Raw genomic sequence first — 144179 nt, 5'->3', positions numbered from 1 at the left:
TTGGTTAAGTTTAAACAAAAAATTGCTATATGGAAGAGAATGCCTCTCTCGGTGGCCGGTAGATGCAACCTGATAAAAATGATATGGATGCCCCAACTTTTATACATATTGCATAATTCCCCTATATGGATTAATAGATGTTGGTTTAATAAGATCGAGATGTTGTTTAGGGAATTAATATGGAAGGGAGGACAGGCTAGATTGAGGTTGCGGATGCTCCAGCTACCGGGAGAGGAAGGTGGTTTCGCAGTCCCCCACCCGGAGTGCTATTTTTGGTCATCCCAATTACAACAGTTAGGGGGAATAGAAGAGGTAAATGGTGGAACCCCAAACGGGATATTAGTATTAATAGGCTCCCCGCATAGAACGCTGATTGAGACCCTGGAAGCGGATTCATTCCAGTATAGATGCCCCACAGTAAAAATGATGATAAAACTATGGGATATAGTTAAAAAAAAAATGGGATACAGTAAAATAACAAAGTTTACACCCCTTTGGAATAATAAGAAGCTACAAGAAATATGGCGGGTTGGAAAAATTGTAGAATGGGAAAAATGTGGTATTGTAAGGTTGAGTCAGTTATATGGAGGTAGGGGTTTTAAATCTTTTGAGCAACTACAAAAAGAATTTAAGTTACCACAAAATCGTTTTATGCTTATATACAAGTAAGGCACGCTTTAAAGACCCAGTTTGGAAACGTAGTATCAACATGGGAAGAACTGTCCCTGTTACATCTAGTAGCACAAGTAGGACCCACTAAAGGATTAATATCCAAATTTTATGCCCAGTTGGGTGCACAGATTAATTGTGAGAAGAAAGGGAGGGTTGAGAGAGGGAAATGGGAGCAAGACATAGGTAATATAACACGAGCGCAGTGGAAAAATATCCTAGAGGCATGTCCAAAAGTCTCAGTCTCTCCCCCCCATAAGATATCCCACTTGATGGTAATTAATAGAGCTTATTATACCCCCCAGAGATTATTTAGATTTGGTAAGAGAGCAGACGATTGTTGTCCTAGGTGTGGGGGGACAGGAAATTTAATACATATGCTCTGGAAATGTCCTAAATTATTTAGATATTGGGAAGGAGTGGTAGAAACACTAAGCAGAGTCTTTAGGACGGTAATAGAATCAAACCCCATAGTGTGTATCCTGGGATATAGAGACGAGAAAGCAGAGAGAAAGGGAGTAACTATCGTAATTCTAAGATGCCTATTTCAAGCTAGAAGAATGATTGCTAGAAGATGGCAATCAAAGCTAGCTCCTACAATAGAGGATTGGGTGAGCGCTGTAAACGAATATCTGTGTAAGGAGAGAGCGGTATATGCAAAACGAAATAACCTAAAAGAGTTTAACAGAAACTGGCGAGATTGGTTAGTAGAGATGCATACCCCAGTCTAAAACACATTAGGAAAAGGGAGTAGAGAAGGGGGGGGGGATGGGAACTGGGTGCGGGTAGGGTAGAGGGTAATAAAGGTATTAGAATTACTACAACACATTACAACACAAGTATGTTACATTGAAGGTTAAAAGCACAAATATATACACTTGAGAGGGGGAGGGGGGGTTGTAAAGATATAAAGGGAGGGAAGGAGGGAGGGGGGTATATTAATAGGAAAAATGTTGGAAGAGTAAAAAGAGTCGAGGAGGGGTAAAGGGGGTTATAGTACTGTCTAGATAATGTTTTCATTTTCCTTTTTTTCTGTTCTTCTTATTAAATTATACTCGTTGTATGGATGTATACTTATTGCCCCCTTCTTCCTGGCACTTTAAAACCCAGACTCCTGGTTGGAAGGAATATGTAATGAACTGTTGGCAATGTTATTTGAAAAAGGTGTTTTGTATAGTCTGAAAATTTAATAAAGATTAAAGTAAAAAAAAAAACAGTTTCGGCAAACAGTCCGCTCAAAATTAGCATGGACGGACATGGCCACACACGACGGACGAACAGTTTGCTGAAACCGTGCGCGATGACGTGAACGGCACGTACTACGGGACGAAAAATACGACGTCCTATACACTGCATTATAACTTTCGGCGTGAAAATCCTTTCTGAGCATGCGCGCAACTTTGTTTGACGAACAAGCCTACACACGCGGGGACTGTCCGCTGAAACAAGGTTTCAGCGGACAGTTTTTCGGAATTTCCGAAAAACCTTGTTCAGCGGACTGTTCGCTGAAACTGTCCGCTGAAAGCCCACACACGAGCGGACTGTCCGCTGAAACTTGGTTTCAGCGGACAGTTTCAGCGAACAGTCCCCGCGTGTGTACGCGGCCTTACACTCACCTACTATGTAACTATGTAAATGTTAAAAGATTGTCGGCTAATAAAATAAGAGACAGGCTCTGATTGCAAATGGAGCCATTTTTTAAAACCAAGCTTCTGCAAATGTCAAGTGTCAATAAGATCACTGACCCATAACTTATCTTGAAGTCTGAGAACCATGGCTTCCATTTGAGTTTTAGGTACAGTTCCTGAGAGTCCCTTCTAAAGTAATCTTGTTTCTTAAATAATCGTTATCAGCAGCAGGAAAGGCAAGTTGATTGCTTAAGCCAGGGGTAGACAACCTTTTGAGCACAGTGTGCAGAAAAATATTTACAAAGAAATTGAGAGTGACGATTTTCTAACAAAAAAAAAGTCAACTTCACACTCAATCACGAAAAAATGATTTTTTTTTATAAATTAAATACTGTAAACTATTTGAGTAGTAGTGAGAGATGAACATCCTGCACTCACGCCTCAGATGAGCCCATCTCCTGCAACTCCTCAGATCACTGTACCCCCCTGTAAAAAAATGTCACCACTGTGCCCCCTGCACATCTGCCCTACCAATGTTCCCCCTTTCTCATCTGCCCCATCACTGTATCTCCTGCACATCTGTCCCACCTCTGTCCCCCCTGCTCATCTGTCCCACCAATGTACCTCCTTTCTCCTCTGCTCTGCCACTGTACACCTGCCCTGCCTCTGTACCCCCTGCTCTTCTGCCCAACCACTGTAACCCCCTGCTCATCTGTCCCACCAATGCACCTCCTTTTACATCTGCCCCACCGATTTACCCCCCTGCTCTTCTGTCCCACCGCTGAACCCCCTTCGCATCTGAACTACCACTGTAACCCCCTGCTCATCTGCCCCATCACTGTAACCCCCTGCTTTTCTGTCCCACCGCTGAACCCCCTTCTCATCCCTCCCACTTCTGTACCTCCTTGATCTTCTGTCCCACCACTGTAACCCTGCTGCTCATCTGCCCCATCAATGTACCCCTTTTCTCATCTGCCCCGCCTCTGTACCTGACTGCACCCAATCTCTTCCCCATCACAAAAGCTGACGATTGCAGCTACAGCAAAGTTATAGAAGCAAACAATGTTTCCCATCTTTTACAATGTGTGCAGGGGCGGTGTGGGGAATTCCGAAATTGGAATGCATTAGTGTCTCACTGACACTTCCCTGTGCTGCTCTGCTGATGGGGAGGGAGTCGAGTGCCGGCAAAAGAGGCTTTGAGTGCTACTTGCAGCACTAGTGTTGGGGGTTGCCTACCCCTGGTCTATCAAATAAAATTAATTTACATTTTTGGTTGTATCATGACAAAAATGTGCAAAATTTCAGGGGTATGATTACTTTTTCAAGGCACTGTATATTGGGATTGTAGGAGGAAATTGATATGTACAAAGGGAGGAATGTACCAACTCCATTCATTGGTGGATATTTATCCCAGGATCCTAGAGCCACAGGGTAAATGTGCTAACAACTCAGCCACCATACTGCACTATAAGATGCTTCACATTGTGCTTTAAAGTGAAGCTATACAAACATTAGAGTGTATTGTGAGGCACTTTCTGGGAACATTGTGTAGGGGTGCCACCTAGATTTCTAACGTACATATGGTGAGGGGCTACAGTGTTTGTGTCTGATATGGAGAAGTGGGAGACCATACCAGTAGAGATTCGAGCCTGAGACTGGGAGTGAGGACGCCTGGGGCAGCGCAGCACCACGCACATTGCAACACCTGCACCGTTGCCGCAGGGAGATTGGAACATCCACTTACCCTCTGCTTCACACCACTGATCACTGGAGGACTTCGGTACTATATACTGCTCTTATTCCAAACCTGGACTGCACCTATACCAAGCAGTGGCGGTGCGTCCATAAGGGCGCATGAGTGCCGCCCCTCTCCAGCCACCTCTCTATCACCAATAGATAGATTCATGCATTACATGAATCTACCTATGGCCACCTATTCAGGCCCCTTTTTATTACAGCGGCAGAGTATTTTTTTTTAAGCACCTGATTAGAGCCATGGACTTTACTTTAATAGGCGTCAAAAAAGCTAAACAGCAAGCGCCATGCTTGGCGCTCGCAGTTCACCCAGCTGTGTTAGGAAAGGGAATGAATATTCACTTTCCTAACACTATACTGCCTCTTCGCCTATCAGGTGCTTGGGTCTGTTACCCATCACCTGATTGACTTGAATGACAGGCGCAGATGGGAGAAGACATCGAGTACATGGAGGAAACTGCTCACCGCCTTCACCCGCTGCCCCACGAGACAGGGTAAGTGCCAGGCGGGTTGGGGGGGGCACAGTGGGAGCGTTTGAGGGGAACAGTAGCTGCGTTTGATGGGCACAGTGGTGGCATTTGATGGCACAGTGGCGGCATTTGATGGTACAGTGAGGCTGCAATTGATGGGGGGTTTTTTTCAGTTCGTCCCCCCCCCCCCAAATTTTTGAGCACCAGCCGTCATAAAAACATGGATGAGCGAGTTTGGGGTGGAGGAACTTGACTGGCCTGCAAAGAGTCCTGACCTCAACCTGATAGAAAACATTTGGGATGAATTAGAGCAGAGACTGCGAGCCAGGCCTTCTTGTCCAACATCAGTGCCTGACCTCACAAATACGCTTCTGGAAGAATGTTCAAACATTCCCATAGACACACTCCTAAACCTTGTGGACAGCCTTCCCAGAAGAGTTGAAGCCGTTATATCTACAAAGAGTGGGACAACTCAATATTGAACCCTACGGACTAAGACTGGGATGCCATTATAGTTCATGTGCGTGTAAAGGCAAGCGTCCCAATACTTTTGTTAATATAGTGTATATTAAGGGATCTTGTACATAGGCTGGCTGAGCCTGTTTAGCGTAATTCTTATCGTATTTCCTCCAAGTGTAGCAGACAGCCTGCCATTTACATGAATGTCTGTGCACGGCTGTACTCCTGAATACTATGGTAAACACAAGCATGGAGTACAGGCATATAGGATATTGAAAATGACGCTGAGGGGCTCCTGACCCAAATCAAGTATGTAAATATTGGGTGTTGGTATAGCTAATATGAACATACTTGTCTGAACCCATTTCTTCCAGGTCACTGACCCACAACAAACATTGAAGAAAAACAAACTAAAATGTTCGACTTTTTCTGGGTCAGCGACTGAGAGTAACAAAGCCATTGGATTGATGTGACATTTAGGTAGGAGTCTCAAAGACGTTACCAAACATCCTACGTATTAAAGTCGTATAAAACTCAAAATCAAACATTTATTTTATTGCAGCTTACCAATTCTTAAATGTGATGACTGCATTTGTTTTCTTATTATGCTTTATTTCTTTTGTTTTTACCGGGTAAATTGGCTAGTAAGAGTCCATCCACACAGGGGCAACTTTGGATCCGCTTTCAAGTCGCGCTACATAAAAAAAATCAATGTAAGTGAATGGATCAGTGAATGGATTGCCGAGAACCAGCGCGATGGGATCGAGCTGGAAACACATTCTCGCGGGCAGGTACTGTAATTTATTTTCCTGTAAAGTCGCTTCAATATAGATGGAGATCCGACTTGGAGGCGACTTCCATTGAATAAGTCTGTTGAATAAGCTGTCCTGCAGATGCAGCAATTAGATGGTTGAGACAAACCATTTACCACTGATGGGGTGCTTACAATGATCGGTTTTTATTTGTTTATGTAAAACCTTTATCCCAAAGGGAACAAAAATATTGCCGCTTTAACTGCTTGTATACCTGCAATGTGAGCTGGAGTCTGGCTTCAATTTGTTCAATTTGTTAGTGTACCTTATGCCGCGTACACACGATCAAACAATCGGGTGTAAAAGTCCGGCAAACTCAAGTCTGCCGGACAATCCCCTCCCCCCCCCGTGTGTAGCCTCCGGCGGATTTTTTTTTACCCGAAAGTACGGCGGACTTAGAAAGTATTTTTGCACTCCAATCTTCCGGCCGGACTCACATTTCGGCGGACAATCCGGCCGTTGGTATGCCAGTCCGCTGTACTTTTGAAATGAGCGGATTTTTCCCACGCGGAGAAAAGTCCGCTCATTTTGAGCGCGTCTCCAGGTAGACGGGGCCAGCGAAGGAGGCGTCGCTGGCCCCGTCACCTGGTATGGACTTAAAGGGAACCCCAACGCCAAAAAAATCATCCCCCCCAGGTCCACATCAGACCCTTGTCCGAGCACGCTACCCGGCCGGCCAGGAAAGGGGGGGGACGAGCGAGCGCCCCCCCCCCCTCCTGAGCCGTACCAGGCCGCGTGCCCTCAACATGGGGGGGGTGCCTTGGGCGGCCCCCCACCCCAAAGCACCTTGTCCCCATGTTGATGAGGACAAGGGCCTCTTCCCGACAACCCTGGCCGTTGGTTGTCGGAGTCTGCGGGCGGGGGGCTTATCGGAATCCGGGAGCCCCCTTTAATAAGGGGCCCCCGGATACCGGCCCCCCATCCTATGTGAATGAGTATGGGGTACAATGTACCCCTACCCATTCACCTGTAAAAAAAAGGGAAAAAAAACACAACACACAAGGGTTAAAATAGTTTATTGCACAGCTCCGGGGGTCTGCCGTCTTCGGGGGTCTTCTCGCCGGACTCCTCCGCTATCTTCTTCTAGCTCTTTTGCTAGCGGAGGAGCCCGGCTTTCTTCCTCGCCGCCACCCTCTTCTTCCGACTTCGGGGGTCTTGTCCCCCTCTTCGGTTCTTCTTGCCGGGCCACAGCGCCTTCTTCTAGCTCTTTTACAGGCGGTGGCCCGGTCTTCTGTCGCCGCCTTCTGTTCTCTTCTTCTCAGCATCCTATGGGATTGTGACACCATAATGGGCGGGGACATCATCCGGTGATGTCCCTATATAAGTCGCCGCACGTCCCGTCCGTGCCATTGTGAGCGGAGGATGCGACAAGGCAACATCTGAAGAGAAGAACAGAGGACGGCGACAGAAGACCGGGCCACCGCCCGGCAAGAAGAACCGAAGAGGATGTTGTGTCCTTCTGAGCGAACGATCATGTCCGTGATGCGATGTGTCACTCAGAAACACTGCATCACTGATCACGATAAAGAGCCCATGATGTACAGTAGGCTACTGACAGGTGAGGAGAGGAGAGCCAATAAGCGGCTTTCCTCACAGCAATCAGTGATGCCTGTCAGTGCTCACTAGTGATGCCCATAAGGGCTGCTTATCAGTGCCAACTATCAGTGATGCATATTAGTGCCTCCTCATCAGTGTCCATCAGTTCCACCTCATCAGTGCAGGCTCATTGGGGCTTGTCAGTGCTGCCTTATCAGCGCAGCCTTATCAGTGCAGCCTCATCAGTGCAGGCTCATCAGTGCCCATCAATGCAGCCTCATTAGCGCAGCCTCATTAGTGCCCATCAGTACCACCTCATCAGGGCCCGTCAGTGCAGCCTCATCAGTACTGCCTTATTAGTGCCCATCAGTGCTACCCTAATCAGTGCCTGTCAGTTCCACGTTATCAGCGCTGCCTCAATAGTGCCAGTCAGTGCCTCAACGCAACCTCATCTGTGCCCCTCAGATGCTGCCTTGTTAGCGCAGCCTCATCAGTGCCCATCAGTGCCACCTTACCAGCACAACCTCATCAGTGCCACCTCATTAGCGCAGCCTCATCACCACAGCTTCATCAGTGCTGCCTAATCAGTGCCCCTCTATGTGCATCCTCACCAGTGCAGCCTCATAAGTGCTACCTCATCAGTGCCCCTCAGTGCAGCCTCATCAGCGCACATCAGTGAAGGAGAAAAATTACCTATATATAAAAATTTTAATGGAAGCTAAGAAAACCCTTTATTTTCAACATTTATTTATTTATTTTTTGTTTATTTAGAAAAAAAAGTTCTGTCTGTCTCAAAAAATTATAAAAATTTTCTTTGGGTGCAGTGTTGCATGAACGCGCAATTGTTATTCAAAGTGTGACACTCCCCTCCCCCCAGAATAACATTGCTGCTGTTTAAGGGTGGGTCTGTTACTCCTTCATCCAGAGTGGGGGGCACTCTAATACAGGAGGTGTGTTACTGGCCAGATCACCAGGTGGAAATAGAGGGAAAAGGCCTAAAAAGAGTAGTGATGCAACCACTGCATTTAAGGATTGGTAAGCTGCAATATATTAAATTTTTTGGTTCAATACCACTTTAAGACCCATACCCCCGATCAGAAAATCGTATGAAAAATACCGCTTTTGAAGCGATCGTACAATAATCTGATCGTTAGTACGCAGCTTTTGGGAGCCGATCACGACAGTTAATCCGATATTATCCAATCTGACAAGCACGAGATCGTACGATTTTCGTTTAATCAGTACAGTTGTCTTTGGAAAATAAATACAAACACACTTCAACACATTACATCATGTCTGAATTTTTATTCTGTGTAGGAGAATTTTCATAAGTTTAGTAAACCAGTAAAGTACGATCATTCGCCCGATAATCTCATCATGTGCACCGGGCACTGCAAAAATAAATTTTGTGTCATTGGCCATAATTAACCCCTTCACGCTGACCGCACATACATGCGGCCTCACTGAAGGGGGGCTTTTTTTCCATGGGGCCACATATATGCGTATATATGCATATATACCTTTGTGCTGAGAGCACACCGCACAGCGACAGGGTCTCTCCGAGAGCCATGGGCTAATGATCAGGACCCGGGACTGTCACCTGATCGCAGGGATAGCCTCTGATTGGCCATCACAGTCATCAGTCACTGTGAGCCAGCCCCTGGGTTTCCTTCCTCTTCCGAATGGAGAGAATGATACATTGTATCTTCCTCTTCTTGCAGGATAGGAATTGTAAACAATCCAAGTGTGTAAAAAAACAAAAAAAATCTAATAAAAATAAATGGAAAAAAATAAAGAAAAAAAGAACAAGATTAAGGTTGTCAGGATTATTGTTAGGGTCACAGTCAGGGTCAAAGGTCAAGGTTGGGGTCAAAGTTCACGGTCCGTTTATTTTGTGTAGCATAAACATTTTTTACAAATATTATCGGTGTGTTTTAGACGGGATAAAATAAATGCTAAATGCGCACCATTGTTCCTGGACTGTATAGGTACAAACAACAAATAACATACACATATGTCATATCACTGCGATCCTCAGGAGCAGGAGAATTATTTTGGGGTTGTTTTTTGCTGGTAAATTATGATAACAGACAGAAATATACAAATAAATTAAAAAAAATTATTATTTTTTTTATTTATTTTTTTCCTTTTTTCTTTTACTATTTTTTCCTTTGATAATAAAATAAATAAAATAAAAAAATCAGGAGAAATCCATTACCATTTACCACCAAAAGAAAGCCCAAATTGCCCAGAAAATAAAGGTACAATCCACCTGGATACACTAAGTAGCTGTGTACAGTTTTACTAACACATGTAAAGTTGCAAAATTGAGTTTAGGTTTTTAGATTTCTTTTACCCTTAGGTGTGAAGGGTTAATAGCATAAAGAGCATGTGCGCCCTCTGGTGGACACATTCGGCTGGACTGGCTATACCAGTAGCCACATAATAAAGCGTTTTTTTCCTCAGGCGTGCCCTCAGGTGGACATTGATGAGTTCCTCTGACTTTGAATAGTCACTAAGTAGTCGCGCCCTCAGGAGGACTCTGTGCCTGTCTATCATCCCCAGGAGGGCGGAGTCAGGGAGTAGCTATGTGATATAAGCCGGGCACTGGTGGGAGAACATTGTATATAGTGTGATGAGAAGCCATGGCTGTAGCAGCAGAGAGAGGTCAGTGGTCGCCAGAGGGGTCACAGTGGGGTTTTAGCAGAACTCAAGCCATGTGACTGTGCGGTCATGTGATTGGTTTAAATGGCCAGAGTCACGTGAGCTGGGTCAGCTTGGCTGATGAGAGGGTAGAGGGAGGGTGGAGGGCATATTTATATTGTAGTGATAGGATGATGGTGGGAATGTTGGGCTGGCAGGATCTGCACAGTGGAGGATTCCCACCATCACCTTGGATTGTGATGGGATCAATGGAAACATTAAAACTGAATTCACCACATCATATTCATCTCAAGTTTATTCCAATGGTAGATTGTTTCTTATATGTTCTAAAAGTGGTGTGTGTGTATATATATATATATATATATGTGTGTGTGTGTACTTATTTTTTTATTTATTTTTTTGCTAGAAAATTACTTAAAATTCTCCATATTTAACGATTTAAATACCTTTCCAGGTTACCAGTTTAGAGTTACAGAGGAGGTCAGGCGTGACGTGTTGCTCTGACATTTACAACAATACCTCACAAGTGTGGTGCGATCACCATTTACATATGTGTGCAGGACTTACATATGTGTTCACATTTGTGTGTAGGGACAGGGGTGCTTTAATTAAATTTTTTTTAAATTATTATTATATACATCATCTAAAACTTTTTTTTTTTTTTTTTTTACACTTTCATTTATTTATTTTTTTCATACTAACTTTATTGCTATCACAATGGATGAGCAACATCCCTTGTGACAGCATGGTCTGTGACAGGTCCTCTTTAAGTAAGAGCTCAGGCGTGTTCGCAAACCCAACGCACCCGCCAGGAAGCTGACACTCCGAAGCACTAATCACAGGCAAAGAGACATTTCCCGATCTGTGTAGCTGCAGATCGAGACATGTCTCACTGCCTGTGATTAGCTCTGTGGAGTGTCAGCTTCCTGGCGGAGGCGGGCACATGGAATTGCAAACGCGCCTCAGTTCATCCTTCACCCTCTTCATGGAGAGATCGGGTGTCTGTTAGACCCCCAATCTCTCCTCTGACCTCCAATGCAGCCAGTCAGGTATAGTTCGGTGTGATTGGCTGCTTTCCTGTCCTGAAGTGACAAAAATCCTCATTGCTTCTGTTTTCGGGGGTCACAGAGCGGCCTCTCTGTAGTGCAGACATCACCACCCATCCCAGCGCTCTCGGGGTTCCGCAATTCAAAGGAATTTAATGGGCTGCTGAAATTGTACTGCACAGGAACACTCCATGAAGACCTCCCCTTTTTGTTTAACTTTTTTATGGTTTGCATGTTACCCACCCCTCATCCTTCATTGCCGCCTAGGTGAGTGACACGTTTTGCTCCAGGCATTCCTGTGTCTAGTCCTCAGTTTCTAAACCAGGGTTCCATGGTACCCCAGGGTTAATCCAGAGGTTGCCCGGGGTTCCTTGAACAATGAGCAATTTCTGCCTCTCAGATAAGTTCCCACTGACACCATTGATCTTTTTATCTATCTGCAATTGGGTAATTCTTCCCAATGACCACACATGTAAGGAGCATTTTGCCCACTGTCCATCACACTGAGACCAGAAAGTTTTTTCAAGGGTTGAAAAGGTTGGGTAAGGCTGCTCTAGGCTGTAGTGCCATGTGCAACTCTGACTTCCACTCACCCGTACAGTGCAGTTGGTGCTGACTACATTATAGGGCTGCAACTAACAATTATTTTCATAATCGATTAGTTGGCCGATTATTGTTTCGATTAATCAGATAAAATCATTTTAAAAAGTGCAATATGCAATTTTTTTGTTTTAATTAAAGTAATAATGAACATTATGGGGCACTATTCCTCACAGGAACACCAATGATAGGGCAGCACTATTCCTCCCGGGAACACCAATTCATGGGTCACTATTCCTCCCGGGAACACCGATTTATGGGTCAGTATTCCTCCCGGGAACACCAATGATGGGGCACAATTCCTCCCGGGAACACCAATGGTGGGACACTATTCCTCCAGGGAACACCAATGATGGGACACTATTCCTCCCGGGAACACCAATGGTGGGACACTATTCCGCCTGGGAACACCAATGGTGGGTCACTATTCCTCCCGGGAACACCAATGGTGGTACACTATTCCTCCTGGGAACACCAATGGTGGGACACTATTCCTCCTGGGAACACCAATGGTGGGACACTATTCCTCCCGGGAACACCAATGGTGGGGGCACTATTCCTCCCTGGAACACCAATGGTGGGGGCACTATTCCTCCCGGGTACACCAATGGTGGGGGCACTATTCCACTCGGGAACACCAATGGTGGGGGCACTATTCCACCCGGAACACCAATGATGGGGGCACTATTCCACCCGGGAACACCAATGATGGGACACTATTCAACCCGGGAACACCAATGATGGGGCATCATTCGTCCAAGGAACACCAATGATGGGGCATTATTTGTCCAGGGAACACCAATGATAGGGCACTATTCCCCCCCTCTCTCTCCCAGGAACACCAATGGGGCACTATTCCCCCCCCCCCCCCCCAGGAAAACCAATGATGGGGCACTATTCCACCCAACCCAGAAATACTTGATCATGGAGCACTTATCGTCACAGAAATTATTAATGTCTTGTAATATTTTGTATAGCCATTAGTTACTACCTTATCACTTTACAGTGTGCAGCTAGGCTCACACGGCTGCTTCTCGCCTCTCTGTCTATTCCCTCGAGGCAGCAGTGCGGGGAGCTGACGTCAGCAAGGAGAAGAGGCGCAGACATGCCTGGTCACATACGGCATCGCCACCACCTTGTACACAGGAGGATTCTAACGGACTGGCAGCGAGGAAGGGGCAGACAAACAAATCGATAATGAAAATCATTGACAATGATTTTAATTATCGATTATTATAAGTAACAATTAATTGTTTCAGCCCTACTACATTGTACAAGTTGAATGAAAGTTAGTTAGTTTCGGCAGGAGTACGCAGATGACAGCAGGTTAATGTCACAGTAGCTCCTCCATTCTGTAAACTCTGTGGGGTTTTTTTGTTTTTTTTTATGGTAGATAATTAGTGTAGTGCCTACTAGTAAGTGCAAATATGTAAAAAAGTGTAACTAGAAACACGAGTGCCAAACACAAAAATGTCTATATGAATGGACAATATGTGACAGCAAAAATGTGCATAAATGTGCTGGACACAAAAAAAAAGAAAAAAGCTCAATGCGTGTAATGTCCAAACTGAAGGGATAAACTTCAATTTATCCTATGGCCAAATAGTCCACATGAACACAAAATGTGCAGATGTAATTCTTCCTGTAGAAAAACACCAAAGCAGAGAGGAACTGTACTAAGCGAAGAAAGGTGACAAGTTGTCTGTAGTCACTTCAGCGTAACCTTTCATTGATAAGAAGATGGGTACTCTTACCGAAAAAGTTGAACACACATGTCATACGACAGTGAGTCAGTAAGGCTTGAAATCCTAGGTAGTCCAAATCAGATGTTGTGCATGGGTGGTGGTCAGATAAATCTAGTACCAGGTCCCCGATTCACAATCTGCGAACTCCAAGAAAATGTGCGCTCAAGAATGAGTGTACTCAGGAACAGCTTCTCGAACACCCACAATGGAAATATGAAAGAGAAAACAAAGGGGGGCTCCGAATGGTGCAGGTCAAAACCAATAGGTTTATTGGGATATGTTATAAAAAATATATAAATGACACAAGTAAAAGTGATCACAAAAATAAAAGTAAATATAAAAGCAATGTGGGGTGCAGTAAATGCTGGACTGACGCGTTTCGACACTAAGGGTCTTCAACAGGGGCACTTTTATGAATGCAAGGCACACTGTGATTGGAGGAGGGGATATTGTGCCGTTTATCAGCACCTCCTCCAATCACACCGCACCTTGCATTTGTTGAAAATTAGACATTTACTGAATGGGGGATCTGTAGTGTGCCTAAGCTGCGACGAATGCAAGGTGCAATGTGATTGAATATCATGCTCTCCCTCCTCCAATTAGAGTGCTTTACATTCTGAGGTGTGAGCAGTCTGATGTGATCCGAGGACATCAACTGGAACAGGAACTCTTAGCACCCAACATTAGGCACCGAATGCACTGTACCAGGGATGAGTGTAAAGATGCCCATTTATTACAAGACTTTTAAACAAATGTTCGTACGGATATTCGTATGATAGTTGTTAGTACATTTGATGACTTGACTAATGTCGCTCAAAAGTACTTCAAAATGTTGTTTGCTTTTAACATTACATTTTGGCATTAATGGGCCTTTCTAAACGAAAAGGACAGTTAGGCTTGGCCATACATGGTCAAATTTCAAAAAAGAATTTTTGAAAATGAGAAAATTTGTGCATTTTGTGATCCGATGGTGCCACCATTGATTTAGAAATTCGTCCAACCAAGCCTTCAATTTCACCTCATGTTGCCGCAGAAAAGAATTTTTGTGGCTGGGAATTTCTTTTCTTTCTGGGATTTTTCTTTTCTTGAAAATGCGAATTTCTATTTTGCATTTCTCGCACGGTTCTCCCATCCTTGATTAGAAAATTTGTTTTCCAAAAAATTTCCAACATATCCGATTACTCAAATTCGATGGCCGCACAAAAATTGGCTGTTGGTGCAGCCCACTAATGGTGCGAAATACCAATGAAAATTCTTAGATAAGATTTTCGAAAGAAAATTCTTTCGAAATTCGACCCATGTATGGCCTGCCTAAGAAACTTGTTCGTTTGGGAAAAATTTTCCATTCAAGTTTTTTGAATTTCTTGTCACTGCGGTCAAAAATGAACATCAAAAATCAAAAGGATACTCTTAAAATGAAAAAATTTAAGGAAATTCTATTAGTGTATGGCCAACCTAGAGCAAGTTATACGTAAACTCCACCTAGACACATGAGACATCCTTCAGTAGTGTGGATTTATTCTTACACTGCAAGTGTTATATATTTTATGGCTGAAGTTCAGCTTTAAAAAATAACCAGTGTAATAATCTGAAGGGCAGATTAAAATGTTAGTGCAATGTGAATATTTTAGCTGATTAAGGGTCCTTTCACATGGGGCAGATCAGTGCTGATCCGCCCCGTGGATATCCGCTTGCTCAGCGGAGATCGCCGAAACGATCTCCACTGAGCAGGAAGATGACAGGTCCATCTCTGCACACTGCACAGGGAAGGACCTGTCACAGCGCCGCTCTCCCCTATGGGAGATCGGATGACGACAGACCGCAGTGTCCATCGTCACCCGATGACGGATGGAAAAATAGTTTTTTCCTCTGTCACACTTTTTTTGATCGGAGCGGGTCGGATGTCAGCGGACTTGTCACCGCTGACATCCGATGCTCCGTAGACCTCTATAGCCGCGTACACACGTAGCCGTCTGTCCGACGTACTTAGTCTGGCGGACGTCCGCCAAACTGTCCGTCGGAATTTTCGAACGGGCTACTTGCCCACACACGGCACTTTTTCAGCGGACTAATACGGCGTACTAAGTCTGCCGTACTTTCGAAATGAACGGACTCGCCCACACACGCGGAGGAAAGTCCGCTCATTTAGAGCGCGTCTCCAGGTAGGCGGGGCCCGCGAAGGAGACGTCGCTGGCCCCGCCGCCTGGTATGGACTTAAAGGGGAACCACCAACGCCGAAAAAAATCGGCGTGGGGGTCCCCCCAAGTCCACAACAGACCCTTGTCCGAGCACGCTACCCGGCCGGCCAGGAAAGGGGGGCGAGCGAGCACCCCCCCCCCTCCTGAGCCGTACCAGGCCGCGTGCCCTCAACATGGGGGGTGCCTTGGGGAAGGGGGGGTGCACGGCCCCCCACCCCAAAGCACCTTGTCCCCATGTTGATGAGGACAAGGGCCTCTTCCCGACAACCCTGGCCGTTGGTTGTCGGGGTCTGCGGGCGGGGGGCTTATCGGAATCCGGGAGCCCCCTTTAATAAGGGGGCCCCCGGACACCGGCCCCCCACCCTATGTGAATGAGTATGAGGTACAATGTACCCCTACCCATTCACCTGTAAAATAAAAGTACAAAAAAAGCACAACACACGAGATAAAATACTTTATTGCACAGCTCCGGGGGTCTTTCGTCTTCGGGGGTCTTCTCGCCGGACTCCTCCGCTATCTTCTTGTAGCTCTTTTGCTAGCGGAGGAGTCCGGCTTTCTTCCTCGCCGCCGGCCTCTTCTCCCGACTTCGGGGGTCTTGTCCCCCTCTTCGGTTCTTCTGCTGGGCCACCGCGCCTTCTTATAGCTCTTTTACAGGCGGTGGCCGGTCTTCTGTCGCCGCTGCCGCCTTCCGTTCTTCTTCTTCTCCTGGAGATGTTGACTCGACGCTCTCTCTGGCCACAATGCCAGGGACGCGCTGCGCGGCCACTTATATAGGGACAAGGGGCGGTGTCACATGGCTTTATGTCACATGGGTTGGTCACATGGGTTGATGTCACATGGGGACTGTGACATCGTAAGGGGGCGGGGTCACCATGTGACACCAACCCATGTGACATAAAGCCATGTGACACCGCCCCTTGTCCCTATATAAGTGGCCGCGCAGCGTGTCCCTGGCATTGTGGCCGGAGAGAGCGTCGAGTCAACATCTCCAGGAGAAGAAGAAGAAGAAGAAGAACGGAAGGCGGCAGCGGCGACAGAAGACCGGGCCACCGCCTGTAAAAGAGCTATTAGAAGGCGCGGTGGCCCGGCAGAAGAACCGAAGAGGGGGACAAGACCCCCGAAGTCGGGAGAAGAGGCCGGCGGCGAGGAAGAAAGCCAGACTCCTCCGCTAGCAAAAGAGCTACAAGAAGATAGCGGAGGAGTCCGGCGAGAAGACCCCCGAAGACGGAAGACCCCCGGAGCTGTGCAATAAAGTATTTTATCTCGTGTGTTGTGTTTTTTTTTGTACTTTTATTTTACAGGTGAATGGGTAGGGGTACATTGTACCCCATACTCATTCACATAGGGTGGGGGGCCGGTATCTGGGGGCCCCCTTATTAAAGGGGGCTCCCGGATTCCGATAAGCCCCCCGCCCGCAGACCCCGACAACCAACGGCCAGGGTTGTCGGGAAGAGGCCCTTGTCCTCATCAACATGGGGACAAGGTGCTTTGGGGTGGGGGGCCGCCCAAGGCACCCCCCCCCATGTTGAGGGCACGCGGCCTGGTACGGCTCAGGAGGGGGGGGGCGCTCGCTCGCCCCCCTTTCCTGGCCGGCCGGGTAGCGTGCTCGGACAAGGGTCTGTTGTGGACTTGGAGGGGACCCCCACGCCGTTTTTTTTCGGCGTTGGGGGTTCCCCTTTAAGTCCATACCAGGCGGCGGGGCCAGCGACGTCTCCTTCGAGGGCCCCGCCTACCTGGAGACCCGCTCAAAATGAGCGGACTTTTCTCCGGGCGGGAAAAGTCTGCTCATTTCAAAAGTACGGCGGACTGGCATACACACGGCCGGATTGTCCGCCGAAATGCGAGTACGGCGGGCAGATTGATGTGCAACACAAAATTCTAAGTCCCCCGTACTGTCGGGTCAAAAAAGTATGCCGGAGGCTACACACGGGGGGATTGTTTGGCGGACTTGAGTTTGCCGGACTTTTCCACAGGATTGTTTGATCGTGTGTACGCGGCATATGGAGCATCTTTTCAGGTCCCACTGAAAAACTGACAGGCGGACCTGAATGGATCATCCGTGTGAAAGGAGCCTAACAGAATGACAGTAGGTCTATACATCAGATCTAAAATGGAGACATCAGAGGATGGGGAGAGAGGTCTTTGATTCCTAAAGAGGGGCTGTCATGGGAGCTGTGCTGTAGTCTTGGCTGCAAATTCCTATAAGACCCCTTTTCAGTACTTTCACACTGGAGAGGTGCACTGGCAGGACGTTTAAGTCCTGCTAGCAGCATCTTTGGGGCATCGCCTTGGCAGCTGTGCTTTGCGGGCATTAGCGGGGGTTAAAAGTGCCCTGCTAGCGCCTCTAAAACGAAGGTAAAGCACGGTTTTACCATCAACGCCCCCGCGCTGTCAGTGTGAAAGTGCCCTTACTAATTTTGTATTGCCCATGTAATAGATATTCTAATATTCCCATTCATCTACATTCTGCACTAAAATGATTTCAACTGTCAGTGTTTGATGAGGTTTTTATTTTCTTCATACCAATTAAACCAACGTTCTTATTGCACATAAAGTACATACACGTATATTGATGTAAAGTGCTTTATAGAAGCAGGATCACCCTACAGATGGGTTTCCTGTGCATTTTGCTGCCTCGGAATCTGGTAGCCCTGTTGACAGGTCAAAGGCTGAAAAGCTTGACTGGTATTTGTAAAATCTGCATTTTTAAAAGCAGGTTTTGCTTTTAGATGTAACCCTTGTGTCTTTTGAACTGTTCAATCCAGGACAGAGGTCAGCAGCAAAGATCTACCCCCCACTAAAGGGAACCTGACAAGAATCAAGGCACTTGCTTTAATGTTCCAGCTCTATTCTTGTATTTTTTCTGGAAGATCTCTCCTTGGTAGATCTGCACGGGGAAGATCCTGATTGGTCCTGATCCTGATTGGGAAAGGGAAGTGTGGTGGTGCCTTCCCATGTGTCTTTTGCACTATGCAGCGAAGAAAGGCCAGAAAAACAGAATTTAATTCAGTCCTTCATTTACTTAAAGAGAAGGTCCAGCCCTCCCATGAAAAATTAAAAGTCAGCAGCTACAAATACTGCAGCTGCTGACTTTTAATTTATTTACACTTACCTGTCCAGGGAGCCACGATGTCGGCACCGCAGCCAATCTTCGGATCGGCTGTTGGGTGCAGTCACCACCATTCCTGGTAAGGGAACCCTGCAGTGAAGCCTTTTTGCTTAACAGCCGGTTCGCTACTGCGCATGAGTGAAGCGTGCTGCTCATTCTAATTGGCCCGGTGGCTGAGGGAGGAGGGGGCTGAACTTCCAAGAGGCCGGCCGCAGCCCCGTCTTCCAGAAGTGGCGATTGATACTAGGGATGCACCAAAATTTTGTCAGCCGAAACATATCGGCTGAAAATTGTGTTTTCGACACATTGTTCGAAAGAAAAATGCTGCTGAAAATGGGGGCGGGGCCTGGCCAGGCCCCCTGGTGCCGCCCATTGCGGGGGCATCTTCCTGGCTCGCCCCAGTCTTCTCTCCTCCTTCCCCACAGAGCAGCATCTCTGTGTGTCACAGAGCTGAATTGCCCGGGCAGCTGCATAACAATGTCCCACCTCCTGTGGCAGACGTCACACTGATCCAAAGGCGGGACATTGAATCAGTGTGACGTGATTACAGGAAGCGGGACATTGTTACTGCAGCCGCCTGGGCAATTCAAGACACACGGAGATACCACTCTGATCCTGGCACAGGCGAGGCTGCATCCAGACACAGGCAAGCTGCATATGATGAGCACTGGCAGGCTGCATCAGCGGAACAGGCAGGCTGCATCTGACGGGCACTGGTAAGGCTGCATTGAGCTCTTGTATCATGTCTGCAGTCTCTGATCATTTCCTGTATCAGGTGGTTAGAGACTGGGGATACAAGAGATGGTTGGACACTGCAGACTGAATTTTCTTGAGCCTTTCTTGCACCAAAGGTGCCAATAATGGGCAAAAATAAATTCATATTCATTTAATTTGATATTAATTAAAAAGTCAAATATAATACAATTGTATATAAAAATATAAATATTTTTTTAAAACATTATTTTCAGTTTTTTCGGCCTAGTGTATCTTTCATTTCTACGGCTCGTACATTGCATAGATAATGATATATATATTGACTGGGTTCACCATGATATTAGTAATTTACTGCAAGGGAAGGATTGTTATGACTTAATCTCTGTGGTAAATGTTGGGTTTTTATGACTCTGCTGCCCACAATTTTTAATGTCCATGTCACCTTGAGAAGGAGGCCTACTCTGCACGTCTCTGAAACATTGTTCATATGCTTATCATGCAGACTTTCACTCACCAATTATATTCTAATCCTTCCTCCAATGCATAAAAAATGACCTTTTCATTTTTTATTTTTACCTAGGTGAAAATTGGCATCACCAATCACATTACCTTTCACCATTCAAAAAACATGGTAACAGATACAGTGCTGGATCTCACAATTGTGCAGGCAAATCTGCTGCCATGTCTGTTTGCTTGTTCTAGGTGTAGCACTAACCCCCGAAGGAGCTGCTGGTTAGATTGGGCTTACCGTTACCGTCTTCTCCCTCACTTCACGTCTAGGGGTGTCCCGTGGTAGATGGCCCAGTAACTTGAGAGACTGACGACAGATCCACTCAAAGGATTTTATTTGCAAAAAACGTAGACAATGAACAGTCTCTTCTTTCATTCCCTGCAAAGGCAAAGCATAATGGACTACTATGCATCGCATAGTGTCCATTATGTGTCACTTACCTGACACAGGAGCCAGCGAAGTCACCGATGTCCCCTGTAGTCCGGCGCATCCATCTTCTCAGTGGGGTCACGCCGCTCCGCTGCTGTCATTCGGCGAAGCCGCGAGGATGTCACTCCCGCGCATGCGCACGGGAGCCGACACACGCGGCATCTCCTTCGTTGAAGATGCCGTGCTCAGTGCGCCTGCGGGCCGCTGTCTACGGCGCATGCACCGTAGACAGCGGTGCCTGTCTTCGGGCAAATATCTCCTAAACCGTATAGGTTTAGGAGATATTTCTTGGACCTACAGGTAAGCCTTAATCTAGGCTTACCTGTAGGTCAAAGTGTGTTGTAAGGGTTTACAACCACTTTAAAATGGGATCAGAGGGTTGGAAAGGAAGTTCAGGTATTCTTAGGCCGCGTACACACGGGCGGACTGTTCGCCCAACTTAGTTTGTCAAACAATCCGACAAACAGTCCGCTCAAAATTTGCATGAGCGGACTTGACCACACACGATGAACGAACAGTCCGCTGAAAGCGTGCGCGATGACGTGAACGGCACGTACGACGGGACTAGAAAAACGACGTCCTATACACTGCAATGCAACCTTCGCCGTGTAAATTCTTTCTGAGCATGCGCAAAACTTAGTTTGTCGAACAAGCCTACACACGAGCGGACTGTCCGCTCAAACCAAGTTTCAGCGCACTGTCTTACGGGAATTCCGAAAAACTTTGTTCGTCAGACTGTCCGCTGAAACTGTCCGCTGAAGCCCACACACGAGCGGACTGTCCGCTGAAACACTGTTCAGCGGACAAAGTTGGGCGAACAGTCCGCCCGTGTGTACGCGGCCTTAGTGTCAAATCAATGTTGAAGAACTTGCTTGCTTTGACTGCATCCAGAGAATAGCCATTCACAGCTGGATGAACACTGAGTCAGTAAGGCTTGAAATCCTAGGTAGTCCGGATCAGATGTTGTGCATGGGCGGTGGCCGGATAAATCTAGTACCAGGTCCCCGATTCACAATCTGCGAACTCCAAGAAAATGTGCGCTCAAGAATGAGTGTACTCAGGAACAGCTTCTCGAACACTCACGATGGAAATATGAAAGGGAAAACAAAGGGGGGCTCCGAATGATGCAGGTCAAAACCAATAGGTTTATTGAGATATGTCATTAAAAATATATAAATAACACAAGTAAAAGTGATCACAAAAATAAAAGTAAATATAAAAGCAATGTGGGGTGCAGTAAATGCTGGACTGACGCGTTTTGACACTAAGGGTCTTCAACATGGGCAGTTTTATGAATGCAAGGCACACTGTGATTGGAGGAGGGGATGTTGTGACGTTCATCAGCACCTCCTCCAATCACACTGCACCTTGCATTTGTTGAAAATGAGACATTTATTGAATGGGGGATCTGTAATGTACCTAAGCTGCGATGAATGCAAGGTGCAATGTGATTGAATATCATGCTCTCCCTCCTCCAATCAGAGTGCTTTACATTCTGAGGTGTGAGCAGTCTGATGTGATCCGAGGACATCAACTGGAACAGAAACTCTTAGCACCCAACATTAGGCACCGAATGCACTGTACCAGGGGTGAGTGTAAAGATGCCCATTTATTACAAGATTTTTAAACAAATGTCCGTACGGATATTCGTATGATAGTTGTTAGTACAATTGATGACTTGACTAATGTCGCTCAAAAGTACTTCAAATGTTGTTTGCTTTTAACACTCAATTTTTACATTAATGGGCCTTTCTAAACGAAAAGGACAGTTAGGCTTGGCCACACATGGTCGAATTTCAAAAAAGAATTTTTGAAAATCAGAAAATGTGTGCGTTTTGTGATCCGATAGCGCCACCATTGATTTAGAAATTCCACCAACCAAACCTTCAATTTCACCTCATGTTTCTGCAGAAAATAATTTTTGTGGCTGTGAATTTCTTTTCTTTCTGGGATTTTTCTTTTCTTGCACATGCGCATTTCTATTTTGCATTTCTCGCACGGTTCTCCCATCCTTGATTAGAAAATTTGTTTTCCAAAAAATTTCCAACATATCCGATTACTCAAATTCGATGGCCGCACAAAAATCGGCTGTTGGTGCAGCCCACTAATGGTGCGAAATACGAACGAAAATTCTTAGATAAGATTTTCGAAAGAAATCTCTTTGGAAATTCGACCCATGTATGGCCTGCCTAAGAAACTTGTTCGTTTGGGAAAAAATTTCCATTCAAGTTTTTTGAATTTCTTGTCACTGCGGTCAAAAATGAACATCAAAAATCAAAAGGATACTCTTAAAATGAAAAAATTGAAGGAAATTCTATTAGTGTATGGCCAGCCTAGAGCAAGTTATACGTAAACTCCACCTAGACACATGGTACACCCTTCAGTAGTGTGGATTTATTCTTACACTGCAAGTGTCATACAGTTTTTGGCTGAAGTTCAGCTTTAAAAATAACCAGTGCAATAATCTGAAGGGCAGATTAAAATGTTGGTGCAATGTGAAAATTTTAGCTGATTAAGGGTCCTTTCACAGGGGGCGGATCAGTGCTGATCCTCCCCGTGGATGTCTGCTTGCTCAGCAGGGATCGCCGAAGCGATTTCCGCTGAGCAGGAAGATGACAGGTCCGTCTCTGCACACTGCGCAGGGACGGACCTGTCACAGCGCCGCTCTCCCCTATGGGAGATCGGATGACGACAGACCGCAGTGTCCATCGTCACCCGATCCGATGACGGATGGAAAAATTGCTTTTTCCTCCGTCACACTTTTTCGGATCGGAGTGGGTCGGGTGTCAGCAGACTTGTCACCGCTGACATCCGATGCTCCATAGACCTCTATGGAGCATCCGTTCAGTTTTTCAGGCGGACCTGAACGGATCGTCCGTGTGAAAGGGGCCTAACAGAATGTGTTTTTTTAATATACAGTAGGTCTATACATCAGATCTAAAATGGAGACATCAGAGGATGGGGAGAGAGGTCTTTGATTCCTAAAGAGGGGCTGTCATGGGAGCTGTGCTGTAGTCTTGGCTGCAAGTTCCTATAAGACCCCTTTCACACTGGGGATGTTTTTCAGTACTTTCACACTGGAGAGGTGCACTGGCAGGACGTTAAAGTCCTGCTAGCAGCATCTTTGGGGCATCGCCTTGGCAGCTGTGCTTTGCAGGCATTAGCGGGGGTTAAAAGTGCCCTGCTAGCGCCTCTAAAACGAAGGTAAAGCACCGCTAGTTTTACCGTCAACGCCCCCGCGCTGTCAGTGTGAAAGTGCCCTTACTAATTTTGTATTGCCCATGTAATAGATATTCTAATATTCCCATTCATCTACATTCTGCACTAAAATGATTTCAACTGTCAGTGTTTGATGAGGTTTTTATGTTCTTCATACCAATTAAACCAACGTTCTTATTGCACATAAAGTACATACATGTATATTTATGTAAAGTGCTTCATAGAAGCAGGATCACCCTACAGATGGGTTTCCTGTGCATTTTGCTACCTCGGAATCTGGTAGTCGTGTTGACAGGTCAAAGGCTGAAAAGCTTGGCTGGTATTTGTAAAATCTGCATTTTTAAAAGCAGGTTTTGCTTTTAGATGTAACCCTTGTGTCTTTTGAACTGTTCAATCCGGGACAGAGGTCAGCAGCAAAGATCTACCCCCCACTAATGGGAACCTGACAAGAATCAAGGCACTTGCTTTAATGTTCCAGCTCTATTCTTGTATTTTTGTTCTGGAAGATCTCTCCTTGGTAGATCTGCACAGGGAAGATCCTGATTGGTCCTGATCCTGATTGGGAAAGGGAAGTGTGGTGGTGCCTTCCCATGTGTCTTTTGCACTATGCAGCGAAGAAAGGCCAGAAAAACAGAATTTAATTCAGTCCTTCATTTACTTAAAGAGAAGGCCCAGCCCTCCCATGAAAAATTAAAAGTCAGCAGCTACAAATACTGCAGTGGCTGACTTTTAATTTATTCACACTTACCTGTCCAGGGAGCCACGATGTCGGCACCGCAGCCAATCTTCGGATCAGCTGTTGGGTGCAGTCGCCACCATTCCTGGTAAGGGAACCCTGCAGTGAAGCCTTTTTGCTTAACAGCCGGTTCCCTACTGCGCATGTGTGAAGCGTGCTGCTCATTCTAATTGGCCCGGTGGCTGAGGGAGGAGGGGGCTGAACTTCCAAGAGGCCGGCCGCAGCCCCGTCTTCCAGAAGTGGAGATCGATACTAGGGACGCAGCAAAATTTTGGCCGCCGAAACATATAGACTGAAAATTGTGTTTTCGGCACATTGTCGAAAGAAAAATGCTGCTGAAAATGGGGGCGGGGCCTGGGCGGGCCCCCTGGTGCCACCCATTGCGGGGGGCATCTTCCTGGCTCGCCCCAGTCTTCTCTCCTCCTTCCCCACGGAGCAGCATCTCCGTGTGTCACAGAGCTGAATTGCCCGGGCAGCTGCATAACAATGTCCCACCTCCTATGGAAGACGTCCCACTGATCCAAAGGCGGGACATTGAATCAGTGTGACGTAATTACAGGAAGCGGGACATTGTTACTGAAGCCGCTCGGGCAATTCAAGACACACGGAGATACCGCTCTGATCCTGGCATGGGCGAGGCTGCATCCAGACACAGGCAAGCTGCATATGATGAGCACTGGCAGGCTGCATAAGGGGAATGGGCAGGCTGCATCTGACGGGCACTGGTAAGGCTGCATTGAGCTCTTGTATCATGTCTGCAGTCTCTGACCATCTCCTGTATCAGGTGGTTAGAGACTGGGGATACAAGAGATGGTTGGGCACTGCAGACTGAATTTTCTTGAGCTTTTCTTGCACCAAAGGTACCAATAATGGGCAAAAATAAATTCATATTCATATACAATTGTATATAAAAATATAAATATTTTTTAAAAACATTATTTTCTGTTTTCCGCCTAGCGTAGCTTTCATTTCTATGGCTCGTACATTGCATAGATAATGATATATATATTGACTGGGTTCACCATGATATTAGTAATTTACTGCAAGGGATTTTTATGACTTAATCTCTGTGGTAAATGTTGGGTTTTTATGACTCTGCTGCCCACAATTTTTAATGTCCATGTCACCTTGAGAAGGAGGCCTACTCTGCACGTCTCTGAAACATTGTTCATATGCTTATCATGCAGACTTTCACTCACCAATTATATTCTAATCCTCCTTCCTCCAATGCATAAAAAAAATGACCTTTTCATTTGTTATTTTTACCTAGGTGAAAATTGGCATCACCAATCACATTACTTTTCACCATTCAAAAAACATGGTAACAGATACAGTGCCGGATCTCACAATTGTGCATGCAAATCTGCTGCCATGTCTGTTTGCTTGTTCTAGGTGTAGCACTAACCCCCAAAGGAGCTGCTGGTTAGATTGTGCTTACCGTTACCTTCTTCTCCCTCACTTCACGTCTAGGGGTGTCCCGTGGTAGATGGCCCAGTAACTTGAGAGACTGACGACAGATCCACTCAAATGGATTTTATTTGCAAAAAAACGTAGACAATGAACAGTCTCTTAAAATGGGATCAGAGGGTTGGAAAGGAAGTTCAGGTATTCTTAGTGTCAAATCAATGTTGAAGAACTTGCTTGCTTTGACTGCATCCAGAGAATAGCCATTCACAAATGGATGTTCACTCAAGTTGGACAGTCCATCTCTCACAAGGCCTAGCAGCCAACAAGGTGCTTACTCAGGAAGAAGTCTCTGCCACAGACGTTGTTGTAGAACATACAAGGGTAAGTCTCTGCCACAGACGTTGTTGTAGAACATACAAGGGTAAGTCTCTGCCACAGACGTTGTTGTAGAACACGTAGGAAATCTAAACTTGTAGAACACTCCTGTGATACCTGAATCTTTCAGCCAGCTTGGCGATATCCACGAGACCGGATTCTCTTAGGTACTTCAGCTCCTCCAGGCTCTTGCTAAGAAACCAACCCGTACGTGGCCTTCTTCTGAAGAGTCCTTCCCTAGATAGCATGAAGTCACTGGCACCCAAACACCTCAGAATCCTCCTTTAGTTTCCTTGCCTCGGGCTAGCCAGCCCTGAGACAACAAGATCGGGTGGATCCGCACCCCAGGCCATAGCCTTCCTGGGTGCTGGTCAGGAGGACCAGGACCATGAAGTCAGTACATCCTTCTGGACCGGAACCCCGAAACCACATGACATCCGCATTTTAAATACCCTCTCCCAGAAAGCACAGCAAGAGCGCCACTCCCACTGGGCGGGCTCCGAGAGAGTAACTTAAGCACCCAACCAGACCATAGTTCCATGCCTGCCAGAAGAGACTGTGCCCAGGTCAGGCTGAACATCTCATAGTCCAGTCAGACTGATGCTGAAGTCCAAATTTAGACAATTGTACCCAAACCAAACTGTAGTTCAGGTGTAACCTTAAATTTGAAAAAACACATAGCCCTTGCTCTTCAGGAGCCAGCGCTACATATGAATGGTGGCAATTCATTATTCCTGGGACATTGATATGCCAGAAGTATTCATAGAACAACATGTAAATAAACACAGCTCCAGATCTCTATCTGTGCATGTATGAGATCTGGTGCTGTGTTATTGGGGGGCCGGCTGCAAGAACCAGGAAGAGACAGACAGCTCCCCATGATGTAAAAAAGATGGCAGTTTGGGAGGAAAAAGCTAGATCCATGTAAGGAAATTAAAGCAGTAAACCGCAGTTGGTGGGGGGGGGGTGGGGGGGTCTCATAATGTTCTAGTATGCATCATGAGAAACTTACCTTAGAGCTAAGCCCTCCAGCGCCACACTGTCACTGCTGAGCGGGCAGACATCTTCACCTGGTCTTCCTTCCAGGTTCATGGCCTGCGGCTACATGAGTGGCCAGGGGCACGGTGATGTCACTCCTGCCCGTGTGCACGGGAGCTGTCATTTCCGGCCCCAGCTCTAAAGGGCTGGCACGGTATGCCGGACCTTCAGAGCGCTTATGCCGATGGCATTGGCTGCATTCACTCTGAATATCTCCTAAACAGTGCAAGTTTAGGAGATATTCACAGTACCTACAGGTAAGCCTTATTATAAGCTTACCTGTAGGCATACACGGTGTAACAGGGTTTACTGCCACTTTAATGAAGTTAAAAAGATCCCCAAATGTAAGTAGGACATGACCGTTCCAATCAGGTCCACCTGTCAGTTTTTCAGGTGGACCTGATCAGATGGTCCATTCCCCCCTATGGACCAGTAGGTGTAAATAAGCTTGTGTCCGTCTACACCCGCCTTCCTTCTATCTGGTTGGCTAAAAACAAACATGAGTTGATTTGTTCTCCTCTGTGTAGGCAGATTGGATCGGTGGTAGTCGCGTGTAAATGGACAGCGTATTCTGTTTACTCCCAGCTGTCCATAGAGCAATGTGGACTCTGTCCATGTCCGCTCTGCATAAACTGAGCAGACACGGATCTGTCATCCGCCTGCTGTGGTCCGATCAGATCCCCTGCTGATGAAAACAGAAGGTGTCGTTTGAAATGGGCCGAAGCATTGAATTTTATTCTGGTCTGCCGACTTTCCTGCTATACATGACTCTACCACCGTTGGCCATGTTCTCATCCTCTTACATGGACAGCAGTAAAAACCTGATAGAAATTATAATAATTAATTATTTTAATGCTTGATTCAAATAGGCGTACTGTTCCCTATACAGGTGTTCTGTGCAGGCAACCAACTGAAACCAATGACAGGCAGACAGATGCACGGATCTCCAAGTGTATCCCGAGTGTACATCTGAGCAGGACCAGTGCATGGATCAGATCCCTGAATTGTATTCAGTTGGTGAAGTCTGTGCAGTAATAAAATTGTCCCTTTCACTTTTTCAGGGTATTACCGATTTGTGGTTCTCTTTTTCAACTGCATGCTCACCTTTGGCTCCTATTTCTGCTTTGATATTCCCAGCGTTCTGCAGGACCAATTCCAAGGGGTAAGTGTTGAGTTTCATTTCAAAGACGTAATAAAACTATTCTAACATTAATGTGAGTGTCCATCCAAAACTTGTGGCGACATTGGACCTGCTGAGATCTGATCTCTGTATGGGCAGGGCGATTGTACCCATGTCGATCCATTGATTGATTTGGGTACAACTGGTCTGTAGGATTTTTTCTTTTCATTTGATTACTGCAGGCCGGGAAGGCTTCCCATGCTCCCCATTGGCAGAATACAGTAGTGCAGCGGGAGTCAGTGTTGATGACAGAATCAAGCAATTTTCTTTTCTTCCACTTGTGTTTGAAGGAAAGAAAATCAAGTAATTTATGGGCTGCTTAAAAACCAGACTCCTGCCGGCTGTTTGAAGGAAGGATATTGTGGTTGTTATGGCAACCCTAGCTGCCATAACCCCGGTATCCTCTTCTTCAGGGGGCAGTCTGCTATAAGATAAGTGGTCTCAGCGGTGGATTTGCTGCTAGATCACTTTTATTGGTGGCGAGAGAGGGGCTCGATTATTCATATTGGAAGAGATTGATTAGGGAAGTAATGAATGATTTATTGAAGTGTGTATGGCCAGCATAACAGACTCCCAGATAGCAGTAAAAACAGGATAGGACTTCTAATCTTTCTTGCTGTATCAAAAAGTAGATTTTTTTTTTAAAAGGCAACTGCAGTAAACTGCATACAGAAATTACAACTTTACATTTTGACATGACCTGCGTAGCCCAATGTCCCCTTTCTTATTGTTAACCCCATAACCTCTAGCCCCTTATCAACCTTTAATAATAATAATGAGACCACACCTTCTCTTTGGAGTAAACTGGCCACAACAGCCTTTTATTAACACACCAAAATTTTAACTCACTCCAAAGATATGTATATAAATATATAAATATATAAATATATATATACAACCATAAACAACATTTTAAACCAAAGTCCAGTCTGGTGATCTCTGACGGTGACCCACTTTATAACCAAAAAACCAACCTCACTGCGGTACCATTAACATAACCAGGCCTCCAGCTGTGACCGCCCGGAGACAACCAATTCCTGCAGTGAAAAACACCCAGTATTCCGTCCAACGTTCGGGAATACCCCGGAGGGGCCCCATATTACTGATGAGCCCCCCACCCCTTTTAGATCACCTCCATTTACCGCCACCGTCAAAGACCACCAGAAAGATAACGCTGCAGCCCCCAATAGGGCCGTTTTCACTGTTGTGACGACCAAGCCTCTGTTCCTGAAAGAAAGAAAGAAAAACAACGACCAGCCAGATACCAATAACCTGAATGCTCAAACAACCCCACATTAGGGAGAGAGGGTGGGAAAGCTGCCTCCTCCTGTGAACTCTCCACGTGTACTGGCCCCGTCTAAGCTCCGCCCCCTTTTTATATGGCTCCGCCCCCCCTCGCTTCTCTCAGTTAATTCCAAACTCCCTTGCTTCTGTTGGCTCCTAGGCACCAGGTCATGCCCGCCCCTCATTACCCCTCCCTTTGGGGGTCGGATCATTCCGTGGCTCCCTTTACTGAAAGAACGCATGTGCATACAGCCAGAGTTTCGTTGCACTTTGAATGTTACCATTGCAGATTAGATGACATATTGGATGGATGTTTTTGTATACATTGCCGTTCCTGTAACTCTCAGTAACTTTGTCGTCTCACATCTCTGCATTGTTTCCAGAAACTGACATGTAATGGTGGTCAGCCAAAGGGGATGCACCGTAATGGCAGCACTGGCTGTGTGGAGGGGCTGGGCATGACTCCAGAGCAGTATAATCTGCTGTACGCTATATACGCCTGGACGTGAGTATACTGAAAGGAAATAGTTTGGTTCACTTGGCAATCAATTTGCCTTAAAGCCTTATTGAAGTCTTGTCTTTCATTATTGTTATACAGTTAATGTCTTTCAGGACAGCACCTGACAGAGTGCCTCCTCCCATTGCCAACAGGAAACACCTCTTCCACCAAACTTTAAAAGGAGGCTCCTTCCCACATGTCAGTTTTTGTGTTTCCTCTGGAGGGAACACTCAGTGGGGAGTCAGGAGCTCTTAGGTGCTGTCCTGAGAGACCAGGCTTCCTGCTCCACCAATGTTTTTTTTCTTTACCTCAGAGCTGTTCCTCCCATTCCACAGGGTGCTGCATGATGGGCTCCTTCTCCCTCTCCAAAGTACCCAGGGAGAGTTGAGACTGCTGCGGGCATCACTTCTGGGTGGCAGCAGGTGCAGGCAGACATCATTTTTTTTCTTTTTACTTCACCTGTCTCCACTAATGCCACTGCCATCTTGGGGATGGCATGCAGTGACTCCATTTGCCGGAAGTGAGGTATCTGGAGGGGGTTGCGCTCACTGAGCAGGCGCACGGCATAATTTCCACCGGATGTCGCAGGGGGAGAAGGGAGGAACAGGGCTGGTACTTATTTGCAGTCTGGCGCAGTGGCACTATTGGAGTCCGGAACCAGCATCCAGCGACACAGCGATCTTCGATGGAATAGATGGCGGCAGCAAGTGGGACAGGCATGGGCACCGGCAAGGCCCAGGTAAGGGGCAGATGTGATACTGCCCTCCTTGACTATGAGGTCTCTCTCTCACTCTGTGTTTCTCTCGCCCCCCTGGTGGCAGGGGCCTGTGTTTGCACATGAGGCAGCTGTGGTTTCTCACCGTGCACCTGTGGTGAGCCTTTTTTAAAAGGGCAGGTTGTCTCACTGGGATGTTTTTTTTTTCATGGCAGGCCAAGAGCAAAAAGGAAATGTCCTTCATGTAAAGCAAAACTTCCTGAAGGCTGGAAGAAGACCTTGTGTGAAATTTGTATTGATTCGCTAATTAAAGAAGAAGCTTCTTCCACTTGCAGTGATTTGATTGCATCAGTTAAAAAAGAAGCTGGATGCCACCATTCAATCGTTTCGCTCTTCACTAGCAAATTGATCCCTGAGTTAGCCAACTACCTCACAGTCCTCTCGGGCTCACTATTGGTCCCGGTGGTAGAGACCGAGGCGGGTTCTCTTATCCAAGAGGGACATTCCCCCTCCCATTCTAAGGAAGAATCAGGTGAGGAGGAAGGGGAGAATGGACCTTCTAAATACAATTGTCTTTAGAACAGGTAGATGGCCTGTTAAAATCAATTTATACTACAGTGGGTCTGGAGGAGGAAAGAAAAGAAAATAATTATCTTTGCATGACAGTATGTACGCAGGTCTCTGAGCCTAAAAATCATATTTTTTCCTGTATACTCAATCATTTCTGAGGCTATTAGGAAGGAATGGGCAGAACCAGAAAGCAAGCCTTTCTTTCCTAAAGCCCTTAAAAGGAACTTTGCTTTTGATGAAGACTCAGTGGCACTTTGGAATAAAAAAACCCAAACTAGATGCAGCTTTTTCCCAAGTCTTGAGATCAACTGATTTAGCATTTGGATGGATCAACAGCTTAAGAGGGCTAGGCAATCCATCAAGGGCAATCTCAAACCAGCTATGGCGACTACTGTTGTCTCCAGGAATTTGGAATTTTGGGTAAATCAACTCAAGGCCCATATTATGGCAGACTCACCAAAGCAAGAAATTCTGGATTCTTTCTTGACCTTGTCAGCTGCTGTAGCTTTTATCTCAGATGCTTCAGCAGAATCAATTAAAATGTCAGCAAGATCTGCAACCCTAACTAACTCGGCCAGGAGCGCTCTGTGGCAAAAGACCTGGCCAGGAGATGCGGCATCCAAAAATAAGCTTTGTGGGATACTGTTCTTGGGGATTTACTATTTGGACCTGACTTGGATTCAGTCCTAGACAGGACATCACATAAAAAGTAATTTCCTACTAAAAAGAACAGCCAGTTAAGCAATTTTTTTTTCTTTGATCTCAAAGGGCTCAAGAACAAAATACTAAAACCCAAGAGAAGAGAAGAAATTGGCCGTCGCAGAAGGCAAAAGGCAAAGGAAATGCCCTTTTCCATCCTCCTGCGTAAACCAATGAAACAACTACTTGTCACTAACTTGTCACTGCCAGTGGGACGAAGGCTGCAGAATTTCCTCCCCCTTTGGGCCAGAATAAGAAAAAATCAATATATTTTGAGCATGCTGTCCCAAGGTTACAGAATAGTTTTTGGATCTTCCTTCAGAAAGATACTTTCTATCACCTACCAAGGGACTCAGCCCTGGCTATGAGGAACCTGTTAAAGGCTCTGATGCACCAAAGGGTTGGGACACCCGTATCTTCAGAGGAATATTATTATCGGGTTTTATTCTCACATTTTCCTGATAAAAAAAAAAAATCTGGAAACTTCTGTTTGATTCTCAGTTTGAAACTGTTGAACAAGTCAGTCCTATACAAGAAGTTTTGTATGGACATCAATTGACCTGAGATGCTTATCTACATATTCACCTCAGTCCCAGAAATTCATGAGGTTGGCAGTCAATATGAGGAGGGAGGTGCTACATCTACAATTCAGGGCCCTTTCCTTCGGCCTTTCATCGGCTCCGTGAGTCTTTACAAAAATGATGGCAGAGACCCTCGCCCCTCTTCGCCTTCTGGGGATTGCGGTAATCCCATATCTCAATGACCTCCCCTTCTTTACCCCGTCCAGGGAAAAATTGCATGAAGATCTGGGCAAGACCCACAGTCATTTGGAGTCCCTGGGTTGGATAGTGAACATTCAGAAATTGGACTTTAATCCAGCTCAGCAAGTGCAATTTCTGGGGTACCAAATAAATTCAGTGGAACAAAATTTTTCTCCCAGAAGAGAAAATAATCAAGGTCCAGAAGGTAGTAACTATGCTACAAAGCAGATGTTGGTCAGAAAGGTTACGTCAGCCTTGGAAACTTTAACATCGACTATGCCAGCCATCCAATGGGCAAGGCTGCATTTTAGGCCACTCCAGAGTCAAACACTTTGGTGGGAAAATCAGTCAGTGTTACAAAAAGGTCTACTTTGATCTTTCCCGACCGAAAAGGTGGTAACAACAGACGTCAGTATGTGGGGATGGGGGGCCCACTAAGGTCAAGAGGTCACAGGGAACTTGGTCACAGACCGAAGCAAAAGAATCCTCAAATTGGAGAGAGTTTAAGGCAGTTGCCTTAGCATTGGCTGCCTTCTCTCCAAACCTCCTAGGCTTCAAAGTCCAGATTTTATCTGAACAAACATGGAGGCACAAGAAGCAAAACTCTTCAGTTACTTTCAGAGAAAACCATTTACTGTCCTTATCCGCAGTCCATCTCAAAGGTACACTAAATAAAGTGGCAGGTTTTATGGGTTCAGGAAGCGGAGTGGAGCCTGAATTCAGAAGTGTTTGCATTGATCACCAGGACCTGGGGCCATCCACAAGTGGACCTGTTTGCATCAAGGCTAAACACACAACTCCCGCAATTTTTTTCCCCTTCACTGAGATGCTGGTTCTCAGGAAATAGATGCCTTGGCACAACCTTGGAATTTTCACCTGGGATATGCCTTTCCCCCATTCCAGTTGATTCCACTGGTATTGTGGAAAATACAGAGAGTGTTGATAATTCTGATTACTCCACTCTGGCCAAAGAGCTTTGTTTTCCACGGTTCTGTGAATGGCAATCAAACCATTTTGTCAGCTTCCTCTCAGATAGGATTTACTTCCACAGGGTACATCACCTGTATGTAGCCAGGTTAAGTCTCGCTGCCTAGTATCTGAACAGAAAATGTTAAGAAATTAGGGTTTTTCAGAGCCTTTAATAATAACAACATTACTTTATAGTAGGAAAAAGGTAACTAGAGCTATTTATGCCAAGGTGTGGAAGGTCTACGTTTCTTGCGGTCATTCAGAAAATAGAAATGTAGATATATTAGAATTTTTACAAAAGGGTGCAGACAAGGGTCTTGCAGTCAGCACTTTCAAAGTACAAGTAGCCGCATTAGGGGTTTATCTGGAGAGAGCAATTTCTTCACAAACTTTGGTCATAAGGTTTTTCAGGGCAATTACCAGAGCCAGACCATTTCTGGCTAAGCATTTTCCCAAATGAGATTTCTGTGGTTCTGCAAGCCCTCGCAAAGGAATCATTTGAACCACTACAGACAGTCTCTCTCTAAAGAATTTGACTTTCAAAACAATATTTCTAAATTACAATTACATCTGCAAGAAGAATTAGTGAACTGCATGCGCTATCGGTTAAAGAAGCGTATTTATCCAGATAGGATTGTACTTAAGGTAGATCCAGGTTTTTTTCCAAAAGAACAGGTCACAGGAGACCATTATGCCAACCTTATGCTCAAATCCTTCAGGAGGAAAGGAGGAGGAGTTTCACAACCTAGATGTGAGACGTACCCTATTGCATTACTTGGAAGTAACGAGATTTCAGATCCTCAACTCTTTATTTGTTTTTTTTCAAAAAAGGCCACCAAGCATTGAAAAAGTCAATTGCTAGATGGCTTAAATCAGCTATTTCTGTAGCCTATTCTGAGATGGGTCTATCTCCCCTGCTGGGAATTAGAGCACACTCAAAAAGAGCTCAAGCCGCTACATGGGCAGACAAAGCTGGCGCTACCCCAGATCAAATTTGTAAGGCGGATACATGGTGAATTTAATTAACGTATGTCCGTCATTACAGGCTGGATCTTCTGTCAGCAGGGGATCAGGCTTATGGCAGAAAAGTTTTGCAGGCTGTAGACCCTCCCTAGGGGGTAACTCTCTTTTATCCTCTCAGGTGCTGTCCTGAAAGACGTTAAGGGAAAATTCAAGTTCGACTTACCGGTAACTTGTTTTCCAGGAGTCTTGCGGGACAGCAGCAACCATCCTTATTGTTTTTTTTTGTATGCTGTGACTAACCATATCTTGCTTATGTGTTCCAGCTTGGGGCCTGAGGCTCTCTACTACCACTAACATGTGGAAAGTAGCCTCGTTTTTAAAGTTTGGTGGAAGAGGTATTTCCTGTTGGCAAGGGGAGGAGCCACTCTCTCAGATGCTATCCTGAAAGACTTCTGGAAAACAAGTTACCGGTAAGTCTAACTTTAATTTTTTTTTCTAATCATCGGCAAGTGCTTAAACCTGTAATGTACGTATTTAATATCTTCTCTTGTCCCACAAGCCCCTTTTCCAATTAAATGTGCAATTACTCAAAATATAGATATAAAAAATAAAATAAAAATATTATATCTCTTTTGAGAACCCCCGTGATGCCATCACTGGGTCTGTTTGCTGATTAATGTTCAGAGTTTGATGGAAGGGGCTGACCGGCTCCTGTAAACACCACAGTATGCTGCCTCGGATCTTCTTTCAAGAGTGTTATATGAAAGAACACCTCTCTAGTATCCCTTTAGATGTGCATGCTCCTTTCTGCTGGCCGCTCAGTGTTGAAGACTGTGTAATCTGATGTTCAGTTGCTTGAGAAGGCATCAAAGTATGCTGGGGATGCTTTCCTTCATATAATGCTCAGGAACAATATTAAGGCAGAGAATGCCAATAGCTGATAGAAGTGGGCAAAGTCACAATAGATCAGGACCAGCCTGGGATTGTTATAGATGTCATTTTGGGCATTAAGTGAAGGTTCAAGATAGCCGCTGCAGCTTCAAAGGCATATAATGTGGAGATCTGTTTGTTGGATTGGAGCCTTTATTACACAGTGGGCTGTGTAGGAGCAGTGGTGATCTCTAGTGTGCTACTGTAGGGCATCTTTTTCCAGTTTAGGGCAGACACATAATTTTTTAAAGATGTCATATTCTTTACTTGTTATGCAGCCTATCTGTAAAAAAACACAAGACTTCAGTTGTGCTTTAACAACTGCAATCAGATTGGTTCAAGAGTGCATCTTTCATTCATTTCTTGTATGCATAAAGTCTAGGGTGACCTGGTGTGTTCATATTAAGTATTTCATGTTTTTTTTTTTTTTTTTATCTGACGTGTTATTATACAGTGTCTCAGTTTAAAGAGAACTATTCATCATGTTGCATACCTGCACAGTGCCTACTGGTTAATATAATCCAATACAGTCCTGTCTTGCTTTGTACCATCCTATGCCCAGGAGACAGATTGTAATGTACCCCCCACAACATCTGTGTCAATGAAGCAGGCTTCTCCAATAGGTTGATTCACAGTGGTTCAGGTGCTTCGACGCATTCGGAGCCATTGCCAGTAATGTACCTGCACTGGGAGTAGCTTGAGGCCAACTCTTGCACAATACGTTGTCCTTTGCATACATGTTATTAGCAATAAAAGGCTATACAGGGTAAGGCTGAACCACACTGGACACCGCATAATATCTAGAAAACATCACCCTATATTTATACTCTGAACCAGCTACACCTTGTTCGAAACAAACACGGTTCTAACAAAGTACCACATTTCAGCTTTTTTCCTGTTTTTTTTTTTTTGTCCTTTTTATTTCTCAGAAGTGCGTTGGTTGTGATCATGGCGGGGTTTCTCATCGACAAGCTAGGGAACAGATGTGAGTTCTAAAGTATTTATTTATATGTTTATATTCTTCTGTATATTTAAATATCAGTTATGGTAATAATATAATTATACATACACACGTGCAGCTGAGGGAGGCACTGAGAGCCAATCAGGTGTGCTGCATGCATATGTGCCAACATGCCAGGAGCTCATTAGTCAGCTGCAGCATTTTAACTGTCCAATCACAGACATAGTTGTTAGCCCACCGGGCAACCTGGTTGCGCTGTGTGGCACATCTATGTAAATCTACAAACTAAATAGACAGAATTACAAACCCTCTACAAGTATATCCACTTCTGTATATGTAATTCAAGTGTATTTAGCTGTATGCCTGGAGTTTGGCTTTAATTATATTCTACCAAGAATGAATGCCTGGTAAAAATCTGTTTTTTTTTTTATTTTTTTAAATGTGTGCTTTTGACTTTTTTTCTAGTTGGACTTTTCCTCTTTTCCTTCCTGACTGTGCTGGGCTCCTCTATTTTTGCACTGGGATCACATTTTAAAGGAACCCCCTACTTGCTGCCTCTGATGTTAACTGGACGCTTGTTGTTTGGTGCCGGGAATGGATCACTGATAAGTAAGGTTCTATAAAACTCTCCCAAGGCCATACAGATCTAGTATTGTCCTTTTTAAATGAAAAATTAAAAATATGCTTTGGTGACATTTCCTGTTTCCTGGCGTAATTTACACTCATGAAAATGTAAATACACCCCATAGAAAATGTTGGCTCCTTCATTCAAATGGTGCCTACAGATAAATGTGATATACTTGAACAAATGACACATAATATTGCTTTATATTCATTTTCATGATATAAATTACCAAAAATGTAGATTTGTCATATGGAAATGCAAGTACACCCCTACATTTAGCACCACTTCAAATCCATAAAATTTGAATCTGATAGGTGCCAATCATTTGTACCTCTTTAGGGAGTATGCAGGTGGAACCTGTCTTATTTAAACCTAAGATATCTAGGCAGCACAATGGATAAGTGGTTAGCACTTCCCCCTGGACCACTTGGGTTCAAATCACAACCACGGCACTACCTGCCTGGAGTTTACATGTTCTCCTTGTGCCTGCATGGGTTTCCTCCGGATACTCAGGTTTCCTCCCACACTCAAAAGACATGCTGGTAGGTTAATTGGATCCTATCTATTCTAACTTGGCCGTAGTATCTGTATGTATGAATGTGAGTTGTGAACTTCTTTTATTTATTTCTTTATTTATTTTTTTGTGTTTCAAAAGTTGATAAGTTCAGGCAAGTTGACATGCATCTTTGTACAAAAGTGTTAACTTGGAACCTGGTACAGAGTTATTTTAAACTGGACAAACAAATTAACTATAATAAACAAAACACATATATATTTGAGTAGCTTCCAAGCTCAGATTATCCTTTATCAGTCTTGTTGTAAATGGGACCCCAAGTTAGGTCTGATGTTTCATGGATCATACCTTTGATAATATCCTTCCCACCTGGGGTCCTCAATCTTAAAAGACTCTCTAATATTCTGTACAGTGAGAACTCTCCTGTTCCAGTTTGGTAAGAGTAACCTTTATCTGTGGTGGACTTGGAGGGACCTTTTGATTTTTAAGCTCCATTAGGGCAGGGACTGATGTGAATCTATAATATATATGTAAAGCGCAACATAAATTGATGGCGCTATAAAAGTACCTGTAATAGAGTGTCTGTTGTTTTCTTTGCTATTCATCTGTGTGGTGTCATCATGTCAAGATCAGTATAGCTCTCTAAGGCCCTTCATAAAGAATATGGATGACTGTGAGTCTGGCAAAGTATTTTAAAAGATTGACAAATATTCTGATCATTCCACTATAGGGAAAATAATCTAAGTGGTGATTTTAACAAAATTGCTCATTTGTACTTAGAGTCTATATGCAAGAACGAGTAAGAACATGATAAAGGAACAAGAGCAAGTGACCTGGGGTGTGCCATATGTCACGTGGTCAGTACGCCTAAAAGGGGGCATACTCAAATATGAAATGAAAAAGGAAACCGGAAAACATAACAATAAAGGAGACCATGTGGGTAGGATATGAGAAGAATACGAGAAGGAAGTCTGACAGGAGAAAGGAGGTGGAGGGCAGGTTTAAGTACAGCCCGACTCCTCCGGCCGGCCTTCTCATTTCTACTTGGAGTCTATATGCAAGAACGAGTAAGAACATGATAAAGGAACAAGAGCAAGTGACCTGGGATGTGCCAAAAGTCATGTGGTCAGTACGCCTAAAAGGGGGCAAAAATAAAGACAGTAGGATAAATAAGCCAACAGGTTTATTTTAAGGTAACATTACATCATTCAGCCAAATGCCTGAAAGCCTGAGACCTTTCCATACGCGGGTCCGAGGCATATCTAGAAAAAAATTTTTTTGATAATGTCTGCCAGGACCCCCTGATAAGAGCCTGCGGAAGCCGCCCCTATCCTAAAGGAGTACCCTGAAAACATTACCGGGTTTAACTCCAGGTTGGTCAATAATGTGTGGCAATCTTTGATAAATTGTGCCGCCGTGAGGGGAGCATGAGGGAACAGTAGCAAAGGGCTATCCCTTGGTTTATCTATGAGCAATGCCATCAGCTGGTCTAAAACTGCCACGGGGGAACCAAGCATTGCCCGTTTTTGAAAAACCTGATGACAGTACCGGCCCCAAACTGCTGTGTTTTACATGCAATCAAATGTAGCGGTAAATGGTCTGGCTGTCTGATCAACCGGCTAATTGTGAGCACATGGAAACTTGGACCGGTACGTTTGAATTCACCCGGCCTAAGGAACCCTGGAAATGCCAAGTATATGGCTGCATTGAGGCCCACGCTGAGTAGCCTCCCAAAAGGTGACCCAGTAAGCAACTCCAACAAGCCCCGGGACATGTGTCCTGAGATGGGGAGTCTGCTTACAGGAGGAGGACTACTCCTACGAATTCCTCTCCGAATGGCTTTGATGGCATGGGCTGAAAAGATGAATGGTCTGTTTGGGTCCTGTAAGGCCAAAAAAATGCTTAACCCCTGCCAGATAAGTTTTAATCGTGCCATGCGACAGCTTCAATTGAGAATGACAGAATGCCACGAAAGCCAACAGGTACCAAACATTATGACCATTGAACCAAGGGAACCGCGACTGAAAGACCTTGTCCAGGCTGTGACATAAGCCTTCTTGGTGTTGACTGATGGATTTATCAATCAATGCTGCTGCATTGGCCCAATGGGAAACAAAGCTCTCAGTAGAGAGGACTGCTGGGATGGCATGGAACAGGTGTCTGCTTCTCGAATCTGTTGCAAAAACAAGGGGTGGTTAAAGCATGACAGCGCATCTGCTACCACATTCTCTGCCCCACTACTGAATCTGCAATGGATATGGAAATTTAAACTGCAGAGATAACAAAATCAGCCTGCGAATGAGGGACATGATGACTAATAACCTAGATCTTCCCTTGTTGTTCTCCACGGCAGCTTGATTGTCCATTGAGAAAACAACTGTATGCCCGGACCACAACCTACCCCATACCTGGGCTGCTGACACTATAGGATAGATTTCAAGCAGTACTGAAGTCTCTGTGACACCCGGGATGGCCAAGTTCTCCCCAACAGAAACCTAAAGAAAAATTCACAGAAATATGACAAGCGTGTGGTATGACAGTTGACATGGAACAGCTAAGTGAAACAACTACATGAAAAACAAAAATGACAAACCAGTTATAAGGTGTACATGAAATACGTGAATAACTGGATGGACAAGGAGATGCAGTCCGTGTGACCAAGTATAACCCCCCCTTATACACCTATAGTTGAACGAGGGCAATGTATCCTGATACACCACATGAAAGGAGCTATAACTATAGGGCAAGTGCCATGTCATGGGGGTGCTGGTACTGGAGCACCCGTTCGAACCCTCCCGGCCTGTATGACCCCCCCCCCCCCCATCATCAGCCTGTGACTCAACCAAACCCCCCCCCCCCACAGCCCGAGAAAGTAAATGAAAAAAGGAACATCCAAGCCTAGCGCAAATATGACTGACCCTGGTGCAGCAACCGCACAGACTCAAATGCCAATCCGATTTACTGCTGAACATACCGCAGAAAAGATGATTGGCACGTTGTCGGTATGACAAGTAATATGGACTGCGGGGATGGTGATACAGTAGTGTCAGAGGTGCTTATCTGATTTTGTTGATTTGTCAGGGGTCAGAGTAGAAAAACCTGTACCTCTCTGCCTCAAGGAGCTTGTAGATGATCTTTCATGACACCTGGAGGTTGTAAACCCTCTTGCTGATGAGGACAAGTAAAATATCATATGCTTTAAAGAGGTGTGCCTTCCTAAATGCATGTATTTGAACAAACTGCCCATCCCAACCTACATGGCAGTCTGTAAAAGGTTGAGACCCCCCTAAACTGCTTCAGAAATGCAGACCCATTATGGGAATTAGGAAGACAGCTCTTGATCATGCAATAATAGAAATAAGTTAGCAGCTGCATTCAAATATACACTGATCATTTCCCCAATAATCTATCCGGAACCACAGCAGGCAATTTAAGAAAATGCTGTAAAATAAATAAGTCCCTCGACCCTTACAGCCGCCACACGACCACCTCGCCGCGCCCAAAAAACGGAAATGACATTCAGCTGTCGCCCGGAAATGACGTGAAACGTCAGCAGCGTCTTACGAGAAGGAAGTCTGAAAGGAGGAGGATGGGTTTAAGTACAGCCCGACTCCTTCTACAAATTAAGGCTGTCCTCTGGCCTGCCTTCTCATTTGTCCAGGGCTGGCGAACCTAACAAAGTAAGCCCAAGAGCTGACCATTTGCTAAAGAAGTCAGTGAGAACCCCAGTATTTCATAGTGGGTATTTAGGTAACTTGCAACAGTTGCGGTCAAAGTACATGCATCTACAATCACAATGAGATTGCATCAATTCAACTTGCATGAGAGCTGTGCTAAGAAAAAGCCTTTCCTGTCCAAAAAAAGGCAAGATTACAGTTTACAATTGAACATATAGGCAGAAACCAGGCCTGATCAATTAACGATAGATGTTTGGTCTCCGTAACAGTAGAGATGCTTGCTGCAAACTACAGACAGTATTTTAAGATCCTTATAACCATTGCAAAGCATGGTGGTGGGAATGTTTTATGGTTTGGAGTTGCTTTGGTTCTTCAGGACATGGGCATCTTGCTGTCATTGAGTCAGCTATACATTCTGCATCATATTAAATGTGCTTAATGAGCATGTGATGCTATCAGTGCAGAAGTTGAAGTGGAAATTAGTCTTTCAACATTATTATCAGCACGCTAGCAAATTCATGAATGGCTCAAAAAGAGGAAATAGAAGATTACAGACTGCCCTAGACAAAGCTGTGATTTTGATTTCCATTGACATTTTGTAAGAGGATTTTGAAACAGGCTGGTCATGCAACTGTTCATCCGTAGGCACTGTTTGAATAAAAGACCTAATGCTTGCCTATTTAAGTGTTTTTGAAGAAGTCAACAATTTCCACGTAGTGTACCTAATTTTTCACATGACGATGTATGTATAAATGGACAATAGATGATTTTTGTTGCACCCAATGCCCACCAATGTTAACTTGGTTTTCTTTGATTTCTTCAGTTGTACAGAGTCGCATCACAGCCGTTTGGTTCAAAGGCAAAGAGCTGGCACTGGCCTTTGGTTTGACTCTGTCATTCTCCCGCTTGGGTAGTGTTCTCAACTTCTTCCTCACACAGAGGTTTAAAGATCACTTTGGAATCCAGTGGACACTTTGGGCAGGTGAGTGGCTTTTTTAAAGGTAACCTATAATTGTTTTGAGTCTGTTTGCATTTATTAAGATAACATAACTGAATGCAAATTCTAACTCAGTACTACAGTGAATGGTCATGCTGCCGGGTCAGGCTGGAGAAGGGAGGTGTCCCCTGTCTCTGTCTGATCCATCTGGTGCCCCCTCTCTGTCTTATCAAGTTGGTGCTCTTTCTTCAGTCTAATCCAATTGTGCCCCTCTCAGTTCTATACAGCTGGTGTCCCCTGTCCCGGTCTGATCCTGCTGGTGTCCTCTGTCCCGGTCTGATCCTGCTGGTGTCCCCTGTCCCGGTCTGATCCTGCTGGTGTCCCCTGTCCCGGTCTGATCCTGCTGGTGTCCCCTGTCCCGGTCTGATCCTGCTGGTGTCCTCTGTCCCGGTCTGATCCTGCTGGTGTCCTCTGTCCCAGTCTGATCCAGCTGGTGTCCCCTGTCCCGGTCTGATCCAGCTGATGTCCTTTTGTCCACACTTCTCCAAACTTATCTTGCCATCCCTCTGCCAAAAAGCGTCTGCTTTCACTCCATTGGCATAGGTGCTTTGCTTTGTGGCATACAAGTCATAGATTTCTTGCAGTGCTTATTTAGCTGTGTTTGTTTGCAGGAACCATTCTATGTGTCCTGGGTTTCTGTTCCGCTGTCACTGTCAGTGTATTAGATAAAGTGGGCATGAAACAGTTGGGTCTTGATGGAACCATCCAAGAAGTGTCCAAAAAAGTTGTAAGTAGTAGTTCTCTCAATCCAGGTATTTATGTGGATTTCCCCAGTTCTCCATGCTATGACTATAGAGCAATTGGAGAGTTATAGTGCAAAGTATCATTAACTGGAAAAAAATTGTAATAAAAAGAAAAGTACCCAAAATGGGCTAGAAGAGGAGAAAGAGAAAACTGTAAAAAAGATAGAGGAGCACTGCCATGTCTCAGCCTCTCTAACAGAAGAAAACTCTAAAGTAGGAACTAAGCTTAAGATTTTCAGTATGGCATGTGTTGATTTTACTGTATTATGTGGCAGTAATAACTGAAAGTGACATTTATTTTTCTTCTCACTGTACAGCGAGTGCAGGACATTCGGAGATTACCACTACGATACTGGCTGCTAGTCCTTACCATCATGTTCTTCTATAATGGGGTCTTTCCATTTATGGCAGATGCCAGGTAAAAACCTTGCTGTATATATCTCTATATTGTGAGCGCTTCTCCTTACTGAAGACTAACACTGTTTTGTTTTCCTTAATTCACCAGCAAATTCATTCAAGACAAATACCCGGGATATGACCAGCAGACAGCATCCTATATTGCAGGAGCTGTATTTGACAGCTCTCTGGTACTATCTGCAATTGCGGGAATACTGATTGTAAGTGCCGTTTAATACCCCTTTATGCAGCTGTCTGATACAGGGCTGTGATGTCATATTTGCACTGTGGCTGCAACCCAACCTGCATGTAGATCATATTTGGACCATGTGGTTTTCCTCGTCGCCTTCACAACATAGTGCCATTATCATCTCTATAGCTTTTACTTCCCATCATTTTGAAATGTATTAATTACTTTTTAAATGCTATGTAAAACCAACTTTTTTTTTTCCTTTGTCAGGTTCATATTTTTCTGTCTGTCTATTGTCTGGGAGAATTCCTTTCACTTCCTGTCCCAGAGACACGGCAGAAAGTAAAAGGTTGTGTCTCCAAAGTGAGGGGGTATTCTCACTTTACTAGCTGTCACTAGGGGAGATTTTCCCTCTCTCCTGTGCCAGATGAAAAAATTGGATTTAATCATAATTTTCTGTACCATAGACAATGATCAACAGGATGAATAGACTGAGGTATCTTCCCAGATGGAACACAGACGGCAATAGAAACATGACAGGGTTTCAAACCCTTTCCTTCCAGAGTTAAAGATTTTGTCTTTACATTAACTTTAATTGATTCTGAAACTTTATAGTAGTGCAGAAATTGGCAATGATGGCACAGTGCTGCAACTTATAGCAACCAATATGGAATTCAGTTTCTAAAGTCATAGCAGCAAAAGATGACTTGTGATTGGACGCATTAAAGAAGATCCATCATTTATTTTATTTATTACATGTACTTATGTAGCGCCATCAATTTTAAGCGATGCTTTTACCTATACATTTTACATTCACATCAGTCCCTCTTCTCAAGGAGCTTGCAAATCTATGGTCCCTAACTCACATTCATACATACACATACTAGGGCCAATTTAGACAGGAGCAAATTAACCTACCAGCATGTCTTTGGAGCGTGGGATGAAACTAATACAGGCACAGGGAAAACATGCAAACTCCAGGCAGGTAGTGCCATGGTCATTATGTGAACCAAAGACCATAGTGTTGCTAGATAGAAGTGCTAATCACTTAGCCACTGTTCTGCCCTATCATTATTATTTTTTTACAGTTCTGCCACCTATGGGCCAATCCGACAACAGCTACAAGGGAGATGACTAATTCAAAGTTGCAGTTTGTCTTGGATCTGAGCATTTACCAGGAGGGAGGATGTCAGCCTCTGCATTCCTCTTTAAATAGGGAACAAAATTGTAAAATAAAAATGATGATAGAACTTCTTTTAATTTTCTGTACTTCTTCATATGTAGTTTGCAGGAACAAAAACAAGGGAATTTGTATTAACCACTTGCTTACTGGGCACTTAAACACCATTCTGCCCAGACCAATTTTCAGCTTTCGGTGCTCTCACAATTTGAATGACAATTACTCAGTCATGCAACACTGTACCCAAATGAATTTTTTGTCCTTTTTTTCCCACAAATAGAGCTTTCTTTTGGTGGTATTTGATCACCTCTGGGGTTTTTATTTTTTGCGCTATAAATGAAAAAAGACCGAAAATTTTGAAAAAAAACGCATATTTCTTTGTTTCTGTGACAAAATTATGCAAATTATTAATTTTTCTTCATAAATTTTGGTCACAATTTATACTGCTACATATCTTTGGTAAAAATAACCCAAATTAGTGGATATTATTTGGTCTTTGTGAAAGTTAGAGCGTCTACAAGCTGTGGTGCGAATCGCACAAAATTGATCACATCTGATGTACTGGTGGCCTATCTCGCTTCTTGTGACCCGAACAAGTCAGAAAAGTACAAATACCCCCCAAATGACCCCTTTTTGGAAAGTAGACATTCCAAGGTATTTAGTAAGAGGCATGGTGAGCTTTTTGATGTTGTAATTTTTTTCCCACAATTCTTTGCAAAATGAAGATTTTTCATTTTTTTTATTTTTCTCCACAAAATTGTCATTGTAATAGGTTATTTCTCTCACGTGGCATGTGTATACCACAAATGACACCCCCCAAAAAATTCTGCTACTCCTCCTGAGTATTACAATACCACATGTGTGGGACTTTTTCACAGCCTGGCCACATAGAGAGGCCCAACATGCAGGGAGCGCCATCACGTGTTCTAGAAGCATAAATTACACATCTAACTTGTTGACTATTTATTACACTTTTGAAATACCAGGACAATGACACGTGACACTGATGACAGATGGCACTGATACGTGGCAATGATGACACTTATACGTGGCACTGATGACACGTGGCACTGATGACAGATGGCACTAATATGTGGCACTGATGACAGATGACACTAATATGTGGCACTGATGACACGTGGCACTAATACGTGGCACTGATGACACGTGGCACTAATACGTGGCACTGATGGCACGTGGCACTAATACGTGGCACTGATGACACGTGGCACTAATACGTGGCACTAATACGTGCCACCGGTGACAGATGGCACTAATACGTGGCACCAATGACGCGTGACACTGATGACAGATGGCACTGATAAGTGGCATTGATGACACGTGACACTGACAACAGATGGCACGTGACACTGACAGGTGGCACTGATGACAAATGGCACTGATGACAGATGGCACTATGTGGCACTGACACGTGGCACTGACGACACGTGGCACTGACGACACGTGGCACTGGGGGCAGGTGGCACTGGGGTGGATGGCACTGGGGGCAGGTAGCACTGGGGTGGATGGCACTGGGGGCAGGTAGCACTGGGGTGGATGGCACTGGGGGCAGGTAGCACTGGGGTGGATGGCACTGGGGGCAGGTAGCACTGGGGTGGATGGCACTGGGGGCAGGTAGCACTGGGGTGGATGGCACTGGGGGCAGGTAGCACTGGGGTGGATGGCACTGGGGGCAGGTAGCACTGGGGTGGATGGCACTGGGGGCAGGTGGCACTGGGGTGGATGGCACTGGGGCGGATGGCACTGGGGCAGATGGCACTGGGGCAGATGGCACTGCTGGGGGGTGGATGGCACTGCTAGGGGAGGATGGCACTGCTAGGGGAGGATGGCACTTTATTTTATTTTTTTACTTTTTTTTCTTTCACAGTCAGAACGGCTGCCGCTGCAGCCGTTCATCTCTCCCCTCTCGCACTGTCTGTGCGAGGAAGGAGAGCGGCGCTGAGAGATGATCTCATATGTAAACATATGAGATCATCTCCCATTGGATACGCCGATCACGCTGTAAACGGCCGCTGTGATTGGCCGTTTACAGCGATCTGTGTTTGCCTGTCCCCGGGGGACACGGCGAACACAGAACTTCCGCGATGCGCGCCCGCGGCGGCGCGCATTGCGGAAGTAAACATCACGCCGTCCAGGGACGACAACCCGGACGAAGGCGCCTGCTCTACTGCCGTCATTCGGCCATAGGGCGGGCGCGAGGAGGTTAATAAACCTTTTTGCCATTGCATTGATTATACATGCAGGTTCTGTGCCAGTGTTGCTTGACCTATACCAGAGTGTTGTTCTCTTTCAGGACTATGTGGGCATGAGAGGGATCATGGCTGTCCTTTGTGCGGTCTTCACGTTGCCAGTTTTTGCTCTTCTGGCTTTTACCTTCGTCCCTCCGCTGGTCTCTACCCTATGGCTTGGGGTGACATATTCCTTTGCTGTGGTAAGGCTATAATGGTTCCCCTAATTACAGCATGCCATTCACAAGGACAATTTATGTAAGCTTGTAGGTGTAATTTAGTTACTGTAACAGATGACAATTTCAGGGTAAATTCTGTCAAGTCAAAAGGTACCATGGACAGGTAGCTCTAGGCAATGCGAAAGTTCCTAAAATCAGCCAGTCATCCAGTGTGGAGAGAAATCAAGGGGGAAGAATACAAACAATTAGGGGGGATATAAGATAAGGGAGAGAGGGGATAGGGTTGGGTGGTAGTGGGGATAGGACTCTTTGAGGAGAGCTGGATCTCAACCCTAAATGGATTTGGAAGACAAAGGTGAAATTATGACTTACAGGTTTCTGGCAAAGTCCACTAAAGGGTAGTCTTTGATCCCAAGTCAGCATACATGAATTCATTTTTTTTGGAGGGTGTTGGTGAGAAATGCAGATAATTGTGAAACCTTTTTATTTATTTTTTATATGACTTTAATGCTGAACTCTGGAAAGGGGGACATGTCTAGCTCTGGCTCTCTGATGCGCTGAAAGGCGGAGTCAGCTGTCAGTCAGGCAGCCAGGTGGATCCTGGAAATATTGCAAAGATAAATCGGTTACAGGATTAGTTCCATACTGTATTGCACTTATTGACTGTATGTATTTAAAATGACTAGGAATTTGGTCATGTGATCGCTGTGGAACGTAAAGGTCAGATTGACTGAATTAACCCTTTCACAGAGATTGCATGACCCAATTTCTAGACTGTTGGTTATTTGAGTTATACAAGAGGGGACCTGGAGCAGTATTTGTTTTCTAGTTATGCTTAATTTGATGGTCCAGGAAGACTGGTAGTACAGCTTTATGTTAAAAAGAGTGTCGGTTAATTTTTATGACCGCGATATATTAGTACATCCAGCGTTCACCTGCTTCCCAGCTGATAATGTTTGTTTTCTACCCTCAGGCCAGTATGTGGCCCTCTATCCCTCTCATAGTCCCACAAGCGACCCTCGGAACAGCCTTGGGCCTGGCTACCTCTGTGCAGATGATTGGTATTGGAACTTCTAATCTTATTGTTGGCAGAATCCTCGGAACTAAATCCAGGTGTGTCCAAAAATATCTATATATGGCATTGACATTTTATATAGAACCTTCACATCAGTCCCTGTCCATGTGGAGCTTATACTTTAACAATCTCGCTACCATCATTCACAGACACACATAGATGATAGGTGTTTGTGAAGAGGTCAATTACTGTACCAGTATCTTATAGGTACAGGGAAGAAGTATTTATTTTATTTATTACAGATACTTATATAGTGCTGTTCAATTTACGCAGCGCTTTACTTTCTACATTCACATCAATCTCTGCCCTCAAGGAGCTTACAATCTAAGGTTACTAACTCGCATTCATACATACATATACTAGGACCAATTTAGACAGGAGCCAATTAACCTACCTGCATATCTTTGGAGTGTGGGAGGAAACTGGAGTACCCAAAGGAAACCCACACAGGCACAGGGAGAACATGCAAAATCCAGGCAGGTAGTGCCATAGTTGGGATTCAGACCAATGACCCTTGTGCTACCACGTGGAAGTGCTGACCCCCTAGCCAATGTTCTGCCAAGGAAGTTTGCATAAACATCAGGGGAAAGGGGTTTTGTAAATACAATGTTGCTAAAGTCATGGTGGAAATTGTTCAGTTGTTCTAATTATTTGATTTCCTTCTGTCTCTAGTGAAGCAAAGATCCCATTGTGGCGCTGGCAGCAGATGATGATATTCATGTTGGCGAATACCATTGCTTGTATAGTGACCTCTATGATTTTAAACGTAGTTGATAAGAAACAGGTAATTACAAGTAGAAGATACCCAAGCTCAACTGCACAATTGAAAAATATTTGCCTAAATTCGGTGCCCAGGCTGGGGAGGGATCCTTACTCCCATGTTCGAACATCCAAAGTAGAAAGTAATCCGGCAACTCAATAACTCCTTGGTAATATCCTTTATTTTACTACATCATATACACAGGATCAATGCTGACCTGTTTCCGCTATTACAGCTTTACTCCTAGCATTGAGTGCTATTAGTAAGGCTGTAATCGCTAAAACATGTCAGTATTGATCTTGAGTATATGAGGTAGTCAAATGATATTACCAAGAAGTTATCGCGTTTCCTGCTTACTTTCTGCTTTGAAGAAACAGATAGTAGCTGTTAGACTTAGAATGCCGATTCATGACTGCATAGAACTCTGAAACACTCTATAGAATGATGTGAGCAACTATACACTATATAGGAAAATGAGCACAACCAGCCACTGTATAGAACACAGGGAATCTACCAATAACTACACAGAAAACTGATTTTGTGTACTAATCAAAGAATGTATTGGTCTAATTGATTTCTGAAAGTTATCACAGTTTGATCTAATTGATCATTACATCAGATGAATGTATCATTTCACAGGGCTGGCATTAGAGTCATGGCACACCTGCATTTTTATCTCTCTCTGGGTTATTTTATGTGGCAATCTACTGCTGGCTACAATACTTTTTATATAGCTACAGATAACTGGTATGATATGATCATGAAAAGTTGCATTTGATAAAATGATCAGGTACTGGAGCAGGTGTGCAAAAAGCCGATGGCTCAGGGGCAGTAATGCTGTAATTGTGATGACACACACCTTTCATTAAGGCAGGTTTGTTTTCTTGGTAATGGGAACTGTAATGCCCTGTACACATTTCGATCATGTGTAGACAATTCTGATGCACAAAGTACCACCCATGCTCAGAATAAATTACGAGACGAAAGTTACTGGCTACTGGCCTCTTTATAGTCCCATCGTACGTGTTTTACGTCCCCTTGTTCTGAACGATCGGATTTTCCGTCAACTTTGTGTGACCATGTGTATGCAGGACAAGTTTGGGCCAAATTCCATCGGAAAAAAATCAGACGGATCTTGTCGTCGGAATGTACAGGGCATTAGGCAAGCAATCTGTACTGCTGTAGAGTGACTCATGTGACCTGTATAACCATGTATTATTACATCTTTTGCTGCTCTCCTCTTTCTGCATGTCACCAGGGAGGCACACTGAACAAGATGTCAAAGCGAAGACCTCAGCACAAATCTAGAGATGACGCTGACAGAACACCTCTCCTGGATGATGAAGATGATCGCAACTCTATCAACTAAATTAGTGTCACTAAACCCAACGTAAAGGAAACCCAATATGAGATATATACAATGGTTGCTATTGCAGATATCTCCTGAAAATGCTAGTTCCCTAGTTTCATTATGACCCTGGTCTTCACTCTTTCAAGTCTCAGACTGGAAACAAGTATGGGTTTAAGGGTTTCTGATTATCATTTGCTGCTTTGCTGGCCCAAGTCATTGAAGCATTGGCGCTAAAAACAGACAGACAATTAGCATTTGCAGAAGAGGACCAGCAATGGCAGCCGGCATCTTTTATCACATGACCGGTGCACTTTAATGCCTCCATATCTTCTTTTTAATCAACAATACATAAAGCAGGGCAGTGATAGTATTACTCAGCAAATCAGTTATAATTTCCCTATACAGGTTGTAGAAGTGTTAGGTGTATTCATTGAGGAAACAGTAGACACAACTCCCATTCAGGTCCCGGGCTGTATTTACCATAATGACACTTGTGAGCCAGTGCCATGTAGAAGTGACTGGAAGGCTGCACACTTCTACTACATAGCTGGGACCAGGAGTAAAAATGTAAACAGACTCCGGGCTGCTACAGCAGCCAGAAAATTGTTTACAAGCCACCACTGTCAACGATGTAGTTAGGTTGGTGGCAGCAAAAACTTTACAGTTCAGGAAACCCGACGCTATCATTCCTTTCTGTTGTATATTGACCCCCACCGCCTGGAAAGCTGTGTGTTGTGTGTTGTTTTTTTTATTTTTTTATTTTATGGCTTTACTGCTGCTTTTTAAATTACCCGCTAGAATCCTTATATTGATTACAAATTTTACAGTCAGTACAAATGGTACATTTGCTGAATTAGTGTTGTGGTTGGATTGGCTATCTAGAGACCTTTATTAGTAGCAGGGTGGAATATACATTCTGTTCTGCTTGATTAAAAGGAGTGGGGTGAATTAGCTGGCCTGTAATTTTCTTCCCTATTCTATTTCACTTCCTGTCTCAGTGACACCCAGGGCGTTGCTGTCAGCTGGCTTGATTGTGTCCATTTTCTGGTGTCCACTGTTAATACATTCTTCTGGAAATCCACCGTAGTGTTGGTAGCAATGAAAACCTGGCAGGTGATCAAATCCTGTTTGACTGCAGCTCCACTTTACAGCTCCAGTATCGGGGTGGATTTGATTTAAATCAAGTCTATATAAATCACTAGTAAAAAGGCTTGATTTTAAATCCACTCCATTTAAATCATAATTTTGAAAGCGCAACTGTCATCTGTCCGGCAGTGGCTCCTCTGACCCGCTGTTAACTTGAGTCACATTCACTTTAATGGGACGGCAATGACACAAGGTGAGGGACGTGGCGTGAGTGGATGCCCGTTAACAGGCGCTGCCATCATGGATCTGAAATGACAGGTGCTCTTTAAATGTAAGGACTTATTCTTGCTGGTAGTTAGAATTTTTAATAATTGTAAAGAAAACAAGTTTCCTATTTGGAATAATAAGCTGTCAGGTTAGTAAAACAGGGATATCAGAACCGATTCAATCATACAGTCTGTAGTGTACATAGATTCCCAAAACAATGGGCTGAAGGAATATTCCTGAACTTTTGTTTTAGCTCATGGTTACTGTGAAACGGTTTGAATGCATCAATGCAGTGCTTGCAGAGCTTGGATTCATTGAATGAGTTTTCCAAAAATGTAAATATTGCAGAATATACAACATCATGCTACATAACTAAGCTCCATTTCATACTGAATAAACTCAAATTTCTCAAGTCGTCTTCCAGGACAGCACCCTGAGAGATGACTGGTCCCAACTGACAGGAAACACAATCAACAAAGAGTTTAAAACCCCTGCCTCTCCCTGTGCTCCTCAGGGGGGGGGGAGGCAGAAGATTTGGACGAGCCCCCCTGAGTACTGAAGGACCCTGGGTACAGTGGGGCACCCAGAACTTCAAGGACCACTTTCCTGCTCATTCCCCCTTACCTGACCAGGCGTCCGTTAAATAGGGGAGCTTGCAGTCAGTTTTTTTCCCATGAGGAACGCTGGAATCTACAGCAGTGGCTCTCATGGCATTCTCTGACTCCTGGAGGCTCCTGCTGGGATGCGCAGGCGGCTGGCAGTGAGGAGATGCCACCGGTTGGCAGCTCTCCTACAGAGGAGTAAGAGCTCGGCGTCATCTATCCGGCGTTTGGAAGAATGACGTGGCTTCCTCTCCAGCGCTGGAAATGACGTCGCTACGTCACTTCTGGTTTCCGGGCTTCAAGTAAATGGTGGCAGCTGAATTTTTTACCCAGGAATGGAGGTCTGGCAGAGGAACAGGCGTCCACACCCTGCTCTTGCCAGTCTGGTCAATACCTATCCACTTAAGGATGCAAGCAGTGTGTCAGAGAGAAGAGGCCCACAGCGGCTACAGCTACGGAGGAGGCCACAGGGGGTGAGTTGGCCTAGCTGGCAGGGGTTATGATGGGGGAGGGGACCCTGACTCTTACCCCTGCGGGACACAGCTTTGCGCTTATTGTAAACTACCTTGTGTGTCTTTTAACAGGAGAGGATGTCACTGCCCAGGGGGTTGCCAGCTGTCCTATAAAGACTCCTTCCCGCTCTAAAAGATGCGGGTACTGTAACGGTAAGTAGCCCCAGGACCATTCTAAGCCCTTTTGCTAAAAATGTTTTCACAAGTTAGTGGGAAAAGAAACATCTCAGGTCATGAGGGTCTCTCTCTGTACAAACGGAGATGCTCTCAACTTTTAAGGCCTTCCAAGAAAGTGTCCGGAATCCCTGAGATCTTCTCCTTCTCAGGATTCTGAGGAGGAAGATGAGGCTGAGGCTCCTGACTACAGTTGTCTGATGAGGGCTTAGTAGACAGTCAGGAGGAGAAGGAAGACTCCATACCCGGCAGACCTATCTTTTCAGCCAACAACATGAAGGGGCTCCTTAGGGCAGTATATGCATCAGAGGAAATACAGGAACCCACAGCCCAGGTGTCTGCTCAGGACAGAACGTATAGAGGATTGGTTAAGCCCCAGGCCAAAGTTCTCCCGGTTCACCAGGCCCTCAAGGATATCATCCTGAGGAAGTGGAAGGAACCTAAAAGAAAGCTTTTGAAGTTTAAAACATGTGGAAACGTAGGTGTCCCTTTAAGGAGGAAGAAGAGAGGTTCTTTAAAACATCTAGACTAGATAATGTTTCCCTGGCACAGTTGTCGAGCAGTCTGACCTATTTTTAGGATGCAGGCAACATCAGAGACCAGATGGACCAACAAGCTGAGACCCTCTTCCGTAGGGCCTGGAAAGCCAATGCAGCAGCTATGAGTCCTGAATTGGCTTGTGTGATGAGGAATGTAGACGTGGGCAGCCAAACACATGGATCATGTGTTACGAACCACCAAATCCAAATGGTATTGGACTCGTTAGAGGTGATAGGTAGAGCAGTAGCCTACCTGGCAGAAGCTGCAGTCGAGAGGGTGCATACAACAACCAAGACCGGTGCCCTGTTAAATTTTGCTACGAAAGCCTTGTGGTTTAAGACCTGGGATGGGGACAACTCTTCTAAGACTCGGTTGAGTGGCTTTCCATTTGAGGGTTCTATGCTTTTCGGCGCAGGGTTGGATCAGGCCCTTTCTAGGTCTACAGAGAAGGGCAAGAAATTTCCCATTAAACCTAAGGATAGGGGAAAAAAAATTTTCCGAGGCCCCATGCTAAAAACCATGCTAAAAACCAGTTTGGAGATAGAAAGGATACCATTAAAAAGCGTTGGAGGGGTCAGAAAAGGCAAGTAAAATGGAGGTCTCCTCTTTCCGAACCAGAAGTCTGCCATCAAGGACACAAAGTGACGCAAGAGTAGGGGGAAGACTTTCCCAATTCTTCTCTCAGCAGGAAAGGATTACTCAGAGTCCCCACATCCTCCAGATTGTAAGAGAGGGCTACTCTCCTCCCCCAAGTTTCCTTTTTAACTTACTTGCCCAAAGATCCTATCAAGGCAGTGGGTATCTTGCACAATGTCAGAGAGCTGGCAGAGCAGGGAGTCAGTGCCAATCCCAGCAGAACAATGCCGGCAGGGATTCTACTTGCACATCTTTATAGTTCCAAAGCCCTCAGGAAGGTACCGTCTCATAATATATTTAAAGAGGCTAAGTACCCTGGAGTCTCTGGGTTGGATCATCAACCAGGAGAAGCTGTTTTCTGCTCAGACCAAGGTCTATCTAGGATTCCTGGTGGATTCAACAGCACAGAAGCTTGTTTTACTCTGGGCAGGGTAGAGGGCCCCATTTCAGCAGTAGCGTCCCTTATAGAATTAGAATAGGTCTCTTACAGAGGGGTCATAAGAGTTCTTGGACTGATGACATTCTGTATCCCAGTGGTTCCTTGGGCTCAGCTCCATTCCAGGACTCTGCAGCAACTCCTCCTATCCTCCTGGGATGGGGATAGAGGAACGATGGACGACAGGGTTTCCATTCCAGCAGAGGTAAGGGAGTCTCTACAGTGGTTGCTCTACCCTCAGAGGCTGCAGAAGGGCCACCTTTGGGGTCAACTCCAACCTCTCAGGATAACAACGGATGCAAGCACCTAGGGTTTGGGGGGGCCCACTTAGAGGAATTTCAAGCCCCGGGTGCCTGGAACTTCCGAGAACTCTTGGCGGTCAGAGAGGCTTTAAGGGCCTTCGAAGAAAGGAATCGGGGGCCAAGAGGTCCAGATCCTTTCCGACAATGCAAACGCAGTAGCATTCCTGGATCATCAGGGAGGTACCAGGTCTCATGCTCTTCTGATCCTGGCTCTGGAAATCTTTGGGTGGGCAGAGCAACGAATCCCCTCTATTTCAGCTGTACATATAAAGGGGACATACAATGTCGAAGCAGATTCAGTTGACAGCCAATTCACCAGGGGGAGTCGGAATTGAATCCTGAAGTGTTCTCCCTTGTGTGCCGGTACTTCGGCAACCCAGAGATCAACCTCTTTGCCCGCAGAAGGAACAGAAGAGTGAAGAGATTCTTCAAACTCTCTCGGGAAAGAGATTCATAGGGGGGTAGACCAAGTTTGGGACTTCCACTTAACATATGCCTTCCCCCTTAGTTCTAATCCTAAGGATACTGCAGAAACTAAGTCTTCCAGAGGGCAGACTGATTCCGATCGCCCCATGGTGGCCCAAGAGGATCTAGTTCCCTTCCCTGGGAAATTGGTCCATATTGGTCCATAGCTCACCCTCAGCATCTACCATCTTCCTTCTCCTTTAGGGCCCAGTCTGCCATCCAGATCCCGGCTTCTTCAAGATGGCTTGGCTCTTGAAAGGGAGAACCTACAAAAAAGGGGGTGTTCTGAGAGCAATCGACACACTACTTTTAAGTAGGAAGCCGGTTACCAGGCATATTTATGCAAAAGTCTGGGGAGTGCCCTCATGCTGGTGCTAGGTGAAGGGGACTTCCCAACGAGAGATCCCTGCCTTCCTGAACTTTCTCCAGGGTGACACAGATCAGGGGTTGGCGAACAAGACACTTGAGGTTGCAACATTGAAAAATGTCCCCCCAGTTCCTATGACATATTTTGGATTTGTCAAATTTCAGCACTGGAGACCATGGTCACCAGGACCAGTAGGGTGGATCCCTTCAGCAGGGACATGGATAGCATTAAAAAACCTTGTGGGGGGCGTGGCCTGGACATGGCTGAGGACAGTCGTGTTTGAGTGGAGCTCCCGGCCGAACCCTGCTTATTTCAGCCATACTAGCTCCTTAGACTGCAATATGCTCTCAAACAAGAAGCGCACATCCAGGAAACGCAGAGGAGCCTACTCGGGGAGCCCCAACACACCCTCGGCTAGCACTATCCAGAGGCTGTTTCAGCGCTGCCTACAGGGTACCCCGGAACCAAACATGGCGGAGACTCCGCACGTGGCGGAGTGGGACAGTGCCTCGGGGCCGCCATCCCCTGCGGGATCGCAGGACTCGCAGTTCTTCCCCTGCTTCCCGACTGCCTTGACATCGACTACAGAGGGATCGGCACCAGCTCTGGTGCATTACCCGGCAGTCGAGGAGCTAAAGGACATATTTAAAGCTCTGCCGACAAAGACTGACATAGAGGCCATGGTGGGGAAAGTGGAGGCGGCACATCGCAAGGAGCTGCAGATGGTCAGACAAGAAGTACAGTCCCTTTCCACTAGGGTGGCAGCGGGGGAAACCTCCATGTCGGCCCTGGATGCCAGAGTGGCGGCACTAGAAGCACATCAGGACTCGCAGTCCGAAAAGGGCGGTGGAGTTATAACTATCTATGGAAGAAATGGAGGACAGGAGCCGCAGGAACAACCTGCGGCTCCGAGGCCTCCCAGAAGCTACGAGCCCGGCGGACTTGGCAGACACTGTGGCGGACGTCTTCCGCAGGGTGGCGGGGGAGCAACTGCAAGGTCGCCTGGAGTTCGACCTCATTCATCGGGCCTTGGGCCCCAGATCAGAGGACCCGGCCCGCTCGCGGGATGTCATCTGCCGCCTCCACCACTACGCCCACAAATAACTCATCGTGCGCAAGGCCTGGGAGGTACGAGACCTTGAACTGGATGGCGCCCCCCTAACCATTCTGCCTGATATATCGAGGGCCACGCTACAGAGGAGAGCGATGTTGAGGCCGATCCTGGACTTAGCCAGAAGGCGGAACATCTCGTACCGCTGGGGGTTCCCCCTGTCGGTTACTTTTAAGAGAGACCAACGCTCCTTCACGCTCCGCTCCCCGGAATCCCTACCTGCTCTTTTTGCCTTCCTGGGCGCGGAGCCCATACAGTTACCGAATTGGCTGGGGTATCTACGGAGACAGCAGGGACACAGACCCGCAGCGGTATCGAGTGGAAATCTACCCCCCAGACCACCGCGGAACAGCAGACGCGCCAGGGAGGAGTCGCCTGGAGAACACCGTGAAGCCTGAGCGCAAGTATAGATGGAGCTTCCCCGTTGCCTGACCAACTTGCCCTTCTAGTAATCGCCCCAGCATACTTTGCCCCAGACACAGAGCGACCCCATTGCCGATTCCCCAGCGTTAAGGAGAGCGGTTTGCGAAGATTTCCGAAGTCCGCACTGGTTTATGGGAAGGCTCTGGCCCGGGAAAGACCCCCCCCTCTTGAGTAAGCAATGTGACTGGCTGTGAACCTGTTGTACCCAGGCTGATGGAGGCTGCCCGGTGATGCTCCCCTACATCGCATGAGCTGGAAGTTGTCCACATGCTCCCTGCTGCCAGCGGGTGGTGAGTTTGTGTGGGTTCAGGGGGGCTATTCTTGTGGTCTAGCCAGAGGGAGGTGGGGGGCCCACTTGGTACCGTGGCCATTTACTTTTTCGCTATCCCGGGCTACACAGTGTCCCTAGACACCTAAACTAACTTCCTGGCAGGAGAGGACAGGGACAGAATCTACTTACTGAAGTGCTTCCGTTACCCTGGATAGGACCTGGCCTGCCCTCCCCTCCAGAGACTATTGTGATGTGCCGAGAATGACATTCTGCTCTGCCTTAAGAGACATCCTCCATCTTACAGGAAAGGTACTGCTGTGGTAGCGGTCCAGCAGCTGGGAGTCCCCGGGCCGGGGGAGGGCGGTGAGCAGGTGGACAATGGGAGGGATGACATCTGGAAAAGGGGGAGCACCCATGCCCATGTTTCTGCTGCAGCCTGGAGAGCAGGAGGCCACCTGATAGATGTTGAGGGGGAATATGGTGGAAGGTGTAAATGTCATACTCTAAACTAGCGGGGGGGACAGGAGCACACTCCCTCTCGTTTGATCGGTAACTCTGTGTGGGACTGCTGGAGAACACTTGTGCGCTGCATACGGTGGGTTGGGGGGAATGGGGAGGTATTCGGTCATGTTTATGGTTACTGAGGTATATGTTATAGATGTTGTTTTTCCTTTTTTAAATAATGTTTGGCTATTATCCACAGAGATGGCCACAACCCGGGCTCTGACGGGGCAATGATGAGGTCCCGATTAGGGCCGTGGGGTTGCCTCATGAATATGGATAAGCTGATGATGTCTTTGTAATTGCCATGGTAAACAGGTGGGATATGGCCACTTTATAACACTAAAATAGCGCTTCTAGACACCAAGTAGGTGGCTGGGAGGGGGGAGGCCGGGACTCCACTACTCGGCCAGATTGAACCCGGACCACCCCCAAATAGGCCAACACACCCTCCCCCGGACACTGGGAGATTGGGTGTTAGAACAAGAAATTTCTTGACCCTTTATCTAGTAATCCTGATTGCAGGACTGTCCACGTAACTAACCCCCCTTTATTGCGGACCAGATTACTTGCTGGTACTGATCGTTAACTTATTCCCCCTCTTTCTCACTTCCCCGAGCCCTCCTTACCTGTTCCCCCCTCCCATCCTCGAGCTCCCTCACCCCTCCCCATTCCCTATACCCACATTTCTACCTCATCCAGGACCCCGGCAGCCAGGGCGATGGACTCTTTCAAGATACAGACACTAAACGCAAAGGGGCTGAATACACCTGAAAAAAAGACGTATGTTACTGAATGATCTCAGGAAAGCGCGCGTAGATATTGCCTTTATTCAGGAGACACACTTTAAGCAAGAAAAGTATCCTCTCCTTAAGAATAGATTTTATCCGACGGTCTATCATTCTACCAACCCAGTAGCCAAGACCAAAGGAGTTTCAATCCTGATATCGAGTAGAGTGCAGTGGCAATGTCAGGAAGTGATGGGGGACTCGGAGGGCCGTTATCTATTTCTTAAGGGGACAGTAGACGGGACACCAGCAACACTTGCTTCACTCTACGCACCTAATGAATGCCAATGTTCCTTTATCGAACAAACGATAGAAAAACTAAGTTTGCCGTGAGCCAACTGCTACTAGGAGGTGACTTTAACGTACTCCTGATCCCCTCGTCAGATACGTCCTCTGGGCACTCCTCATTCCCCCCCGTCACATGGAAAACGCATATCAACATCACTCCACAAAGCGCAATTGATAGACTCAGGTGAACGGGACTATACTTTCTACTCCCACACACACAAAAACTATTCCAGGATAGACTATTTCTTGGTACCCCATGCCCAACTTCGGTCTGTAGTGAGGGTGAACATAGGAAACATTACGTGGTCAGATCACGTGCCGGTTACCCTAGAATACGCCTTCACGAACCGACCGACATCGCGCTCGAGGTTTTGGCGCTTGAACGAGAGCCTCCTCCAGACCCCGGAAATTCTGGCTGAAGTGACAAGGGCTTTACCTCTCTACTTTCAGGAAAATGACACCCCAGACTGTGACCCTGGAACTTTATGGGAGGCCCACAAGGCAGTGATTAGAGGACTGCTTATCAGCCATGGAGCTCGGGTCAAGAGGGAGCGCTCGGAAAAACTGCTTAAACTTTTAGAGACTCTTTCATCCCTGGAAGCGTGACATAAACATGCCCTCTCCCAAGCACTTGAGAGTGAACTGGGACTGATCCGCAGACAAATCACAGACTTACTGCAATATAGGGCTAAGGCAGCAATACAGAAATGTAGGCAAAAGATGTATGAATCAGGGGATAAATGCGGGAAGGTCCTAGCCAACGCGGTAAGGGAACAAAAACAGGCAGCGTACATCCCTCATATTGTGGATACAGGAGGCCACAGGATTACAATGCCCGATCAGATATCTGCTGTGTTCAGGGACTTCTACGCTAAATTATACCGACTACCCGCAGTGACGCCATCTCAGCCACGCATGGCAGAATATGTGAGGGCCTCGCAGATGCCCTCGCTTCCTTCTGACCTGAGGGCAGATTTAGAATCGCCCATTACGGCTGAGGAACTACTGGCCGCTGTTAAGTTCATGAAGCCAGGCAAAGCCCCGGGCCAGGATGGCTTTACCGTGTATTATTACAAAACCTTTTATCAGACCTTAGGCCCCCACATGTTGAATTTTTTCAATAGCATAGGCGATGGCACCTCTATCCCCAGGGAGATGCTAAAAGCGCATGTCTCTCTGATCCCGAAAGAAGGAAGAGACCCCACGATATGTGGGAATTACAGGCCCATCTCGTTACTTAATGTTGACCTCAAATTGTTTTCTAAAATTCTGGCGGTCCGCCTAGCCCAGCATCTTCCATCTTTGGTCCATCCGGATCAAGTGGGCTTTATTCCTGATAGGGAAGCCAGAGACAACTCAATTAAAGTCCTTAATCTACTACATGTTGCGACCGCTAGGAACACCCTCTGCGTGTTCCTGAGCACGGACGCGGAAAAAGCATTTGACAGAGTAAATTGGGACTTTATGTTTGAGGTCCTCCGTCATATTGGCCTAGGGGACAGGATGCTGGGCTGGATAGGCAAATTATACTCCAATCCCACGGCACAGGTGAAGGCGAACGGTCTGCTTTCGTCGCCTTTTCCTATTTTTAACGGCACAAGGCAGGGGTGCCCTTTATCGCCCCTACTCTTTGCGCTCTCTCGAGCCTCTTCCTGTGCAAAATTAAGCGAAACCCGGACATCCAGGGGCTCCAAGTGGGGGAAGTAGACTGTACGATTGCAGTGTATGCCGACGACTTACTATTCAGCCTGACAAACCCATGGACCTCCTTGCCAAACTTACTTAAAGAATTTGACGTATATGGGGCACTGTCCAATTTAAAGATAAATCTAACTAAATCTACTGCCATGGGACTGGCTATGTCTGCGGTGGAGGTGGGGTCCCTGCAACCGAGTTTTCCTTTTAAGTGGACTGATACGGCGCTACCATACCTCGGTACACAGATCCCTGTAGATATTAAAACACTTTTGCACTGAACTTTCCACCTGCCCTGACAAAAGTGCGGACACTGTTGGAAAAATGGGGTACGGGCCTACACTCTTGGTTTGGTAGATGCAATCTCCTTAAAATGTGTATTTTACCCAAATTTCTGTTTTCCTTTTTTAGGCAACTACATGCACTATTTACCTGATTTGTTTAGGCAAATAGAAAGCCACGTCTAAACAGGAACCTGATTACAACACGGAGGCTTGGCATTGGCAGATGTCAGGAAGTACTATTTAGCTGCACACTTAGGCCGCATCCTGGATTGGCGGCACAATGAGACGTCGAAACTCTGGGTACAGGTGGAACAGGCTCAAACAGCAATCGCTCTGAAAGGGGCACTTTGGTGCTATGACTCTCTTCCCAAGGCCCTGAAAGCCCACCCACTGATAGGGAACTCGCTGCTGCAGAGTAGGAAGGCGGCAGTGCAATTTGCCCTTACCTCGGATGAATCTCCACTTCTCCCGATTTTGGGGCACCCGGGTTTTACACCCGGCCTCCCCACCACGAGTTATGCTGACCTGCGGAGCTCGAGCTGCGACTATGCCGCCAAGTTCAGGCACCACGGCCGTTGGCCCCTAATAACTGAGCTGGTAGATCCGACGGGAGAGTTCCGGCTACCTTTCTGGAATGCAGCGCAGTTGCATCATTTCTTACATTCCCTACCAAACTCTAGTAATTTTGATAGACCTTTGCTGCCTTTCGAGGACCTTTGCTTGGACACTGATATGACCACGAAGCTTCTCTCGAAAATGTATGCTCTGGTTAGCATACCTGCTACACCGATGAAATTACCCTACCTAGAGAGATGGGAGAGAGAGCTTAACTGTAAATTTTCAATAGCCTAACAACAAAAAATTGTTGATCGCGTGGCCCACTCATCAATATGCAATAAAACCAGGGAAACTAATAACAAGATTATAACCCGATGGTACCTCACTCCCTCCAGACTTCATAAGTGTTTCCCCGACACCTCAGACCGCTGTTGGCGATGTACGGAGGGAGAGGGGACGCTTCTGCATATTTTCTGGACCTGTCCTAGACTGAGCGACTTCTGGAGGGAGGTCCGACGTATCATGCAATTGTTCACAGATTACGACATTCCCAAAGAGGCAGCTTTTTTCCTCCTTCGCCTATCAACAATGTCGATGAAGAGGTACAAAAAGTCTCTGACCTGCCATCTATTGAATGCAGCTAAGGCATGCATCCCTTTTCGGTGGAAGTAGCAGTGCCCACCGACGGTGGCGGACTGGCTGCGTAAAGTGGCGGAAATCCACAAACTAGAGGACTTAGTCCTCACAGCACAGCATAAGCACAAACTATATTCACAGACATGGGCTGGCTGGAACACCTTTATTTACTCAGCAGAGGGAAACTCCCTCTTACACTCCTGACCGAGAGGCCATTAGATTTAGATGACCTAGGGCTTTGGCGGGCAGGGACAGACAGACCCTCGCCCTGGCAGCTGCGACCCCCCCCCCCCCCCCCCCACGCTCTAAATCACATCCTCCCTCCTTACTTTTCTTTCTAACTCTAAGTCCATCTGTCCCACTGTCCTGATTTCAGTACCCCTTCCCCACCCACTTCTACATAGGATAATTTAGTCTCCTTACCCCCGTATTCATGGTTTGTAAGAGGAAAATGGAAAGTAGGGAACAGAAACCAGTCACTAAGCTCCAAGTGTGTACTGATAGAACCCCCAAGGACGCTAGTGGTGGATTGATGTGATTATTGATGTAAGCCTGATAGTTTAAGTTTTTTTTTTTTCTATTGTTATCCAACATCACAGTACTAACAGAGATTGGTACAATGCATATTATCTTTGTAACTGCTGTATGACTGGTATTTTCTTCCCTGTGATGGAGATTAATAAAAATTTATATTTGAAAAAAAAAAACCTTGTGTAATCAATCCATTGAGAGCAGCAAACCAATGTCTTGAAAGTTCAATAATTAGACCAGTTAAAAAGATTAAATTAAACCAATGCATTTTGGGGGCCAGAAAACATCCATCTACAGGTGGGCTTATGCCCCATACACAATATCAGAAATTCTGCCAGCAAAAGTCGGATGTGAGCTTTTGGTCAGAAATTCCGACCATGTATGCTCCATCGGACTTTTACAGTTTCTCTATTTTTCGGTCGGAAAAAGTACTGATCGGAAATTCCAATCGTCTGTATAAATTCCGATGTGCAAAATTCCTACGCAAGATCAGAAGCAATGAACTTCATTTCTCTGTGCTGCACCTTTTTTGCTGTGTAAAGATATGATTGCTGGATATTGTTATTGTTTGAGTGATCTGTTAATGTCCTCGCTGGCCCCATAAGCATTAGGCGCAAGATCTCCTTTGAATTAGACTGTGTTTATGTATGGGGCAGCTTTTTGGATGATAGGAGTTGCTCCCCTTTGGATAAACTAACCAGGGGTCCTATATATATTATCCTCTTGGGATTGGAACCCTGCCAGCTAATGATATTGAGTCATTGTATATTCTATAGGAGAGGGGCTACGGTGTATTGGCATCCCCGCATCTACTCATCCATCTTTCCTCCTTTTTTGACATGGGCATATCGATTCTCCTTTTTTAGGTGGAGTAGGTGAAGCTATCATCTTGTGCTCTTAATATGAGGTTTTGTTGCAAATCACTGAGTAATCGGTTCTGAAGAAGCTATTGAGTGAAACGCGTCAACCATATGTGATATCTTTTGTAACTATTGTATTGAACTTTACAATTAATTGGATGTTTTTATTATATGTGTTTTTTATGTGTAAATTTTGTAACAATACATTTATTCTTAATTAATTTATGTATAAAATCCCTCTCTGGTACCACAATAATCCATCATGTTGGTTCTCTATCTATCTATGCAAAGTTGAATAAGGATGAGGTACTCCCATAGCCTTAATGTTTTCTCTATATACAGATAGTTTCTTTATTTTACCAAATAAAAAGGGTTTTCTTGGCTTAAATTGCCACTTTCTCAGTTCTGGGTGAAAAACAAGCATATTCAGCTTTGAGCAATGTTATCAGGTCTGGGAGTATCTCGGGCTCTCATGGCTCTTTCCCTTTTCACATGTATCTGGTCTTGCTGGTCAGATTTTTACCATTCGCCCACTGACATTGGCATAATCATGAACTGCTAGTTCTTCTCTTGCTACAGATTGGTCTGCCTTGGAATATTTTTAAGGCCACGAACACTCCTGTACACTATTGTGAAGGGGTGGGGGGTGATATACTAATTTGACCATGTTAGATTAATGACATCCTGAAACAAATCGCAAAACAGATTGCAAAACGCAGTGTGATTGCCAGAATCATGTCTCACAATCGCAATGAATGTGATTCAGGTTCCTGCCCCATTTTGGTGTGGATGTGATTTGAGCTTTCCAAAATGTATGGCTCAAATCGCACCGCACAGATCACATGTGATGTGCATAGGAATGCAGTGTGATTCCTGTGCGAATCACATGCAGTGTTCTGCACACACTTGTGTGAATCAAGGCTAAGATCATCCCTAGTTGGTAGCTTTTTTCCCTTTTTTAATATAAGCAGAGTGCAAGAATTGTTTGCTGGCTTGTATCATGACACTATACCCTGCCCATATGTCTTCATTCAAATGATTCTCAATCATTAGGAGAGGCTATGGGTAGACCGAGTCACACTTTTTTTCAGGCATACTACAGTAATGCAAATGTTCATTAATTCAAGGTAGCCAATTAAATTGTATTTTGCAAATGCTATTAAAGCGGGAGTCCGCCGGGACTCCGCGTTTTTTTTTTTTTTAAAAGCCAGCAGCTACAAATACTGCAGCTACTGACTTTAAAAATAGTGACACTTACCTGTCCAGCGCGCCCACGATGTCGGCACCCGAAGCCGATCTCTCGATCGTCTCTCGGGTGCTGCTGCCGCCATCTTGGGTATGGGAATCAGGAAGTGGAGCCTTTCGGCTTCATTTCCCGGTTCCCTACTGCGCATGCGCGAGTCGCGCTGCGCAATAAGGATGGACCCGCTGCCTCTGGGATCTGTGTGTTTCCCAGCAGGCAGCGGGGGGACTTTCGGAAAGGGGCGTAATGTACGCCCCTTTCCGCAGAGAGCTATCCCGGAAGTGGGTGCAGATACCTGTACTGTACAGGTACCTGCACCCCCTCCCCCCTGAAAGGTGCCAATTGTGGCGCCGGAGGGGGGGAGGGTTCCGATGAGCGGAAGGTCCACTTTAGGGTGGACCTCGCTTTAACCGTGAAAGTGCCTGAGTGGCACTGCGTGATGTGCTATAGCAATTCAGACTAGTACCTGTATAAAAAAAATGGATGTAATTCACCTCTATACCTGCAGTATTTGCAGTCCTGTAAACTTCACACAGCAGCCGAAAATCTGCATCTGCATTCTCAGTTATCTGATCATAAGGCGCCACCTACTGGTACCATTGGACATACCTGTTTATCAGAGGCCTTCGTTTTGCTGGCCATGTATAATAGTCTGTTATTTTGCTGTATACTAAATGTACAGGTGCTGCTGTTGTGATATTTTTTGCATTTATCAGCCTGATGCCATTTATACTGTTATCATAATGAACCTCTTTATAAGCAATGTATTTTGTTAATTTTAAGTGTGTGTAATTTTTCTTAAGACTCCAAAACAAAAACACATTTAAGCTGTCTTTATTTAGTAAAAAAAAATAAAAATCCCTTTCTAGGTTAAAAATCACTATAAAACCAAGTATTTCCCCCTTAGAGGGATATAGAACACGGAATCTAAAGAGGTGAAGGCACTGCCTACAGCAGAGTTCCCAGCCAGTGGTATTCGGATCCCAGAGGAGTAATTTTGTGTACTGTAGTTAATTCAACACAACGATAAGTTTTGTAAACTAGTAAATCCTACAAAACATATCAATTACAGTAAGATAAAAACATAATGGATTATTTGGAAAACTAACACAGGATACTGGTTGTTTATATGCACATGTCAAAGTAAACCAATGATATCTATGCAGAGTATACAGACAGGTTTACTTTAACCACTAGAGATCCGCGCTATAGCTGAATGATGGCTACAGCGCGGACCTGCTTTGCTGGGACGGCGTCTATTGTGAGAGAGAGCACCTCTGTCTGAATATTTGCCTATCAGCGGGAAACCATACCAGCAGAGATTTGAGGCTGAGCCTGGGAGTGAGGACACCTAGGGCAGCGCAGCACCACGCACATTGCAACACCTGCACCACTGCCGCAGGGAGACTGGAACATCCACTTACCCTCTGCTTCACATCACTGATCACCGGAGAACTTTGGTACTCTATACTACTCTTATGCCAAACCTGGACTGCACCTATACCAAGCAGTGGCGGTACATCCATAAGGGCGAATGGGCACTGCCCCCTCTCTCCAGCCACCCATTTATCACCAAAAGATAGATTCATGCAATGCATGAATCTATCTATGGCCGCCTATTCAGGCGCCCAGTCCCCTTTCGGGTGCCTGAATTACAGCGGCAAGGTATTTTTTTGAAGCACCTGATTAGAGCCATAGGCTTTAATAGGCGTCAAAAAATGTAAACAGCGAGTGCCATGCTTGACGCAGTTCACCCAGCTGTGTTAGAAAAGCAAATTAATATTTGCTTTCCTAACACTGAACCGCCTTTCCGCCAATCAGGTGCTTGGGACTGTTACCCATGACCTGATTGGCTGAAATGACAGGCGCTGTGAATGGACGCCTATCAGGCATTCAATCATAGGAGTGGAGGGGAGAAGACATTGAGGACATGGAGGAAATCGCTCGCTGCCATCACCTGCTGCCCCACTGAGACAGGGTAAGTGCCGGGCAGGCGCAGTGGCAGCATTCGATGGGCACAGTGGGAGCATTTAATAGTGCAATGGCAGCATGTGATGGCACAGTGGGAGCGTTTGATGGGCACAGTAGCAGCATTAGATGGGTACAGTGGCAGCAATTGATGGGCACAGTGGCTGCGTTTGATGGTACAGTGAGGCTGCAATTGATGGGGTTTTTTTCAGTTTGTTTGTGCCCCCTCCAAGCATTTTGAGCACCAGCCGCCACTGATACCAAGACTATACTGCATTATACCGAACCTATACTACATCTTAACCTCATCTACCTTGCACTGGTGCTGAGACTATACCATAACCTATTCTATACTTCTATTGCTTGCAGGTTAACTGTGACTCATTAAGTGCACCAACGATCTTAAAGGGCCCCAATGATAGCCGCCAGAAGACCAACTCAAAGGACTGTCCCTTTCATAATAATTATTCTGCAAGTTCCCTTTGTTCCCCTGCCCCCCTCCTCTACCATCCTCCTTTTCTTTTGGACAGTGCATATCCAGGCAGTCTAGGACTAGCGCCACTGCCATAAATGTGCTCTGGCAGTATAGTTCCCGCACTCTGTAGATTTAACTTCTGCTCACTGCTGCACTTGAGGTGGCCTTGCTACTGTCCATGCCGATCTGGATGCCAAATGCCATCTAATGCCTAGTTCTTTCTGTTAATCACTTTGTATGCTAAATTGTGTTGTTACCAGCAGAGAGATTTGTACAGAGAGGAGGGTGGGATTTTAGTATCTTTGTTTGGGGAGAATTTTGGCTTGCAGGGAGAACTTGTGCTCATGGGTAAGGGGGTGAATATACATATTAGTACTGGATTTTTTTTGGGGGGGGGGTGGTTTTGCTGAGTGAGAAAGTGGGGGAGAGTATTGCTTGCAAGGTGAGATTTGTACTTTCCTGGCCCCTGCACTTTGTGCATTAAACAACCTTAACTCATGTCTTTTCTTTCTTTTGTGCTCCTGACCCCTACACTCTATGCATCACATACTCCTGGCCCCTGCACATGATGTTATACACACTTGACTCCTGCCCTCTGAGTGTTGAGTATTCCTGACCCCTTCACTGTGAGTTACATATTCCGGACCCCTGTATTCTATGATTTATGTATTCCTGATCCCTGCACTCTGTGCGTTACATACTCCTGACCTCTGCACTCTGTGCATTATGTACTGCCAAACCTGCCACTGTCCACAGCACTCTGTGCAATACAAACTCCTGCACAATATACACTATACTGTGCATGAAGTACTTCTGACCAAAGTTTTCATTGTCTCCACAGTTTCTGGTTGCTAAGCAGTCCCTAACTATTTTGCAGCAAGGTTAATGATATCAGGGAATTAATAAGAAATAAATTAATAAAGAAAATCGTTTATTGAAAAGTTGGCATAGCATGGACATATAGCAGTTAAAATATAAGCTCTGATAAGGAGACATGATACCCTTCTAAATACAGAAAGTGCAAACACAATTTACAGCATCACATACTGTATTAAAGAGACTGTCGTATAAAATTCCCAAAGTGTTTCGACCTACATGGTCACGGTCTTCCTCAGGGGACAGGTTTGCAATAGAGGGTGTGAGTGGGGGGACCTCCTAGCCAGAATTCCTTTAAAAATTGATGATCCCATGTGCCCCTTGGCCACTCCCACTCCAAAGGAGGATACTGCTTTGCCCTGTATAGCTTGCAAGGAGTCACACTGGGGGACATCCCATGGGGGCGCGTGTAGGTGGGCGTTCCGCACCTGCAATAAGTGAGGAGATCATCACGGCCACTGTGAGCAACATGGGAATCTAAAAAATAAATAGTGGAAATAATCATAAACAAAACATGATGCAATCAAATCACAATTGCAGTTTTTAGTTAATACAACAACAGTATAAATATTAGTTTTTAAATTGATCAAAAATATATCTTAAAAGCTGTGTACTGTTTATCACTGATCCAGCAATATCTTTTTAATATGTAAAAGACACCATTGCAGTGTAAGAGACCATGGTGTCAGATGTATGCGTTGCAATCAAAATAACACAGACCTTTTGTTAACTAAGGTTCTGCTTGGTTTGTGAAAGGGGGAGGAAATTTAGATTTCAATCTAATCCTCCTAACCAAAGTCAGTCTTATCTCCTAACATATGATTTACCCATTCATCACCTAGAGGGTTACTCATTGTACATAAATGATCTGACAATGCATAGATGGTAGGACAAGTGAACAGTACTCAGCTCGTATCCAGCTCACGTATGTCAGGGGGGGGGGGGGTGTTTAGCCACCCAAAAATATACATAGCAATGAATACAATATTGGAAAGGTTTCCCCAGGAGAGGTTTTGTTAGCAGCAGAGTTAATGATATCAGGGAATTAATAAGTTAAAAGAAAATCCTTTTTTGAAGAGCTGGCATAGCATGGACATATATATTGGCTAAAATATAAGCTCTGGTAAGGAGATATGATAACCTTCCAAATACAGAAAGTGCAAACACAATATAATATACAGCATCGCATATTAGAGAGACTGTCATATAAAATTTCCGACGCGTTTCAACCTACATGTTCACAGTCGTCCTCAGGGTATAGGTTTGCAATAGAGGGTGTGAGTAAGGAGATCTCCTAGCCAGAATTGCTTTAAAAATTCATGATCCCCTGTGTCCCTTGGCCACTTCCACTCCAAATGGGAATACCGATTTGCCCTGTATGGCTTGCAAGGAGTCACACTGGGGGACGTCCCATGGGTGATTGTGAAGGGTGGGTGCACATGTGTTGGTTAGGTGACGTGGTTAGTGTAATGTGAGAATGGAGTGAAGAAAAAAGGGGGAAGAATGAATAAGAAAAAACAGAAAAAAACAAAGAATGATAAGGGAGCAAAAAACAAAAACCAATTGAAAAAACCAACCGAAGTGAAATGAACCAAAATTAAGTGAGGATAAGAGAGAAAGAGGACTGTGATGATCAAGTGGTGATGAATGAGGAGAAGGGATTGATTAAAGTTGAAAGTGATGTGTTCAATAAGGTTGTTACATAGTTCAAAACAGTGTTAGAACAGTTGTTATCTATAACTATACAGTGCTATATTAGTAGCCCTTACTGTGGACTTAAATGTCCCAATACTCTATATCAGGGATATGCAATTAGCGGACCTCCAGCTGTTGTAAAACTACAAGTCCCATCATGCCTCTGCCTCTGGGTGTCATACTTGTGGCTCTCAGAGTCTTGCTATGCCTCATGGGACTTGTAGTTTTGCAACAGCTGGAGGTCCGCTAATTGCATATCCCTGCTCTATATGTATAAAATCTAAATTTGCTTGGATTTACCTTAATAATAATAATAATATTAATAAAAAAAACCCTGGGGGAACCTTTTCCATATTGTATTCATTTGGGGTGTGCAGCACCAATATCCCTCACATCATGTGTCTTTCCCATAAGCTGGATACGAGCTGAGTACTGTTCACTACTCCTACCATCTATGCGTTGTCAGATAATTTATGTACAATGAGTAACCCTCTAGGTGATGAATGGGTAAATCATATGTTAGGAGATAAGACTGACTTTGGTTAGGAGGATTAGATTGAAATCTAAATTTCCTCCCCCTTTCACAAACCAAGCAGAACCTTAGATAACAAAGGTCTGCGTTATTTTGATTGCAACGCATACATCTGACACCATGGTCTCTTACACTACCACGGTGTCTTTTACATATTAAAACGATATTGCTGGATCAGTGATAAACAGTACACAGCTCTTAAGATATATTTTTGATAAATTTGAAAACTAATATGTATACTGCTGTTGTATTAACTAATAACTGCAATTGTGATTCGATTGCATCATGTTTTGTTTATGATTATTTCCATTATTTATTTTTTAGATTCCCATGTTGCTCACAGTGGCCGTGATGGTCTCCTGGGTGGGGACTCCATTCCCTGTGTCACTTCCCGGCAAGACAGGGGAGCACAGCAACACTGTGCTCCCAACATGCTCCGCCAGACTACCGAGATGAGATTTTTTGGCTATTGGAGGGAGCAACCTTCTTGTCGGCGGCATCCCGGTGACCTGTCAAATAGTGTCCCCTGTCAGATAGTGTCCGCTGTGTACTGCGCTTGCGCAGTACACAGGACAAGCAGATCCCGAAAATATCCGAAGATGAACGGTGCCTGCACCGTGTGTCCAGGTTCTAGCCCCACCATCCAAGTGGACATAGAGTTAGAATTTAAAAAAAACGAGCGAAGCGAGGCCGTGCCCGAAGCGTGGCGAGCGGCCCTCTAATATGTGCAGCCCTATGTCCACTTGGATGGTGGGGCTTGCACCTGGAATCACGGCGCAGGCGCCGTTCATCAACGGAGATTTTCCGAATCTCCTTCTGCTCCATACTGCGCAAGCGATGCACCTGAGCAGTTCAGACTGTATCTGTCACAACACCAGATCACTTTTGGACGGTCGGCTGCTAAGCACCACTGTGCGGGCACTCCCTGCGTGCGTGCGGCATCATGACGTCACGCAGTTGCGGCAGAAGTGACCATCGGGAATTCCTGCCTTCCGGAACGCCAAAGGTGCCACATGAGCTGCATTGGCGGTGGGGGCGCTGATGGGGGAGTGGGTGGATGGGAGGGAGGCACCTGGAACCCATTACAATTACTCAATTTAGTATTACTATAAAAATCCCAGGATGCGTCCTGATGTGTATGGTCATCTGTCTTTCCAATGCTCCAACGTAAGTACCTGGCACATGTCAGCTCACTAATCTGCTTGCTCTGTATGGCCATGGCAGGTAAAAGCTACACCTAACAAATAGTTGTATCAATAACTACTTTCTTCAACAGATCTACCTGGCTTCTTTTGGTTATCCACAGAGCCGACACATTTCTTGCACAAATTATTATTAAGGTAAATCCAAGCAAATTTAGATTTTATACATATAGAGTATTGGGACATTTAAATCCACAGTAAGGGATACTAATATAGCGCCGTATATTTATATATAACAACTGTTCTAACACTGTTTTGAACTATGTAACAACCTTATTCAACACATCACTTTCGGTTTTATCAATCTCTTCATCTCATCCATCACCACTTGATCATCACAGTCCTCTTTCTCTCTTATCCTCACTTAATTTTGGTTTATTTCCCTTCAGTTGGCTTTTTCCATTGGTTTTTGTTTTTTGCTACATTATCTTTCTGTGTTTTTTCTTATTCATTCTTCCCCCACTTTTCTTCACTCCATTCTCACATTATACTAACCACATCACCTAACCACAACACATGCAACCACCCTTCACAATCACCCACAACTCTACTCACACAATCACCTACATTGCTCCATCCCAGCCGACATAACATTGCACCAGTCATGTCACTATACAACTACCATATCACTTTTCAGTGTATTATCCAACACTATCATTTACATCCTCACTTACATAGTCAATAAGATATATATAACAAGGACTCCACTACTGTGATAAATAAATAAATAAATAAATTAATAGTACAACAATACCTTTATAAAATAGACACACATGCATAGTGAGCATTGGAAATTACACTGATCATCAATTGTTAACTCTGAATTTAATTAGTATTTCTTAAACTTATGATATTGTGATATCTCTGGGAATTTACTGCAGGTGCGGACCTCCTACTTACATGCACCCCCAGTATGACGTCCCCCAGTGTGACGTCCCCCAGTGTGACTCCTTGCAAGCCATACAGGGCGAATCGGTATCCCCCTTTGGAGTGGGAGTGGCCAAGGAACACAGGGAATCATCATTTTTTAAAGGAATTCTGGCTTGGAGATCCCCCACTCACACCCTCTATTGCAAACCTATACCCTGAGGCAGACCGTGACCATGTAGGTCGAAACGCATCAGAAATTTTATATGACAGTCGCTCTAATTTGTGATGCTGTATATAATCTTGTTTTGCACTTTCTGTATTTGGAATGGTATCATATCTCCTTACCAGAGCTTATATTTTAACTGCTATATGCCCATGCTATGCCAACTTGTCAATAAAGGATTTTCTTTTAACTTATTAATTCCCTGATATTATTAACCTTGCTGCTAAACCCCACCCCAGAGGAATCTATCCCAGGGCAAACCTGCATTAATGACACAGATGACAGTAATGGCAATAAAGATTTGTGCTGAAGTCCTTGTAGAGCAGCTACCTCAGGAGAGCCTTTTGACCTAGTTCTTCAACCAGCTAGCATGGGGCCCAGTCTTTATGGTGGTTCATGTAAGTACAGATCCAGTAAAATCTGTATTCAGTTGTAAATGCTACTTATCAAATGTGAGGTCCCTATATGTCCCAATCTCTGCTAGCAGAAACAGGTTAATGGCAGCAAAGCCCTCTCATCAGTCCCAGCAATACAGCTGTCCAGAAGTCCTTGGATCTTCCTAGGGTAGCTCCGTTCTTCAGCCTACATGCCAACCGTTCTCCGGTCTCCCTGAAGCAAAACACTGTGCCCCAATAGTAGCTTAGTCCACATCTTCTGATCCTCTTTATCACTAGGTCTTTCTGGGAACCATAGTCCAGTGATCCATAGGCTTCCACAGTTGGCTCCCCTTCTGAGCGTTAACTCCCACAGTCCAATGTGACCAAGTCTCTTGAGCTCCTAAGACTTGTCAGCTCCCCTTGGTGGGTGGAGGGGAGGCTAGAAATGCCTCTGCACAGGGTTGAATCTCTATAGCTGGGACACAAACAACACATTCTGGAGACAGGAATGCTTCCTAAAGGCAGGCATTGTCCCTGTACTGACCCTACTCACCAGGAACCTTTCCTGCACAAGCAAAGTCTATGTCCCTAACCTACCATTCTCTCCTGGTGTGGTCTTATGACGCTGGAACCCTATTTTTTAAGGTACAACACCAAAGGTCACCAGAAGTTGCTGTGTCCAATCAGACAGCTGACACCTCTCAAACACCCATGGAATGTCCAAGGAGATTTCCCTCTGAAGACTTCACTCCATCTGTATAGTGGCACAGTGCCACCTACTGGGTGGAAGAAAACCTGCACCTACCTACAAGCGCTTTCTAGCTGGATTTGGAATCCTCAGCTTTTCCAGGCACCAACTAGAAAAATCACAGCTGTACAGAAGAAAGATATACACTATATTACCAAAAGTATTGGGACACCTGCCTTTCCATGCACATGAACTTTAATGGCATCCCAGTCTTAGTCCGTAGGGTACAATATTGAGTTGGCCCACCCTTTGCAGTTATCACAGCTTAAACTCTTCTGGGTAGGCTGTCCATAAGGTTTAGGAGTGTGTCTATGGGAATGTTTGAATATTGTTCCAGAAGTGCATTTGTGAGGTCAGGCGCTGATGTTGAAGAGAAGGCCTGGTTCACAGTCTCTGCTCTAATTCATCCCAAAGATGTTCTATTGGGTTGAGGTCAGGACTCTGTGAAGGCCAGTCAAGTTCCTCCACCCTAAACTCGCTCATCAATGTCTTTATGGATCTTGCTTTGTGCACTAGTTGTTGGAACAGAAAGGGGCCATCCCTAAACTGTTTGAAACAATGTTGGGAGCATGAAATTGCCCAAAATGTCTTGGTTTAATGACACCTTAGAAGACACCCTTCAGTGGAACTAAGGGGCCAAGCCTAACCCCTGAAAAACAACCCCACATCATAATCCCCCTCCACCCAATGATTTGTAATAGTGCACAAAGCAAGGTCCATAAAGACATGGATAAGCGAGTTTGGGTGGAGGAACTTGACTGGCCTGACCTCAACCCGATAGAACAGCTTTGAGATGAATTAGTGCCTGACTTCACAAATGCGCTTCTGGAAGAATGGTCAAACATTCCCATAGACACACTCCTAAACCTTGTGGACAGCCTTCCCAGAAGAGTTGAAGCTGTAGCTTATATCTGCAAAGGGTTGGCCAACTCAACATTGAACCCTACTGACTAAGACTGGGATGCCATTATAGTTCATGTGCTTGTAAAGGCAGGTGTCCCAATACTTTTGCCAATATAGTGTATATTAAGGGATCTTACTGAGCCTGTTTAGTGTAATTCTTATCATATTTCTTCTAAGTGTAGCAGACAGCCTGCCATTTACATGAATGTCTGTGCACAGCTGTACTCCTGAATACTATGGTAAACACAAGCACGGTGTACAGGCATATGGGATATTGAAAATGGCGCTGAGGGGCTCCAGACCCAAATCAAGTATGTAAATATCGGGTGTTGGTATAGCTAATATGAACATACTTGTCTGACCCCATTTCTTCCAGGTCACTGACCCACAACAAACATGTAGACAATGAAAACTGGAGAAAAAAAAAATAGAATGTTGGGTGTCTTTACTCTTTCTGGGTCAGTGACTGAGAGTAACAAAGCCATTGGATTGATGTGACATTTAGGTAGGAGTCTCAAAGAGGTTACCAAACATCCTACGTATTAAAGTCGTATAAAACCCAAAATCAAACATTTGTTTTTTTGCAGCTTACCCATTCCTAGATGTGATGGCTGCATTCGTTTCCTTTTCATGCTTTATTTATTTTATTTTTACCTGGTAATCTGGCTAGTAAGTTTGTTGTTTTTCAACAGAACAAGCTGTCCTGCAGATGTAGCAATTGGAGGGTTGAGACAAACCATTTACCACTGATGAGGTGCTTACAATGATCAGTTTGTATTTGTTTATGTAAAACCTTTATCCCAAAAGGAACAAAAATATTACTGCTGTAACTGCTTGTGTACCTGCAATGTGAGCTGGAGTCTGGCTTCAATTTGTTAGTGTATCAAGGCTTCATTCACATGGCTGTAAACATTTCTCTTATGTTATTAAACGTGTTTTCTATGAGAAAAGTTCCTTTGTAATGATCAGCAAAATACTTGGGTATAAATGTGTTTAAATGTGTAGAGACACATAAAGATACGTATGTGTACATAACTTGTTTTTATAATCATTTATTTTCCCCCTTAGTTTAGACTTTAGCTCATGTATGTACAAACACATATACATGCGTTTATATGCGCAAGTGGTTAAAGCACAAGCTCCAAGATGCAGATTTTTCGATTCTGTTTTACGGATCTGAAAGCGGCTCACCTTTATGCACCTGTGTGAATGGCTCCATTGAAAACAATGCAGATCATTGTTCTGAGTGGATGTCTTATCCTTCTGAACGAACGCTCGTGTGCGTGGCAATCCATGATGCGATCTGTCACTCAGAAACATGATGTACAGTAGGCTACTGACAGGTGAGGAGAGGAGAGCCAATAAGCGGCTTTCCTCACAGCAATCAGTGAGATGCCTGTCAGTGCTCACTAGTGATGCCCATTAGTGCTGCTTATCAGTGCCAACTATCAGTGCTGCATATTAGTGCCTCCTCATCAATGCCCATCAGTGCCACCTCCTCAGTGCCCGTCAGTTCCGCCTTATCAGTGCTGCCTCATCAGTGTCTGTCAGTGCAGCCTCATCAGCACAATCTCATCAGTGCCCGTCTGTGCAGCCGTATAGTCAGACAGATACCAGCTCAGTATATGTAAACTGAGCATTCAATTCACAGTTCTCCACTTACCATTTGGATTGCGGAATCACTCTGACGGCATTCTCTAGGCTGTAGTTACGTTGACGCATTTCACAACATCATGTCGCGTAGCTTCAACTGGACTGACCAGGGCCATCTTTTCGCATGGGCATGCTGGGCAGTTGCCCAGGGCCCCACTTGCCTGGGGGCCCCACCTGCCCAGCAACTGGGCCCTGTAGTTCACCCGTGTGAGGGGCCCAGGCATGTACTGGCCATATGATCTGCAGTGTGGTGAATTCCCCCCCGGAGGTCCACAGCGATTTACCTGTCAATCACCGACAGCTGGCGCCTGATGGGTAGATCTAGATGCAAACAGAGTAGAGCAGGAAGCGTCTGTAATAAGTTCTCTCTCATGTCACGCAGCACTGCTCCCCATTGGCTCCTCCTCTCTTCTCGTCCATCCCCATTTGTTTGTGACATCATCTGGGATGGACGAGAAGAGAGAAGGGGCTGCCGGGGAGCAGCGCTGCGTGACATGAGAGAGAACTTATTACAGACGCTTCCTGCGCTATTCTGCTTGCATCTTGATCTACCAGTCAGCGCCAGCTGTCAGTGATTGACAGGTAAATCGCTATGGACCTCCGGGGGGAATTCACCTCACTGCAGATCATATGGCCAGTACATGCCTGGGCCCCTCACACGGGCTAACGGGCGGGTGAGAGAGAACTTATTACAGACGCTTCCTGCGCTACTCTGCATTTGAAGAAAATGACAAGTAAACGCTGTGCCCCATGTGCCTTGATGTGTCCCATATGCCCTGAATGTGTCCTGATGTGCCCCATGTACCCTGATGTGCCCTGAATGTGCCCCATGTACCCTGATGTGCCCCATGTATGATGATGTGCCCTGAATGTGCCCCATGTGCTCTGATGTGCCCCATGTACTCTCTGCTGTAGAAGTAATGGGGGGAATAGGGATGAGATCAGTGGTGGGGGATAGGATCAGTAAGAGACACAGGTGGTGGTGGGAGAGGATGGCACCACCACTGCCACCACAACCCCTCCTTCAAGTACCACCACAGCCACCCCCCCAAGTACCACTGCTGCCACCCTCCAAGTACCACCGCTGCCACCCCCCCAAGTAGCACCGCTTGCCACCCCCCTCAAGTACCACCGCTATCACCCCCTCAACATCACCATTGCCACCCTCCCTCAAGTAAAACTGCTGCCACTCCCCTCAACATCACCGCTGCCACCCCCCTCAAGTACCACTGCTGCCACCCTCCCTCAACTACCGCCGTTGGTAGGGCCCCAGTGCACTGTATTGCCCAGGGGCCTATAATGCTCTTAAGAGGGCACTGGGACTGACCATACTGCTGCAGCGTGGCCGAGACCCGGGAACATCCCACATGGTACATCTAACAGCGTCCTGCTTTTGATCTTCCCTCAGTGGACGAGGACGCGGCAGAGGTGCTCTATTTATTGGAGACACAAGAAATGCCGGCCAGTATTCCTGCATAGCGAAAGGAGGCGGTAATGTAGAAAACCATCAACCATATAGGCTTTTGTCTTTTTATAGACTCTATTGCTGTATGGCCTAGGAGCTGATCTAGATTCCGGACAGCCATATGTGATTGATACAGGGCTAATGATGACAGTGTTTGGATGATTATATAAGGAAACCAGTATTTGCACTATTCACTTGTTTAAGGATATACTTATGCCTACACACGATCGGACTATCCGGCGGCTGAATATCAAGCAAGACCAACTCAATATAGCTCATATTTGTTGAGCCTCGTTAGTGCTGCCTCAGTGCCCGTCAGTGCAGCCTCATCAACGCAGCTTCATCAGTGTCTGTCAGTGCAGCCTCATCAGCGCACATCAGTGAAGGAGAAAAATTACCTATTTACAAAATTTTATAACAGAAAAAAAAAAACAACCCGTGGTAATTAAATACCACCAAAAAAAAAGTTCTATCTGTCTCAAAAAATTATAAAAATTTTCTTTGGGTGCAGTGTTGCATGAACGCACAATTGTTATTCAAAGTGCGACACTCCCCTCCCCCCAGAATAACATGCTGCTGTTTAAGGGTGGGTATATTGCTCCTTCATCCAGAGTGGGGGGCACTCTAATACAGTAGGGTACTGGACAGATCACCAGGTAAAAATAGAGGGGGAAAAGCCTAAAAAGGAGTAGTGATGCAACCACCACATTTAAGGATTGGTAAACTGCAATATATTATATTTTTTGGTTTAATACCACTTTAACCACTTGCGTACTGGCCACTTAAACCCTCCTCCTGCCCAGACCACTTTTCAGTTTTTAGCGCTGATGCACTTCGAATGACAATTGTGCGCTCATACAACACTGTATCCAAATGAAATTTTTATAATTTTTTTCACACAAACAGAGCTTTTTTTTTGGTGGTATTTAATCACAGCTGGGATTTTTATTTTTTGCTAAACAAACAAAAAAAGATGGAAAATTTTGAAAAAAAAACATACTTCATAGTTTGTTATAAAATTTTGCAAACAGGTAATTTTTCTCCTTCATTTATATGCGCTTATGAGGCAGCACTGATAGGCTGCACTGATGGGTACTGATAAGCACAGATAAGGCGGCACTGATGGCCACTGATAAGATGGCACTGATGGGCCCTGATGAATGTCACTGATGGGTGGCACTGATAGATACCACTGAGGGGTGGCACTGACGGTGATTGGTAGGTGACACTGATGGGCACTGGTAAGGGACACTGATGGGCAGCACTGTTTCTGAGGCACTGATTGGTGGCACTGTGGGTACTGATGGGTGGCACTCTGGACATTGGCAGGTGGCACAGATGAGCTGGTGGGAGCTTTCCTTGATCGTGGCTGATGTCCCTCTGAGAGTCGCCGGTGATCAGCTTCTTTTTTTCTCCTCGCGGAAAAAATAGACAAGCACCGGCTCTGTTTACATCACATGATCAGCTGTCATTGGCTGTCAGCTGATCACATGGTAAGAGGTCAGGATCAACCCCTTACAGCGATCAGTGATCAACCAAGTCTCATAGACTCGCTGATCACAGAGCGCGCCATGTGTGCCCTGCAGGGGGGCGCGCAGGCCACTCGGGCATGGGAGAACGTCTGTTGATAAACTCCCAGCAAAGTAGGTCTGTGCTGTAGCCGCCATTTGGCTATAGCGTGGATCTGAAGCAGTTAAGATCCATACCCCCAATCAGAAAATTTTACGAAAAATACTGCTTTTGAAGAGATCGTACAATAATCTGATCGTTAGAACGCAGCTTTTGGGAGCCGATCACGACAGTTCATCTGATATTATCCAATCGGACAAGCACGAGATCGTATGATTTTCGTTTAATCAGTACAGTTGTCTTTGGAAAATACAATACAAACACACTTCAACACATTACATCATGTCTGAATTTTTATTCTGTGTAGGAGAATTTTCATAAGTTTAGTAAACCAGTAAAGTACGATCATTCGCCCGATAATCTCATCATGTGCACCGGGCACTGCAAAAATACATTTTGTGTCATTGGCTATAATTAACCCCTTCACGCTGACTGCACACATACATGGGGCCTCACTGAAGGGGGCTTTTTTCCATGGGGCCACATATATGTATACCTACCTTTGGGCTGAGAGTGCACCGCATAGTGCCGGGGTCTCACCGAGAGCCATGGGTCTTGTAGTAATGATCAGAACCCGGGACCGTGTCACCTGATCGCTGGGATAGCCTCTGATTGGCTATCACAGCCATCAGTCACTGTGAGCCAGCCACTGGGTTTCCTTCCTCTTCCAAGTGAAGAGAATGATACATTGTAGCTTCCTCTTCCTGTGTTCTGGCAGATAGTGTCCTGCGATCATATAGTGTCCACCCCGTACTGAGTATGTGCAGTACGGGGCAGAAGAAGCTTCGAAGATGAACGGCGCCTGCGCCGTGAGTGGAGGTGGTAGCCCCCCCATCCAAGCGGACACAGGGTTGTGAAAATGAGAGGGTCCCTCGCGGGCGAGCTTTGTCCGCCATGCTTCGGGCTCGGCCTCGCTGCGCTCGGCTCTTTTTATTCTAACTCTATGTCCACTTGGATGGTGGGGATAGAACCTGGACTCACGGTGCAGGCGCCGTTCATCCTCGGCTATTTTCAGAATCTGTGTGTGCTGTGTACTGCGCATGTGCAGTACACAGCGGACACTATCCGATGGGGGACCATATATGATAGGACACCTGCAGTAGAGGAATTGTAAATAATCCAAATGTGTAAAAAAACAAAACAAATTTAATAAAAATAAATGAAAAAATAAAGGAAAAAAGAACAAGATCAAGGTTACCAGGGCTATTGTAGCGTAAAAAAAAATGATCGGTATCTGTGTGTTTTAGACAGGATAAAAAATGCTAACTGGACTGTATAGGTACAAACAACAAATAACATACACATATGTCATATCACTGCGATCCTCAGGAGCAGAAGAATTATTTTGGGGTTGTTCTTTGCTGGTAAATCATGATAACAGACAGAAATATACAAATAAATTTAAAAAATTATTATTATTTTTTTTTTTTACTATTTTGGCCAGTTTTCCTTTGATAATACAAAAAAATAAAAATAAAAAAAATCTGGAGAAATTCATTACCATTTACCACCAAAAGTAAGCCCAAATTGCCCTGAAGAAAAAAAAAAAAAAGAATAATCCACCTGGATACACTAAGTAGCTGTGTACATGTAGCGCTGGCTCCTGAAGAGCACGCGATATGTGTTTTTAAATCTAATGTTACAACTAAACTGCAGTTTGGTTTGGGTTTAATTACTCCAAATTTTGACCTCAGCATCAGTCTGACTAGACTACAGGATGTTCTGCCTAAAACTAGGGGGCACTGTCACTTCTGCCAGGCATGGAAACACAGTCTGGTTGGGTGCTTTAAGGTTACTTTCTCTCGGAACCAGCTCAGTGGGAGTGTCACTCTTGCTGTGCTTTCTGGGAGAGGGTACTCTGTCACGTGTTTCGGGCCAGAAGTATGTTCTGACTCCATAGTCCTGGTCATCCTGACAAGTCCCCAGGAAGCCTATGGCCTGGGGTGCGGATCCACCGGACTTTATGTCTTGGGGATGGCTAGCCCAAGGCAAAGGATACTGAAGGAAGGATTCGGAGGTGGTCCGGTGCCGTCTCAGTTTGTGGAGAGGCCCAGCATCATTAAAGTTATCCAGGGGAGGACTCTTCGGGAGAAGGCCACGCAAGAATTGGCTTCTCAGCAAGAGCCTGGAAAAGTTGAATGACCTAAGTGAATTCAATCTCGTGCGGTATCGCCGGACCGGCTGCAAGATACTGGTACCACACGAGCGTTCTGCAAGTATTTAAGTTTCCTTGTTCCTGTTCTATGACAAAGTCTGTGGCAGAGACTTGTTCCTGAGGTAAGCACCTGGTTGGCTGCTAGGCCTGGTGAGAGAAGGACTATCCAACTAGGGCGAGGATCTAGCTGTGAATGACTATTCTCTGGATTTTACTCAAAGTAAGAAAGTTCTTTTATACTGACTTCAACACTAAGGCCTGATTCACACCTATGCAGTTTTAGCGCTTTTTGCATTTTGCAGATTTGCACTATAGTCCATGTACCATGGTTTCCTATGGAACACATTCTGTAGTACAAATCTGCAAAATGCAAAAAACACTAAAAATGCCTAGATGTGAATCCAGCCTTAGAGTACCGGGACTTTCCACTTAACCCTCTGATCCTATACTAGAGACTGTTGTTTAATTACGTTCTTTGCAAATAAAAATCCCTTTAAGGGGATCTGTCGTCAGTCTCTATAGATTTGGGCATCTACCGCAGGAAACCCCTAGACACATACGAGCAGCAGAAGGTAACGGTAAGCCCAATAAAACCAGCTGCTCCTTCTGGGGTCAGTGCTACATACAGTTTTACTAACACATCTAAAGTTGCAAAATTGAGTTTAGGTTTTTAGATTTCTTTTACCATTAGGCGTGAAGGGGTTAATAGCATAAAGAGCATGTGCGCCCTCTGGTGGACACGTTCGGCTGGACTGGCTATACCAGTAGCCACATAATAAAGCTTTTTTTCCTCAGGCGCGCCCTCTGGTGGACATGTATAGTACAGCGGGCTGTGAATGTCTCCTTAGCCCTCTGGTGGCCATGCTCAGTACGGCGCTCTCACTGTCTGTATGTAGGAGCGGAGGGCGGGGTGATCAGAGTGACTCCGCCCTGGGCGGGACTCGGTGCCTGTCTATCATCTCCAAGAGGGCGGAGTCAGAGAGTAGCGGTGTATCTGTGTAATATGAGCGGGGAATTGTGCTGAGGCCAAGTATTTGGTTTGGCTGTGTCGGGGTGAGACTGCTGGGAGGACATTGTATATAGTGTGATGAGAAGCAATGGCCGTACCAGCAGAGAGAGGTCAGTTAATCGCCGCAGGGGTTTCAGCAGAACTCAGGCCATGTGACTGTGCGGTCATGTGATCGGTTTAAATGGCAAGCGTCACGTGAGCTGAATCAGCGTGGCTGATGAGAAGGTGGAGGGAGGGATCCGGGGATCTTTATATAGCACTGATAGGATTATGGCGGGAATATTCGGATAGTGGAGGATTCCCACTTATGTTGGCACCTTTTCTTTAAGTCAAACTCAAACACTTTAGCGGCGGACGGCAGTTTTTTTTAGTATAGACACACACTGTCTTTCTTCTCTCCATCTTTTATTTTTCTGTCCCGTTTTCTTAATTCCCCCTTTCTCTCTTTTTTTTTTTTCAATCTGGGAAGTGAGGCTACGTGTCCATTTTTGCATTATTAAATAAAATGCTAACCATACACAAATATATATCTCGTATGTATTTACACCTACAGGTATATTGTACCCAATGAATGATTGTCTTTGTGGGAAGGGGGATTGCAATGTGGAATGTGTGTACAGGGTGTGTAACATGTGTAGTGTGTATATTGTTTGACGTGTGTGTAACATGTATTGTGTGAGACATGTATATTTGTGTGTGTGTGTAACATGTATGTTTGTGAAGTGTGTGTGTAATGTGTATTGTCTGTGTACAGTGTGTGTATAGGTTTGTGAAGTGTGTGTGTGTGTATATATATATGTGTGACGTGTATTGTGTGAGACATGTATATTGTTTGTGTGTGTGTGTATTGTCTGTGTGTATATATTGTTTGTGATGTGTGTGTGTGACGTGTACAGTGTGTATATGTTAGAAGTGTGTGTGTGTGTGTATATTTGTGACGTGTATTGTGTGAGACATGTATATTGTGTGTGTATTGTCTGTGTACAGAGTATGTGTGTAACATGTGTACAGTGTATATGTTTGTGAAGTGTGTGCATATTGTTTGTGATGTGTAACGTGTATTGTCTGTGTACAGTGAGTGTATATTGTTTGTGATGTGTAGTGTAACATGTATTGTGTGAGACGTGTATATATTGTGTGTGTTGTCTGTACAGTGTGTATTGTTTGTGATATGTAGTGTGTGTGTGTACTGTTCTGGGTGGATCCTGGCTGTAGACGAGGAGAGCTGCCTTTTAGTGGAATGCCCAGGACCCTCCTGATCACTGCACTGCCGCTGCCTCTTTCTCAGCTGTGGTGTACGAGGGGGCGCTTTTACCAGCAAGACAATGTACAATGTCACCTGGGCTAATCATGCCCCCCTCACCCGCTACACCGCTGTCTTCACTCTGCAGGAACTCATCCTCTGACAGTCGCATTGTATGACACTTGGAGATGGAAAGGACACTTCACCAGGGGCGAACACAAACCCCACACACATATCCGCTGGTATTCCATGATCAGCAGTGTCCCCACAATCCTGGAAATTCATACAATGGCAGAGAGAGCTTGTGAGACCGGGGAAGTGACGGGCAGGCTCTGCACCGGCTCGTATAAACATTCTCCTGGAAACCTGCATAGAGGAAGCCACCATCCAGTCTGAATGTATCCAGGTTTCGTGCGCGCTGAATTGTGCACACCCATGGAATGGTGCCAAAGTATGGTACTTAAAATTCTCCATAGCGGTCCGTGACGCTTTAAATACCTTTGCAGGTTACCAGTTTAGAGTTACAGAGGAGGTTTGGGGCTAGACGTGTTGCTCTGACATTCACAACAATACCTCACAAGTGTGGTGCGATCACCATTTACATATGTGTGTGAGACTTGTATATGTGTGTAGGGACAGGGGTGCTTTCTATTTTTTTTTATTTTTTACACTTTCATATTTTTTTTTTCTTTCGTACTAACTATTGCTATCACAAGGGATGAGCAACTTCCCTTGTGACAGCAAGGGCTGTGACAGGTCCTCTTTAGGGAAAAGCTCAGGCGTGTTCAAAACTCCACGTGCCCGCACCCCCCAGGAAGCTGGCACTCTGAAGCGCTAATCACAGGCAATGAGAAATTTCCCAATCTGTGAAGCCGCGGATCGGGAAATGTCTCACTGTCTGTGATTAGCGCTGCGGAGTGTCAGCTTCCTGGCGGGGGTGGGCACGTGGAGTTGCGAACGCGCCTCAGTTCATCCTTCGCCCTCTTCATGGAGAGATCTGGTGTCTGTTAGCCCCTGTACACACGGTCGGACATTCTGCCAACCAAATCCGTCGGATTTTGTCCGTCAGATTTTGCCCGTCGGATCTTGTCCGAAACTGTTGCATACACACAGTCGGACTAAGTTGTCGAAAAATCCGATCATTCAGAACGTGATGACGTAATTTCGTTACGATGGGACTAGTAGCCAATAGCTTTGATGTAGGAATTTGATCTGAGCATGCGTGGCACTTGGTCCGATCAAAATTCTCTACACATGATCGGAGTATGTCCGATCAAACCAGTTGGTCGGAAAATATTTCCAACATGTTGGAAAATTGGGTCCGACGGAGATTCGGACGGAATCAGTCCGATGCATACCACACACAGTCTGATTACCCGACGACACGGTCCGATAAGACGCATTCCGACGGATTCTCCGACCGTGTGTACAAGGCTTTAGACCCCAAATCTCTCCTCTGGCCTCCAATGCAGCCAGTCAGGCACAGATCGGTCTGATCGGCTGCTTTCCTGGCTGCCAACACCCAGGTAAACAAAAATCCGGAAGTGACAAAAATACTTGTTGCTTCTGTTTTTGGGGGTCACAGAGCGGCCTCTCTGTAGTGCAGACATCACCACCAATCCCAGCGCTCTTGGGGCTCCGCAATTAAAAGGAATTTAATGGCCTGCTGAAATTGTACTGCATAGGAACACTCCATGAAGACCTCCCCTTTTTTGTTTAACTTTTTTTTATGGTTTGCACGTTACCCACCCCTCATCCTTCATTGCCGCCTAGGTGAGTGACATGTTTTGCTCCAGGCATTCCTGTGTCTAGACCACGGTTTCTCAACCAGGGTTCCATGGTACCCCAGGGTTCCTCCAGAGGTTGCTCAGGATTCCTTGAACAATGAGCAATTTCTGCCTCTCAGATAAGTTCCCACTGACACCATTGAGCTTTTTATCTATCTGCAATTGGGTAATTCTTCCCAATGACCACACATGTAAGGAACATTTTTCCCACTAACCATCACACTGAGACCAGAAAGTTATTTCAAGGGTTCCCCTGTGTTGAAAAGGTTGGGTAAGGCTGCTCTAGGCTGTAGTGCCATGTGCAACTCTGACTTCCACTCCCCTATACAATGCAGTTGGTGCTGAATACATTGCACAAGTTGAATAAAAGTTTTCGTTTTGGCAGGAGTACGCAGATCACAGCAGATTACCATCACTCCTCCATTCTGTAAACTTTTTTTTTTTTTAAGGCACACTGTGATTGGAGGAGGGGATGTTGTGACGTTCATCAGCACTTCCTCCAATCACACTGCACCTTGCATTTGTTGAAAATGAGACATTTATTGAATGGGGGATCTGTAGTGTGCCTGAGCTGTGATGAATGCAAGGGGCAGTGTGATTTGAATATCATGATCTCCCTCCTCCAATCACAAGGTGCTTTACATTCTGATGTGATCCGAGGACATCAACTGGAATGGGAACTCTTAGCACCCAACATTAGGCGCTGAATGCACTGTACCAGGGGTGAGTGTAAAGCTGGGCATTCACTACAAGACTTTTAAACAAATGTTCGTACGGATATTCGTATGATAGTTGTTAGTACATTTGATGACTTGACTAATGTCGCTCAAAAGTACATCAAAATGTTTGCTTTCAACATTCGATTTTGGTATTAATGTGCCTTTCTAAACTAAAACTACAGACTGGCCATACATGGTCGAATTTGGAAAGAATTTTCTTTTGAAAATCAAAAAATGTGTGCGTTTTGTGATCCCATGATGACACCATTGATTTAGAAATTCGACCAACCAAGCCTTCAATTTCACCTCGTGTTGCTATAGAAAAGAATTTTCGCGGCTGGGAATCTTCTTTTCTTTCTTTTCTTGCACATGCGCATTTCTTTTTCAATTACATTTCTTGCATGGTTCTCCCATCATTGATTAGAAAATTGTTCATTTTAAAAAAAAATTTACTCAAATTTGATGGCCGCACGAAAAATCCTCTCTTGCTGCAGCCCCCTAATGGTGTGAAATACAAACAAAAATTCTTAGGTAAGATTTTCAAAAGAATTTTTTTATAAATTCAACCCATGTATGGCTAGGAAACTTGTTTGTTTGAGAATTATTTTTTTTTTTGAAATTTGAATTTCTTGTCACTGTGGTCAAAAACAAACATTGATTGGACTCCACTAAAAACTAGAAAATCAAAAGGACACACTTAAAATGAAGGAAATTCTATTAGTGTATGGCCAGCCTAGAGCAAGTTATACGTAAACTCCCCCTAGACACATGGGACACCCTTCAGTAGTGTGGATTTATTCTTACACTGCACGTGTCATAATCTCTTTTTTGACTGAAGTTCAGCTTTAAAGAATAACCAGTGCAATAATCCTGAAGGGCAGATTAAAATGTTAGTGCAATGTGAATATTTTAGATGATTAACAGAACATGTTTTTTTTAATATAGGTCTATACATCAGAGCTAAAATAGAGACATAAAAGGTTGGGGAGAGAGGACTTTGGGAGCTGTGCTGTAGTCCTGAAGTTCTGGCTGCAAGTTCCTATAAGACCCCTTTCACACTGGTGGCGTTTTTCAGGCACTTTAGCACTAAAAATAGCGCCTGAAAAATGCCTCATTTGCAGTCCCAGTGTGAAAGCCTGAGTGCTTATTTAGGCTTGATTCACACTAACGCGTTTTTGTTGCATTTTGCAGAAATGCAGGGAAATTTTTTAACATGGGTTCCTATGGAACATGTTCACATCAATGCATTTTTGTGGCTCTGCGTTTTTGGAAAGGGTCGGGGACTTTTTTCATGCAAAATGCAGCGTTTTGCATGTAATAGAAGTCAATGGACCTGCATCAAAAACGCAAGTCCTGCTTTTTTGCTGCTTTTTTTGCCACAATTTGCTTTTTTTTTCCACTGTATATATCTGGTTGCTAAGCGACCACAGTGTAAAAAAAGAAGAAGAAAAAATGCTAAATCGCAGTAAAAAAGCGTGTCCAAAAACAAGACAAGCACATCAAAAAGCACTACAAAAATGCTCAAAAGCAACATGCATAGATGTGAATCGAGCCTTATACACCACGCCTAAAGCTCCCCTGCCAATTGAAATCAATGGGCAGTGGTGCTTTGCAGGCACTTTTAATCCTTTACTCGGACGCTAGTGGGGGGTTAAAGGTGCCCTGCTAGTGGCTGAAAAAGTGCCTCGAAAACAACGGTAAAACGCTGCTAATTTTACCGCCGATGTCCCCGCGCTGTCGGTGTGAAAGTGCCCTTACTAATCTTGTATCGCCCATGTAATATATTTTCTAATATTGCCATTCATCTATATTCTGCACTAAAATTATTTCAACTGTCAGTGTTCTTCATACCAATTAAACCAACTTTCTTATTGCACATAAAGTACATACACGTATATAGATGTAAAGTGCTTTATAGAAGCAGGATCACCTTGTAGACAGGTTTCCTGTGCATTTTGCTTCCTCAGCATCTGGTTGTCATGTTTACAGGTCAAAGGCTTAAAAGCTTTATTGGTGTTTGTAAAAGCTGTTTTTGCTTTGAGATGTAACCCTTGTGTCTTTTGAACAGGACAGAGGTCAGCAGCAGAGATCTACCCCCCACTAAGGCCTGATTCACACCTATGCATTTTTAGTGCTTTTTGCATTTTGCAGATTTGCACTACAGTCCATTTAACATGGTTTCCTATGGAACATATTCTGCAGTGCAGATCTGCAAAATGCAAAAAGCACTAAAACTGCATAGGTGTGAATCCAGCCTAAAGGGAACCTGACAAGAATCAAGGCACTCGTTTTAATGTTCCAGCTCTATTCTATTTTTTTTTTTCTGGAAGATCTCTCCTTGGTAGATCTGCACAGGGAAGATCCTGATTGGGAAAGGGAAGTGTGGTGGTGCCTTACCATGTGTCTTTCGTGCCATGCAGCGAAAAAAGACCAGAAAACAGAATTGAATTCAGTCCTTCATTTACTTAGGCCTGATTCACACCTATGCATTTTTAGTGCATTTTGTAGATTTGCACTAAAATGGAAAATTGTATACTCACCTTTCCGTAATTTTCCTTTCCTGACGCATCTTCATGGCAGCACACACTGGGTTGTGACTCCGCCCCCACAACCTGACAGGATTGGATTAACTATAAATTTGAAGGGGAGACACCCTGCTGCATTCTCTGTAAATATCATCACAAAAGAAACAGGGAGGGCAACTGTGTGCTGCCATGAAGATGCGTCAGGAAAGGAAAATTACGGAAAGGTGAGTATACAATTTTCCATTTTCCTGACGCCTTCATGGCAGCACACACTGGGAAATAACTCGCCAGTCGGGTGGGTGCAAGTAAAATAATATTTATTCCTTATAATGCTGAAGAATTGGCTCTAATGACGGATCTGCCGAAGTCAGCCATGGATAAATGAGCAGAATCCACCTTGTAGTGGGAAATAAAGGTATTCCTGGAGGACCACGTTGCTGCCCTGCATATTGTCTCTGGTGAGACCCTGCAATACGCTGCCCAAGAGGTAGCCAATGCCCTAGTTGAATGAGCCCTGCTGTCTTCAAGAATCGCCATATGCTGGGTGGAGTAAGCTTTTTTAATGGTTCTGACTAACCAGGATGCAATAGTGCATGAGGAGGCGGCTTGCCCACGCCTGGTTCCATGGGGAATGATCAAAAGAGAGTTAGTTTTCCTAAAAGAGGTGGTAGCAGTTAAGTAGTTCATGATGGTTGTTTTGACATCTACTGGATGAGGATTACCCTGATCGTCCGTGAAGGATGGAAGGATGATGGTTGTAATGGAAGGAAGTTGCCACTTTGGGTATGAAGTGTTCGGAAGGTCTGAGGACTACTTTGTCAGGAAAGAGAACTAACTTAATGCTTGGATCTCCGACACTCTCCTAGCTGATGTAATCACAATGAGAAAAGACAGTTTTAAAGTCAAGTCCCATAAAGAGATAGTTTCAAATGGAACAAACGGAGGAGAAGCGAGAGCATGGAGAACTATTGAAAGATCCCATGATGGAAAGACTGGCCTCCTGGGGGGTTTAATGTTTAGATAGGCTCTGTAAATTGGATTACCAATGGGTGGAATGCCCACTTAGTATCTGTTTTAGCTGACAGAGCTGATACCTGAACCTTTAGGGTACTTAAGCTTAGACCCTTGTTGACCCCCGACTGGAGGAATTCCAGGACCTGAGAGGGTTCCGGAGAAAGGGAATTACATGCTTTCTGTTGTGCCATGAAGCAGAATCTTCCCCAAACCTTTGAATAGATGGTATTGGTAGTGGCTTTCCTGGCTTGCATCAGGGTAGACTTCATGAGAACAGCCTTGCGCTCTTAGTCTAGCCCTCTCAATCTCCAGGCCATCAGGTGTAATTTCTCTGATGCAGGATGTAAAAATTGACCTTGAGACAGATAATCCGGAGTTATTGGGAGAGGAACTGGAGGTTGAAGGCTGAGCTGTAAGAGTGTCGTGAACCACGGCCTCCTCGGCCACAGTGGAATAATCGTAAATACCGTCACCGAGGATCTCCGAAGCCTGGATGGGAACCTCACAATTAACGGAGTTGGAGGGAATATATACCCCAACTTGAAGTTCCATGGGTGAACTAGACAGTCCACTCCCTCCACCGATGGGAATGAACCTCTTGACAGGAATCTGTGGCACTTGGTATTCGTCGGAGTGGCTGCTAAATCTACTTCCGGCGTTCCCCAGATTTCCGTAAGGAGGGAGAAAGTCCGAGGGTTCAACCACCACTCGTTGTTGGATAGCGTTTCTCGACTCAGGCAGTCGGGTAGTATGTTCTGTGCCGCTGGGACATACACTGCTTTTAAACTTGTTAGATGTATCTGAGCCCATTCCAAGATGGGCCAAACTTCTTCCATCAAGGTGGTACTCCTGGTACCCCCTTGCTTCTGAACATAAGACACTGCTACTTGGTTGTCCATTCGAATGAGCACATTCTTGTCCGTCAGAAATGGTGCGAATGCCCTTAAGGCATAAACGGCTTCCCTGAGCTCTAAAATGTTCGAGACCAAACCTTAAACCTGAATATGCCACTGGCCCTGGGCTGCCTGGTCTTGATAGTGGGCCCCCCAACCGCTCTGGCAGGCATCCGAAGTGACTACTTCCGGGTCTGGAGGGACTATCGGTTTGTATTTCCTGAGATTGCTCGGGCGCGTCCACCACCATATCGATTGCTTCACCGATCTGGAGATGAAGATGGACTGACGCATTGAGACTCCATCCCACTGCCTGAGGAATGAGTTCTATAAGGTTCTCATGTGTCACTGTGCCCATCGCACCATGGGTATGGTTGCGGACATGGACCCTAGTACACTCAGACAGGCTCTGGCTGGTAAGTGATTCCTTGATAGCAGCTTCTGCATTTTCTGTATCAGAGGCCGGATCTTCTCTTGTGGGAGCTGTATCTTGTTTGTTTTGGGGTTCAGATCTGCCCCTAAAAATATCATATTTTGTGTGGGTCGCAGACAGCTCTTTTCCCAATTGATTATCCACCCACTTCTGGAGGGTTGTAAGGAGGATCTCTCGGTGATGAATCAACGTCTCTTGATCCTTTGCTAAAAGTAGGATGTCGTCCAGATAATGGTGGACGCGTAATCCCTTTTCTCTGAGGAAAGCCACCAACGGTAACAATACTTTTGTAAATGTCCTGGGTGCCGAAGAGATGCCGAATGGGAGGCACTGGAATTGGAAATGATGTTGGTTTATGGCTAACCGGAGAAACTTTTGAAAGGCCGGATGAATTGGTATATGCAGATAAGCGTCCGATAAATCTATTGAAAGCATCCAATCGCCAAGATTTATTGCTAGAAGTATGGATTGAAGGTTTTCCATTTTGAAAGCCTCCACTTTGATATCCTTGTTGAGCATCTTGAGGTCTAATACAGGACGCAAATCCCCTGTCTTTTAGTAGAAACAAGGAAGAGTAGAACCCTCTTCCCTTTTGGCATGATGGGACCTCCAGGATCGCTCCCTTTTGTTTCAATTCTGCTACGTACTTTACTAGCAGAATCCTTTGGGGTACTGAGGATGGTACTCTGGTTGCCTGGAAATGATTTGGTGGGAGTCTGTTTTTGAATTTCCACCTGTGTCCGAATCGGATTATGGACAATGTCCATAAATCCTTTATATGGTCTGACCAGATCTTGGTGAAGTTCCTTCTGTTCCCCTGCCGGGGTGGCCTTAGATTTCTGTATCCTTAGAAAAGAAGGTTTTGTGTTTTTCCAGTCCCTTCTAAATTCCCTACCAGGAGAGTAGGACCTGGACTCTCTATATTTGTCTGGAAGATTACGTCTGTAAACAGGTCCCTTCTGCGTCTTGGGTCTCCTGTCGGAGGGGATCAGGCCTGACTTCCCTCCTGTTACCTTGGATATGGCAGAGTCTAACTTGGCACCGAACAGATTTGCGCCATCATATGGAATTCTGCTATACACCAACAATATTGCGCAAATGAAAAAAAGAAAAATTGAAAAAAAGAAAATAGAAAAATATAAGCAATAAGCTGCTAACACGCTAAAATTAGGGACTTTTTAGCTGGGAAACATGTCAAAAGTATAGTGTAAGCGCTCAACTTATATATATATGTTTCTTATAGTGCTACAAAATGATATGTGCTCGGATGTGTCAAAATATATATGAAATTACCCCGAAGAGAGGGAATAATGCTGTATTACAAAAAATGAGAAAAATATATAAAAATATATAAAGTGACTTATACATATATATGTAAACCAAAATGGTGACTGTGTGAATATTTATCCCGGAGGGAAAACAATGACTATAAATTTATATAAATATAAATAATCACAGTGATAGAGTCCATAAACAGATATATAGTCCAAAAAACGTGCAAGATGTCAATCTGAACGTGTTGTGATAACAGCCAGGATTCTGTGATATTGTGACCGAAGAAGATAATATTTCACCCTGTGACGATCCCACCACCTTATAGGGTACAGGCTTACCGGATCTATATGACCCTAGCAGACATACGCCTCAGGGGTCAATCAAAGCTTGTGATCCCAGCAAAAATGGTCTCACGGATTGGATGTATCAATCATGGCATATACGATCCCAACAAACGACTAGATGTAGTCACTATTCTTCATGTACATATACAAATCCGACAACGACTCAGGCATGGAAGATGAAGAAACAAGGCCAACATGACCCCAGATGATGACCGGTGGGTCGAAACGCGTTGGGAGGACTCCGCTACTGCCACTTTTTTCTCTCTGACATACTTTATTGTCCATCTTGGAAATGTGAGTTTTAGCAAAATTTTTTATTAAAGGTTTTTTTCAAAACGTTATTATGCCATGTTGGCCTTGTTTCTTCATCTTCCATGCCTGAGTCGTTGTCGGATTTGTATATGTACATGAAGAATAGTGACTACATCTAGTCGTTTGTTGGGATCGTATATGCCATGATTGATACATCCAATCCGTGAGACCATTTTGGCTGGGATCACAAGCTTTGATTGACCCCTGAGGCGTATGTCTGCTAGGGTCATATAGATCCGGTAAGCCTGTACCCTATAAGGTGGTGGGATCGTCACAGGGTGAAATATTATCTTCTTCGGTCACAATATCACAGAATCCTGGCTGTTATCACAACACGTTCAGATTGACATCTTGCACGTTTTTTGGACTATATATCTGTTTATGGACTCTATCACTGTGATTATTTATATTTATATAAATTTATAGTCATTGTTTTCCCTCCGGGATAAATATTCACACAGTCACCATTTTGGTTTACATATATATGTATAAGTCACTTTATATATTTTTATATATTTTTCTCATTTTTTGTAATACAGCATTATTCCCTCTCTTCGGGGTAATTTCATATATATTTTGACACATCCGAGCACATATCATTTTGTAGCACTATAAGAAACATATATATATAAGTTGAGCGCTTACACTATACTTTTGATATGGAATTCTGCACCAATTTATTTTTGATGCTGTATCGGCCATCCACGGTTTGAGCCATAGCGCTCTTCTCGCTGTTACGGAGGCCAGCATAGCCTTGGCTGAACATCTTATAATATCTACTGATGCATCTGCTAGCTTGACTTCTTGCAGAGAGGAAATAATCTTTCCCATTTCAATGCCATCCTGTAGGTCTTTTTCTATTTTAGATGCCCATCCTGAGATGGCTGTGGCCACTGCTGCTGTGGTAATTGCTGGTCTACAGGCTCCCCCAGCCATGGAATATGCCTTCTTCAATTCTAGGTCCATCTTTCGGTCGAGCACATCCCGAAAGTAAACAGCATCCTCGATTGGTAGTGTGACGTGGCGGGTGAGGCGCATTAATGAGGAATCGATGATGGGAGCATTAATTAAAGGCTTCACTTTTGACTCTTTTAAAGGGTACATCTTGGCTAATCTGTTTGTAAGACTAGATCTTTTGTCAGACCTCTCCCACTCGTCTTTAATGAGATCCTCCAGCTCCTCTATAAATGGGAAGGATAACGGATCTCTTTTTAGGTTTGGAAAATATTTCCGTATTTTCTGAGGTTCCGCCGCATCATTTTGCCATCCGAATGCTTCTTTAACGCCCTTTGCAAAGGGTTCCACCAGGGAAAAATCAAAGCCCACTGACATCTCCTGACCCTCATCTTCAGAGGAAGATTGTGATGCCTGAGTGAGATGGGGGTCTGCTGAAGACGTACTGGGAGCAGCTCTATCTAATGCTGGTGTTGTTGTTTCCAGTATGGACTCCCGCACTGATTCTCTTATGAGGTCTGTAGCAATTCTTGCGTCTGCGACAGATACCCAGCAAGCATTTGCTGCAGGTTGGATGTGGCGGCTTTGACATTGTGAAGAAGGAGATCTCCTGCGACTTGATCGACTGTGGCGTGAGTAGCTATGTTGTGAGTGGCTATGTCTTCAGTGCCATGAAGGAGATCTTGAGCGGCTCCTGCGGGACATCCTGCTAGACGTATGGCTAGACCTTCCCCCATGGCTGCGCCTCTTGATCTAGACGGGCTGCCAAAAAAATTCAGCATTTAACGTCTGTCACTCTTTTTTTCTCCCCTTCAATACTTACCTTGCCCGGTAAAGCCTCTTACCTAACTTGCTGATGGTGGTCTGCGTGGGCAGTGGACTCCATAGAAAAAAAAAGGGGTGAAGGACAGTCTGAGATATAAAGAGAAATAATATGGGTATATATATATATATATATACATACACACACACACACACACACACATATACACACACACATATACACATACAATTCACTTATAAATATAAATATATATATATTATTTATTAACAAAGTTTATCTGCAAGAAACAATATAATAACAATAATATATATAGGAGTCCCACAGGGACTTACCTGGAGACTGCAGAGTGATCTACATGCAGAGGCAGCAACCTTCCTTAAGTTTTGCAGATTGCACAGCAGAATCACAGAGAAATACAGCTCTGTATTTGAAAATAGCGCCATTGCGGCGGCTAATTGACGCTCTGCGCATGCACAGAAGCGTCCAGAGTGTTCCAGCGCCATTTTGGATAAGGGAACACACATTAAAAACATAGGGGGAAAAAACACTAGCACTGCACGTGCTCAGAGTGGCCGAACGGCGCCATCTAGGCTGGAATTACAGCATAGAGAAAACACCACTGAAGGAGAAACAAACGGCGGCCATGACAGGGGACTACAAGAGACAGCAATCCCAAAGGTAGAGAAAAAAAGGGAATATAAACCACCACTTACTATAGGAATAAAAGATGGATATTATTTAAATAAGAGGAATTAATAGGCAAAAGAAGAAGGGGAGTCCACTGCAAAGGTAAAAAAGCTTCTTTAAAGCTTTGGTAATGCCAGAAATCCAGTAGCCCCTTGAGACCACCAGAGCGGGGGTTCCCTCCATAGAAGCTCCTTTAGAGACTGTACAGGAGGGACTTCCAAACAGGAGAGGCTTGAACCTGCTGGGGCGAATGCGGTAGAGGCTTATTCATCTGTAACAGGAAAACTCCGTCCGTCCAACCTGTCAGGTGAGGATAAAAAAGAGAATGCAGCAGGGTGTCTCCCCTTCAAATTTATAGTTAATCCAATCCTGTCAGGTTGTGGGGGCGGAGTCACAACCCAGTGTGTGCTGCCATGAAGGCGTCAGGAAAGTCCATTTAACACGATTTCCCATGGAACTTGTAGTGCTAATCAGCAAAATGTAAAAAGCACTAAAAATGCATAGGTGTGAATTAGGCCTTTAGAGAAGGTCCAGCCCTCCCACAAAAAAATAAGTCAGCAGCTACAAATACTGCAGCTGCTGACTTTTAATGTATGGACACTTAGGCTCGATTCACATCTATGCGTGTTGCTTTTGACACGCGTTTTTACCGTGATTTTGCCGCGTTTTGCAGGTTTTTTTTTTACACTGTGGTTGCTTAGCAACCAGCTACATACAGATATATACAGTGAAAAAAAAAATTAAACCGCAAATCGCGGCAAAAACGCAGTAAAAACTCGGTACTTGCGTTTTTGATGCAGGTCCATTGACTTCTATTACATGCAAAACGCTGCATTTTGCATGAAAAAAAGTCCCTGACCCTTTCCAAAAACGCAGAGGCACAAAAATGCATTGATGTGAACATGTTCCATAGGAACCCATGTTAAAAAAATTTCAGTGACAACACTGAAGAAATGACACTTTGCTACAATGTAAAGTAGTGAGTGTACAGCTTGTATAATAGTACATTTCCTATTCCCTCAAAGTAACTCAACACACAGCCATTAATATGTAAACCGCTGGCAATAAAAGTGAGTACACCCTTAAGTGAAAATTTCCAAACTGGGCTCAATTAGCCACTTTGCCTCACCGGTGTCATATGACTCATTTGTGTTACAAGGTCTCAGGTGTGAATGGGGAGCACATGTGTTAAATTTGGTGTTATTGCTCTCAACCTGAAAACTGGAAGTTCAACATGGCACCTCATGGCAAAGAATTGTTGCTCTACATAAAGATGGCCTAGGCCAGGGATCAAAATTTCAAGTCCTGAGCTACTAGCCAGGTCTCAAGGGTTACTCGCCACCAGTTGCCCCACCCAACCCTTACCCTGCTCCACCCCTAATCACGCCATCATAAATGATCTCATGAAATAACACTTAAATGTTTTATGCAGAATTAAGTTACAAAAATATATATTTAACAGCTTTATCAGTTTCCCTCAGCACAGCCTCTCAATGCAGTGTGACTTGTGCCCCACATTGCAGCCTCACCGTGCCCCACATTGCAGCCTCACCGTGCCCCCATTAAATCCTTGCCAGGGTGGAGAAGGTAAGAGGCCGTCCGGATCATGATGAGTTAGAGGAGAGCCAGGATCGCAGATCGGTAAAACACCCTGTAACAGCTGACATTGAGACTGTCTCCACTCTGCTCACTCTCACACAGCCCCGCCTCCTCCTAACCCCGCGCCTGTGATAGAGAGAATGAATCCCAGCATTGGACCCGCGTTCTTTCTATTACAGGCGCGGGGTTAGGAGGAGGCGGGGCTGTGTGAGAGTGATCAGAGCGGAGACAGTCTCAATGTAAGCTGTTGCAGCATGTTTTACCACTCAGTGATTCTATGGCTCTCCTCTAACTCCATGGCACTCTTCCACCGGGAGAAAGGCTCCCGATCAACCCCCCGCCCACCGGCGGTGCTCACCCCCCCACTCACAGGCAGCCCAGCTCCTCGCCACCCCTCATTTTCCACTCGCAAAATGCAAGTAGGCGAGTAGAAAATTTGAGGGCTGGCATAAGCTATAAGAAGATTTCCAGGACCCTGAAACAGAGCTGCAGCACGGTGGTCAAGACCATACAGCCATTTAATAGGACAGGTTCCAGTCAGTCCAGGCCTCGCCATGGTGAATCAAAGAAGTTGAGTGCACATGCTCCGTGTCATATCCATCCAGAGGTTGTCTTTGGGAAATTGACATATGAGTGCTGCCAGCATTGCTGCAGAGGTTGAAGGGGTGGGGGGGGGGTCAGCCTGTCAGTGCTCAGACCATCCGCCGCACACTACATCAAATTAGTCCGCATGGTTGTCGTCCCTGAAGGAAGCATACTTTAAAGATTATGCACAAGAAAGCCTGCAAAAAGTTTGCTGAAGACAAGTAGACTAAGGCCGCGTACACACGGGCGGACTGTATGGCCTACTTAGTCCGTCATACAATCCGACGGACAGTCCGTCATACTTTCGAATGAACGGACTTGACCACACACGGATGCACAAACAGTCCGTCGAAAGCTTGCGCGATGACGTGTACAGCACGTACGATGGGACTAGAAATAGGAAGTCCAATACACAGCAATGCACCCTTCCGCCGTGTAAATCCTTTCTGAGCATGCGCCATTCTTAGTCCGTCGAACTAGCCTACTGAGGAGCGGATTGTCCGCTGAAACCAAAGTATGACGGACAGAATTTCGAAAAATCCGAAATACTTAGTACGCCAGACTGCACGCTGAAAAAGTCCGCTGAAGCCCACACACGAGCGGACTGTCCGCTGAAATGTGTTTCGACGGACTAAGTAGGCCATACAGTCCGCCCGTGTGTGCGCGGCCTAAGAACATGGATTACTGGAACCATGTCCTGTGGTCTGATCCAAGATAGAATTATTTGGTTCAACCAGGAAGAGACAGACAGCTCCGCATGATGTAAAAAAGATGTCAGTTTGAGAGGACAAAGCTAGATCAGTGTAAGGAAATTAACGCAGTAGTAAACCGCAGTTGGTGGGGTTGGGGGAAACCTGCAAGGCAATGTCATAATGTGCTAGTATGCATCTCATACTAGCTCATTATGAGAAACTTACCTTAGAACTAAGCCCTCCAGCGCCACACTGTCACAGCTGAGCGGGCTGACATCTTACCCTGGTCTTCCTTCTGGGTTTGTGGCCTCCGGCTACATGAGTGGCCAGGGGTGCAATGTCACTCCCGTGCATGTGCACAAGAGCTGTCGTTTTACGGCCCCAGCTCTAAAGAGCTGGCATGGTATGCCGGACCTTCAGAGGGCAAGCACTGTGAATATCTCCTAAACAGTGCAAGTTTAGGAGATATTCACAGTATCTACAGGTAAGCCTTATTATAAACTTATCTGTAGGAATAAGTGGTGTAACTATCACGTTAATGAAGTTAAAAAAGCCCCAAATGTAAGTAGGACATGACCGTTCCAATCAGGTCCACCTGTCAGTTTTTCAGGTGGACCTGATCAGATGGTCCATTGCCCCCTATGGACCAGAAGGTGTAAATAAGCTTGTGTCCGTTTTACACCCGCCTTTCTCTGACCTGGTCTGCTAAAAACAAACGTAAGTTGATTCGTTCTCCTCTGTGTAGGCAGATTGGATCGGTGGTAGTCACGTGTAAATGGACTGCGGATTCTGTTTACTCCCGGCTGTCTATAGAGCAACGTGGACTCTGTCCATTTCCGCTCTGCATAAACTGAGCATACACGGCCTGCTGTGGTCCGATCAGATCCCCTGCTGATGAAAACAGAAGATGCCATTTGAAATACATTTTTTACTCTATCTGCCTTCTTTACTGCGATACATGACTCTACCCCGTTGGCCATGTTCTCACGCTCTTACATAGACGGCAGTAAAAATCTGATAGAAATTATAATAGGTCTCCATTATTTTAAGGCTTGATTCACATAGGGGTACTGTTGGCTTGATTCACATAGGGGTACTGTTTCCTATACCCTTGCAAAAGGCGGTGTATACCCACACAGGTGTTCTATGCAGACAGCTGCACGGATCTCCAAGTGTATCCCTGAGTGTACATCTGAGCAGGACCAGCGCATGGATCAGATCCCTGAATTGTATTCAGTTGGTGAAGTCTGTGCCGTAATTAAAATTGTCCCTTTCACTTTTTCAGGGTATTACCGATTTGTGGTTCTCTTTTTCAACTGCATGCTCACCTTTGGCTCCTATTTCTGCTTTGATATTCCCAGTGTTCTGCAGGACCAATTCCAAGGGGTAAGTGTTGAGGTTCATCCGTCCCTTATGGTTGTCAAATATCCATGTTTTTTATCGCTATGATATGTTTTTCTTTATTTTTTGTAGCAAGACAAAATTATGACTGCATATACTCTTATTAAATACCCCTGACGAAGGTGCTTGAACCAGAAACGTGTCGGGTACCGGAGACCACTGTATACCGGAGAGTAACAACAATCTTTTTTGAAATGCAAGCCATGTAACCTGTTGTTTTTTTTTGTCTTGTTTGATTTTTCTTTATTTTTTGTACATTTTGTGTATTTTTGCTCTGTCCTTTTAACTATCGGTCATTCCATGATAGAATGATTTTATGTAAACCTAATAAATTATATTTCTAATTCATACATGTGTGGTTGTTGCCTACAAAGTCCCAACGAAGGGGATTCTCTTTCCTTGATATAAAATTAGGGATGTGGCAACAACACACTGGTCTGACATGGTGAGGTTCATTTCAAAGACGTAATAAAACTATTCTGACATTAATGTGAGTGTCCATCCAAAACATGTAGAGACATTGGACCGGCTGAGATTCGATCTCTGTATGGGCAGGCTGATTGTACCCAAGTCGATCCATTGATTGATTTGTGTACAATTGGCTTGTAGGATTTTTTTCTTTTCATTTGATTACTGCCAGCCGGGAAGGCTTCCCGTGCTACCCATTGGCAGAATACAGTAGTGCAGTGGCAGTCAATGTAGATGGCGGAATCTAGCAATTTTCTTTCCTTCCACTCGTGTGGGAAAGAAAGAAAATAAAGTCCTTTATAGGCTACTTAAAACCAGACCCCTGTCTGGTTTTCACTGCTATAGAGGACTGTTAAACTGATTTCCCTTCTCTGTTTTATCAGACAGGAAGTGAGCGGAACTCTCCTACAACACAAATTGAAAAAAGGGAAGTCTAGAACCCCTGTTAGAATTTTGTGTGTGCTTCTCTTGCAGATTTCCCTTCACTTCCTGTCTCGTAAAACATGAGCAGGACAAGCAGTTGGGATAAATCTGTCTAATGGTGGTCATACACACTTCAGTTTTATTATCAGATTATGTGATTTGATCAAAATGACTGAATCTGCAAGCAATTAAATAGCTAGAATCTTTTCTTTTCTGAACGCTATAAACTCAATTTAGATCAGATTGAATTAAAACAAAATCAATCGTCCAGGGCCGAATATTATCAATCGCTTTACATTGATCAGCAGCACTGAGATACTTTGTTTATGTATCTTGTTTGATTAGAGTATGAGAATGCATGGTGGGAACAGAGATGCGATCTATGACTTACATTTGTAAGTTACGAATGCACCTTACCTACCATTCAAAATCCACTTTGCTGTGTGTGTTCATATCAATGAAATGGGTTGATGACTATAGATCGATTATTCATATTGAGGAAGTAATCCATGATTTATTGAAGTGTGTATGACCAGCATAACGGACCCCCAGATAGCAGTAAAAACAGGACAGGACTTCTAATCTTTCTATCCAAGAGTAGAAAAAAAATGCAGTAAGCTGCATACAGAAATGACAACTTTACATTTTGACATTTCCGAAAGAACGCATGCCAGTTTCGTTGCACTCTGAATGTTACCATTACACATTAGATGACATATTGGATGGATGTCTTTGTATACATTGCCATTCCTGTAACTCTCAGTAACGTTGTTGTCTCACATCTCTGCATTGTTTACAGAATCTGACATGTAATGTTGGTCAGCCAAATGGCACGCACCATAATGGCAGCACTGGCTGTGTGGAGGGGCTGGGCATGACTCCAGAGCAGTATAATCTGCTGTACGCTATATACGCCTGGACGTGAGTATACTGAACACTATTACACTGCTTTGAATTTAATAATTGGGCTTGTGGATAAAAAACTGAGGAAAAGAAATAGTTTGGTTCACTTGGCAATCAATTTGCCTTAAAGCCTTATTGAAGTCTTGCCTTTCATTGGTATACGGTCAGACTGCATAACACGTAAATTACATGTTTTTCCCTTAATGCCTTTCAGGACAGCACCCGAGAGAGTCCCTCCACCCGTTGCCAACAGGAAACAGCTCTTCCACCAAACTTTAAAAGTCGGCTCCTTCCCACATGTCAGTTTTTGTTTTTCCTCCGGAGAGAACACTGTGGGGAGTTGGGAGCTCATAGGTGATGTCCTGAGAGACCAGGCTTCCTGCTCCACCAATGTTTTCGTTACCTGAGAGCTGTTCCTCCCATTCCACAGGGTGCTGTTGAGACTGCTGTGGGCATCACTTCTGGTTGGCAGCAGGTGCAGGCAGACATTTTTCTTTTTAATCCGCCTGTCTCCACTAATGCTGGCTCCATCTTGGGGATGGAATGCAGTGACTCCATCCCCTGGAAATGATATGTATATACCAAAAAAGTGTAAATTTTGAAAAAAAATGCATTATGTTTTACTTTTTGCTATCAAATATCCCCCAAAAATATCTAATATCAAGCGTCTATTGATTGGTTTGCGCAAAAGTTATAGCGTCTACAAAATAGGGGATAGTTTTATGGCATTTTATTTTTTATTAGTAATTGTGGTGATCTTCATTTTTTTTTTTTGTTTTTTTTTATTGGGACTGCAACATTATGGCATACACATTGGACATTTTTGACAATATGTTGTGACCAAAATGCATTAATTACTGTGTAAATGATACTGCCAGTGAAGGAGTTAACCACTAGGGGCGGTGAAGAGGTTAAGTGTGTCCTAGGGAGTGATTCTAACTGTGGGGGGGGGGAGGTACAACACTCATGACAGCGATCACTGCTCTCGATGTCCTGTGACGGCGCGCTCCCAACCCACGGCTGGGCACTTAAAGAGCCACATACAGGTACGTGATTGTGCCCAGCCATGTCATTCTGCCGACGTATATCGGCGTGGGGTGGTCATTAAGTAGTTAAAGAGAACTATTCATCATGTTGCATACCTGCAGTGCCTGAAGCTTAACCACTTGCCGCCCGCCATATAGCAAAATGACGGTTGCAAAGTGATTTTAATATCCTGACCGGACGTCATATGACGTGACCAGGATATTAAGCCGCTGCGCACCCCCGAGGGCGCGCATCGCGGCGATCGTTGTTACAGGGTGTCAGTCTCCGACGGAGACTCTTTACCACGTGATCAGCCGTGTCCAATCACGGCTGATCAGTGTAAATAGGAAGAGCCGGTGAGCGGCTTTTCCTCACTCGCGTCTGTCAGACGTGAGTAGAGGATAGCCGATCGGCTGCTCCTCTGACGGGGGGGTCTGTGCTGATCGAGAATGCCCACACTGGACCACCAGGGATGCCACCAGACCACCAGGGATACCCAGCACCAGGTATGCCCCCCTAGACCACCAGGGATGCCAGACAGTGCCCATAATGAATGCCAATCAGTGCCCATAATGGATGCCAATCAGTGCCCACAATGGGCATCACTGATTGGCATGCATTGTTTGGCACTGATTGGCATCCATCCCTACAATACTTTAAATTACAATGCCGCCTATCAGTGCCCATCCATGCCGCCTATCCATGCCCATCCGCGCCACCTATCCATGCCCATTTGTGCCACCTATCCATGCCGTCCATCCATGCCAATCCGTGCCACCTATCAGTGCCTATTTGTGCCACCTATCAGTGTCTATCTGTGTCACATATCAGTGCCACTTCATTTGTGCCACCTCATCGGTGCCCATCACTGCAGCCCTGTCAGTGGCCATCAGTGAAGGAGAAAACTTACTTATTTACAAAGTTTTGTAACTGAAACAAAAAAAACATGTTTTTGTTTTTTTCAAGATTTTCGGTCTTTTTTTATTTGTTTAGCAGAAAATAAAAATCCCAGAGGCGATCAAATACCACCAAAAGAAATCTCTATTTGTGGGAACAAAATGATAAAAATTTAGTTTGGGTACAATGTAGCATGACCGCGCAATTGTCATTCAAAGTGCGACAGCGCTGAAAGCTCAAAATTGGTCTGGGCAGGAAGGTGTATAAGTGCCCAGTATTGAAGTGGTTAATAAACTCCAATGCAGACCTGTCTTGCTTTTGTACCATCTTATGCCGAGGAGGCAGATTGTAATGTTAGCCCCCCCCCAACACACACACACACACGTGTCAAAGCAGGCTTCTCTAATAGGTTGATTCATAGTGGTTCAGGTGCCTCAATGCATTTGGGGCCATTGCCAGTAATGTACCTGCACTGGGAGTAGCTTGGGGCCAACTCTTGCACAATACGTTGTCCTTTGCATACATGGGAATGGCAATAAAAGGCTATACAGGGTAAGGCTGAACCACACTGGACACCGCACAATATCTAGAAAACTTCACCCTACGTTTATAATCAGAACCAGATATATCTTGTTCGAAAGAAACCTGGTTCTAAATTGTGTTCACAAAGTTCCACATTTCAGCTTTTCGTTTTATATTTTTTTTATTTTTTTTTCTCTTATTTCTCAGCAATGCGTTGGTTGTGATCATGGCGGGATTTCTCATCGACAAGCTAGGGAACAGATGTGAGTTCTAAAGTATTTATTTATGTTTGTATCGATTTTTCTGTAGATTTAAATATCAGTTATGGTGATAATATAATTATACATATGCACACGTGCAGCTGACGGAGGCACTGAGAGCCAATCAGGTGTGCTGCATGCATATGTGCCAACATGCCAGGAGCTCATTAGTCAGCTGCAGCATTTTAACTGTCCAATCACAGACCTAGTTGTGTTACCCCACCAGCCAACCTGGTTGCGCTGTGTGACACGTCTATGTAAATCTACAAACTGAATGGACAGAATTACAAACCTCTACAAGTATATCCACTTCTGTATATCTAAAGTGCATTTAGCTGTATGCCTGGAGTTTGGCTTTAATTGTATTCTACCAAGAATGAATGCCTGGTAGATATTGTTAAAATCTGCTGTGCCCTCATTCTGCTCCAGGATGGAATAGACATATAGAATAATTATTCAAATACAGGAGGCCATAAGAAAAAAAAGACAACAATAACAACAATAACAATCAGATGTTCTACTTATTGCATTTACTACCTGAAACAATAGCTGGATGTGTAGGGTTATGAAAGAAACAAAGAATGTACTATCCAAAAAAATAAAAAAGGGTGTCCCTTTTGACTTTTTTCTAGTTGGACTTTTCCTCTTTTCCTTCCTGACTGTGCTGGGCTCCTCTATTTTTGCACTGGGATCACACTTTAAAGGAACCCCCTACTTGCTGCCTCTGATGTTAACTGGACGCTTGTTGTTTGGTGCCGGAAATGGATCACTGATAAGTAAGTAAGGTGCTATAAAACTCTCCCAAGGCCGTACAGATCTAGTATTGTGCTTTTTAAATGCAAAATTAAAAAATGTTTTGGTGACATTTCCTGTTTGTTTCCTGGCACAAGATGGGAGAACATTTACACTCATGAAAAAGTAAATACACCCCATAGAAACTGTTGGCTCCTTCATTCAAATGGTGCCTACAGATGAATGTGATCTACTTGAACAAATGACACATAATATTGCTTTATATTCATTTCCATGGTATAAATTAACAAACCTGTAGATTTGTTATATGGAAATGCAAGTACACCCCTACATTTAGCACCACTTCAAATCCCCCAAAAATTAGAATCTGATAGGTGCCAATGACTTGAACCTCTTTAGGGAGTATGCAGGTGGAACCTGTCTTATTTAAACCTCAGATATCTAGGCAGCACCGTGGATAAGTGGTTAGCACTTCCACCTGGTAGCACTTGGGTTCAAATCACAACCACGGCACTACCTGCCTGGAGTTTGCATGTTCTCCCTGTGCCTGCATGGGTTTCCTCTGGTTACTCCAGTTTCCTCCCACACTCCAAAGACACGGTAGGTTAATTGGATCTTGTCTAAATTGGCCCTAGTATATGTATGAATGTGAGTTGGGACTTTTTGATTTTTAAGCTCCATTAGGGCAGGGACTGATGTGAATCTATAATATATGTAAAGCGCAGCATAAATTGATGGCGCTATATAAATACCTGAAATTAATAAATCTAGGGTCTGTTTTCTTTGCTATTCATCTGTGTGGTGTCATCATGCCAAGATCAGTATAGCTTTATGTCCCGTCATAAAGAATATGGATGCTCGTGAGTCTGGCAAAGGATTTGAAAAGATTGCCAAATACTCTGATCATTCCACTATAGGGAAAATAATCTAATCTAAGTGGTGTTGCTCATTTGTCCAGGGCTGGCGAACCTAACACAGTAAGCCCAAATCTGACTGTTTTGCTAAAGAAGAAGCATGAACCCCAGTATTTCATAGCGGGTATTCAGGTAACTTGGAACAGTCGGGGTCAAAGTACATGCATCTACAATCACATTGCACCAATTCAACCTGCATGAGAGCTGTGCTAAGAAAAAGCCTTTCCTGTCCAAAAAGAACAGGCAAGATTGCAGTTTACAATTGAACATATAGGCAGAAACCAGGCCTTCTTCAATATGTTGAAGACTGATCAATTAATGATAAATGTTTGGTCTTAGTAACAGTAGATATGCTTGTGGTAAACCACAGGCATCATTTTAAGAGAAGAACCTTATAACCATTGCAAAGCCTGGTGGTGGGAATGATTTATGGTTTGGAGTTGCTTTGGTGCTTCAGGATGGGCATCTTGCTGTCATTGAGTCAGCTATACATTCTGCATCAAATTAAAGTGTGCTTAACCAGTTGCCGACCGCCGCACGCCGATGTACGTCGGTAGAATGGCACGGGCAGGCATAAGGACATACATGTACGTCCCTTGCCTCCCGCGGGTCGGGGGCCCGATCGGGCCCCCGCCCGGTGCCTGCGGCGGGCGGTTTTCGTCCGGGAGCGATCCGGGACGAGGGGGCGGCCATTCATTCATGGCCACCCCCTCGCGATCGCTCCCGACGAATAGAAATCCCCGGTGACATCACTTCCTCTCCTGTAATGTAAACACAGGAGAGGAAGTGATGTATTCTCTCCTCCGTGTCGGTATTTTTCGTTCCGACACGGAGGAGAGCGGATCGGTGAGTTGCACCAACACTCTACACACACAGTAGAACATGCCAGGCACACTCACACCCCCCCTTTACCCCCCGATCACCCCCCCAATTACCCCTGCCCCCCAGTCACAGTGACACCAATGTCATTTTTTATTTTTTTTTGCATTGGTGTCATTTGTGACTGTAATAACTGTTAGGGCAGTTAGAGTTAGCCCCCTTTAGTTCTAATGTACCCCCCTAACCCCCCCAATAAAGGTTTAACCCCGTGATCACCCCCTGTCGCCAGTGTCACTAAGGCTGGGTTCACATTGCAGCGGTTTATGAGAACGAATGTGATTCGCACCGCACTGCAGTGCAAATCACATCCGATCTCTGTGCGATTCGAGTTCAGCCATTCGCCGCACCCGCCGCACCCGCCACACTCGCCGCACCCGCCGCAAATTCGCACGGGACCCTTTTTTTGGCCCGCAGCAGAATCGGATCGCATGGGTGTTCACACCATGCGATCCGAGTTTGCAGATCGCACTGCGATATGCAAACTGATCTGGGGGTGTCAGTAACATTTCACTGACACTCCCAGCAGTTCGCATAGGGCAGTGTGAACTGCCCCCGGGAGGCATGCGATGCGGGAACCCGCCGCGGATTCGCGGCGTTTCCGCATCGCTCCAGTGTGAACCCAGCCTAATAAGCGATCATTTTTCTGATCGCCGTATTAGTGTCACAGGTGACGCTAGTTAGGCAGGTAGGTATTTAGGTTCGCCGCAGCTTTTTATAGCGCCAGGGACCCCCATATACTACCGCATAAAGCCCCCTGATTGCCCCCTAGTTAACCCTTTCACCAGTGATCACCATATAACTGTTACAGGTGACGCTGGTTGGTTAGTTATTTTTTTATAGTTTCAGGGCACCCGCCATTTATTACCTAATAAAGGTTTAACCCCCTGATCACCCGGCGGGTGTCATTTGTGACTGTAATAACTGTTAGGGCAGTTAGGGTTAGCCCCCTTTAGTTCTAAGGTACCCCCCTAACCCCCCCAATAAAGGTTTAACCCCGTGATCACCCCCCGTCGCCAGTGTCACTAAGGCTGGGTTCACATTGCAGCGGTTTATGAGAACGGATGTGATTCGCACCGCACTGCAGTGCAAATCACATCCGATCTCTGTGCGATTCGAGTTCAGCCATTCGCCGCACCCGCCGCACCCGCCGCAAATTCGCACGGGACCCTTTTTTTGGCCCGCAGCAGAATCGGATCGCATGGGTGTTCACACCATGCGATCCGAGTTTGCAGATCGCACTGCGATATGCGAACTGATCTGGGGGTGTCAGTAACATTTCACTGACACTCCCAGCAGTTCGCATAGGGCAGTGTGAACTGCCGCCGGGAGGCATGCGATGCGGGAACCCGCCGCGCATTCGTGGCGTTCCCGCATCGCTCCAGTGTGAACCCAGCCTAATAAGCGATCGTTTTTCTGATCGCTGTATTAGTGTCACAGGTGACGCTAGTTAGGCAGGTAGGTATTTAGGTTCGCTGCAGCTTTTTATAGCGCCAGGGACCCCCATATACTACCGCATAAAGCCCCCTAATTGCCCCCTAGTTAACCCTTTCACCAGTGATCACCATATAACTGTTACAGGTGACGCTGGTTGGTTAGTTATTTTTTTTATAGTTTCAGGGCACCCGCCATTTATTACCTAGTCTCACTAGTGTACCCCTAAATTTAGGGGTGTCTACTTTCCAAAATGGGGTCATTTGGGGGGGGTTTGTGCCATCTTGGCATTTTATGGCCTTCAAAACTGTAACGCCCTTAGAAAGCCTGAAGGCGGTGCTTGGTTTTCGGGGCCCCGTACGCGGCTAGGCTCCCAAAAAGTCCCACATATGTGGTATCCCCGTACTCAGGAGAAGCAGCAGAATTTATTTTGGGGTGTCATTTCACATATGCCCATGGCATGCGTGAGCAATATATCATTTAGTGACAACTTTGTGAAAAAAATAAAAAAAAATAAAAAGTTTGTAATTTTCCCGCAACTTGTGGCAAAATATAAAATATTCCATGGACTCAACATGCCTCTCAGCAAATAGCTTGGGGTGTCTACTTTCTAAAATGGGGTCATTTGTGGGGGTTTTGTGCCATCTTGGCATTTTATGGCCTTCAAAACTGTAATAGGTAGTGAGAAGTGAACTCAAAAATTTACGCCCTTAGAAAGCCTGAAGGCGGTGCTTGGTTTTCGGGGCCCCGTACGCGGCTAGGCTCCCAAAAAGTCCCACATATGTGGTATCCCCGTACTCAGGAGAAGCAGCAGAATTTATTTTGGGGTGTCATTTCACATATGCCCATGGCATGCATGAGCAATATATCATTTAGTGACAACTTTGTTAAAAAAAAAAAAAAAAAAAAAAAAGTTTGTAATTTTCCCGCAACTTGTGGCAAAATATAAAATATTCCATGAACTCAACATGCCTCTCAGCAAATAGCTTGGGGTGTCTACTTTCTAAAATGGGGTCATTTGTGGGGGTTTTGTGCCATCTTGGCATTTTATGGCCTTCAAAACTGTAATAGGTAGTGAGAAGTGAACTCAAAAATTTACGCCCTTAGAAAGCCTGAAGGCGGTGCTTGGTTTTCGGGGCCCCGTACGCGGCTAGGCTCCCAAAAAGTCCCACATATGTGGTATCCCCATACTCAGGAGAAGCAGCAGAATTTATTTTGGGGTGTCATTTCACATACGCCCATAGCATGTGTGAGCAATATATCATTTAGTGACAACTTTGTGTAAAAAAAAAAAAAAATTTTTTTTTTTGTCATTATTCAATCGCTTGAGGCAAAAAAATAAAATATTCAATGGGCTCAACATGCCTCTTATCAATTTCCTTAGGGGGTCTACTTTCCAAAATGGGGTCATTTGGGGGGGTTTTGTACTGCCCTGCCATTTTAGCACCTCAAGAAATGAGATAGGCAGTCGTAAACTAAAAGCTGCGTAAATTCCAGAAAACGTACCTTAGTTTGTAGATGTGACAACTTTTGCGCAAACCAATAAATATACAATTATTGACTTTTTTTTACCAAAGACATGTGGCTGAATACATTTTGGCCTAAATGTATGACTAAAATTGAGTTTATTGGATTTTTCTAATAACAAAAAGTAGAAAATATCATTTTTTTTCAAAATTTGCGGTCTTTTTACGTTTATATCGCAAAAAATAAAAATCGCAGAGGCAATCAAATACCATCAAAAGAAAGCTCTATTTGTGGGAAGAAAAGGACGCAAATTTTGTTTGGGTACAACATTGCATGACCGCGCAATTACCAGTTAAAGCAGCGCAGTGCCAAAGTGTAAAAAGACCTCTGGTCATTTACCAGCAAAATGGTCCGGTCTGAAAGTGGTTAATGAGCATTTGATGCTATCTGTGCAGAAGTTGAAGTGGAAATGAGTCTTTCAACATTATAAGCTAGCAAATGAATTCATGAAGAGGAAATAGAAGATTGCAGACTGCCCTAGTCAAAGCTGTGATTTTGATTTCCATTGACATTTTGTAAGAGGATTTTGAAACAGGCTGGTCATGCAACTGTTCATCCGTAGGCACTGTTTGAAATATCTAATGCTTGCCTATTCAAGTGTGTTTGAAGAAGTCAACAATTTCCACATAGTGTACCTAACTTTTCACATGACGATGTATGTATAAATGGACAATAGATTATTTTTGTTGCACCCAATACCCACCAATATTAACTTGGTTTTCTTTGATTTCTTCAGTTGTACAGAATCGTATCACAGCCTTTTGGTTCAAAGGCAAAGAGCTGGCACTGGCCTTTGGTTTGACTCTGTCATTCTCCCGCTTGGGTAGTGTTCTCAACTTCTTCTTCACCCAGAGGTTTAAAGATCACTTTGGAATCCAGTGGACACTTTGGGGAGGTGAGGGGCTTTTTTAAAGGTAACCTCTAATTGTTTTCAGTCTGTTTGCTTTTATTAAGATAAAATAACTGAATGCAAGTTCCAGCTCAGTACTACAGTAAACGGTCATGCTGCTGGGTCAGGCTAGGATAGGGAGGTGTCCCCTGTCTCAGTCTGATCCATCTGGTGGCTCCTCTCTGTCTTATGTTGGTGCCCTTTCTTCAGTCTTATCCACTTGTGCCCCTCTCTGTCTGATCCAGCTGGTGTCCCCTGTCCCGGTCTGATCCAGCTGGTGTCCCTTTGTCCACACTGCTCCAAACTTAGCTTGCCATCCCTCTATCAAAAAAGCAGCTGCTTTCACCCTATTGGCACATGTGCTTTGCTTTGTGGCATACAAGTCATAGGAGATTTCTTGCAGTGCTTATTTAGCTGTGTTTGTTTGCAGGAACCATTCTATGTGTCCTGGGTTTCTGTTCCGCTGTCACTGTCAGTGTATTAGATAAAGTGGGGATGAAACAGTTGGGTCTTGATGGAACCATCCAAGAAGCGTCCAAAAAAGTTGTAAGTAGGTATTTATGTGGATTTCCCACAAACCTTTACACCACATATGTTTAGGGCCAGATTTCTACTTCTGGTTTCTCCTAGGCCCGCTGTCATGTTCCAGACCACATCCAGCTAGCTAACATTAGTATATATATTTTTTTCTATAACAATTTTTATTCGATTTTTCACTTACAAGGAGAAGTGAACAGGTTGCAATCCTAGCATATCAAGGACATACTGAATAACTTTGACAATAAGACCGAGTCCGTGAAGCAGTGCCTCAACGGAGGCCAGTAGTATAGGCAACATAGAGTACACGTTAACAATATATAATGCACATCATGCAGCTATTCAAGTATCGAGAGAGGAAAAAAAAGGGGGGGCCTCCATGCTATGACTATAGAGCAACTGGAGAGTTGTAGTGCTAAGTATTATTAATTGGGGGGAAAAAAAAGTAATAAAAAGAAGTACCCTTAATGGGCTAGAAGAGAAGGAAAACCTTAAAAAGATAGAGTACCACTGCGATGTCTCAACCTCTCTAACAGAGGAAAATTCTAAAGTAGGAACTAAGCTTAAGATTTTCAGTATGGCATGTGTTGATTTTACTGTATTATGTGGCAGTAATAACTGAAAGTGACATTTATTTTTCTTCTCACCATACAGCGAGTGCAGGACATTCGGAGATTACCACTACGATACTGGCTGCTAGTCCTTACCATCATGTTCTTCTATAATGGGGTCTTTCCATTTATGGCAGATGCCAGGTAAATACCTTGCTGTATATATCTCTAGATTGTAAGCACTTCTCCTTGTTGAAGACTAACACTGTTTTGTTTTCCTTAATTCACCAGCAAATTCATTCAAGACAAATACCCGGGATATGACCAGCAGACAGCGTCCTATATTGCAGGGGCTGTATATGACAGCTCTCTGGTACTATCTGCAGCTGTGGGAATACTGATTGTAAGTAGAGTTGAGCGGACACCTGGATGTTCGGGTTCGGCCGAACTTCGCAAAAAAAGTTTGAGTTCGGGACCCAAACTTGACCCCGAACCCCAATGGCTCTAAAAAAGTAATGGAAAGGGCTAGAGGGCTGCAAATGGCAGAAAAATGTTGTTAAGAGCATGGCAAGTGCTCTGCAAACAAATGTGGATAGAGAAATAACATAAAATACATAAAAATATGCTGGAGGCCCCCTTCTCAGATGAAGAGGTACAGGAAGTCATTAAGAACCTCAAATCAGGTTCTGCTCCAGGCCCTGATGGTCTCCCTAACCCCTATTACAAGACATTTACCACCACCCTGACTCCACAGCTGTCAAAATTGTTTAACGCAAAGACACAGGGAACCCCACTTGATCTTCACCTAAACACAGCCTACATTGCAGTAATACCAAAACCGGATAAAAACCTGGAAGAAGTCAGTAATTATAGACCCATCTCCCTCATCAATAGCGACTTAAAAATCCTTACCAAACTCCTTGCAAATCGTCTAGCTTCCTTCATTAACCGATATGTTCATAAGGATCAAGTGGGGTTCATCCCAGGCAGACAGGGCCCTGATCAGATCAGAAGAGCCATAGACAGTCTCCATCCTCCAGACAAACTGGCCAGGAGGGCCAAAAAAATCAGGCATGCTTTTATCACTGGACCTTCAAAAGGTCTTCGATTCGGTCTCCTGGCCATACATCTTTACAATCCTTGAATGTTGAGGCTTTGGCGACAAGTTTATGGGCCTGATCCAAGCTCTTTATTCAAATCCTAAAGCCTATATTAGGCTTCAAGGCCACTACTCCAAACCAATACATATAGCCAAAGGCATCAGACAAGGCTGTCCTTTATCTCCGCTAATCTTTGCAATAGCAATTGAGACACTCGCCGGGACCCCAACATACAAGGAGTTCAATGTGGCTCTCAGGTTCACAAATGTGGCCTGTTTGCAGACAACATCCTTCTATTCCTTACCTCCCCTATAACCTCTCTCCCCAATGTTTGCCACTCCTTAGATTAAGTCACAAGCCCTCGACATTTCCCTTCCACCAGACACTGTAAACCTCTTACAAAAAAATGTAATTTCCAATGGAGTACCTCTTCCATTAAATACCTGGGAATCAACCTCACAGCAAAAACAGAAGACCTCTATCACAGCAATTACCCCCCCACGTACCGGAAACACAAGCTAGATCTCTGGTCTAAACACAACCTATCATGGATCGGGAGGGTTAATTCTGGTAAGAAGACCCTGCGTTCCAGATTCCTTTACCTGTTTTGCTCCCTTCCAATCCCTATTAAAAAAGACCATATCAAATCATTTCAAAGCAAAGTCCTAAAATTCACCTGGGGGAAAGCGGGCTATAGAATTCTACAACAGACTCTTTATTTACATAGGAAAAGAGGGGGTCTAGGATTACCCCACCTACACAAATACTATTTGGCAGCCAGAATATTCCACATGTCAGTAATTTACTCCAGATATGAGAAACCAGACTGGGTGCAAATAGAAAAGCAGGCAGTACCACAATACACGTCTGTCCGTGTTCATCCGATCCGCTCTGCAGACGGATAGAAAAATAGGATTTTCCTCCGTCTGCAGAATCGGACAATTGCGGAGGCGGACGATATCGGGTGTCTGTGGATGTTCATCCGCAGACACCCGCTATCTCATAGGAATGCATGTACAGTATGTCTGTATTTCATCCGCAAATGGATGGATGAAATACGGACATACGGTCCGCATGTGTGAAAGGGGCCTTACAATTACAGGCCCCATCACCCTATCCTACTGCAACAAAAAGTTAGACCTACTCGCCTCAAAAGATTTGGACAGATCTCTCACTTTCTACAAAAGCTCTGTAAGGACAAACCCGAGGGGCCCTGTTACTATGTGCTACCGTATGTCCACTTGGATGGTGGGGCTTGAACCTGCACTCACTGCGCAGGCGCCGTTCATCTTCGGAGATTTTCAGACTCTCCTTGTCCTCTGTGCTGCGTAGTACGGGGCGGACACTATCTGATGGTCAGACAGTTTTTGTCAGAACACCGGTATACATGTCTATTCTGCAAAAAGTACGGACAAGTCCTGTGGGATCCATGCCTGGTTCATTTTAATGAATGTGAGCTTGTCCACATTGGCTCTGGACAGGCGGCTGAGCTTGTCTGTGATAACGCCCCCTGCCATGCTAACCCTGCCTTCTGATGTGCTGGTGGTGCCCCGGCTGCATTGGTGACCTCTTTCTCCTCCTTTGCCTTGTGCTTCCACCGTGCCCCTGCTGTCAGGTGGGAATGCCACCAGCAGTGCGTCTACCAGTGTACTTGCGCATCTTACGATCAGGCTCCAGTGAAGGAATTAAGGACGCTACATCCTCTTCCATCATCGCCCAAAGCATTTTTTGAAGGAGGCATAGAACTGGGATAGTAACGCTGAGAATGGCATCATCGGCACTGGCCATGTTGGTGGAGTACTCGAAACAAGGCACACAGGTCTCGCATGGAGGCCCAGTTATTGGTGGTGAAGCGGCGCTGTTCTGCAGAGCGACTCGCGCGTGCGTGCTGCAGCTGAAACTCCACTATCGCCTGCTGCTGCTAGCACAGTCTGCCCAGCATGTGCAAGGTGGAGTTCCACCTTGTGGGCATGTCACATGTGAGCGGGAAGGCCGAAGTTACGCTGCAGCGCTGACAGGCGAGCAGCAGGGTGGGAATGCCGAAAGTGCACACAGATGGCCCGCACTTTCTGCAGCAGCTCTGGCATATCGGGTAATTTTTAAGGAACCTCTGGACCACCAAGTTCAGCACATGCACCAGGCAAGCTGCTACAAGATTTGGCCCATTATGGCACACCACCAGGCTGGGCTTGAGGCTCACTGCCACCAACCACTCATCGGTCTGTTCCATGTCCCTCCACAACTCCTGCGCGGTGTGGGGTTTTTCTCCCAAACAGTAAAGTCTTATAACTGACTGCTGTCATTTAACCCTGGCTGTACTGGTGAAGGTGTTGCGCTGACTGGATGAGGTAGAGGATGAGGAAGCCGAGTAGGAGGAGTTAACAGGAGGCAAACTGAAGCACCCTGCAATCCTTGGTGGTGGAAGGACATGTGCTAAACTGCTATCTGCCTCAGGCCCAGCCGCCACTGCATTTACCCAGTGTGCTGTTGGGGAGATATAGCGTCCCAGACCGTGCTTACTGGTCCACGTATCTGTAGTTAGGTGGACCTTGCCACAGATGGCATTGCGCAGTGCACACCTGATTTGTCTCCCACTTGGTTGTGCAGGGAAGGGATGGCTTGCCTGGAAAAGTAGTGGTGGCTGGGCACGACGTACTGTGGGACAACCAATGCCATCAGGCTTTTAAAACTCTGCGTCTCCACCAGACGGAATGACAGCATTTCAAAAGCCAGAAATTTTGAAATGCTGGCATTTGTGGCCAGGGATCACGGGTGGGTAGGGGGGTACTCCCTCTTCCGCTGCAGTGTTTGGGAGATAGAGAGCTGAACGCTTCCATGGGACATTGTGGAGATGGTTGTTGACCCAGGTGGTAGTGTTGCTGGCAGATCCTCTGTTTGCGGGTTGGAAGGTGCCACTGTCACTACAGAGGTGGATGAAGAGGCCGAGACTGCAGCAGAAGAGGAAGCAGGAGGAGCCAGAGACCTTTCCTGGGTTTTTAAGGTGTCTACTCCACTGCAGCTCGTGCTTTGCACTTAGATGCCTGGTCATGCAGGTTATGCTCAGGTTGAGAATGTTTATGCCTCGCTTCAGGCTCTGATTGCACAGCGTGCAAACCACTCGTGTCTTGTCATCAGCACATTGTCTGAAGAACTGCCATGCTAGAGAACTCCTTGGACCTGGCTTTGGTGTGCTCGGTCCCTTGCCGCATTGGGCAGTAGCAGGCGTACTGTCTAAGGGAAGGACTCTCCGCTTTTGCACCCTGCTCCCTCTTCTGCTGTGCTGGTGGCTCTGTGCGACCACCACCTCTTCCTCTGAACTACACAGGTCACCTGCATGACGTTGATTCCATGTGGGGTCGAGGACCTCATCGTCCTCCATCTTCCACCCCTGTCCTCCTTGTCGGCCTGCACAATTGCGAAAGCAGCAGAAGTTGGAACCTGTGTTTCGTCATCATCCGAGACGTGCTATGATGGTCCTCCCATGTACTCCTCTTGAAACATAAGTGGTTGGGCATCGGTGCACACAATCTCTTCCACTTCTGGGGCAGGGCTAGGTGGATGGCCCTGGGAAACCCTGCTAACAGAGTCATCAAAAAGCAGAAGAGACTGCTGCATGATTTGGGGCTCAGACTGCTTGGCTGATTTGCAAATGGGTGAGGTGAAAGACTGATGGACATCGGCTGCAGGTGCCAACTCTGTCTCCCACCCAGTCTCCTGCTGAAAGATCAATGTGAAGGAACTGGAGGCACTGTCAGCAACCCAATCTACTATCGCCTGTACTTGTCCTGGCCTCAACATTCGTAGAGCCGTATTAGGCCCAACCAAATACCACTGCAGGCTCTGTCACCTACTCGCCCCTGAGGAAGATGTTTCACTTGTGCGTGTAGCTCGCACAGATCGACCACGTCCACTCCCTAAAACAGGAGCTCCACCAGCAGCACCACGACCAGGGCCACGCCCCTTCTTTGACGTTCTCCTCATATTTCTCAAATTTAGGATTGTTCCCTAAATGGGTGTTTTTTGAATAGCAGAATAGAAGAAAATTATCTAAAGTGTGTCTCTCACATGTACAGATATGCAGAAAACACTGTAAAATATATATATTTTTTGGCCCTAAATGGGTGTTTTTAGAATAGCAGAATCGAGCAACAGTATCTAAAATGGTGTATCTGCAGAAAATGCTATTAAAAAAAAATTTTTTTTACCTACTTTTTTTTTTTTTTAATAGCACAATAGAAGAACAGTATCTAAAGTGTGTATCTCACAGTAACATATGCAGTGAGCTTGCATAACATGCCCGCCGACACCAACAGATATCTTTTATCTTTTCTTTGACACTGGGCTCAGGGCAGTGCAAAAAGATTGTGCATTGCACCCACACAAGAAAATCAAGGTAGATCGCTGAGTAATTTTCTGAATCAGGACTCCTATCTAATTCTCTCCCTCAAAGCAGCAGCAGCAACCTTTCTCTACACTATCTAAAGCAGAGTGACGTGCTGTGCTATGTGCCTCTAGCTTATATAGAGGCTGGGTCACATGCTGCACTGGCCAATCACAGCCATGCCATTAGCTGTGAGGGCTTCTAAGGGCACACAAGTTAAACGAATGTTGATTGGCTGCCCTGCAGCTTTTTAAAAAGCGCTATTACATTGCCAAACACCAAACTCGAACCCGAACATATAGTAAATTGTTCGGGTCCAGGTACCAAAAACCCAAAAGTCCGGTACGAACCCGAACTTTTAAAGTTCGGGTTCGGTCAACCCTAATTGTAAGTGCCGTGTAATACCCTTAATGCAGCTGTCTGATACAGGGCTATGCTGTCATATTTGCACTGTGGCTGCAACCCAACCTGCATGTAGATCATATTTGGACGATGTGGTTTTCATCAACGCAATCACAACATAGTGCACCTAGTACTGTGGTTGGAAGTTGACTCTGACATAATCGGAAATGTTCATTATCTCTATAGCTTTTGCTTCCCATCATTTTGAAATGTATAAATTCATTTTTTAAATGCTATGTAAAGCCAACTTTTTTTTTTTTTCTCAGGTCAGGGTCATATTTTTCCGTCTATGTATTGTCTGGGAGATTTCCTTTCACTTCCTGTCCCAGAGACACGGCAGAAAGTAAAAGGTTGTGTTTCCAAAGCGAGGGGGTATTCTCACTTTGCTAGCTGTCACTAGGAGAGGTGTCTCTATTGGAAGATTTTCCCTTTCTTCTGTGCCAGATCAAAAAATTGGATTTAATCATAATTTTCTGTACCATAGACCAATCACCAGGAAGAATAGACCGGGGTATCTTCCCAGATGGAACACAGACGTCAATAAAAACCCGTCAGGGTTTCAAACTCTTTCCTTACAGAGCTAAAGATTTTGTCTTTACATTCACTTTAATTGATTCTGAAATGTTATAGTAGTGCAGAAAATGGCAATGATGGCACAGTGCTGCAACTTATAGCAACCAATTTGGAATTCAGTTTCTAAAGTCACAGCAGAAAAAGATGACTTATGATTGGACGCATTAAAGAAGATCCATCATTTTATTTTATTTATTACATGTACTTATGTAGCGCCGTAAATTTTAAGCAGTGCTTTTACATATACATTTTACATTCACATCAGTTCCCCTCCTCAAGGAGCTTGCAATCTATGGTCCCTAACTCACATTCATACATACACATACTAGGGCAAGTTTAGACAGGAGAAAATTAACCTACCAGCATGTCTTTGGAGTGTGGGAGGAAACCCATGCAGGCACAGGGAGAACATGCAAACTCCAGGCAGGTAGTGCCATAGTCAGTATGTGAACCAAAGACCCTAGTGTTGCTAGACAGAAGTGCTAATCACTTAGCCACTGTTCTGCCCTATCATTATAATTTTTATTGTAAAATATCTCCTGTTTTGGGGTTTTATTTTGCCCTTGATAATTTGCACCCTATATTGACCTATTGACATGTTGCACTTTTCAGTTTATAGTTTATTGTTAAGGTTTGTATACAAGGTAAAGACACCGTTTTAGTGGTAATATTGCACTAGCAGTTTTGGATCAGTGCAGTTACATTTTCAAATATATATTTTGTCCTAATCTATGATATAGGACTTTTTAACTGCAGCAGATCAAATTTTTTATTTTATTATTACTATCGTTGATAAATTTTTGCACCGGTGACACAATTTTCTATTTTTGATTCATTTTTTACTGTTAGTAAAACACTTCACGGGCAGCGCCAATGGAGGTATTCTAATTTCTAGCCAATAGAAGGTTAGATTTGGGTAAATTATTTGAAAACTTTAATACCGCAGCGGTGAACCTATAACAGGGTTTTAAACAATTAAACACTATGGATAAACTGGTCCGAGTGTAATGGGATATAGGGATGCCAATATTACACCAAGGAGGTTAAGATGGGATGTGGGTCCGAATGGGAAACACATTTTTTTAATGGCTGTGAGCATAGATTATTGGATATTATTATCCAGAGTAGAAGGGTAACATTAACCAAAATTGAAAGCAACATCAATAACCTTAAGGAGAATATGCTCCCACATGTGGAAACCAATGATTATAAAGCAAGAGCTAGTAAGCTACAGCAATACTTAATAAAATTGGACAATGAGGTAAAGAATAAAAAAGTAAAAAAATACAAGATAGTGTTTATATATATATATATATATATATATATATATATATATATATATATATATATATATATATATATATATATATAAACACTATCTTGTATTTTTTTACTTTTATATATAATCTGGCGGGAAAGGTATATAATTGGCAGGAAGATGACATTTTGATTCATTCAAATAATACTTCTTTGAATGAAGAAACAGAATTAAGAGTACCAACAATAGAAATGGCCAATATTGCAAATGAGAATGTACCCAGGGGCAATAGGGATAAAGCACCCGCAACAACACTGCAACAGTACAAAATAAGGGCATACCAGACAGACCTGCAGACCATGGAGAGGAGGGCCTAGAGGCAGGGGTAGGGGGTACTATGGTAAAAACTATGGTGGGGGCTTGTTATAACAAAACAGGATTATATGCAGGAATTGAATACATTGGATAATGATGCAACCACTAAGTAAAAACCCCAATGGGGAACTAGGAATTAAATTGAAGGAATTTCTAAACAATGGGATTGAAAACCAAATTAACAAAGAAGGCAGGTACTACCAGAAATGCCAAAAGTACCAGTTATTTATCAAGTCCCAAAGGTATATAAAAATAAAACTAGACCACCAGGGAGACCAATTATTGGTGGAATTAGATCAGTCCATTCTAGGCTAGGGGGATTTTTGGATGTATTCCTACAACCCCTGGCAGGGAAAGGGCAGGCATTCATTAAAGACAATGAGGAAATTATTAACATGCTTAAAGCGGTACATGTGGATGACTTCACTGTGTTAATAACTATAGACGTGGAGTCACTCTACACTGGTATTAAACAAACTGATGCCCTGGCAGCAGTTGCATGGGCATTAAAAAAAACGGCAGATTTAAAACTAAAACATTGTAGGGTCTCAGGATGGCTCCCACATGTGGTCTCAGGATGGCTATGGGAAACAATTTCTTTTGGCATAAACATAAATACTTAAAGCAAATAAAGGGTGTGGGTATGGGAAATATGCCCAGAGTGTGGCCAACATATTCCTTAACAAATGGGAAAATGCCGAGATATTTGGAAAGTGGCCACACATACAGATAAATAAATACATTTTATAGATATTTTAAATAAAAACAATCAGCGCTAAATAAAATAAAATAAGATAAAAAAATAAATAAATAAAATACTGCAGCTAGAATACTATAGGTCAAAATACCAAATCCCACATTGCAAATAAAAAGTAACAGTACAGCGCAGATAAAAATTAACAAAAAATAAATATAAATATAGTGCATATAGAAAAGTCTATAAATGAAATGTAGGATAGAATAAATAGATTTTCAAGAAGAATCCGCTTGTGCAGTGTGTCTTCAATCAGCAAAAACAGATGATGATGTGATCCCTTCCACCAAAAAGAAAGATGGACTCTCACCTCGAATACTGGACCCCTGATAAATCAGACAGGTCAAAAAAGCATATTCCCATCAAGGGTTAATCACAGCAATCAGCAAGCCATGGCGTCACCCGCAAGCCGCAACACTGATCCGTGCATGGAAATCTGAATGCACCTGTTTTTATGCTTACCACTCGGCACTGGAGATCAGTGCAAAAAAATGTGAGTGTACCATTTTATTTTGTTTCTCTTTTAATAAATCCTTCATAAACAGAGAGCACTAGATCTTGTCTTTTATGTGGAAGCATGCTGGTATTTGGGACATGAAAAGGATCCACCTCCGGAGTACTCCCGTTATGTTTGCTGATTGCTGTGATTAACCCTTGATGGGAATATGCTTTTTTGACCTGTCTGATTTATCAGGGGTCCAGTATTCGAGGTGAGAGTCCATCTTGCTTTTTGGTGGAAGGGATCACATCATCACCTGTTTTTGCTGATTGAAGACACACTGCACAAGCTGATTCTTCTTGAAAATCTATTTATTCTATCCTACATTTCATTTATAGACTTTTCTATATGCACTATATTTATATTTATTTTTTGTTAATTTTTATCTGCGCTGTACTGTTACTTTTTATTTACATTTTTATAGATATCCTGGTTGTCTGGAAAGGCAACCAGGAATATCTAAACCAATTCATCAGACACATAGGTGACGACAAATATGGCATTAAATTCACTAAGTACACACCACACAGCCATTCATTTTCTTGATTTGGAGATTTTTTTTAAAATGGGGGAAGACTGAACACCAGAACACACTTCACACTTCAAGGACACAGACCATAATGGGTATATCCATTTTAGTAGTTGCCGCCATCCCCAGTAGAAAAGGGCCATACCCAAAGGCCAATTTATTAGAATTGGGTGCAACTGTGATTTGATGGGCGATGGTCTCACACAAACAGATGTATTAATTGAGAGATTTGTGGATAAAGGTTACGATAGAAAAGAATTGGAGTACATCAGAGAGAAGGTGGGGAAGTACTAACTAATTTATTACAAGAGAAAAATAATGAAAAATATATATATATAATTTATTTTTATTTTTTTCTCTACATGTATAGATATTCAGACATATTAGCAAGAAGGAAAATATTATTGGTGCAGTTTTATGTATATAATCACAGTATGGATACTGTATATGGTGATTAGCTAGGAGAGCTTTTTAATATTAAAATGGATTGATTTTATAAAGTACAACATAAAAATGTAAAGTTCTTCCAGCCGTCTGTTTTGGGGTATCCAAACATGTTGAAATAGGCAGTGTTGGAAACGATAAGTAACGCCCCCCAATCATAAATATAACACCATAGTTCGAAATTGCTACTAATTATAATGGCTGAAGATACACTAGGCTTGGAACGCACGCCGGTCCCGGGAAACGAAACGGTGGAACTGAACCCTAAAACAAACTGCTGGAAGTGCACCGGTCTAAAGGCACTTCAATTGTGAGTGCACATTTTACACATTCTGGATATTATCTTATTGGTTAAAATAAATTTTTTATAAGTATTTTATGCAATGATGGATGTTTACTTCTTATGGGATACCAAGACTGTCATGGAGCTATGAAGAGTAACTAGTGGCAACGTAGTTGGAGGAACGCCAGGAAAGTGGAGTGGTTATCCCAATATAAACCAAAGGAAAAACTTTTTCTAGGTTCTGGTGAGTGCCCATTTCAGAAGGTGATGGTGGTGGTGGCACACGAAGTGGGGAAAAGTGTTTTTTTTTTTTTTTTTTATAGCGCACGGATGTGAATTGGAGCACAATATGCACATTGAACTCATATGATAAACGGAAGTGGACTTTGGGGATTATTGTAAAAGTCCTCTGTTATAGGGTTTTTTTTTGCACTTGATAATTTGCACTCTATATTGACCTATTGACAAGTTGCACTTTACAGTTTATAGTTTTTCATAGTTAAGGTTTGTATACAAGTTAGACACTGTTTTAGTGGTAATATTGCACTAGCACTTTTGGATCAGTGCAGTTACATTTTCAACTATATATGTTTTGCTAATCTACATGGTACATGTAGAACTTTGTCCCATATTTATAAGTGCTTTCTAACCCTAGTTATGAGGTGCAACCTGTCTCCCTCTCCTACTGCTGCGGCCAATCTGACAACAGCTACAAAGGGGATAACTAATTCAAAGCTGCAGCTTGTCTTGGATCTAAGCATTTACCAGGAGGAGGGATGTCAGCCTCTGCATTCCTCTTTAAATAGGGGACAAAACTAAAATAAAAATGATGATAGATCTTCTGCTTTTAAGTTTCTGTACTTCTTCATATGTAGTTTTCACAAATAAAAACAAGGGAATTGGTATTGGTAAACCTTTTTGTCATTGCATTGATTATACATGCAGGTTCTGTGCCAGTGTTGCTTGGCCTATACCAGAGTGTTGTTCTCTTTCAGGACTATGTGGGCATGAGAGGGATCATGGCTGTCCTTTGTGCGGTCTTCACATTGCCAGTTTTTGCTCTCCTGGCTTTTACCTTCGTCCCTCCGCTGGTCTCTACCCTATGGCTTGGGGTGACATATTCCTTTGCTGCGGTAAGGCTATAATGGTTCCCCTAATTACAGCATGCCATTCACAAGAACTTTATGTAAGCTTGTAGGTGTCATTTAGTTACTGAACAGGTGACAATTTCAGGGTAAATTCTGTCAAGTAAAAAGGTACCATGGACAGGTAGCTCTAGGCAATGCGAAAGTTCCTAAAATCAGCCAGTCATCCAATGCGTAAGGCTATCGGTTGTCAAGCAAATAGGTGGAGTGTCATTGCTGGCAAGTGGAGATGAAGTTTACCTTAACTGGAGAAATCAAGGGGAAGAATACAAATATGGGGATATAAGATAAGGGAGAGAAGGTATATGGTTGGGTGGTAGTGGGGATAGGACCCTTTGAGGAGAGCTGGATTTCAACCCTAAGTGCATTTGGAAGACAAAGGGGAAATTATGACTTGCGGGTTTCTGGCAAAGTCCACTAAAGGATAGTTTTTGATCCCAAGTCAGCGTACATGATTGAATTTTTTGTGGATAGTGTTAGTGAGGATTGCAGATAATTATGAAACCTGTGTTGTGTTTTTTTTTTTTTTTTTTTTTTTTATGACTTTAATGCTGAACTCTGGAAAGAGGGGCATGTCTATCTCTGGCATTCTGCGATGCACTGAAAGGCAGAGTCAGCTGTCAGTTAGGCAGGTGGATCCTGAAAATATTGCAAAAGATAAATCGGTTACAGGATTAGTTTCATATTGTATGCATCTAAAACGGGGATCCCCAAACTATGGCCCTCCCAGCTGTTGTGGAATTACACATCCCATGAGGCATTGTAAAGCTCTGACATTCACAGACATGACTAGGCATGATGGGAATTGTAGTTCCTGAACAACTGGAGGGCCATAGTTTGGAGACCCTTGATCAGAAATAATTGGGAATTTGGTCATGTAATTGCTGTGGAAGGTAAAGGTCAGATTGGCTGAATTAACCCTTTCACAAAGATTGCATGACCCAATTTCTAGACTGTTGCTTATTTGAATGGTACAAGAGAGCACCTGGAGCAGCATTTCTCCAAGAAATATATTGTTCCCTGGTTATGTGTAATTTGATGGTCCAGAACGACTGGTAGTACAGCTTTAAGTTAAAAAGAGTGTTGGTTAATTTTTATGACCGTGATATATTAGTACAGCGTTCACCTGCTTCCCAGCTGATAATGTTTGTTTTCTACCCTCAGGCCAGTATGTGGCCCTCTATCCCTCTCATGGTCCCACAAGCGACCCTCGGAACAGCCTTGGGTCTGGCTGGCTCTGTGCAGATGATTGGTGTTGGAACTTCTAATCTTATTGTTGGCAGAATCCTTGGAACTAAATCCAGGTGTGTCCAAAAATATCTATATATGGCATTGGCATGTTATATTTTATATAGAACCTTCACATCAGTCCCTGTCCATGTGTAGCTTATACTTTAACAATCCCACTACCATCATGCACAGACACACGTAGGCAGTAGGTGTTTGTGACAAGGTCGATTACTGTACCTGTATCTTATGGGTGCAGGGAAGAAGTATTTTATTTATTACAGGTACTTTTATAGTGCTGTTCAAGTTACGCAGCGCTTTACTTTGTACATTCATATCAATCTCTGCTCTCAAGGAGCTAACAATCTAAGGTTGCTAACTCGCATTCATACATACATATACTAGGGCCAATTTAGACAAGAGCCAATTAACCTACCAGCATGTCTTTGGAGTGTGGGAGGAAACTGGAGTACCCAAAGGAAACCCACACAGGCACAGGGAGAACATGCAAAATCCAGGCAGGTAGTGCCATAGTTGGGATTCGGACCAATGATCCTAGTGCTGCCGCGCGAAAGTGCTAACCCCTTAGCCAATGTGCTGTCCAGGAAGTTTGTATAAACATTAGGGGAAAGGGGTTTTGTAAATACAATGTTGATAAAGTCATGGTGGAAATTGTTCAGTTCTAATTTGATTTTCCTTCTGTCTCTAGTGAAGCGAAGATCCCATTGTGGCGCTGGCAGCAGATGATGATATTCATGTTGGCGAATACCATTGCTTGTATAGTGACCTCTGTGATTTTAAACATAGTGGATAAGAAACAGGTAATTACAAGTAGAAGATACCCAAGCTCAACTGCACAATTGAAAAATATTTGCCTTGATTCAGTGCTCAGGATCCCCACTCCCATGTTCAAACATCCAAAGCAGACAGTAAGTCAGCAACTCAATAACTCCTTGGTAATATCCTTTTTTGACTACATCATATACACAGGATCAAAGCTGACCTGTTTTGGCTTTTACAGATTTACTGCTAGCATTGAGTGCTATGAGTAAGGCTATAATAGCCAAAACGTGTCAGTATTGATCCTGTGTATATGATGTAGTCAAAGGATATTACCAAGGAGTTATTGGGGTGCCGGCTTACTTTATGCTTTGAAGAAACAGATAGTAGCTGTTAGAGTTAGAACGCTGATTCATGACTGCATAGAACTCTGAAACACTCTATAGAATGATGTGAGCAATTAGACACTATATAGGAAAATGAGCACAACCAGCCACTGTATAGAACTCAGGGAATCTACCAATAACTACACAGAAAACTGATTTTGTGTACTAATCAAAGAATGTATTGGTCTAATTGATTTCTGAAAGTTATGACCGTTTGATCTAATTGATCATTACATCAGATGAATGTATCATTGCACAGGGCCGGCATTAGAGTCATGGCACACCTGCAGTTTTGTCTCTCTGGGGTTATTTTATGTGGCAATCTACTGTTGGCTACAATACGTTATACAGCTACACATTACTGGTATGATATGATCACAAAAAGTTGCATTTGATAACCTGATCAAGCACTGGAGGAGGTGTGGCTCAGGGGCAGTACTGCTGTAATTGTGGTGACACACACCTTTCATTGAGGGAGGTTTATTGTTTTCTTGGCAACGGGAACTGTAAGGCAAGCTATCTGTACTGCTGTAGAGTCTCATGTGACCTGTATAACTATGTATTATTACATCTTTTGCTGATCTCTTCTTTCTGTATGTCACCAGGGAGGCACACTGAACAAGACGTCAAAGACCTCAGACGGAGCCCGAATCTAGAGATGACTCTGACAGATCATCTCTCCTGAATGATGAAGATGATTACAACTCCATTAACTAAATTAGAGTCTCACCAAACCCAACATAAAGGAATTTGCACAAGAGGACCAGAAATGGCAGCCCGCATTTTTTATCACATGACCGGTGCACTTTAATGCCTCCATAGCTTCTTTTTAATCAACAATACATAAAGCAGGGCAGTGATAGTATTACTCAGCAAATCAGTTATAATTTCCCTATACAGGTTGTATAAGTGTTAGGTGTATTCATTGAGGAAACAGTAGCCACAAGTCCCATTTATGTGCCAAGCTGTATTTACCATAATGACACTTGTGCGCCAGTGCCCTGTAGAAGTGACTGGAAGGCTGCACACTTCTACTACATAGCTGGGACCAGGAGTAAAAATGTAAACAGACTCTGGGCTGCTACAGCAGCCGAAAATTGTTTACAAGCCACCACTGTCACCGATGTAGTTAGGTTGGTGCCAGCAAAAATGTTGCCGTTGAGGAAACCCGACGCAACTCCTTTCTGTTGTATATTGATCCCCACAGCCTGGAAAGCAGTGTTTTATTTTTATTTTTTTGGTGTGTGTGTTTTTGTTAGATTTTTTTTTTTTTTTTTTTTTTTTTTATGGCTCTACTGCTGCTTTTTAAATTGCCCCCTAGAATCCTTATTGATTACAAATTTTGCAGTCAGTACAAATGGCTCGTTTGCTAAATTAGTGTTGTGGTTGGATGGGCTAGCTAGAGACCATTATTAGTAGCAGGGTGGAATATACATTCTGTACGCCTTGATTGAAAGGAGTGGGGCGAGTTAGCTGGCCTGTAATTTTCTTCCCTATTCTATTTCACTTCCTGTCTCAGTAACACCCAGGACGTTGCTGTCAGTTGGCTTGATTGTGTCCATTTTCTGGTGTCCACTGTTCATAAATTCTTCTGGAAATCCACCATAATGTTGGTAGCAATGGAAACCTGGCAGGTGATCAAATCCTATTTGGTTGCAGCTCCAGTATCATGGTGGATTTAATTTAAATCAAGTCGATTTTAAATAGTTAGTAAAAATGCTTGATTTAAATCAACTCCATTTAAATCATAATTTTGAAAGAGCAACTGTCATCTCTATCCTTCAGACCCGCTGTTGACTCACCGACAGTGCCATTCACTTTAATGGGACGGCTGGTGATGCGGCAGTGACACAACAAGGTGAGGAACGTGGCGTGAGCAGGTGAGTGGATTCCTACTAACAGGCGCTGCCATGATGGATCTGAAATGATAGGTGTTCTTTAAATGGAAGGACTTATTCTTGCTGGTAGTTAGAATCTTTAATATTTGCAAACAAAATGAAGGTTTCCTATTTGGAATAATAAGCTGTCAGTTTAGTAAAACAGCAATATCAGAACCGATTCAATCATACAGTTTGTAGTTTACATAGATTTGCAAAACAATGGGATGAAGGAATATTCCTGAACTTTGTTTTATCTCATGGTTACTGTGAAATTGTGTGAATGCATCAATGCAGTGCATGTTATCTCAGCTTGCAGAGACTGGATTCATTGAACGAGTTTACCAAAAATGTAAATATTGCAGAATATACAGCCTCATGCTACATAACTAAGCTCCATTTCATGCTGAATACATTTCTCAAGTTGTCTTCCAGGACGGCACCCTGAGAGATGACTGGTCCCATCTGACAGGAAACACAATCAACAAAGAGTTTAACCCCCCCCCCCCCACCTCTCCCTTTGCTCCTCAGTTCTTGATTGTGTTTCTCCACAGCGAAACAGTTTTTTTTTCCTGGGAAGGACCCAAGGCCAGGGCTGGTAGTCTCCCCCAGGGATACAGCGAGAATCTCCTGTTCACTCAGTGTCCTCTGGGACGTCATTGGACCACTGTTCTGTCCATCATAGAACTTTGTATTAAAGAGGCCCCGAGTAAACAGAAGATTCTCGCTGTATGTAATTGGATGGCGCTCGTCCCGCCTCTCCGTGGCAGCAGTAATCTGAGGTGTGGCTGCAGATGGGCATTGATCGGGCTGCAATCATGGCAATGGCGAGGCTGCAGATGGGCAGTTGTGAGGCTGCATTGATGGGCACTGACCCTTATTTTGCTTCAAAGTTCTTTATTTAAAATGTCTTTTTTTTTTCCCCTGAAACTGCCCTCCTAAAATGAAGGTGCGTGTTCTATGCGATCGTTTCTTTTTTTTACCAAATAAAATGTGTTTCTTGGCTTAAATTGACACTTTCTCAGTTCAGGTTGAAAACGAGCATATTCCGTTTTGAGCGATGTTATCAGGTTTGGGAGTATCTCGGGCTCTCCCGTCTCTTTCCCTTTTCACATGTATCTGGTCTTGCTGGATCAGCACACCACAACCTCTGATTTTACCAATCGCCCACTGACTGCTAGTTCTTCTCTTGCTACAGATTGGTCTGCCTTGGAATATTCAATATCCAAAATGCATTTGATACCTTTTTTTTTATTTCTTTTTGCTGTAGCTGGTTTAATTACTAAATCCAATGGACTCCCAAGACAGTTTGGCGCTCTCCTTTGTTTGATTTATCTGGGGTCACCTCCTTGTTTCGGTGGGGAGTTGCCAAAATGCGAATGATCAGGTTCAAGCAAGAATCCCTTTTATCATCTGAAAGTTTGTGCCCAGCACCTCACTTTTACTACTTTCTGAGAAATAAAGACCTTGCATGGGTTCTAATCCCCCTACTCTATCCAAAACAAAATGTTTTGTAAATACATATATTTTAAAGTAAACCTATCTGTATGCTCTGCATAGATATCATAGATTTACTTTGACATTTGAATATGTACAACCAGTATCCTGTGTTAATTTTCCAAATAATCCATTATGTTTTTATCTTATTGTAATTGATATGTTTTGTATGATTTACTAGTTTACAAAACTTACCGTTGTGTTGAATTAACTACAGTACACAGAATTACTCCTCTGGGGTCCGAATACCACTGGCTGGGAACTCTGCTGTAGGCAGTGCCTTCACCTCTTTAGATTCAGTGTTCTATATCCCTCTAAGAGGAAATATTTTTTTTTCGTGATTTTTAACTTGGAAAAGGGGGATTTTTTTTTCAAACAAAATAAAAGTTGCTTAAATGTGTTTTGTTTTGGAGTCTTAAGAAAATTCTCACACGCATTAAATTAACAAAATACATTGTTTATAAAGAGGTGCATTATGGCATCAGGCTGATAAATGCAAATAATATCACAACAGCAGCATCACCTGTACATTTAGTATACAGCAAAATAACAGACTATAATACATGCCCAACAAGACTAAAGCCGCGTACACACGGGCGGACTGTCTGGCCAACTTAGTCCGTCGAAACACATTTCAGCGGACAGTCCGCTCATGTGTGGGCTTCAGCGGACTTTTTCAGCATGCAGTCTGGCGGACTAAGTATTTCGGAATTTCCGTAATATTGTCCGTCATACTTTGGTTTCAGCGGACAATCCGCTCGTGAGTAGGCTAGTTCGATGGACTAAGAATGGCGCATGCTCAGAAAGGATTTACACGGCGGAAGGTTGCATTGCTGTGTATTGGACTTCCTATTTCTAGTCCCGTCGTACGTGCTGTACACGTCATCGCGCAAGCTTTCGACGGACTGTTTGTGCATCCGTGTGTGGTCAAGTCCGTTCATTCGAAAGTATGACGGACTGTCCGTCGGATTGTCTGACGGACTAAGTAGGCCATACAGTCCGCCCGTGTGTACGCGGCTTAAGGCCTTCGATAAACAGGTATGTCCAATGGCACCAGTAGGTGGCGCCTTACGATCAGATAACTGAGAATGCAGATTTCTGGCTGCTGTGTGAAGTTTGCAGGACTGCAAATACTGCAGGTATAGAGGTGAATTACATCCATTTTTTTTATACAGGTACTGGTCTGAAATGCTTTATAACATCACGCAGTGCCACTCAGGCACTTTCACGGTTAATAGCATTTGCAAAATACAATTTAATTGGCTACGTTGAGTTAATGAACATTTGCATTGCTGTAGTATGCCTGATAAAAAGTGTGACTCTGTCTACCTATAGCCTCTCCTAATGATTGAGAATCATTTGAATGAAGACATATGGGCAGGGTATAGTGTCATGATATGATCCTGCAAACCTAGCTTGCAATTGGCTTATAGTAAAAGGAAAAAAAAGCTACCAACTAGGGATGATCTTAGCCTGGATTCACACATGTACCTATGCATATCACATGCTATGTCTGTGCGGTGTGAATTGAGCCGTATATTTTGTATAGCTCAAATCACATCACATCCACACCAAAATGATGCTGGAACCCAAATCGCATTAATTGTGATTGTTAGATGTGATTCTGGCTTTTGCAATCTGTCGTTAATCTAACATCGTCAACTGCTGCAGATCGCATGGACGCTCTGTGCGATGCTGTGAAATGGCAATTTTTGTGTGTTTCCCGCATCACATCAGTGTGAAGCAGGGCTTAGGTGTGCTCAGATCCTAGTCCAAATCCACCCAATCATCTGCAGCCAGAGCATTCCTCCCCTCGTAGCTGTATGTATGCAAGGGGTGTGTATGTGTGCAGTTGTGAGATCAGGAATGCCTTGGTTACTTCTGATTGGTCCAGTATAGTGACAGCTTCTGGGCTGGCTCACTGAGGTGGGTTTGGAATCTGGACTCGGATCTGAGCATGCCTTAACTCATCCCTACTACCAGCATTCACAGCTATGTAAATGTTTTTAGAGATTATTGGCTTATAAAATAAGAGGCAGGACTCTGATTGCAACTGGAGCCATTTTTTTAAAACCAAGCTTCTGTAAATGTCAAGCGTCGATAAGATCACTCAACCATAATTTATCTTTGAAGTCTGAGAACCATGGCTTCCATTTGAGTTTTAGGTACAGTTCGTGAGAGAGTCCTTTTTAAAGTAATCTTGTTTCATAAATAATCATCAGCAGCAGGAAAGGCAAGTTGATTGCTTAAGCCAGGGGTAGGCAACCTTTTGAGCACAGTGTGCAGAAAAATATTTACAAAGAAATTGAGAGTGACGATTTTATCACAAATTTTTTTTTAACTTCGCACTCTCAATCGTGAAAATGATTTTTTTTTTTTTTAATAAAGTAAATGCTGTAAACTATTTGAGTAGTAGTGAGAAATGAACATCCTGCACTCACGCCTCAGATCAGCCCATCTCCTGCAACTCTACACCTCAGATCACTGTACCCCCCTGCACATCTGTCCCACCACTATAAACCCCCCAACCCCCCTCATCTGCCCCACCAATGTTCCCTCTTTCACATCTGCTCTACCGCCATACCCCCACGCTCTTCTGTCTCACCATTGAACCATCTTCTCATCTGTCCTAACACTGAACTTATCTGCTCATCTGTCGCACCTCTGTTCCCCCTGCTCATCTGTCCCACCAATGTACTTCCTTTCTCCTCTGCCCTGCCACTGTAACCCCCTGCTCATCTGCCCCACCACTGTATCTCCCTGCACATCTGCTCCACCGCCGTACCCCCTGCTCTTCTGCTCCACCCTGCTAATCTGTCCCACCAATACACCTCCTTTCACATCTGCCCCACTGCTCTAACCCCCTGCTCTTCTGTCCCATCACTGAACCCCCTTCTCATCTGCCTTATCATTGTACCCCCCTGCTCTTCTGTCCCACTGCTGAAGCCCCTTCTCTTCTGTACCGCCCTGTACATCTGCTCCACTGCTGTTACCTCCTGCTCTTCTGTCCTACCTCTGAACCTCTCCTGCTCATTTTCTCCACCGCTGTACCCTCTTCTCATTTTATGATATGTGTAATATGCAGAGTGGTGAAAGGAAGCAGTGAGGAGACACATCTACCTGTCCTGGCACACTGATCTTGCTGATCCACCTCTCGCATCCAGCCCACATGCTTGTATGTGATGTCACATACAAGCATATGAAATAGATGTGCCATGTTGAGCTCAGGTCAGGAGTATTTTCTGAAAGCAGTGGGCCTGTGTGCAGGATCATAAGCTGGGCCCCATAGCTGAGGTAAAAAGTGCGATGCTCTGCGCCGCAGCAAAAGTTGGGTGTGATTTTTAATTGTGCTGAATACTGGCTGTGGCTTAAAGGGATACAGAGTGCAGGGGTTCAGTAGTAAGTGACACAAAGATTCAGGAATAATTTCAACAAAGTGCCCAGAAGCTCAACAGTAATTCCACAAACTGTCACCTTATTGGAGTTTTCTCAATCATAGTGAAATCTCTTCTTTCTGAGATTGCTAGTGGCAACCAAGCGAGTCCTCTACCTCCCACATGGTGGATGAGGCTTGCAGGACTCTGATTGGCTTTAGCAGTGACCAAGATAGTCCTCCACCTCCTTCAAACAGGGACTGTTCTCCCCCCGCCAGCAGAACTGCACACAATCTCTTTCCCCATCACAAAAGCCGACAATCGCAGCTACAGCAAAGTTATAGAAGCAAACAATGTTTCCCATCTTTTACAATGTGTGGGGGCACAGTGCCTACCCCTCAGTGTAGGTGCGGTGTGGGGAACTCTGAAATTGGAATGCATTAGTCTCACTGACACTTCCCTGCGCTGCTCTGCTGATGGGGAGGGAGTCGAGTGCCGGCAAAAGAGGCTTTGCATGCTGCAGGTTACCTGCCCCTGGCTTAAGCCTTAGGCACAGACAGTATGCAAATATGCGGCCTCTCGTGGGTGGGCCTTGGCACAGAGAGATTGCATATTTGCATATCAATTTGCAGACACACATGCCCTGCGCACTTCCGACACCGTTACCACCGGCTAATGCAATAAGCGATCGGGAGCTTTCCAATCATGTGACCACTGTGAGAGCCAGTCACAGGGATCATAAACCGTCTTTGATGCAACTTGGATACGACTTTGGCTTTGACCAGTAATAATGGACAACTGTTGCATACAGGTCTACGGCCCTCAAGTTGCATGAAAGTGGATGAACTACTTTGAAGTTGCTGCAAATTTAAGTAGTGCATATATGAATGGTTATCATTGGAAAACATGGGGAACAACTTGTCCTGCAACTTTGATGTCCAAAGTTGCATGACAGGTCACACAAGTGTGAATGGAGCCTTAAGAATAATAAGACTGACAATAGGCTGCTCTTGATAAAGGAAGGGTCAGTACAGCCAGTAATACCAAACACTACATATCAGTTTGGGAGCTTTTACAAATTTATGTAAATCCTAATTCAGAACGTTATTTATATAATAGTAACCTGTCATTTTAGGTTTGCTGCTCCTATAACTATTACTCATTAAGGTTTGTATAATAAATGCCAAGCCTTCTTTGGTGATTATAAAGCAAATAAATTATACCCTTTCCAAAATGTCCCGCAGTATTTAGAAAATCCAATTTATAGAGATGTTTCTTGGCCTTCGTATTTCAAGCGCTCTAAAAAAAATGGAAAATTTAATTTGAATACTTACCGTAATATTCCTTTCCTGATGAGCTCCATGGTAGCACAGCTGGGTATAGGCTCCGTCCCCCCATGCCTCCAGGACTTAATGCGTATAAATTTGAGCCCACCTACAGCCTCTACGTTCTGTAACTAGTCCTACCAAGCTGGGTGGGATCTGTGCTGCCATGGAGCTCGTCAGGAAAGGAAAAGTACAGTAAGTATTTGAATTAAATTTTCCATTGTCCTGGCGGCTCCAAAATAGGGGAGGGATAATGCTAAACACTCCTCAATTCTGACTAAAAAAACAGAAGCCAGGATGCCTTGCCAAACTCAACTGTCATTAAGCCATGAATATGAATATTTTGGTTCCCATGTAGCTGTCTTGCAGAAAGTTTCAGACACTTGGCCTGCTGCTACTCTCAAGGTTGAGACCCTTCTAGTGAAGGGTGCCGTGATTCTCCTGGCAGGGCCAACCCTTTCAGCTTGTAATCCAAGGAGATGAACTTTACCAACTAAGAGGTAATAATCTTGCTGGAAGCCGTAAAATTATTATGTGTTCCACTTGGAATGACAAACAGATGCTCCGACTTCCTGATGACAGAAGCCGCCTTGATTAAACATTTTAAAGCTTGGTCCATATCCAATGGGCTAATTTCTTGAGTACTCCCCCAAAAGGAACGTAGGAGGACATCCTCTTGTGTAATATGGACTCTGAAGGTAAGTTCAGACACAAAATTTGAGCATTGGCATGAGCACCACCCTGTCTGGGAAATACGCGAGTATGGGTTCTTTTAAACCCCAAGGCCACCAATGCTGACTCTCTTCTGGCTAATGTTATTGCCACTGGTAAAGTTTTCAGTGAGAGGTACCACAGAGTGATTGAAGGCATCTGATGCAATAACATCCAACAGCAATGGGTGATCCCATTTTAGAAACAATTAGAGGTTTCAACCAAATTGCATCTTGAAAAACAGTATAGGTGTTGGATGTCCACTGTATGCCAGTGAAGGCACAGATAGCCGAAATGTGTGCCTATAGCATACTTACGCATAGACCTAAATCAAGCCATGCCTGCAGGCATTTCAGAACAGACTTCTGAAGAGTCCATAAAATCTTGATCAGCAATAATACTGGAAATTTATTCCATATTCTACTATAGACACGGTTAGCGCTGTCCTTTGTTTTTGTAAGAGTATTTATAATCTTCACAGAGCATTCAAATCCATTAGCCTCTGCCTCTCTAGACCCAGGCCATCAGCCTGAGCCTGTCGGATGCTGGATGAATAGGACTTTGGAGAAGATTTGATCTTACATACAGAGGGAGTCAATCCTTGACACTTATAAGGATGATAAGTGTAACCAGGCACATAGGCTGCAGATAGCTGCAGAAGGTTGACTTGGGCAGATTCTAGAATTACAGAAACCTCCTTCAGAAGGGAGAGACTGAGCCTTGTTTCCAGATGTAGGCCACAGTCGTTGTGCTGTCTAACTTTACCATGACAGGCTTACCCCAGAACATTGCAGACGATTTTGTTTCTTCAACCATAAGTTTAGGCCATTGGTCCAGAAACCCGACTTGAATGGGAGTGAGAGTTAAACTGAGCTGCTGGAGTGAGGCAATTTCTATTGCTAAATCTGAAATGTGAAGGATGAAAGATCTCCAAATATGGCCTAAAATGCTTGCCTTAATGGACCACGTGTCAATCACCATACCTATGTCCACAGAGGAGCCACATAGTGCCCATAAGGCATGTATGGGTGGCAAAATCCCAAAATAACAGAAAGTATCCTGATGTGGAACTCCTTACTGACTTCTTGGTTTATTCCTTGGCTTCCCAGTTTTTGCTGGACTACCAGCCAGAAATGCAGAAGCTAAGCTCTCTGGAGTGAGAGTGAGCATGAAAACTGACTCTTGAGTTTTTCGGTTTCCTTTAACTCAGCAGACATTCATCTGGAGGCTGGAAGCCAAACTGACCACTATTAAAAATTTTTTTAACAGAAAGGTTTTTATTATTTTTCCATTGTGACAACAAATTAAGACAGTACAAGCATAGTATTCGTTTTACAAAGGATCTAAGTACAAGTAGGTACTAACATGAACACACTGATAGACACTTAGTACATAGAAAGTGGTATAAAGCTACAGCAACCCATCTCACAGGATAGAGATCGGTTGAATCCCCTATCCGTGTCTCAGTAAGGCATGTTCGATCTCAGCCCGTGGGCGTGGGAGGATCATACACGGGAGGGAACTACTAACCAGAAAGCATACCCACAGGGGCTAGTCTCTAACCCACAGCCAGGCGACCGGCAGGGGGGGGGGGGGGGGGAACTCCGCCTCCGGACCAGGCTGACCAGGACGCAAGACCAAATTTCGTGTAGAGGGGGTCAACTGCGGACTCACTAAAGGGCCAGGGGAGGGGGTTCCCAGCGTAGATCACTGCATAAGGCCTGTTCCCTCTGTCGAGGGTCAGCCGCATGCATTGACCCAATTCGACCAGATGTTATCATATTTCTGTGGACAATTTCTGCTTTCGTATGTAATGCGGTATAGCGGCAATACATTATTTATTGTCGTTTGCCAGGATTCTCTAGATAGCGGGTCTTTTCGTTTCCATTTGAGTAGTATTTCTCGTCTCGCATAAAATAGGGTATAGGTTAGGGACAATTTAACATAGCGGTCCCCCCTCGATATCGTCCAAATGGCTAAGTAAGAGTGTCAAGGGGTCTAATGGTATCGGCATCCCATATACCTCTCCCAAGGTATCCGCAACCGCACTCCAGAACTGGTGCAGCTGCAGACACGACCAGACCATATGGAAAAAGGTTCCTACTTCTAAGTCACATCTAGTACAGTTGGGGCTACGGCCTGGGTATATATTTGCTAATCTTTGTGGCGTGTAATAGGCCCTGTGTACAAATTTTAATTGTATAAATCTGTCCCTAGCCGCGATCATGGAGGGAATAAAGGTAGTCAGGCACTCCTCCCACTTTTCCTCTCCCAGGGAGGGAATATCTCCCTGCCATCTAAGCCTGGACCTACAATTCTTAACATCGTGAGCTACAGTTAAGTGGAGATAAAGGGAGGAGAGAGGTTTATCTAGCCCTCCCGAGGCTAAGAGACGTTCCATTGGGTCTGATTCAAGCGTGGGACGGGAGGGGAATTGGGCTCGGAGGGCGTGCTGGAGCTGACAATATCTAAATAAGAATTTCCTTGGTAGGTTATGGGCCTGTTGCAATTCCCTTGAACGTAGCTATACCACCCCGTGGCATTACCTGTTTTAGCGTGGTGATACCCTTTTTGGCCCAGCACGCCGGGTCCGGAACCGTGAGCAGATGGGGCAGCATGGGATTAGCCCAGAGAGAGGTATGAGGTGAGACACACCCCTGCTTCAAGAGGGCCACCCTGGAGGATCTCCACACCCAGATTGTGGTTTTCATAGGTTCCGTCACAGCAGGGTTGCCCTTTTCCCCCCTGTATGGGAGATTGGACAACGCTGCATAGGATCCTAGAAGGGCAGCCTCCAGGTTAATCGCTGGGTTTTGACGTGGTTGCGAGAACCACCACCTCACCGTGACCAAGACAGCCGCCCAGTAATAAACCATGAAGTTGGGGAGTGCCAGACCACCCTTCGACAATGGGAGGTAGAGTATGGCCTTCGCTACCCGTGGGGGCCTCCCTGCCCATATAAAGGAGATCACCAAGCTCTCAAGGTTACGAAAGAAGGATCTAGGGATGGGGGCCAGAGTCTGTCTAAAGTAATACAAGAATTTTGGTAAGTATATCATTTTCAGTAGGTTGCCCCTACCTACCGGTGACAAGGGGAGTGCCTTTCAGACCACTATTAAATTTAGGCTTGACCTTCTACAATCAAGAAAAATTAAGTGATAGCTTTTGTCCTTAAAAGCCACAACATTTTCTGATGGTAAGGTCATGTATATGGCCAATCCCACAAGGGACACACACTGACCAGTGGGATGATCCCAACCCCTGCACATCTTTCAGTTCAAAAGGGAGGGCATAACTTTGACATTCTGCTGTGACAACATACTCCAATTTTGTAGAACAAGCACTTGATCCATCCAACATTAGGGAACTGTCAAGCTGTCCTCTGGAGGTACTTCAAATACTTCCAAAGCTTCACTTCTATTTTTATTTTTTTTGAAAATTTATTTTTATTGAACAGTTTTTTAACACATACAGAACATACAAAAGTTCCCAGAAACCCCAGTCCTCCCCCCCCCCCACCCTTCCCACCCTCTCCCCCCTGTGCAGCCCTCCGATCAACTTCTGAGCCTAATCCATGTTCACCAACAGTACCTCACATATAAAAAACATATCTTATACCGTTAATAATTTAATAATTTTCCCGAGACCCGCGACGGGGACGGGAGTCAACCTAAGTTTCGCGACTCCCTGCCCCGTCCTTCACCCGACTCTCGAGGAGTTCTCCCCCCACCTAGCGATTAGATCACAGTATCTGTGGCATCAAGCCAACACCGCCACACTCTCTCAAATTTATTGGGACATCCTCTACTGAGATATGTGGCTTTGTAGAACGGCAGAGCATTATTAATTAAACCTTTCCAATAAGACACTGTAGGAGGATCAGGTTTCTTCCAACACAAAAGGATAGCTTTACGTGCATAAAATAACGTCAGAGAAATCAGAGTCCTCTGCGCCTTTCGAGGTGCCAACTCCCCCACCAGTCCGAGCAAACATGCCGCAACTGTGACTGGGATCGGCACCGAAAGTACTGATTGTATAACTTGCGTCACTCCCCTCCAGAACTCCTCAATCTGCGGACACTGCCAAAACACATGATCAAAGTCAGCTCGGTCGGGTGTACAACGCCAGCACCCCCCCGCACCCGTACCATAAATTCTGGCTAATCTGGCTGGGGTGTAATATACTCTATACAGGATTTTAAACTGGATAAGTCTGTCTCTAGCTGATACCAGCGTCTGGAACGGGTAATCCCACATGTCATCCCAGTCTTCCCCCTCAAAGTCCGGCACCAAGGCACTCCAAACATCCCTGCATTTTTGGATGGGCTTCGGCCTGTCAGGGAACAACATTTTGTACACAACGGAAAGAGGCTTTTCCAAGTCCTCCGTCCACAGCACACTCTCCAGAGACGACACTCCCATCTCCAGAGCCCCAGGACCAAACTGTGAGAGAAAAGCATGCCGCAACTGTAGGTAGCGAAAGAAATACCAATTTGGAAGATCATGTTTAGCTTTAAGCTGATCAAACGTTAGAAGCTTCCTCTCTCCTACCACATGCTTCAGTTGTTTGATGCCTACTCTGGCCCATATCACCGGGTCAGGTATTTCCCCGAAATGTGGCAATCTAGGATTAAACCAGAGAGGAGTGTCAGGAGACCAACTCCCCTCCGGTTGTTTCAGTAAGACCCGCGCTTTGTCCCAAGCCCGCATCGTCGCCCGCATTGAGGCCGTCAGAGCCAGCGAAGCTCCTTGACCTCTATACACCAAATAGGACAAGCTCTCGTACGAGCCCATAAGGGCCGCCTCCAGAACATTAGCCGAATCCCCGTCATCCCGTGTTAGCCAGCGTCCGGCGACTACCATTTGCCCAGCTAGATAATATTTAAAAAGATCCGGCAACGCCAAGCCACCTTGCCCCCATGGCTCCTGTAAGACCCGGAGACTTATTCTGGGGTGCGCAGTGGGCCATAAAAAGGAGCTAAAGAGACTATTAACCCTCCGAAAAAATGAGCATGGAATCCAAATAGGTGAATTACGTAAAAAGTAAAGAAATACTGGTAGAACCTTCATTTTGAGCAAGTTAACCCTCCCAATTAAGGACAACGGCAGATGCTTCCAAGCTTCCAACTGTACCTTGACCCTGGCCAGCAAGGGGAAGAGATTTAGAGACATATACTGGCCCACTCTTGGTGATACTCTCACTCCTAGATACTTAATTTCATCCACCCATGCAATGGGAACCCTAGTGGTGGCCAGCGCTCGAGCCTCCCCGTCAATAGCCATCACATTGGATTTCTCCCAATTGACCCGGAGCCCGGAGAACTCAGCAAATTTGTCGAGCACCCCCGAACACTGCCTCCAAAGACGGCCCTGCGTCCCTCAAGAAGAGAAGCATGTCATCCGCATATAATGCTATACACTCCCTAATACCCCCCACCTCCAGTGCTCCTACCTCAGGCGATTGCCTCAGGGCTATAGCCAGTGGTTCTATTGCTAATGCAAACAAAGAGGGAGACAATGGGCACCCCTGACGCGTGCCCCTGCGGACTCTAAATTGGGGGGAGACTGAAGTGCCTATTCTGATACTCGCCTGTGGAAAACTATAAAGCAGAGATATCCAAGTCACATAAATCTCCCCAAAGCCCATTCTCCGCAGAACTGTCAACATGTATTGCCAGTCTACTGAATCGAAGGCCTTGGCCATATCCAGGGAGACTACCACTCTAGATCCCTTTTCAGCGTGTTCAAGCTGTAGGTGGGCAAACAGTCTGCGTAAATTAGTGTCAGTAGATTTCTGTGGGATGAACCCTGTCTGATCTATATCCACCAAAGTCGTGATAACCTGAGAGAGTCTGGTAGCCAGCACCTTCGTTAGGATTTTTAAATCTTGATTCAGCAATGCAATCGGCCTATACGAAGAGCAGGACAGAGGGTCCTTGCCCGGTTTTGGCAGAAGGATCGCCTGCGCCTCCAGCAAAGAGTCTGGGAGACACCTGTGTTCCAAGCAGTAGTCATACAAATTTTTAAGTCTAGGTACCAATTCTTCCAAATGCTGCCTATACCACTCGATACAGAAACCGTCAGGCCCCAGGGATTTACGGGGAGGGAAAGACCGAATGGCTCTTTCAATTTCCTCTGCAGTTATGTCAGCCTCCAAAAAGTCCCTATCCGTCTCAGACAGGGACCTGCAGCGATGCTAACAACCCTCCCAACTCCGTGAGGTCATAAGGCGGTATGGGGGCATACAGGGTTTTGTAATACTCCACAAACGTGTCTAGGATGTCTGTCGGGGTCGTCAGCAGGTCTTCTTGAGCATTTTTGATACAAGGGATATTAGTCTGTACCCTTTGCTCAGCCACCAGCAGGGCCAACAATTTACCGTTCTTGTCCCCCTGCTCAAAAATGGATTCAGCCATTTTGGTCCTAGATGTGTGTGTTAGTTCAGAGTAATGGAGTGCCAGAGCACACCTCGCCTCAAGTAGTTTACCATAGGTGACAGCAGACTGATTGTTCGCATGTTCCATGGCGCACACCCTCTCCTTATCCTGCAATTCCTGTTCAATCTGATTGTGAGACCTACGAGCCTGTTTGATGGCTGAAATATAGTGCCCCCGCATGCAGGCCTTAAATGCATCCCAAACTATGGTGGCGTCGGCAGACCCCTCGTTATCTTCCCAAAAAATGACAAGGTGTGGCGCAACTTGTGAGGACACCTCTTCTACCTCCAACCAACCCGGGCTCAGTCTCCACCCCCTCCCCTTAGGACCTGAGTGGGACCCAATGTGGATTGACAAGGGCGAATGGTCTGAAATACCACCTGCTAAATACTTTGCACCCCCCACTAATTGTAGCATAGATGCATTAGCAAATGCTAGATCTATTCTCGATGAGGATTTATGAGTTTTTGATAAGTGGGAGTAGCCTCTAGTGGTAGGATTTTTCCAACGCCAAATCTCTGTCAGGGAAGCTGCCGCCGCCCAGGCACAAAGATCAGCCGACGCCACCCTAGATGCGTTGGAGGAGTCCAAAGCAGTAGATAGGATTGCATTAAAATCCCCGGCTATGAGGAGAGGAAGATGCATGTAGGACGCCAGTTTACTCAATAGGTCATACAGGATCTGAATCTGGAAGGGGGCGGGATATAGACGTTCACCAAAACCATTTTGCACGTACCAATATCAGCCACAATCACCAAGAACCTACCACCCGGGTCCGAGATCACATTGTGTATGGTGCAGGGTACCGCCTTACTAATTAAAATTGATACTCCCCTGGAGTAGGTAGAGTATGTAGCGTGTAACGCTCTCTGAATCCAGGCCCTGCGCAAGGCCAGCACCCTGCTCCCATCCAGATGCGTCTCCTGCAGAAACACCACATGGGGACTGATTGGTTTTAGGAATTGAAACATCAAGGCTCTACGGAATTTGTCGTTAAGACCTCGGACATTCCAGGAGACTACATTAAACATTGATCCCGCCATCATCCCCCATGTGATCTGTTAGACAGGAAGTAAAATACACACAACACTAATAAGAAATACAGTTGATCGCTTAGGCCAGACAGAAAAATATTCACATAGAAAACAAAAAGGCTATCTTGGAGGGCTGCACTTATTAAACATCCTACCCTTAGAACCCCATAAACACCCTGCTGCCGTGTAGTGAACCAAAAAAACAGGTACACACAGCTTTTCCCCAAACTGTGTGAAAAAAAAGTCCTAGAAGGCATGACCGTGGAGGGTCAAAAAGGACCACAAGACAAAAAGAAAACTTTGAACCAAAAAGTGTGTAAAGAGAAAAAAAAGTCCAACTGATTATGGACGCATTGTTCATGTGCCCGGAGCTCCCGACCCCGCTTACGACCCGTCAGTCCTTGATATAGATATCCGGACAGCCTGTGCCCCTCCTTGGTCCCCATCATCTGATGTAACTAAAAATAGTGCTGAGGATGAAATGAAGGGTGGCACCACCCCATAGCAAGGGGACTGCATAGATGTGGGTATGGCAAGGGGCTGACAACTGCCAAAACTGTCCTCCCACCCCCAGCCAGCAGGGTCAGGCTGCAACAACATGGGAACGAAATCTCAGCCTGACAGGGGAACTCAACCTGCCGGGTACCAACCAGCCGGAACTCTTGATAGCGGCCGAATAGGGCAAAGGAGAAGGAAACGGAAGGTAAATCCGCCATGTAGTAACCAGATATGTCGTGACTTGTATATCAGAGCGACTGTAGCCAGGTATCTGCTTCAGCAGGAGAATCAAAGAACTTCACCGAACTTCCGTGCTGCACCCGCAGCCGACTGGGATAAAGCATGGAGTATTTCATTTCACGTTCACGAAGCCTTCTTCTGATGTCTGTAAAGGTCTTGCGTCGTCTCTGCAAGTCAGCTGAGAAATCAGGGTATAGATGTACCACAGTGTTCTCGAAGGGCAAGGTCTGATGTTTACGAGCTTCACGTAGAATGCGGTCCCGGTCCCTAAAGTTGAGGAACCGTACCAGGAAAGGCCTAGGTGGGGCCCCGGGCGGACCCCGACTAGTTGGGACCCTGTGCGCCCTCTCCACCACATACGTCGGGGGGACCTCCGTCAGGTGAAGAAGTGTCTTAAAGAAGCCCTCCGCAAATTCAGCCGGTCGATCCCCCTCCGCCCCCTCAGGGAGGCCCAGGACCCTGACATTGTTTCTTCGTAAGCAATTTTCTGCGTCATCGGATTTAGCCACCAGAGTCTGAACAGTACGCTGCAACGCATGAATGGCTTCATCATGGCGGCTAGTAGTGTCCTCTGCCGCCGAGATTCGGGATTCGGTTTCAGAAAGTCTGCCCCTAAATTTATCAAAGTCTGCTCTTATGAGATTGCATTCCTCCGCCAGATGATCTATGCGGACCAACAATGAGGTTCTGCTTTGCTCAATTGCTGCAAGGATGACAGTGGTATCATTTGCTGGAGGTGCGGTCAGTGCGGACGGTGTAGCCTCCTTCGGTGCCACCTGCTCCATGTCCGCCATTAGGGCCTTAAACTGATTCAGAAAGTCACTAGGGTCCTGCACAGGTGGTAATGTAGCCTTCTTCGCCGCAGACTTGCCTTTGGAGGG

General features: G+C 44.8%; 2 protein-coding genes across 2 annotated transcripts; both read left to right on the top strand.

Annotated features, from left to right (window-relative positions):
- Positions 1–21774: 21774 nt before the first annotated feature.
- Positions 21775–50605, top strand: LOC143925731 (lysosomal dipeptide transporter MFSD1-like). Its single transcript, XM_077450183.1, has 13 exons — positions 21775–21934; positions 28182–28282; positions 29968–30089; positions 36620–36675; positions 37117–37260; positions 42291–42449; positions 43076–43191; positions 43525–43625; positions 43713–43824; positions 47288–47425; positions 48375–48514; positions 49149–49260; positions 50495–50605. The coding sequence occupies exons 1-13, from the start codon at positions 21775–21777 to the stop codon at positions 50603–50605; spliced, it is 1572 nt and encodes a 523-aa protein (XP_077306309.1).
- Positions 50606–82939: 32334 nt separating this feature from the next.
- LOC143924747 (lysosomal dipeptide transporter MFSD1-like) lies at positions 82940–130080 on the top strand. The gene is made up of 13 exons (XM_077449181.1): positions 82940–83053; positions 100075–100175; positions 101881–102002; positions 104637–104692; positions 105322–105465; positions 110930–111088; positions 111513–111628; positions 112274–112374; positions 112462–112573; positions 123764–123901; positions 125078–125217; positions 125850–125961; positions 126912–130080. Exons 1-13 carry the CDS (start codon positions 83032–83034, stop codon positions 126960–126962), a joined length of 1374 nt encoding a protein of 457 aa, XP_077305307.1. The 5' UTR covers positions 82940–83031; the 3' UTR covers positions 126963–130080.
- The last annotated feature ends 14099 nt before the right edge of the window (positions 130081–144179 follow it).

Source organism: Lithobates pipiens, unplaced genomic scaffold (genome assembly GCF_037356315.1).
Source record: "Lithobates pipiens isolate NorthernLeopardFrog02 unplaced genomic scaffold, aLitPip1_a1.2 Scaffold_22, whole genome shotgun sequence".
NCBI classification, from domain to species: domain Eukaryota; kingdom Metazoa; phylum Chordata; class Amphibia; order Anura; family Ranidae; genus Lithobates; species Lithobates pipiens.
The sequence above is the reverse complement of the archived record's forward strand: the minus strand, read 5'-3'. Positions and strand labels throughout refer to the sequence as shown.

Excerpts from the sequence above, each read along its gene's own strand:
- LOC143924747 (XM_077449181.1), top strand. The coding sequence starts at position 83,032 with ATGGCCGTACCAGCAGAGAGAG. Across the intron at positions 104,693-105,321 it reads CGACAAGCTAGGGAACAGAT|TTGGACTTTTCCTCTTTTCC; the intron begins GTGAGTTCTAAA and ends ACTTTTTTCTAG. Across the intron at positions 125,218-125,849 it reads ATCCTTGGAACTAAATCCAG|TGAAGCGAAGATCCCATTGT; the intron begins GTGTGTCCAAAA and ends TTCTGTCTCTAG.
- LOC143925731 (XM_077450183.1), top strand. The coding sequence starts at position 21,775 with ATGAATGCAAGGTGCAATGTGATTGAATATCATGCTCTCCCTCCTCCA. Across the intron at positions 36,676-37,116 it reads CGACAAGCTAGGGAACAGAT|TTGGACTTTTCCTCTTTTCC; the intron begins GTGAGTTCTAAA and ends CTTTTTTTCTAG. Across the intron at positions 47,426-48,374 it reads TGACATATTCCTTTGCTGTG|GCCAGTATGTGGCCCTCTAT; the intron begins GTAAGGCTATAA and ends TTCTACCCTCAG.